We start from the raw sequence: 116,909 nt of genomic DNA, 5'->3' as shown, positions 1-116,909 counted from the left end.
CGATGGAGATTACCGAGGCGGTGTGGAATTTCAGTAGGGCCCTTGAAGACGAGACGACTGTTGCAAGGCTGGCCACCTGTTCCCCGGAGGTATTTATTAGGAGATGGAGGCATGAATACACGCTAGCTATCCATGACGAGGTGTTGCTGTACCGATGCGACCGAGTAATTTGGTGCTGCGCATGACACAGCCTGGCACCTGGCCTGTCAATTTTGATGCTGTGATGTTTGCCCATCGTTGTTTTCCGTAGTTTTTGTGGTCGTGTACGGTCATCCGTGAGGTTGGCAGCGTTGATTGTTGAGTGCCATGTAATAGCGGATATGCTGCCCGTGAGGGCTGCCGTGTCCTGTTTGTGTTTGCGTATATCGACCTGATGTATGTTTTTTTGGTGCATACCCTTGTATTCTGGCTATAGGACGCCTTAGGGCGATTTCTTTCTCCCTGGTGACCAGTCCATAACTGTTTGGGGTTAGACTGGTAGTAGTCTTTTAAGGATACGAAGTCTTGAGTTCCAGCCTGATAATGGTGAGGCCCTAGTGGGGAGCAACGTGATGACTGTGGTTTGTAACCAAATCGCGGGTAGAGCAAAAGCTCGACGAGGAGTTGCGTTTTTAACCGGGTGTCGTGACACATAGATCGGAAGAAGTTTAAGGTAATACTCCGCTCCTAACCAAAGAGGTGAACACGTCCAAAAACGTGGGATCAAATTGGTAATCATGTGAGGATCATGAGGTCGAGATTTGTGGCGGAATGACCATTTTAGGCATCCAGGCAGCTGACCGAAGATCACATAGTAAAATTAAATTACCCGATTTCGAAATTTGAAACAGTGATCGATATATCGATTTTAGAACTTAAGCCCATAAAAAGTAAATTCAGGTAGGGCCTTAGGTTCATAAAAGGTATATTTTTCGACGACAATGTAATAATACTTCTAAGGGATAAGGATCCGAATCAGCTATATAGAAATAATGTACGGGATCTGGAGATTGCATACGACTAAGCTAGACCTAGGGGTGTTAGTGTTTACCCAGAGAAGACGGAAATCTGCCGGTTAATTAGGAAGTCGAAGGTGGGCCAATGTGAAGCACCATATTTCCTTAATAGAACGAATTCCATATCTGATAAGTTTAAATACTTAGGAATGATCTTGGACAAGAAACTGAATTGGAAGTGTCACATTCAGAAGTGTACCGGGAAGGCTCACAGATGTTGGGCACTATGTACACGGGCAGTAGGCTCGAAATAGAGCCTGCATCAGAGGATAGTACACTGGCTTTACAAAAGCGTAACTACGCAACGTAAGGATGATATAACAAGTTCAGATTGACCAAACTCTGGTATTATCACCTGGAATTTCATGCTACACAGATCGATCAAAGCAAGAAGACGCCTTCTATGGGGATGGCATGATCCGCATTGTTTGGGTGCCAGACCATAACGGAATAAGGAGGAATGAAAGAGCAAATTATTTGAGAGTTATTTTTATAATATAATTAAATACAATAAAATTAACTCCACTGGTGGTGGGTATCGATAATTTGGTTCATCTGAACATAATGCACTCAGAAAAAAGTGGTTCATAGAATTAATTAAGAAACTTATTTCAATTAAGTAAGGCAATTTAAAAAGGAAAAATTGCAAGCGTTATTAATAAATAAATTTTACACAATTTTAGTTAGATTTAAACAGTTCATTAACTTGAATTCATGCTTAACTAAAATTCTATTGAAAAAGTAAAATATTCCTTTGGTGGACAACGCTTGTATTAGCTCATGATAAAAGTTTCATTGTTTTCAATTCAACGATCCGCAAAATCTATTTTCTTCAAGTTGAATATAAATTTGTAAAAAATTAGTCCATAAAATTTCCTAGATTTGAAAAGTTTGGTGCAACTTCATACGAAACGCATTGACATATCCTAAGCGAAACTTTCTTTACCGATACCGTTGCCGAAAATTTCGCGTGCAGGTATGTAGCTCAATTGAAATTTTCTTTGCATAACAGGGCGACACAATAGGCATTGGGGAATTTTTTTGCAATTACGAATGAAGCAGTATGTTTTGATAGGCGCATACAACATGAAATTAACTTAATTACAAATAAAAACGATTAATTTTAGTACATATGTGCTTTGTTAGCCAAAAATGATTAAACTTCGGACAAAATTGTTAATCGATGTTTGTCGACATATATGTATGTCTTGGCTGCAACCGAAAATTTCGCTATACGTGCATACCCAGCTTTAGTTCAGATTAACACTTTGTTTTGTGTAATCGTTTAACATTACGCAGCTTTTATTCAAAATAGAAATAATATGGAGCGAAAAACGGATAAAGTACCTAGTACGGTTTTTATTGCAAAATATTTTGTTTGGGCTTAAAATGGGCAAATAGAGATCAGTTTATACAAAATAATATTTTAATAGAAAGAAAATTTAATGATCTTTCAAACTGTATGCAGACAGAATAAAAAAAAACAAATTAAGTTAGGTTCAAAATATTTGACAAAAAAAAATTAAAGTAAACATTGATCTATTACGCCAATTATTATTCTGCTGTAACTTCAAAAACAAATTATTTCAGTTTTGATCGCGGAAGTGAACGGACATATATTTATATGTCCGTTCATAGATGAAAAAAAATTTTAATAAATTTTTTAATTCGAATTAATAAGAGTAAACAGAATATATACAAAAATTAGCTTTAAATTCCGTAAGTGATGACTCCCATCCTTTTCAAAACATTTTTTCTTATTTTTAATCCAAGAACAACAATAGAAGAAATTGGATATAATGATTATCATTATTTATCAGTTCACTGTGCATTAAAACTTACAATACCAAGTATTCGCAGCAGTTTTCAGAAGGTCCCTGGGGTCCCTTTTTCAAGCTAAAATTACTCCTTGATGGTCTATCGGAAGTATGCCCGACCCCCACATGTATTCGAAGGAAATTTTATCTAAAATCGTTTAAAAATATCTCAAAGCGTACATAGTCCGCTGGCACTGAAATTTCAAGAAGTAGTTAATAAATGTATGTTCTAATAAATGTATTTTGGCTTGTTTGCCGGGTCTAGTAGGAGCCACATATGATCTCCTAACCATATTCCGCTCGCTCATCACCGAAGACATGGCGTACATCAGAATACGCGAATCAAAGAGGAAAGGTAGGGAGGTGAACGCTGCATGGAATTTGGCAAATATAACTAACACAAAGGTATGGAAACCAATCACTTTGAAAGAGTTCGAGGTTTTTTGGCTTTTATTTTGTATGCTGGACTCACAAAATCGAATAGTGAACCTCTTGAAGAGTTATGGGGCTCAACGCGCTTTCCATTATACAAAAAGGACATTATATTGGGTTGCCCAAAAAGTAACTGTCGTTAATATAGTAGTAATATAGTCGGCGTTGACAAATTTTTTCAACGGCTTGTGACTCTGTAATTGCATTATTTCGTCTGTCAGTTATCAGCTGTTACTTTTAGCTTGCTTTAGAAAAAAAGTGCGCGAAATTTTGTTTACATTTGTTTGTTTGGCGTCAATTTTAATATGGGTACCACATGTATTGAAAGAAATTCATTTAACAAACCAAATCAACGCTTGTGATATGCACCTTAAACGCAATGAATTCGATCCGTTTTTAAAACGAATCATAACTGGAGATGAAAAATGGATTGTTTACGACAACGTTAGTCGAAAACGATCATGATCCAAGCATGGTGAACCAGCTCAAACCACTTCAAAGTCTGATATCCGCCAAAAGAAGGTTATGCTGTCTGTTTGGTAGGATTGGAAGGGTGTGGTATATTTTGAGCTGCTTCCAAGGAACCAAACCATTAATTCGGATGTTTACTGTCAACAATTGGACAAATTGAATACAGCCATCAAGGAGAAGCGTCCAGAATTGGTCAATCGTAAAGGTGTTATATTCCACCAGGACAACGCTAGACCGCACACATCTTTGGTCACTCGCCAAAAACTGAGTGAGCTTGGCTGGGAGCTTTTGATGCATCCACCATATAGCCCTGACCTTGCACCATCAGACTACCGTTTATTTCAATCTTTGCAGAACTCCTTAAATGGTAAAACTTTCGGCAATGATGAGGCTATAAAATCGCACTTGGTTCAGTTTTTTGCAGATAAAGGCCAGAAGTTCTATGAGCGTGGAATACTAAATTTGCCAGGATGATGGCAAAAGGTTTTCGAACAAAATGGCAATTATATATTTGATTAAAGTTCATTCTAAGTTTTATTAAAAATGCATTTACTTTCTTTTAAAAAATCCGCAATTACTTTTTAGGCAACCCAATAATTAGATCGTATGAAGTGCATATGTCAATGCCTCAGAGTCGACAGTGAAAATACGCGACAGCAGCGACTAATCAACAGCAAAACTGCGGCTATTGATGATATTTGGCAAATATTGCAGTCTAACTTGGCAGCAGCTTACGCTCCGCATGATGCAGTGACCGTTGATGAGCATTTATTCCCATTCAGAGACCGTTTCTGCTTCCCACAATACATTCATTGGAAGCCTGCCAAGTGCGGTATAAAGATATGGTGGTTGTGCGACTCAAAATCATTTTATCCTGTCAATGGAATGATTTACCCAGGGAAATTGCCTGGCTAGGCACGAGAGATGAATCAAGGGCAGATTGTTGTACTTCAACTTTCGGAGAGATGTTTATTTACTTCAACTTTCGGAGAGATGTTATTTAAAGGAAACCGCATATGTTGGAACAGTGCGCACAAATAAGACATGAGTGCCTCGGGAATTACAAACAAGTAAAAGCGTGCTAAGTTCGGCCGGGCCGAATCTTATATACCCTCCACCATGGATCGCATTTGTCGAGTTCTTTTCCCGGCATCTCTTCTTAGGCAAAAAAGGATATAAGAAAAGAGTTGCTCTGGTATTAAAACGATATCAAGATATGGTCCGGTTCGGACCACAATTAAATTATATGTTGGAGACCTGTGTAAAATTTCAGCCAATTCGTATAAGAATTGCGCCCATTGGGGCTCACGAAGTAAAATAGAGAGAACGATTTTTATGGGATCTGTATCGGGCTATAGACCGATTCAGACCATAATAAACACGTTTGTTGATGGTCATGAGAGGATCCGTCGTACAAAATTTCAGGCATATCGGATAATAATTGCGACTTCTAGGGGTCAAGAAGTCAAGATCCCAGATCGGTTTATATGGCAGCTATATCAGGTTATGAACTGATTTGAACCTTATTTGACACAGTTGTTGAAAGTAAAAATAGAATACGTCACGCAAAATTTCAGCCAAATCGGATAAGAATTGCGCACTCTAGAGGCTCAAGAAGTCAAGACCCAAGATCGGTTTATATGGCAGCTATATCAGGTTATGGACCGATTTAAACCATACTAGGCACAGTTGTTGGGTATCATAACAAAACACGTCGTGCGAAATTCCATTCCATTCGGATAAGAATTGCGCCCTCTAGAGGCTCAAGAAGTCAAGACCCAAGATCGGTTTATATGGCAGCTATATCAGGTTATGGGCCGATTTGAACCGTACTTGGCACAGTTGTTGGATATCATAGCAAAACACGTCGTGCAAAATTTCGTTTAAATCGGATAAGAATTGCGCACTCTAGAGGCTCAAGAAGTCAAGACCCAAGATCGGTTTATATGGCAGCTATATCAAAACATGGACCGATATGGCCCATTTACAATACCAACCGACCTACACTAATAAGAAGTATTTGTGCAAAATTTCAAGCGGCTAGCTATACTCCTTCGGAAGTTAGCGTGCTTTCGACAGACAGACGGACGGACGGACGGACGGACAGACGGACGGGCATGGCTAGATCGAAATAAAATGTCACGACGATCAAGAATATATATACTTTATGGGGTCTCAGACGAATATTTCGAGTAGTTACAAACAGAATGACGAAATTAGTATACCCCCCATCTTATGGTGGAGGGTATAAAAATCATACGCGTCCTGTCAACAGTACATTGTTTGACTTCAACGAAGGCGATATAGCACAGTGTCCATAGGCGTCCAAGAAGAACAAAGCGGTAATTTTGCTGTTGAGATAACGTTATACTTGCGGTGTGGACATGCAAACTGAAAAGAAGAAACCGTTTACTATATTGGATAACAACGCCAACAAATCGGGCGTTGATGCAATGGTGTAGATGCTTGGCACATATACATCCAAGCGCTCAACAAACCGCTCGCAATTGGCCATGTTTTATAATATAGTGAACATTGCTGCATTTATTTCATACAACGAGATGAAGCCAATGAAAGGAAGAGATGGACGACGGTCATTCCTACTGATGCTGACAACAATTGGCACTACAAAACATTAAGGAACAACCGCATATCCAAGGATATGGAACTCAATGGATGCTTTTGATGTAAAGGTAAGAAAAAACCAATTCTAAAGTTCAAAACAAGAATAACAACATAATGTTGTTCTTTTTATACCCTCCACCATAGGATAGATGTATACTAATTTCGTCATTCTGTTTGTAACTCCTCGAAATATTCCTCTGAGACCCCATAAAGTATATTTATTTTTAATCGTCATGTCATTTAAAGTCGATCTAGCCATTCCGTCCGTCCGTCTGTCTGTCGAAAGCACGCTAACTTTCGAAGGAGTAAAGCTAGCTGCTTGAAATTTTGCCCGAATAATTCTTATTAGTGTAGGTCGGTTGGGATTGTAAGTGGCCCATATCGGTCCATAGTGTGAACTTTGATAATCTAAATCAAATTGACACTGTATGGAACTTTTTAATATGGTGGTAACGTTTATAATCCTCTAGGATTTATCTGCAAATTGCAACATTGCTTAAATTCAATGAGAATTGTATAGCAAACTATTGTACATATTAAGCTTTGTATATTTGAATGCCAATTTACAAATAAAGTGACAGCTGAAATAGGAAATTTTTATTATTATTGTTTTTTAATATATATTTGTTAAAGTGTATTAAAAAATTTCGTTCCAACCATTAGTTTCAAGTGAGTTAAAATTTTCGTACGCCATTGTTTGTCATATGCTACAAATAACAAATTATATCTTGTGATATAGTTTAAATTGATCCAAAACTATATATTTTCACAGTTAAATTTGTTCATAGTAAAAATTTTAAACATTTTATACCAAAAATAATTTGGTCAAGTCATCGTTAAACTAACCAGAAGTTCATAAGTTTTATCTATTTTTAAAAACAACATAAACTAAAATCAACTAAATATGTCTTTAGCGCTAGATGAAGTTCAATTTTATTGAAAATTTGTTTATTTTAACTGAACCATTGGGGTCACTTTTTTTTGAGTGTGTATATAAGGTAAGGTATAAAATATTTTTATACATGTTGTCTTACATTTCCAATGAAGTCGTTTAAGATATTCTTCGCTTTCTGTTGTAATTTGCAGGATGACGTAACTGAATATAAAGCATCAGGATGTATCCAGGGAGATAATATTCTTCCAATCACTGTTTCGAGAACACTAAAAATAGAGAAACATGTAACAGACAATTCGAAAATCTCTACTGATTATAGTTAACATGACCTGCCTAAATTTTGATGTTCAGTTAGGCACAACAGTGGGATGCCTCTTGACAGGGCCCTACAGTTGGTCACCACGGCATTTCAAAAAATTTTTCGGGCTGCGAAATCTTTGTTTTCATTTCCTTTCTTGACTGAATAGTGCTCAAAAATCCCTACAAAAAATCCGCTTAAGGTCTACAATATCTCTCCTGGTATCGTGAATATTAGACTTTTAATTTTTGGAATTTTGCCCGAAACCGGCTTTGTTTTGTGCGATTAATGAACGCATTTGTGGTTTAATTTTCAGGTGAAAAATTCCTCCTTAGAAGTCAAAAATCTTGTATGCTGACCTCGGCCCAACAGCGGCGGTGGTGGTAACAGGCCGTAGAATGTTGTCTGCTACTGAGACCTCGACTGGTGGTGTGACTGCGCCAGGCTCCACTAGCCAACAGACGACTGGTATGGCTTGTGCCGAAGGCACCTGGTTCGAGTCTTAAGGACAGGCCGAACTTATTTTATCTTGGCATGCATATAATTTGCCTAAGCCATCATCCTCTTCTGGCAAACCATTACGCTCTTTAATAGGTTGGAACAATAAAAGGCGCATAGCTTTCAGGTTTATTGAGAGGCTTGGTGCGTATGATCCTACAACTCTCACCGATAAGGAGCGGGACTCCCTTAATTTGGCTCGAAGATTCTCCGCGCAGGCTACACGTCTAGGTTTGGAAACGGCACCGCAGTCAGCCAAAACGATTCGGTCACCTGGAGGGCATCCCATTACCAATAGTAATATGGGTCCAAGAACCTTTGCTAATGTCGTTAAGAACAGCTTGGTGATGGTAGATGTCGACATGGGAAAATAACAGGTTTGCATACCTAGGAACAATTGGAGTGGGATAGTCAATAGACTGTCATCTGTATACTCATATGTCCTTGCGGAATTGCCAGGGCTTTCTCCAGTTTGTGGCGATTCAGGCTGGTACCGGGGCCGATATAGACTAATTGCCTTCGGGGATCAACGCTCAATTGATGTGTATCGTTGTGCGCTAAAAAAGATTGGTGAGATCTGGAAAGTTGCGGAACTATATTTAGTCAAGAAGGAAGATATTCCATCTCAACCAATGGAGCATGCTTAGAGAATTCCAAGGATTCCATCCGATCCTGAATGCATACTTTGGAGACTAAGGGATTGTAATCCAAATCTTTCAACCATCGATTGGAAGATTGGATGAGGCTGATGGTGACCGTAGTATTGGTACTAAACCCCGGCTGGCTCGCAGACCTCAAAAGATGCAGTTGTATGCTACGGATTCAACAAGCTGATACTGAAGATATATTAAAGCGGTGGGGTTCGGGAATCAGGAGACAACTCAGCAGTTGTTGCTGAAAATTTACTTGAGGAACTATCGATCACATCGCTACAGACTGGCGGATTGCAGAACCCTGAAAATCCCCCTGCCACGATCGAAACAGGAGGGGAAGGTATGGAAACGGGACCCGACGAGCCCTGTGTGGGTGGGTCATCCAGTTGGGCTTGAGTGTACGCCAGCGGGGAAGGACGGAACTCAAAAAGTACTTCGACAGCAGCAGCTAGTAAAACATCTAAGAAGGAATCGTCCACATCGCATTTGTCAAGAGGAAGAGTGGTTACACAGCTTTCTCACCTGCCCCTAGATGCGTTAGGAAGCTCATCATGACAAGATCTAACGAATCTTGTGAGGATGAACTCCTGGTGGAATCAGAAGATGAGGCTAACCCAACAGTGGTGAAAGTTCTGAATCTTGACTATGGTCCGGTTTCTGGAGATGAACCCACACCATTGTTCGGCGGCACTAAAATCCTCCTGATAGCAGGGGGATTTGTCGTGGTTCTTATCCAGGGACCATGGGTGCGTGGGGGAACGGAACGTAGACTAAGAATTCAGGGATTTAAACTACTCAAGGGTACGGGGGGAATGGGAGACACAGAGCCTGGGGTGAGCTGCTTATCGAATATATTATAAGTGGCAATCTGGCGATTTGTAATATAGGGAATGTACCGTGTTTTAACAGGTAGGAGGTACTAGATATTACCTTTGTATCGGAAGATATAAGTGGAAGAATATGTGACTGGGATGTGTTGGTTGACCACAGCTCCTCTGATCACCGTTATATTAGTTTCAGCCTTGGAGAAAATACTGCAGAAGTGGTCCCTCGGCTTAACAGAAAAAAGGGGGATTGGGATAAATTTCGGCACAAATTCTGCACGTCTATCCCTTCTTGACCAGAAAAGTAAGTGGAAACTGCAGAGGATATAGACATAATGGTCAAGCGGATCACGAAGGCCCTGAATGACTCGCTTGTGTCAGCATATCCTAGTGCCAAGCCAAGAGGCAAACAGTGACCGCCATGGTGGACAACAGAGCTGGTTGGTCTAAGAAAGGACTACAGAAAACTATTCAACAGAGGACGGCTATAAGACTGAGCTAAAAAATTATTGGGCGATCTGAGAAAAGCTTGAACAAATCCTGGGTGGAATTCTGCCGTTCCCTGGAGGATATGTATGAGGCCTCTAGGCTAATTAAGATCCTATCATCGAGACCTATTACGATGGTATATATTCAGAAGTCAGAGAATGCATGGACAACTTCTAGTAAGGAAACACTAGAACTACTCGTTGACACACATTTCCCGGGAACTATCCAGCGAACCACGTGGCTCTAGAAGAGGTTGTCACGATAAGCAGTCATCGGAGGTTATTAGGGAAATTGTTTCTGAGTCGAAAATTCTTTGGGCGATAAGAAGACTCCTTTAAGTCGCCAGGTCCTGATGATGTATCACTGGTTGAAATACAAGCTGTGTTCGCCAGACTGGCTCCTTGGCTTAAGGAGATATACTGTGTATGTATCAGCATGTCATGTCAAAAGTCATTTTCATTCCGCGGCAGGAAAACCTTACCACGCGAGCGCGAACGATTTTCGTTCTATTTGTCTGTCATCATTTTTGCTGAAGACTCTAATTCTAGAGAGGTTGATAGAAACATATAAATAAAAGATCCCTGGAGATCGCCAGTCTCGGCAACGGCATGCGCTTAGTAAGGGCAAGTCCACTGAAGAAGCGCTTCACGACCTAGTCGCCTGCATAGAAGGTTCTCTCGCTGTCAAGGAATATATAATGGTAGCATTTCTTGACATTGAAGGTGATTTCAATGATGTAAAACCGACATCAATCATGAAGGGTTTCTAGGCATCAACACTACCGCAAGAAAGATAATTAATAACTTACTTACTAAAAGATGAATTAGATGGATCAGCAGAGGAACACGTCAAGGAGGTGTACTGTCTCCTCTACTTTGGAATATACCCATTAACAATATGCTATTGTCTCTGGAAGAAAAAGGTGTAAAAGTGATCGTGTATGCTGATCACATGGCAACTGCGGTCAGGGGAAAGATTCCCAGCACTCTTAGATATATATTTCAAGAAGATCTACGTTCAACAGGGAAGTGGGCTACTGAAAGTGGTCTAAGCCTTAATGGATGCAGGACAGGAGTAGTTCTTTTCAGCAGTAGATACAAGTTAACTACAGTGGCACCTGTCTCCTTGGGAGGAGAGAATGTTTCATTTACTGAAAGCGCAAAATCCCTGGTTGTTTTGCTTGACAAGAAATTGAACTTCAAATCCAAAATTTTGGAAGGGGCAAGAAAGACAACTCTTGCCCCATACACCAGCCAGAGGGCTAGTGGCAAATGTTGTAGTTTAAACAGCGTGACATTCACTGGGTATATACTGCAGTTGTCAGACCTATAATGCTATAAGGTGTTGTAGTCTGGTGGACGGTACTTTGGTAAATATTTCCTGTTTACGGGATATTTCGGGGGTGGGGCGGCCATCTAGACACTTCGCTCATAAAGTTAATATAAGCTTCGTGCACCACTTTCAAATATATTTTATATGAGCCCCATATTGGCAAGATGGTAAATAAGTTCTGTTTTTGAGGATGGAGTTGGCCCCCAGGCTCTCTGACCTAAAAATAAGTATCAATTTCGTACTCTACTCCCAAATAGCTTTTATAAAAGTCACCTTTTGCAATGGTCGGTAAATACGTCCAATTATTAAGGTATTTTGGGGTGGGACGACCCCCAAACACATGGCTCTTAAATTGGACATCAAATTCGTTTTTTCACTCAAGCTCCTTTTGTTTGAGCCCTATATTGTCGTGATTGGTTTATATATCCATTTACCGGGTTTTGGGAGGCTCCCGAGGCACCCGACCCCAAAAATAGAAACCACGCTTTGTTTTAGGTGACTGGGTACTTGGACCCAAAATTATAATACGATATTCGTTTTCGAGTCTCGAATACCTTTCATTTGATACCCATATTGTGCCTATCGGCCAACTTTTGATTTGGGGTGGTGTTTTTGGGGTATGGGGGAGGGTCCGCCCCATCCGATACCAAACAATTATGTAGGCTTTATTTCCTTCCAGACCAACCTACACAATCTGTGGAACTTTTAAGAAAATCGGTTCAGCCGTTTTCCGAACAAACAAACAAACCGAGTCCCATATAGTCACAATTGTTTAATATACCCAATTTGGGCATTTTCGGGGGGTTAGTGTGACCCCCTATACTTCAATTTGATATTGTGATCTACTCCCGAATACATTTCATTTAATTTTCTGCTTGGAGGAGTTTTGGGGTTATGGCGACTTCCTGGGTACTTGGAACATATTCGCATTGTACTCTTTAATACTTTAATCATTTGATACCCATATTGTCATTATCGGTCTACTTTAGATTTTGGGTGGTGTTTTTAGCGTAACGGGAAAGGGTCGGCCCCTTCCGATATCAACAAATTATAAAGCCTGTTCCTCCCTCCTGTCCATATCCGCACTCTACTCCGGAATACCTTTCATTTCAGTCCCATATTGCCATGGTTGTCCAATAAACCTATTTTAGGGGGTTTTTGATTTTGGGCGGCCCCCCAATTACTGGGACCCAATTTTTTTTAATACTAACTTCTACTCTACTCCAAAAACCTTTTATTTGAATCCCATACTTTCCCCATCGATACACTTTTTTTGGGTAGTACATTGAGGGTAAAGAGGAGGGTCCGCCCCCCTTCCGATATCCAAAAATTATATAGCCTATGTTTCTTTCCAGGCCAACCTACACAATCTGTGATTGGCCTGTTCCTTAATGGAATGTTCATAGGCAAATTTGCATTTTCAAGCATCCACTGAGATACACTTTCCATTGTTCTACTGGGCAGCAACTCAGTCATTAAACTTTCTTAAATCTACCTTCTGGCACATTTATTGTTTTATTGGACTATGCTGCATTGCTGCTGACACATACAAATCTCCATTTGCATACTGGTAAATATTCCATTCATGAAACTTCCTTAAATCTGGCTCCCTTCTCATTTTACCTACCACGACATCATTTGTTCCTTGCTGTCCCCTGGTAATAAGTACAACAACAGCAATTGTGTGGAAGGCAACAACAACGTTTTGTCTCTTGCTTTCTATCCCCTGCGGTTGGATGTTGTTGTTTTTTATTTCAAAACCCTTTTTATTTCTATTTTATTGGATGTTGTTGTTTGTAATTTGAACACCTTTTTTATTCTTTGCTATTTTTGATCATATTTGAATATTTTTGTTTCGCACACCATGCGTGATCTGTGAAATGTTGGACTATTATTTATGTTTGCCTGTTACTACCGATCATGTGTTTTTATTATTTAGGTTTTTTTTTTTCTAATACAAGGTGTGTTCTGAAGATCTGGTCATATCGAGAAGGTTACCCGACCACTGTAGTGTAGTGTATAAAGCGGGGATTCTTGTTATTAAAAAAGTGGTGGAATCGCTAAGATGTAACGACGAATGGCATAAATATCTTCTCAGACAGCTATTAAACCCCTAGAAAACGCATTTTTGAATTCAAAAACCGCCCTCGATAGTCGCAGATCTCTCAACGAGTTGGCTGAACAGTTAAAAATTCACCTGTTATGGGTGCCGGGCCACAGAGGTATCCCAAAGAATTGTAGAGCAGACGATTTCGTGAAACTAAGAACTACCTTACAAGTTCCAGAGGAACTGGAATCTGTTAGTATACCTCTAGCGACATGTAAGATAAGTCTAATTAAGGAATATTCCTTAATTATGTGGCCTAATCTAGGCATAAAGAGGTCTACCGCTTTGCTGTCGCTGGCTAGAACAGATGTCTCAGTCATCGTGTCCGTCATGACAGGTCACTGTCTGATCGAAAAACATGCTGACAGACTTAAGCTTGCAAGTGAAGATATTTGTAGAAGCTGTGGGAACGTTGAAGAAGAAGAGACTATAGAACATCACATATAGTATGTGTGTCCCGCATTGGCAGTCAGAAGCAGTTTCACTTTAGGTTCTCCTTTCTTTGAGAAATTGTTGGGCTTTTGAAAGAGGTCTGAATGGTTCAACAGTAGGAATTAGAAGTAAGGAACTTCCTTATAGTACCACAAAGGAACAAAAACGTCTAAGTGAGTTTTATGGCAGACTGTCACTTAAACCTAAGCATATAACTGTGTGACGGTGGACATAAAAAAAAAAATCATGGTAAATAGAGATGTTCTTAAATATTTTGAGGCTGATGCGCAGAGATTCAAAACACTCTGAGCAATGGGTAACTAACTTTTACTTACTTTTAGTTTATCTGAGCACTATACTGGCACGGTCAGGAAATAAGTCCTGTTTGGAGGTGCTGTTAGGGCCTTTCAGATATAGGTTGCAATGGTCGGTAAATATGTCTGGTATGGTGGTATTTTTGGGACTAAGGTAGACCCCCATATATCAGATTCGTGATCTAGTCTGAAATTCCTTTAATTTTAACCCCATATTGTCATTATTAGTTTATATTTCCATTTGGCGGGCTTTGGGGGTGGGCCCCCCCCCCCTGGATATCCCACACTTAATAAAGATACAAATTTCCTTTTTTGAGTTATTAAAAACAAACTAAATTTCTCTTGAATCGCCCCACCCATCTCCGAGATGTGGCGTTTTTGAAAATAGGTTATGAGGGTCCGCCCAAAAAGTTTGGATGTTAGATCTACTTCATTCTCTTTGTTGCGCCGAAAGTGGATATCAGATTCATACTATACTTCCAAAACCACATTTAAACTTCATACTGCTATAGTCGGTATATATGTGTGGTTTAGGGGGAATTTCTGAGGTCAGTCGTCCCTCAACCACTTGACCATTAACCAGATATCAGATTTGAGCCCTTTTTTGCCATAATCCACAAATATGTCCAGTTTGGGTATGTAGGGTGGGCGGCCACCCAGGGACTTAGCCCTGAAAAAATATCAGCATCGTGGTCTACTCTCAAATTTCTTTCGTTTGACCACCAATTGCCATTGGTTTAGGGGTATTTTATGGGGTGAGACGACCACCAAACACTTGGCCTCAAAATCGGATATTAAATTCGTTTTCTACTATCAAATACTTATTATTTATTGCCATAACCCGGTTTGAAGGGAGTTTAGGCGGCGGACCCTGAAATAATATCTGCATAGTGCTAAAAAACGATTTTGTTTGAGCCTCATAAAGGTAAGCATTTTGAAGGTGGCTATCAAGATATTCAGGGCTAATCAATTTTTTTTGTATTGGTTATCTAAATTCAAAATCGTATTTATAAGCTACCTCTTATTGGGTAGCTTAGATCCTTAAAGATCCGCGGGTCCTCCTGCGTCTATCCTAATTTGATTGCAAAAAGTGCACTCTACTACCAAAGACTTATTATTGCTGTTCTATTCTATCCTGATCGGCCTTAATATATTGTTTGTAATTCCTTTTTTTGGGTAGAATAGGGAGAGGGGGATTGTCCTCTGATACATCCTTTCATTTGAGTACATTCACTGTCGTCCTACATGATGCTAAGACCCACAAGGCAATTTATTTGAGTCGTTTATTGTCGCGATCTATTGGGTTGCCCAAAAAGTAATTGCGGATTTTTCATATAGTCGGCGTTGACAAATTTTTTCACAGCTTGTGACTCTGTAATTGCATTCTTTCTTCTGTCAGTAATCAGCTGCTACTTTTAGCTTGCTTTAGAAAAAAAGTGTGAAAAAAGTATATTTGATTAAAGTTCATTCTAAGTTTTATTAAAAATGCATTTACTTTCTTTTAAATACATGCCCTGCTGAACTGCAGGACGAGACCGGGGTACTTGAATCCTTAGAATCCGTAGACCTTTCATGATGGTCTAATATGCCCACTTCGGACGGTTTTGGTTTTGGGGCGGCCCTCTTGGAAATTACATTAAATTTTTAATATTCGATAGTCATATTCGTACTCTACTCTCGAATAACTTTTATTGGAGTCCCATATGGTTCCGGCCCCTCAGACATCAAGGAATACTATTTTAATGTCATATTTGCACTCTACTTTTAAATACCTTTCGTTTGATCGCCCAAAGCGATGAGAGTCCTTTTGGGGGGTTTTTTGTCCTTGGGTGGGGGACCCCCCGAACACTTTGGCGAAATTTGAATACCATTTTCACCGGCGGCTCACACTCTACCATCTGTGAAAATTTCAGCCGTTCTTGAGTCTATACGGAGCAGACAAACAAACTAACAAACAAAGCGCAACAATTTCATTTTTATATAATAGATAATTTTTCGGCCTCTTCGATTCCCGAGTGTAAGAGGTAGGGCGTCTCCCAAATTTAAATGTTTGTGAGATTCGTATTTTATTTTCAAATACCTGTCTTTTCTACTAATTGGTGTCGCTCTCGGCATGCCATTCGGCAATAAAAAGAGGTCCCTTATAATAGAGCTTAAACTTGCCTCGGGCAGCAGCATTGATATGAGGGAAGTATCCCCGCTGTTCCTTAATGGAATAATCATGGACAAATTTAAATTTTTTTTCTTACAGGGGAACTAGAATCTATGAGTGTGTAACTAGAAACTATGAGATAACGCACGAAGAGCATCGAATAACACATGGTCAGAAATTTGGGCTGCAAATGCTACAAATTTATGCTGTACTCAAGGTACTCAAGAAGTCAGCACAGAGAAACGGTTTATATGGAAGCTAGACTAGGTTATAGATCGATTTAGTAACAATTTTTTGGAAGTCAGAATAGAACTCCACATTCAAAATTCCAACTAAAACGGCTATACTTTACGCCCTAAAGAGGTGCAAGAAGTCAAATCGGGGAATAGGGAGCCATTGCAGGTTATCCTATAAGACTAAACTCGGTACAAATATTGAAAGTCGTAACAGAACATGCAAAATTTCAGCCCAATAAATGACGACTTTACTTACCAGGTATAAGCATTTATTATCTCTTTCGATCCATCATCTTGGAAATCCATTTTTTGTCCCAACGTTGTTTCTAAATTAAGGTTGAAAGCAAAATATTATTACTATAGTGTAAAACAATAAATATAAACAAGTAAAAGCGTGTCAAGTTCGGCCGGGCCGAATCTTGAGAACCCACTACCTTGGATTCTGCTAAAAGTTTACACAAAGGATTTGGACCGTACGTGACACGATTGTTGGAAGTCGTAACAAACCCCTACGTGCAAAATGTCAGCTCAATCCGATAACAAATGCGGCCTTAAGGGGCTCAAGATATCAAATCGGGAGATCGGTTTATATGGGAGCTATACCAGGTTGTATAAAAAAAAATTAGTTGAAGTGCATAACTTTATGCTACATACAAAACTTCTGTCAAACCATCAAAAATTAAAGCTTCTAGTAACCGAACAAGGATGATCAAGAGACCGGTTTATATAGGAGCTATATTAGGTTATAGACTGATTTGGACCGTACTTGGCACAGTTGTTGAAAGTCGTAACAGACCATCGCATGCAAAATTACAGCCAAATCGGTTTATATGGGAGCCATATCAGCTTATAGACCGATGTGGACCGTACTTGACGCAGTTGTTGGCAGTCATAAACGAACATTGCGTGCAAAATATCAGCCAAATCGGACAAAAATTGCGGCTTGTAAGGGCTCAAGAAGTCAAATTGGGAGTTCGGTTTATATGGAAGCTATATCAGATTATTGACCGAAATGGATCGTACTTGGCACAGTTGTTGAAAGTCATAACAAAACACTTTGTACAAAATTTTAGCCAAATCGGACAAAAATTTCGTCAAATCGGGAGATCGGTTTATATGGGAGCTATACAAGGCTATAAACCGATTTTGACCGTAGTTGACGCAGTTGTTGGAAGTCATAACAGAACACCGCGCAAAACTTCAGCCAAATCGGACAAAATGTGCGGGTTCCGGGGGCTCAAGAAGTCAAATCGGGAAATTGGTTTATATGGGAGCTATATTTAAATCTGAACCGATATGACTCATTTGCAATCCCCAGCGACCTACATCAATTCCGACACGGGAAAGCTGTGAGCACTACGCAGGCTGGAACATTGAGGTCCAATCTGTTTGATGTTTATTGGTGTAACGAGACGCTTGGTTGCGAGCCACCGGGCGCGTCCACAGGTTCGCGCCACCGGATAGTGGAATGCTTCTCATGGAGTAGCTGTAACGGCAGTCACGGACAATCAACGGTATCGAGCGGAGAGTCTCAGTGAGAGGTCGGGCGGCACCGCCTATGATGCTCGATATTACAAGGCGAGTAAAGTGATACTCCTTCTGACTGCCAGTGCGGAACACACACACAGAAGGTGTTCTATAGTCTCTCCTTTTTGTAAGACATCACAGCTTCTGCAAAAGTCGTGTCTGGCAACCTTCAGTCTGTCATGCTTTCCGATTAGACAGTGAACTGTCATGACGGACACATTGATTGAGACGTCGAGGTCGGTTTTTGTGTTCAGAAATAATTTCTCCAGAGATTGAATGGCTGCCTGGCTGTCTGAGAAGACATTTATGCCAATCGTCGTTATGACATTATATCTTAGCCATTTAAACACTTCCTTAATTGCAAGGATCTTCGCTTGATACACACTACAGTGGTCGGTATATGACCAATTCTAGATCTTTAGAGTACACCCCAAAGCCCACCTGGTCGTATAGTTTGGAACCATCCGCATAGATGTGTGTAACTTCTATTACCAGGGATATTGTAGTTCCAAACGGTTCTAACAGGAATAGTGGTACAGTACCTTTTATCAAAAAGCGGCTCAGGTAGGATGTAATCCACACTGCCTGAAACATCGGACATTGTATCAAGGATAGCACAGTGTTCGTAGCCACCGCATAACCAAAGAGAAAGTTCCCTTCACCTCACGGCAGTGGTCGCTGCAATTTGTCTTGCCACAATGTCCAGAGGCTTTAGATGTAGCATTCAATTGAGTGCATTAGCTGGTGTCGTCCTCAGTGCGGCTGTGATGCACAAACAAGCCATCCTTTGGATTCGGTTAAGTATTGAACAGTAGGTGGACTTTTGAAGCGCCGTCCACCAGACCATAACACCAAATGGCATTATAGGTCAGACAACTGCAGTATATACCTAATGCATGACCCGCGATCTTACCCCCAAACTTTTGCCATTAACAGGAATGTTGGATTGAAGTTCAATTTCCTGACCAGTAAAACACCCAGATATTTTGCGCTTTCTGTAAATGGAACTTTCCCTCCTACCAAGGAGACAGGTGCCTCTCTAGGCAACTTGTATCTCCTGCTGAAAGGAACTATTTATGTCTTGCACGGTATATCTCTTTGAGTGCTGGAAAAGTTTCCCCTAACAGCAATTATCTTCCTTCTTGACTTAATCTAGTGTTGTACCTGGACAGATCGCACCAATCTTTTTTAGTGCACAACGAAACATTTCAATTGGACATTTCAATATCGGCCCCGACACCACCCTGCATCGCCATAAACTGAAGGAAATTCCGGAAGAACATTGGAGTATAGTGATGACAGTCCATTGACTATCCCACTCCAATTGTTGCTAGGTATGCAGCCCTGTTTTTCTCCCTTGTCGACAATTGCCATCACCAAATTGTCCCTAGCGACATTAGAAAAGGTTCTTGGACACATTTTACTATTGTTCGCCTTCGTTCTTTTTAACATGGGATGCCCTCCAGATGACCGCAACCTTTTGCCGCTCTACTGGTAGCAGACGCAGATCATCAACCGCCTAATGGATATCACTATCGTAGATATCCTTGAGTATCTTAAATTTTTCTTCCAAAAATAATCACCTATTACAAGTTACAAAAAATTCTTGCGGAGCGAAATAAAAAAACGTCCACTACACTCATCGGTTCAAACAAGACTCTACTTTTATTAACAGCTTCGTCTACGGTAAAAGGACCTTCAATCTGTTGTAAAACCAAAAACAGTTTAATTGCAAAAGTACTTCGATAGCCGCAAACGATCATTCATGTACCGGACCAATAATTATTCTCTTGTGTCTCTCCTACTACAGAGAAAGGGTGAGTATTTGAGTGTATGGACCAGTGATTGGCAAAAATACTCATACTATTGCACATTACTTTGTACGTATACAAGAAAATAATCCCAAGATGTCCCATGGGCTTGCAAATAATTGCAATCACACACAACATCTTTTCCTTTTTTGTTTCGACTAAGCACAGAGCAGTCAGTATAATGAGCAGCTCAGACGAGTGCGGGTGGTAAACTCGGATAGTGACAATTTTTAAAGTTTCGGTATAATAATGCTGGTATGTACAATGACAAAAATCATTGGAGCAACACACAAATGGCTGCCAAGTACAAGAATACAAAAACAAAAATTTCTAAGTCACATATGTACATGGTTTGGTAACATTTGCGCGATAAAGAAATATCCACCACAAAGTTGATATTTAAATATGCGAAAACAACAACTCCCATAGATATTTTTTGTTTTATTTACAGCATAACGAATACAGCAGATCATAATACAAAACCATAATGGAGTTGTGAGCAAATAGAAGGCTTCGAATATAATTGTGTCTTTTAACATCGAAATAATTCCAAAAATTTTCTGAAAGAGTTCGAATTACCAACTAAGATCTGCTTATAATTCGGTTATGGACCGATTGAGACTGTGCGTTAAAAAAATGTTGGAGGACATTAAAGAAACCGGTTAGCAAAATTTTAGCCAAATCGGAATCGCGCCCTCTAGAGGTTCCACAAATCAATCCAGGGGATCGGTTTATATGGGGCTTTAGAAGCATATGGCCCGATATAAACGGCGATTAAGAATACATATAATCGGAGTTGAATATTGCTTGATGTTGTAAACGTAATGAAAAGATTAATATTTTACTTCATAGGGCACGGTGTGTATTAGAAAAACATTTAAAAATAAATAGTCAATTTAAAAGTAAAGGAGCGTGGAGCGAAGCAGAGCGAAAATAAAAATTGTGAATTGTGTTATCGAAAATTTTGGCTTTTGAATTTTTACATAAAGCGAAGCATAAAGATGTCCCCACTATATACGCAGCTCATAATTCGTATGTGTGGACCCCCTTCAGAGTTCAACACATGTTCGAAAAGCCGTTCGTTTACCAAATACCACACCTGGGACCGACGATCTGGTGGAATCCTACCGGATGCACTGCCGATATTGATGACTGCATAACTCATCACATCTCTGTTGTGCTTCCTTGCCACTCCGGCGTAAGAGGTCGGCTCCTTACCTTTCTCTGCGACCATTTTCCCCTTCCGTGATAGCTGTGGCATACTTTTGGAAGTCACAGTCTTCCATGAATGAAGACTCAGGGGCCGTGCGCGCTTCCTTCGTTGCTGTTCCGACTTTGTCTTCCTCCGCAGGACACTGTCTGGAGTCTCCATTGCAGGGGGGCTGGCTTGGTTTTCCCAGAGTATTTGAAAGATCTGCTTTACGGAAGATTTGAATTTCGTTCCAGCTTTAGTAGAAGTGCCTGGAATGTCAGTTCTATCACTTCCAGCATACTGCGCTTTCGCCCGATTGCGCTGCGCTACGGTGCCCTCGTTCGTCGTGCACTGGATCGCTTTCTCGAGCTGCCTGTAAGCTTAGCAAAACCATCGCTCACTTCTGACGTTATCCCGCTATCCTCATCTCTCGATTCGGCTGCGATGGCTGTTTCGTTGACACTGTCGTTGTTTGCCATCGGAAACACCACCTTCCTTTACATAAAGGAAGGTGGTCTCTTCTTGGAGCAATACTCTCGACTACAGGTGCCAAGGCACACGCACACCTAAAGGAAGGGAGGACAACATGCAACGGTCTGATGCCAACACCACAGCTGTTGGTCTTTGGAGTCAATTTTGAGCCTACTCCTGAAAAGCTTTAAATTTTTCGTAATAGGTACCTATTCCGAGATACGGATTTTTTTTTTCTCGAGGAGCGAAATGAAAACACGTCCGCTCCACTCAACGGTTACTTAACAAGACTAAATCCCTAAAGGTTATATCATAAACGAAGTGACTTTTACACCAAAAAATAATTGAGGCGTTTATGACTCAAGTATTAAAATCGAAAAATAAGTTTATATTGGAGCTATATCCAAATCTAACCCTTATGACTCATTTTCAATCCCCAACAAAAGCTACATTCGTTCGAACTCTGTTGTGATCGACGAAATTTACTACTTTACAGGGTCGCAGAACCCATCTTATAGTTATGGAAACGAAGAGTATGTATGTCTGTCCTGCGTTTCAAGAATCTATTAATGCTGTTGATGTGACAAAGAAAAAATTGTAAAAAAAAGATTAGGTGTGTGCATAAAAAACAAAATTTTGTTTATATATTTTAAATACGACATTTTATAACTGGCTGATTAAGCATGAATCGGTCAATGACTTCAAACCAAAAAACAAATGTACAGCAAAGCCAATAATTTTAATCCATGCGAGATACCTACTGCTCCTTTAATTACAATTTCTTTATCAAATTGACTAGAGACCATAAGCGTACACGCAATAAACTCACCACTATAGGAAGGGGGTATACTAATCTAATCATTCAGAAAAATTGTTCTGCGACCCCATAAAGTATATATATTCTGGATAGTCTAGGCATTCTGAGTCAATCTAGCCATGTCCGTCCATCCGTTGGCCGAAAACACTATAGCGGTCGAACGCGTACGCTAGTCGCTTGAAATTTTGCATAGATGCTTCTAATTGATGTAGGTGTTGAGGATTGCAAATGGGCCATATCGGATACAGATTTGGCTAATCCGTATCCAACATCCATGTCAAGTATGATCCTAGTCGGTCTATAATCAGATATAGCCTCATATAAACCGATCTCTCTATTTGACTTCTTAGAAACCTCAATTTTCATCCGATTTGGCTAAAATTTGGAACACAGACTTGACTTATGACTTTCAACATCTATGCCAAGTATGATCCGAATCGATCTATAAACAGATATAGCCTCATATAAACCGATCCCCGGATTTGACTTTTTATGCTCTTAGAATCTTCAATTTTCATCCGATTTGGCTGAAATTTGGAAAAAAGACTTCACAACATCCAGGCCAAGTATGATCTGAATTGGTCTATAAACAGTCATTGCCCTATATAAACCGATCACCGTATTTGACTTTTCAGTCCTTACAAACCTAAGTTTTCATCTGCCAGGCCAAGTATTGGGTTGCTCAAAAAGTAATTGCGGATTTTTCATATAGTCGGCGTTGACAAATTTTTTCAACGGCTTGTGACTCTGTAATTGCATTCTTTCTTCTGTCAGTTATCAGCTGTCACTTTTAGCTTGCTTTAGAAAAAAAGTGCGCGAAATTTTGTTTACATTTGTTTGTTTGGCGTCAATTTTAATATGGAGCCCACAAAGGAGCATTTTCGTCATATTTTACTTTATTATTTCCGTAAAGGAAAAAACGCGGAGCAGGTTGCTAAAAAGTTACGAGATGTGTATGGTGATAAAGCCTTAAAAGGAAGACAGTGTCAAAATTGGTTTCGCAAATTCCGTTCTGGAGATTTTTCACTTAAAGATGAGCCACGTTCAGGTCGGCCAAATGAAGTTGATGATGACCAAATCAAAGCATTAATCGAATTGGATCGTCATGTAACTGAGCGTGAGATAGGAGAGAAGTTAAATATACCAAAATCAACCGTTCATTATCACATAAAAAGTCTTGGACTGGTGAAAAAGCTTGACATTTGGGTACCACATGCATTGAAAGAAATTCATTTAACAAACCGAATCAACGCTTGTAATATGCACCTTAAACGCAATAAATTCGATCCGTTTTTAAAACGAATCATAACTGGAGATGAAAAATGGATTGTTTACAACAACGTTAGTCGAAAACGATGGTCCAAGCATGGTGAACCAGCTCAAACCACTTCAAAGGATGATATCCTCCAAAAGAAGGTTATGCTGTCTGTTTGGTGGGATTGGAAGGGTGTGGTATATTTTGAGCTGCTTCCAAGGAGCCAAACGAATAATTCGGATGTTTACTGTCAACAATCAGACAAATTGAATACACCCATCAAGGAGAAGCAACCAGAATTGGTCCATCGTAAAGGTGTCATATTCCACCAGGACAATGATAGACCGCACACATCTTTGGTCACTCGCCAAAAACTGAGTGAGCTTGGCTGGGAACTTTTGATGCATCCACCATATAGCCCTGACCTTGCACCATCAGACAACCATTTATTTCGATCTTTGCAGAACTCCTTAAATGGTAAAACTTTCGGCAATGATGAGGCTATAAAATCGCACTTGGTTCAGTTTTTTGCAGATAAAGGCCAGAAGATGGCAAAAGGTTATCGAACAAAATGGCAATTATATATTTGATTAAAGTTCATTCTAAGTTTTATTAAAAATGCATTTACTTCCTTTTAAAAAATCCGCAATTACCTTTTGGGCAACCCAATATGATCTGAATCGGTCTATAAACAGTCATTGCCCCCATATAAACCGATCCCTGTAATTGACTTTTCAGCCCTTAGAAGCCTAAGTTTTCACCTGATTTGGCTGAAATTTGGCCCAAAAACATATCTTATGACTAATAACATCAGTACCCGGTTTCATCCGAATCGATATCCCGATATGAATTCTTAAGACAAAAATAATTCAAATACAAACTCAGTTAAAAAGGGTAACTTTTTAGCGGAATCCATGGTGGTGGATTTCCAAGACCCAGCCCAGCCGAACTTAGCACGCTTTTACTTATTGAATATCTTTGAGACAAACGAATCTATCCTTATTGAACGTTAGTCGCGAATGTGCTAATTTTTTATGTAACAGTCACATTGTTTATTTTAAAACCTTAACCCGAATCGCCCTAGTGTTGCCGTATGGTAACTCAAAAATTTTAATGAGTTTTTATAATTTTTCAACTATAAAAATTCAACGGTTTGACATTATGAAGCAAGTTTAGATATTTTTGCCAGGTGCGTCTTTCAACCTAATGTTAAAATAGAAAATAACAAAAAAGTTTCAGGGTGATTCGAGTTGCGGAACTTCATTTGCGGCAAAAGATGGCTCTTTCAGAGCGAAAATTCAGAATTTCTTTGAGGCCAAATATGTATGTCGTTTGCACCAAAAATCGTTTTTTGACATCAGGCCACCGTGGCGCAGAGGTCGGTTTGATCCAAACGCTTGGGATCAAATATCGGCGTGAACATAATCAAGTCAAAGCGTGCTAAGGTCGCCCGGGCCGAATCTTGGGAAACCACCGCCATGGATTCTGCTGAAAAAATTTACAATATAAATTTAGTTAAAGGGCATAATTTTAGTTTACATACCAAACTTCTATCTAACCAGCAAAAATTAAAGCTTCTAGGAACCGAACAAGCATAATCGAGAGACCGGTTTTTATGGGAGCAATATGAGGTTATAGACTCATTTGCACCTTAGGTTAGGTTCAAAAGAGGGTTGCAGATATTAATCCGCCCCATTCCACTATGGACATACGCCTAAGCAGATCCGCCCCATTCCACTATGGACATACGCCTAAGCCAGTAATCGGCTTATTGTGCGCTCTAGAAACTATAAAGTAACCTCTAAAAAGAAAATTTTAAGCTGGGAACTCCGTGCTACTTACAAAATCTTTAATTGTTTTCGATACCACTCCCCTAAGTTGGTTCATGTCTGGTATTGTGTCTCCACCTAAGTGCCGGTATCTGTTAGACGCGAAAGCCGGGCAATGACAAAGGAAATGCTCCAACGACTCATCATCTTCCCTGCATGCTCTACACATGCTATCACTTGCCGCACCGATTTTACATAAGTGAGCTCGTAGTCCTATGTGTCCCGTTATGATACCAATAGCTATACTGACCTCCTTCTTGCTTCCTTTCAGTAATAGCCTCGTCTTCTCACGATCTGGATCCCCCCATAGAATTTTCGCCGTCCTAGTGACCATTTCGCTGTTCCACAATGTTGCATGCGCATTCGTCGCCCACTCCCTTAACTCGGACTGCATCGACCCGAAAGGCTTCGGTTTAACCAAGTTTATTGACGGCAGTCCTCTGGCCTTCGACGCCAAATCGTCTGCGTTTCATTTCCCCTTACTCCGTTATGGCCCGGCACCCAAACGATGCGGCTTTTGCCATCCTCAGAGAAGGCGTTAATCTCCTTCTTACACTGTGGTGTGGTGCTAACGCGAGGACGTCGATTGTGAAAATCTTCGCGTTAGTACCACACCTCTTCACGTATTCCGTGATCGCCCGGATCTCCACCTGCAGGACCGTATTATGGTCAGGCAGTCTAAAACTCAACTCTCAATCACTGGGTTCTCAATGTAAACCTCCAGGCCCACTCTGTCCCCTAGCTTTGATCCATCCATGTGATCTTCCAGATGGCAATACTAGGGTTCCGTCAATCCAAGACTGTGCCGATGGCAGCACTCGACTTCAAGGTTCATCTCTGGTATCCGATCGGTAACCTCTTCCCTTCCTTCCAGGTTTCGTATCGTCGCCTCGATTATCTCGCGATGGTATGAGCTGCTCCCATCGCCTTAAGTCTCATAGCCGCAGTGGCTGCCTCATAATGTCAATGGGTCGGATATCTAGAATAGTCTCCAGTGCCCTAGTGGGCGTGGTCCTCATCGCTCCGCGTATGGGACAGTTGTTGAAAGCCGTAACAGAACACCGTATGCAAAATTTCAACCAAATCCGTTAAAACTTGCGGCTTATAAGGACTCAAGAAATCAAATCGGAAGATCCGTTTTATGGGTGCTATACCACGTTATAGACCGATATGGAAAGTACTTGTCACAGTTGTTGGAAGTCACAACAAAATACTTTGTGCAAAATTTAAGCTAAATCGGAAAAAATTTTCGGCTTCCAGGGGTGCAAGAAGTCAAGTCGGGAGATCGGTTTATAAGGGAGCTACATCTAAATCTGAACCGATATGGCTCATTTGCAAACCCCAACGACCTAGATCAATAAGAAGTATTCGTGCAAAATTTCAAGCGGCTAGTTTTATGCGTACGACCGTTAGATCGACTCAGAACATCGAGACGATCAAGAATATATATACTTTATGGAGTCTTAGAAGAATATTTCGAGGTGTTACAAACGGAATGGGAGGCCACCGTAGCGCAGAGGTTAGTATATCTCCCTATGACGCTGAACGCCTGGGTTCGAATCCTGGCGAGACCATCAAACAAATTTTCAGCGGTGGTTTTTCCCTCCTAATGCTGGCAACATTTGTTAGGTACTATGCCATGTAAAACTTCTCTCCAAAGAGGTGTCGCACTGCGGCACGCCGTTCGGACTCGGTTATAATTGTGAGTAGTTTGCCTCTGTTCCATAGTGGAATGTCCATGGGCAAAATTTGCTAATTTTACTAATGCTGGCTACATTTACTAAGTGGTGTCGCTATGCGGCACGCCGTTGCGATTCGGCATAAAAAGGAGGCCCATTATCATTGCGCTTAAACTCCAATTGGACTGCACGCTTTGATGAGAGACGTATTCCCTGTTCCTTAAGTGGAATGGTCTTGGAAAATTTAGTAGTACTACACGAAGTTGGGTGGGGCGTGATTAGCATGATTAACAACTGTGCGAAGTATGGTCTAAATCTGTCCATAACCTGATATAGCTGCCATATACACCGATCTCCCGATTGGGCTTCTTGAGCTTCTAGAGAGCGCAATTCTTATCCGATATGGCTGAAATTTTGCACGTGGTTTTTTGGTATGACTTCCAACAAGTATGGTCGGTTGATAGCATGATATAGCCTGAATTTGCCTAAAATTTTGGATTCTAACGGTCAACGATGATGTTGCTCATATTTATATTGAAAAAGGTCATTCAAAGAACTTGATAAATGCGATCAATGGTGGAGGGTATATAAGATTCGGCCCGGCCGAACTTAGCACGTTTTTAGATGTTTTTAAATAAATACATTCATATTGGGTTTTTTATATAAAACGAGTTTTATTTGAACAGGAAAAACTTCTGGAATAATTGTAAATCTTTCATGTTACGCACAATTGACTTTCTTACATGCCCGAATCAGTTCATATTTTACCCGCCTATGACGCTGAACGCCTGGGTTCCTGGCAAGGACATCAGAAAATTTTACAGCGGTGGTTATCCCCTCCAAATGCTGGCTACATTTGTAAGGTACTATGCCATGTAAAACTTCTTTCCAAAGAGGTTTCTCACTGTGGCATGCCGTACGGACTCGGCTATAAAAAGGAGGCGCCTTATCATTGAACTTAAACTTGAATCGGACAGCACTCATTGATTTGTGAGAAGTTTGTCCAGTTCCTTAATGGAATGTTTATGGGAAAATTTGCATTTTTTTTTGGGAAGTACATGTATACCATGTACGCTTTCGCATTTCCATATTCTTTTTTTCTTGCAACTACCCATAATATATGGTTTTATGAACTGTGTTCATATAATATGGAAATCCGAAAATTTGCAACACTTTATGAACACTATTCATAAAATACATGATTTTTTTTTTGTGTAGTGGCTCAAGAAGACATAATGGGTTATGAGAGCTATTTTTTGACTTGTACCGATTTGTCCCATCTACAATAATTTTTATAGAATAAACATAATATGTTGTAAAGGTAAACATTAAAAAAAATTTTTTGTTCAAACTTACGACATGCAGCTTCCAACACACACTTCTTTAGAATAACGTAAAGATCCTTTGTTTTATTATCGATTTCTGACAATTTCCTTATTAGAACATTGGACTCCTTGTTGAATATTGGAATAAAAGTTTCTATTATTTTACGTCCAAATGCAGGATTCAGCATACGTCTGTGTGCATTCCAACGTGGTGCTGTTTAAAAAAAACAAAAGTTTTAGCAACTGAATGTGAAAAGTTTATCAGAGCCGAATTTTGGGAACCCACCACCAACAAAATATTGGTCTAAAAATAAACCGATCTGAACCATATACGAAGCAGATGTCGAAAAGCCTAACATAAGTCACTGTGTCAAATTTCAGTGAAATCGGATTATAAATGCGTCTTTTATGGGGCCAAGACTTTAAATCGAGAGATCAGTCTTCATGGCAGCTATATCCAATTTTGCACCGATTTGGGCTAAGTTGCAGAAAAATATCGAAGAGTCTAACACAACGCACTGTCCCAAATTTAAGCGAAATCGGACAAAAAAACAAAAACCGAGAGATCGGCCTATATAGCAGCTAAATCCAAATCTGGACCGATCTGCACCATATTGCAGAAGTATGTCAAGGGGCATAACTTAACTCACTGTCCCAAATTTCGGCGACATCGGGCAGTAAATGCGCCTTTCATCCGCCCAAAACCTTCAATCGAGAGTTCGGTCTATACGGCAGCTATATCCAAATCTGTACCGATCAGCGTCAAATTGAAGAAAAATGTCGAAGAGTCTAACACAACGCACTGTACCAAATTTCAGCAAAATCGGATAATAAATGTGGCTTTTATGGGCCTAAGACCCTAAATCGAAGGATCGGTTTATATGGCAGCTATATCCAAATCTGGACCGATTTGGGCCAAACTGACGAACACAACACTCACTGTCCCAAATTTCAGCAAAATCGGATAATAAATGTGGCTTTTATGGGCCTAAGACCCTAAATCGAAGGATCGGTCTATATGGCAGCTATATCCAAATCTGGACCGATCTGAGTCAAATTGACTAAGGATGTCGAAGAGCCTAACACAACTCACTGTCTCAAATTTCAGCAAAATCGGATAATAAATGTGGCTTTTATGGGCCTAAGACCCTAAATCTGCGGATCGGTCTATATGGGGACTATATCAAGATATAGTCCGATATAGACCATCTTCGAACTTAACCAGCTTATGGACAAAAAATGGAATCTGTGCAAAATTTCAGCTCAATATCTCTATTTTTAAAGACTGTAGCGTGATTTCAACAAACAGACGGACGGACATGTCTAGATCGTCTTAGATTTTTACGCTGGTCAAGAATATATATACTTTATAGGGTCGGAAATGGAATATTCGATGTGTTGCAAACGGAATGACAAAATGAATATACCCCCATCCTTTGGTGGTGGGTATAAAAAGGGGCAACTTTCAAATAATTAGTTTATAGACCCAAAAACCACTTCAATTCGATTTTTTAGCTTATCATAAATCCAAATTTTCAAAATTCTTAATCAATACTAGAAATTCCTTCAGCTAATTTTTTAATCGAATGTGCAAATTTCTTAATTGAGCCTAGTTTTACATTTTTTCTGTGTGGCTATGAATAAGGTTTTTATATCCTCAACAAATCAATTTAAATTATCATTTCAAATCATATGGAGGTTATATCTATTTATAGACACATCTGGGCAACATTTCGTGTAGATTTTAACGCTTAAATTCATAGCCAAATTGGTAAAAAATTAAAGCTGATAGATTAATGTTCAAGTACTTTTTATTAGAGTGGTTCGGTTGGGATTGTAAATGGGCCAAATCGGTTCATGTTTTGATATAGCTGCCATATCCGATCTTGGGTCTTGACTTCTTGACCCTATAGAGGGCGCAATTCTCGTCCGATTTGACTGAAATTTTACAGTGGTGTTTCGGTATCACTTTCAAAAACTTTGCTAAGTATGGTTCAAATCGGTTCATAATCTGGTGTAGCTGCCATATAAACCGATATTAGATCTTGAGCCTCAAGAGGGCGCAATTCTCACCCGATTTGGCTGAAATTTTGCATGGTGTATTTTGTTATGACTTCCAACAACTGTGCTTAGTATGGCGCAAATCGAAACATAACCTGATATAGCTGCCATATAGACCGATCAGTGATCTTGACTTCTTGAGCATCTAGAGGGCGTAATTGTCATCAGATTTAGCAGAAATTTTGTACAACGACTTCTCACATGACTTCCATCATACGTGTCCAATATGGTCTGAATCGATATATAGCTTGATACAGCTCCCATATAAACCGATCTCCCGAATTTGCTTTTTGAGCCCCTACAAGGCGCAATTTCTTCTACAATGTTCAGCTTTCAATTCATTAATGGTGTCATATTTTATTTAAGGTGTCTTATTTTACAAAGTAATATTGCAAATTTTGTGTACACAAGTGTTTACCCAAAGCACGAATTAGTATTTTTACAAGACGGAGACCCTAAGCATACAGCCAAAAAAAATAAAAAGGTGTCTTCCTAATAGTTAGACCGATTTCTTGCAGAGGTTTTGATATGTCGTTACTGCGGTATCACAATAGACTAAAACCCGAATTTTTATTCAAATCTGACTATCAATAAGAAGTATCTGTGACAAATTTTATGCGTATACGAGTACATATCTGTTTTTTTCGACCACTATATCCTTAGACAAGAATATGTATATGCTTTTTACGGCCACTGTTTTGAGATGTTAGAAACTGAATAATGAGATTAGTATTGGTAATGTCAATACTTACATTTTGAAGTGAACAGTCCTTCGCCAATCACTGTGGTCAAGAAATCGTAGGGATGTCCCTTATTTGTGCAAACCGATGATTGAAATATTTTTTCAACTGTTTCCGGGTCGCTTATATACACGATGCAATCGGTACCCAACCAAGTTGTACATGGCGATTTATATACCACTGAGATCTCCTCCAGAGTTTTAAGGAATCCTGGAAAGAACCAAATTTGTAAAAAAGGTGAAAATTTTTAATCGGCAATTTAGTTTCATTGTCAAAATTTACATATATAAAAAATTGAATTTTAAGCCATTAACGACGAATTGGTAAAACAATACCCAAGAATACAGCGGTCTTAGAAAAAATTCTAGCTTGAGCTAGAAAATAAGTATCCTAATGAAATTTTGATTGGCGCAAAAGGGAAATATATTAAAAAAAATTCCGGTCTAATAGTTAATATTGTAAGGAAAGTGGTTTGTCAAACAAAAATGTTCTCAAAATTCTTAGGAGTTACGAGTAATTTATGTCAAAGTCATTAAAATTCAGTTTTCTTCTCGAAATGGTCAAAAATTATGATTTTTTTTTGTAAAAAATAGTGGTTGTGGGAAAAGAAAAGACATTTTTCTTTCTTAATTTTTTTCAAAATTTTTTTTTTCGACATAAATGCTCTAAATAGTGATGATATACAATTTCATCGAAATCGGACAAGGAAATCGAGAGTCGAGCGTTAATGGGTCAAATATAAAAACTTTTACTTTCTAATACACTCTCTAATATATTTTTTGGGTAAGGACACTTCACCCTGCGGATATCGAATTCGTGCCATTGTTCGAACGCTGAACGTGTGCGAATCCTGGCGAGAACACCGGAAAAAGTGGTGTTTATCCCCTCTTAATGTTGCCGACATTTGCGAGGTACAATGCCTGCATGGTCATTTAAAAAATGTTTCCCAAAAAGGTGTCGCACTGTGGGACGCCGTTCGGACTCGGCTATAAAAAAAAGTCCCTTATCATTGAGTTTAAACTTGAATCGGAAAGCACTCATTGATGTGAGAGAATTTGCCCCTTCTTGGTTCCTGATGGTAATGTTATTCCTTAGGGTAATGTTCTCATTAGTGGAGGGATAGCACCTCAGACATTTGGACTCAAATATGAATAGCAAATTCGTGTCGCACTTCCAAATCCCTTTAAATAGAGCCCCATATTGCCAGGGCCGGTAAATATGAAATGAAAATAGATATCAAAGACGTTCTTTATTGTCAAAGGAGTGAAGTTCAATTTAGGGGGTGCTTTAGTGCATAACCCAAAACACTGGGCTCCAAAATTGGATATCAAATTCATTTTCTACTCTCAAATACCTTTCATAATGGGTCAAATAACCCATTTGACGTATCTTAAGGAGGAAAAGCGCCATCTAGAGTTGAACGCAAATTTTAATGTCATATTAGTAATCTACTCCCTAATAACTTTCATTTGAGTCCCATATAGCCATGGTCGGATAATATCCCCATTTGGGGGTATTTGGCGGTGGACGACCTCCTATTACTTGGACCTAATGTTTTATGCCATGTTTGTATTCTACTGCCTAATACTTTTAATTTGAGTCGTATATTCACATTAACTTCGAATATATCTGTTTAGAGAAGTTTTGGGATTGGGGGGCCGCTGGTTACTTGGACCCAAATTTTAATACCATATTCGTTTTCTGATCTCCAATACCTTTCATTTGATACCCTTATTGTGCCCATCGAACCACTTTCGGATATGGCTTTTTTGGGGTAAGGGGGAGGGTTCGCCTCCACCCGATATCTAAAAATTATATAGCCTATGGTTCCTTCCAGACAAAAGTACACAATCTATGAACATTTTAAGAAAATCGGTTCAGCCAAGTATCATATAGCCATAATGGGTCTAATGGCGTTTTTGAGGTGTGGCGTGACCCCCTATACTTCGATCAAATTTTGTATACCAGATTCGAAATCTACAGCCGAATACCTTTCATTTGAGCCGCTATATGAGCGTCCAATATGTCTGTTTAAGGGTGTTTTGGGGTTGGGGCGGACCGGTACTTACGGACAGGTACTTAGATTCAACTTTTAATACCATATTCGTATTATACTCTCTAATACCTTTCATTTGATACCTGTATTGTCCCGATCGGTTCACTTTTGATTTTGGGTTGTGTTTCTTGGCATAAGGGGACCCTCCCCCTTCCGATACCGAAAAATTATAAAGCCTATGTTTCCTTCCACACCAACCTACAAAATATGACCAAATTTCGAGAAAATCGGTTCTGATGTTTTTCAGTCTATACGGAACAAACCAATCGTGATTGGCTAATGTGCCCATTTTGGGCGTTTTTGTGGGGGTGGGGTGACCCCCTATACTTCGACATGAATTTGTATGCCAGATTCGTTATCTACTCCCGCATACTTTTCATGTGGTCCAGATCGGACATTATTTCGATATAGCTGCCATACAGGCCAATCTCCCGATTTTGATAAAATTTGAAACAGTTAGCTTTGATAGACCTCTAGAGATTTTAGTTGAGTATCGTCTATATCCAAATATGGTCCGATCTAGGCGATATTCAACAAAAAGGTGTAGAGGTCTATCAAAACTCACTATTTTAAAATTCATCAACATCGGAAGAAAAATGATCAGTTTATAGGCTCAATACTCTATATCGGGGAATCAGTCTATATAGCAGCTAAATCCACATATGATCCGATCTGGATGATTTTCAACAAATAAGTGTACCAAAGCTCACTGTTTCAAATTTCATCGAAATCGGATGAAAAATGCTCCTTTTATAGGCTAAATACTCTATATCGGGGATCGGTCTATATGGCAGCTATACCTTAATATGGTCCGATCGGCACGATATTCAACAAAAAGTTGTAGAGGTCTACCAAAACTCACTGCGCCAAATTTCATCGAAATCGGATAAAAAATGCTATTTTATATCGGAAGAGCGGTCTATATGGCAGCTATATCCAAATATGGTCCGATTTTGACCACATTCAACAAATAGGTATAGGGTTTACTAGAACTCAATGTGCCAAATTTCATCGAAATCGTATGAAAAATGCTCCTTTTATAGGCTCAATACACTATATCGGGAGATCAGTCTATATGGCAGCTTTTCCAAATATTGTCCGTTCTGGACCACATTTAAAGGAATGGGTTGAGATCTACCAGAATTCACTGTGCCTATTTTCATCAAAATCGGTTAATAAATGGATCATTTATGGTCCTAATACCCTTTATCGGGAGATCGGGCGGTCGGTCTATAGGGCAGCTATATCCAAATATGGTCCTATCTGGACCACATTTGGATATAGGATAAAAAATAGAGGTCTACCAGAACTCACTGTGCCAAATTGCATCGAAATCGGACGAAAAATTACCATATTATTGCCTCAAGGCTTTTAGTCTGGAGATCGGTCTATATAGCGGCTATATATAACTAAATTCCGATTTTATGAAATCAGAAGAAAAGGTTTATATACAAAAAAGGAATGTTTTGGGTATTTACCCAATAAATACCCAAACATTGGGTATTTACCCAATAAATACCCAAACATTGGGTATTTACCCAATAAATACCCAAGCATTGGGTATTTACCCAATAAATACCCAAGCATTGGGTATTTACCCAATAGATACCCAAGCATTGGGTATTTACCCGGTGGAAACCCATTTCTACCCATTTACAATCATTGGGCCATTTGCAGTGCAACATTTCAAGCAATTTGCTTAATTAAATAAAGCTCTATCGTGATTTTTGTAGACGGACGGACATAGCTAAATTTACTTAAAATGTCACACGCAGTGGGATAGAATAAAAAAAAACTTTAGAAAAATATTCAAAAAATTGAGATCAAGTGCAAAATATTAAGGCCCAAGGTGTTCCGGGCACCTTTTGGCAGGGCCCTAAATTTGTTAACTCCGGTATTTCGAAAAATTGTTCGTGGTGCCAAACCTTCCTTTATGGTCCGATTTCCAAAAGTTTTTGCTGAAAAGTGCTCAAAAATCCCTGCATAAACGTCAGCTTGAGGTCTACAATATCTCTATCGGTTTCGAGAATATTCGACTATTATTTTTTGTTGTTTGTTCTCAAAACACAAAGCCCAGATCTCCCATTTGGGATTATATATTTTTGCTTCATATGTCCCCTAAACCCAAGGAAATTTGTTTTTACCAAACAATATTTGTAGCCTCTACAGAAAATTTACTAAAAATGCCGATTAAGAAACTATCTTTGACCAAAATGGGTATTTATGTGGGTATATTTCCAATTTTTTAATAAAAATTGCCTATTTCGAGGTACATATAACTCCCGTTTAGATTGACATATCTTGTGCAAATTTCACTTAAAACACTTCACTTAAGAAAAAGAAAAAAATTTTTTGACCAAAAAATGCAAAAAAAAAATATTTGTTCAACGGCTTTGATAATGCATACATCAACCGGCCTTTTTTTTGGCAGGGTTTGAGTTCCAGCGAAAAAAGAGTTTTGGAAATCGGACCGCAAATGAAGATTTGGTTGGCAGCTATAAAGCTGAAGAGGCGCCCAGACCACCTAGGGCCTTGAAAATTTGGGTATGATGTCGATACCACCTCAGCTCAAACCATTTCAAATTTCCGTTCTCCAAAGGTATATTTTTTACTAGTTTTTTTCGATGGTGAAGCGTACAAACCAAGTGGAGTTCGCTGCACATGTAGGGACACTATCTTTAAGCGATGTTAAAGATAGCTACCCCAGATGACAGCACAGGGAGGTCAGAGTCCATAATTGAGATGAAGGGGAAACCAATATTGGCCTGCACTTTGGCAGTTTAAAGGCACTCACTTGGTATCCATCATCCCATACGTATTGTCATGTACACAGAAAAAATATCACGAAATTTTTTTTCAATTAAAAATTTTATTGAAAATGATAATGTTTTCAATTAAAAACTTAATTGAATCAATCATTTTTTAACTGAATCCGGATTTTTTTTCAATTACGATGGTGATTTAAAATTTTGTCATTTTTCATGTGGAATTTTTTTCGATTACAATCTTGATTGAAATTTTTATCATTTCAGTTAAAAAATTAATTGATTCATTCATTTTTATATCCACTACCAAAGGATGGGGTTATATTCATTTTGTTATTCCGTTTGCAACACATCGAAATATCCATTTGCGACCCTATAAAGTATATATATATTCTTGATCGTCGTAAAAGTCTAAGACAATCTAGCCATGGCCGTCCGTCTGTCCATATGTCTGTTGGAATCACGCTACAGTCTTTAAAAATAGAGATATTGAGCTGAAACTTTGCACAGATTCTTTTTTTGTCCATAAGCAGGTTAAGTTCGAAGATGGACTATATCTTGATATTGCCCTCATATAGACTGATCCGCCGATTTAAGGTCTTAGGCCCATAAAAACCACATTTCTTATCCGATTTTGCTGAAATTTGGAACAGTGAGTTGTGTTAAGTCACTCGACATCCTTCTTGAGTTTGGCCCCGATCGGGATAGATTTGGATATAGCTGCCATATAGACCGAACTCTCGATTTAAGGTCTTGGACCCATAAAAGGCGCATTTATTGTCCGATTTCATAGAAATTTGGGACTGTGAGTTGTGTTAGGCCCTTAGACATCTTTCTGTAATTTGGCCCAGATCGGTCCAGATTTGGACATAGCTGTCATAAAACTGATATCTCGATTTAAGGCCTTGGGCCCATAAAAAGCGTATTTATTGTCCAATTTTACCGAAATTTGGCACAGTGAGTTGTATTAGGTCCCTCGAGATCTTCCTTTAATTTGGCCCAGATCGGTCCAGATTTGGATATAGCTGCCATATAGACCGATCTCTCGATTTAAGGTTTTGGGGCCATAAAAGGCGCATTTATTATCCGATATCGCCAAAATTTGGGACAGTGAGTTGTGTTAGGTTCTTTTATATCTTTCTCCAATTTGGCCGAGATCGATTTAAAGCCTTGATCATAAAAGGCGCTTTTATAATCCGATTTCGCCGAAATTTGACACAGTGACTTATCTTAGGCTTTTCGACATCCGTATAGTTTATGGTACAAGTCGGTCTATATTTGGATATAGCTACCAAAAAAACTAATATATTGTTCTACAAAATTGAACAATACTTATTAGACCAATCAAAGTCCGCGCCGAATTTGATCCGTAAATTTGGGGGCATAAATTATACATTTTTCACCGGATTATGACGAGAGGTGCTTTACATATATACCCGAGGTGGTGGGTATCCAAAGTTCGGCCCGCAGAACTTACCGCCTTTTTACTTGTTTTTAATTGAATCTGAACTTTTTTCAATTACGATCGTGATTGAAATTTTCAATTATTATAAATGGAACCCAAAAAAAAGTTAATATATAAAAAGTAACTAAAAATTTAATCTTTTTCAATTAAACAATAACGACCAAGACCACTAACTTTTTTTTTCTTTTTGTCACTCACTCCGTTCGCCAAGTCATTGAAAACAGCTGATTTTGTAGAGGGAAAACACATGTTTTCGATGAATTGGTGAACGAATCGCGTGACAAAAAGAAAAAAATGTTAATGGTCTAGGCAGTAAATTATTTCAATCATTTTTTAATGGAATGAAATGTCATGACCATCCATTTTTGAAGAAGTCTAGTTGACTAAAATTTTTATAAATATTTTCTATATATTGAACATAAAACTCTCCCACAAACAGTCTTTCGACCACCTTTTTAAATTTCTAGACATATTAATCTCTGCATATTAATGGCATAACGGCTTCTATAGAATCAATATAATTATAGCATATACTAGATAAATATTTTTCTGTTGGGTTTTCTTCCCGAATGCATGTAATTCATAAAGTCACTAAATAGCTACTCTTTCTTTTATAATTCGGAAAACAATATTTTTCGTTTAATTTTTGGAGTGATCATGGACTCTCAAATTCGTCTTCCAGGAGTTTCACACATGTGAACCATGTTTCATCAAAATCGAGGGTGTGCCCTATACAGCGCTTTTTTCGTTTTAAATTAATTTGTCAAAATAAAAAATTAATTGGACATTTCGAAAATTTCAATATTAAAAAAAAATTGAAATATTTTAAAAAAATTAATTGAAAATTTTTAAAAATTCAACCTTTTTTTAATTGTATCAATTACAAAAATTAAATGGAAATTTCTAAAATTTTCAATAATTTTTTTAATTGAATATGCAATATTTTTAAATGAAATTTTTTTCAATCACCTTTTAAAAAAGCTGCGATTGATATTATCATTTTCGTGATTGAAGCAGTTTCAATTAAAAAATTATTTGGATCAATTAATTTCGTGATTAATATCGATTTTTATTTTTTTCTGTGTACGGAATAAAAGCTCCCGCTCAAGGGGGTTTGTGTGTATTTCTACCTTTTCGAAAGATCGTAAAATTTTTCTTTTCATGTGAGCATATATTAGAATAATTCCATCATTCTCTCCAAATCATTTTCCAAATGTTTCTTCTGAAGGAATGCTTAGTTTCGACTTCACATCAATAAATCATTAGATTAATTTTGTAAATATGTTATCGATAGTTAAACAAATATTGATCTTTAAATGAGCAGACAAAACTTATGTTTATTCAATGGCTTAATTTCTATAGATCAATTTTTATAGCAATTCATTCAAGTGACTTAATCTCCAAACCGGTTACATATCTCAGTGGACAATGAGAACAATATTTACCAAAAAAAAACGAAATACTTACTTTCGGTATTCATCATTTTTCCACAAATTCCAATTAATGGCAGGCCAAGAGGACCTGGTAGTTTTGTGTAGAGACTGTAAAATTTGCGCCTGGACCATAACCAGCCAGTCCAGAACATTAAAGCCGTTGTCATTAGCAGTAAAAGCGTGAATGACATTTTATATAAATTCGGTAACTGAAAATAAACAAGTAAAAACGTGCTCAGTTCGGCCGGGCCGAATCTTTGAAACCCTCCACGATGGTGGAGGGAGAGTAACCCTCTGCGTTAAATTGACAAAATAAAATTAGTTGCAAAGCATAATTTTACTCTACGTGTCAAATTTAGGGCAACGGATCTCGTTCAAATCCACACTTATTATTTTTTTTGTTTTGGTTATCTACTTTCATAATCATATTTCAAAACTACCACTTGGGGTACCCCATTTTTAAAGAACAGTAGGTCCTCCTGTGTCTATTCCATTTTGAGGGTAAAAAGTGTACTCTACTACCAAAGGCCTTTAATTGCTTTCCTATTCTATCTGATCGGCCTTTATATTTTATTTTTAATTTCTTTTTTTTTTTGGGTTGGACAGGGGTAGATGGGTTGCACTCTAACACATCCTTTCAATTGAGTACAATATATTCTCGGTCGTACTACATAACAGTTTGGTGTTGTTTTCATTGGGAGGAGAGTGTCGCTCCCCCCGACGCTAAGACTCAAAAGACAATTTATTTCAGTCTTTATTGTCGAGATATACATGTCCTGTTGAATGGCAGGACGGCTGGACGTAACCCATATTCTTGAATCCTTATATCAACAATAGATTCAAACACTACTGACATAGGCCTTTCCTTTAACTTGCATATTATCCCGCTCGAACTAAACGTACTATTGAAGGATATTTAGTGGGTCGGCCAATCCCAGACTCTATCCCAAATATGTATACCAGATTCGTAGTCAACTCCCAAAGACCTTTCATTTGATACCCATTTTATGACGTTGGACATTCATGCACGTTTAAGGGGTTTTGGGGTTGGGGAGGCCCCGTAGACGCCTTTGACGAAATTCTTATAACAGATGTGTACTCAACTTCTAAACACTTTTCGGTTGGTATCCATATGGTCCCAATTGGTTAATAAGCCCTGCTGAGAGGGTTTTTTAGGGGTGGGGAGGCGCTTCAGATACCAAGGAATACATTTGTATGTCAGATTTGTACTCTACTTTTAAATACCTTTCATTTGATACACATATTGCCTCAAGCGATGAAAGAATTCTGTTGGGGGTTTTTTGAGGGGGTGGAGGATCCCCCCGAATACTTTGAGCGAAATTTGTATACCAAGTTCGTACTCTACTCTCAAATACCTTTCATTTGATACCCATATTGTTTCTATCGATAAACATGTCAGTCCGGATGGGTTTTGGGATGAACCGTCCCCGCAAGTTATTTGACCCAAAAATTTTATACCAATTTCGTGTTTTTGGGGTACCATAGGTGGCATACAAAATTTCGCTTAAATCCATGCACGCATCTCCAAGATCTGGCGTTCATAAAAATTGGTGTATGGGGGAGGGTTCGTCACTATGTCTGCAACTTTAACATTAGCAAAATTTGACATGTCATAAGACAAAAACTTGTAATGCTATGGCATCTTTAGAATTTTATAAAAACCACATTTATGAACTCCGAGAAACATTTATTTAAAATTAAAATTAATTTTTTTTGTTTATATTTGATGATTTCGAATATGTATTAATGTTGCCAACCAGAATTCACTAATAGAAGGTAAGGTCACATTCGAAAACATAAAGTGGATAGGCCCCGTTAACATCATTAAGAATGTCAAATCTGCCGATTGAAAATGTCATCATATAGGGGATAATGTAAACAAAGAATGAATGTAAAAAGAGAACAAGTTGACATCTTCAATGCCAAGAAAATCAATGAAAATCATCAAAAATATCCCTTTCCAAGGCATCAACACCTCCGTTCGACAAATAAACAATACCTACAACTAAGGCGGATTTAATAAGGTGGTCTCATGCGAGCAGCTGTTAACAGCCAGCCAGGTTTGACAGTATTAAGATGTCAGATTTTTGTTTGCATTCTCTTTGTTGTTATCTTCTTTCTCGCATATTGTCTGCTCATGTACACACACGTGTACACACACAAATTTATTTGCGTGTGTTGGCAAAACGACGATCAGCTTGATTGCAAGATGGCGGATTCCACCATATGATTTGTGGTTGTTGTACAAATGAGACCACCTTTAATTGTTTCGCCATGACCTACAACCATCTCCTCATTCCCAAAACTAATTTATTGATCCTTTCTTTTTTGAAAAATACGCAATTTCAATAATAATTTATTATGTTTATTACGACTATGTTCAGAATCTACCAACATCGACATCCAACCAAATCCTAAAATTTTTGTAGAAAAATCCCAAATGGCACACTGCTCACTCATACCATTTTAGTCCATTGTGATACCAAAGTAGCGACAGGTCAATCTACTTGTGGGAATCGCACACAGGATCCCTTCACTGGTAGTCCGAACACGTTCCCAACCTAATCAAATATTTCTATAATATTTTGTCATATGTTTTTAGATGTGTATGACACTATGGAACAAATATTTTTTATTTCCACTTTATGACATTTATATATAGATTATTTTTTCTCTTAATGATGGTGTTTAAATCATCCCATGTGGACTTTTGTGTTTATTATATTATTTTATCATATTTTTTAATTTCTCTCTTTTTTTACACTTCTAATTTTTAAATTCAAATATTTATGATACGTTAAACTTGCGTTTTACATTTGTTTTCAAAGAAATCTCTTTTCAACACTTAGGGCGATTGTGCACCTTATCTACAAACTCAAAAAAAAAAAATAAATCGGTGCTTTAAAAATGACTACAATCTTCCGCGCACGGTTTGTCTGCGACTAAGTCAAAAAAATAAATGTTCTTATTTATTTTATAAACAAACTTTAAAATAATAGCTAAACGATCGAGGGGTCTATATGCAAATGCGAAAATTATTTAGCTAGCTTAAAATACTTTTTGGATTTACATATATTATTATTGTCTTAACATACATCGTAAGTTGATAGTAAAATGGCCACAATCAGAACCAGTTTAGAATGACTACGACAGAGAGTTATTTTTTGAGCAATTTTGTTGTTATACGTACTATATCTTCAAGTTGTCCAAATACAGGCCCATTACGTTAAAATTTAAAAAAACATTTTCTATAACATTTTTGTTTCACAAGATTTCCAAAAATATCACACACAGAAAATATTCGAAAAATCACGAGTAAATAAAGAATCTTTTCTTTGATGGAAGGAATGACTTGGAGACAAAGAAACAAAAGTTCAAAATAACCATATCTTTAAATTTAAATCGAATAAATGGATGCTAGCTTCGGATTTCATTTTCGTCTTCAATGATTATTTACTTACTTTATTACTTTTTTTTAACATTATTTCAAATTTCTTTACTTTTGCAATGCAATGAAATTTGTCATTATAGAACTTCATTACATTAATGAAAAAAGTTTCATAAAATCAATGGACAATAAATTTAATGAAGATGGTCGTTAATGGAGAGATAACTGTTGTTGATGCAATGAAAAATGTTTCATTAATATACAAAAATGATTTCTTTAGATGAATGAATCTATTTCATTAGTGTTATGGAACGATATCATTATTTTAATGTTATCATTTCATTGATGCTATAAAACAATTTCATTCATGTAATGAACCCCTAATACTAGTATTATGAAACTCATTCATTAATGTTATGATACATTACCTTTTTTAATGAAACTATTTCATTGATGCTATGAAACAACTTCATTAACGTTTAAGTGAAACCATTGAAAAAATTGTGTTTTTAATTAATTATTTTTTTAAATTAAAGAGATAAATGGGGAATGACAGAAAGGCACTTCGTTTAAAGTAGGCTTTATCTTATAAAATAATTCAATAATTACATTTAAACTCATTTTAATAAAAAAAAGTCAGATTATCGTTCAACAAATTCATTTAAATAATAATGTTATAACAAACAAGTAAGTTTGTTGTTATAACCAACAAGTAATGTTATAATAAACGTGCTAAGTTCGGCCGGGCCGAATCTTATATACCCTCCACCATGAGTCGCATTTGTCGAGTTCTTTGCGCAGTATCTCTTTCTAGGCAAACAAGGAATAATGAATAAGAACTGTTATGGTATATCACGTTATAGTCCGATTTGGACCGTAAATGAATTGAATACTGAACATTGTAGAAGTCATTGTGTAATATGTCAGTCCATTCGGATAAGAATTGCGAATTGAAGGGGCTCAAGAAGAAAAATCGGGAGATCGGTTTATATGGAAGCTGTATCAAGCTATAGATCGATTCAGACCATATTGCTCACGTATGTTGAAGGTCATGGGTGAAGTCGTTGTACAAAATTTCTGCCAAAACTGATGAGAATTGCGCCCTCTAGAGGCTCAAGAACTCAAGATCACAGATCGTTCTATATGGCAGCTATATTAGGTTATATATCGAATTGCGCCATACTAAGCACAGTTGTTGGAAGCCATAACAAAACACCTCATGCAAAATTTCAGCTAAATCTGTTGAGAATTGCGCCCTCAAGAGGCTCAAGAAGTCAAGATCCAATTTATATGGCACCTATACCAGGTTATAAACCGATTTGGACCATACTTCGAACACATTTTGGAATTGATACCAAAACACCGCGTGCATATTCAGCTAAATCTGTTGAGAATTGCGCCCTCAAGAGGCTCAAGAAGTCAAGATCCAAGATCGGTTTATATGGCACCTATACCAGGTTATAAACCGATTTGGACCATACTTCGAACACATTTTGGAATTGATACCAAAACACCGCGTGCATATTTACAGGATAAGAATTGCGCTCTCTAGAGGCTTAAGAAGTCAAGATCCCAGATCCGTTTATATGATAGCTATATCAGGTTTTGTACCGATTTGCGCCATACTCATCACAGTTTTTGAAAGTCATATCAAAAAACTTCATGCAAAATTTTAGCTAAATCAGATGAGAATTGCTTCCTCCAGCGGCTCAAGAAATCAAGATCCAAAATCGGTTTATATGGTACCTATTCCAGGTAATGAATCGATTTGGACCATACTTCGAACAAATATTGGAAGTGATACCAAAACACCACGTGCATAATTACAGCATAATCGGATAAGAATTGCACCTTCTAAAAGCTCAAGATCTCAAGACCCCAGATCGGTTTTATATGGCAGCTATGTCAGGTTATGAACCGATTTGAACCATACGTAGCACAGTTTTTGGAAGTGATATCAAAACACTAAGTGCAAAATTTCAAATCGGACGAGAATTGCGTCCTTTAGAGGCTTAAGAAGTCAAAACCCAAGATCGGTTTATATGACAGCTATATTAAAATATGGACCGATTTGCCTCATTTACCATCCCAACCGACACTACTACACTAATAAGTAGTATTTGTGCAAAATTTTGTTACAAAGAATCAAAGCAAAATACGAAAAAATGTTCGAACAAATGCCCGAATCAAAATAGAAAACCCCGAAAATGTTGCAACCTGCAATGTGAATCCAATTGGAATACTTGGAACATCTTGTGTCTTTAACGCTTGTTTGTTTATGGTATTGGAAAGACTAAGCAGAAACCCTCTCTTCTATTTCTCACCCTCTTTGGTTTCTTTATAGTTTTGGGAAGACCCTCTCGTCTATTTCTCACCCTCTTTGGTGAGCAAGTATATATAAATAAAATACAGCTAAGTGAAAGAAAGCTTAACCGCTAAATAAACGTTCTTCCCAACTTACACCTTTCAATGTTCACTGAAAGCCATTACCCAAACCACAATAAGAGCTTTAAACGTTTTAATAATTGTATGCCTCAACATATACGTAATTTTTTTTTGTTTTTTGTAAAGCGCAGTTTGCACCTCTGTCGAAATTTTCGTTACCAAAAGAAATGCATTGACAAATCCTAAACGAAATTTTCGTTACCGGTACCGTTACCACAAATTCGTTCCAGGGTGACATAATAAGTATTGGAGAATTTCATGCAATTACGAATGAAAATGTATGTTTTGACAGGCCCATGCAATATGAAATTAAGATATTTGCAAAAAATATCGATCAATTACAGCACATATATACTTCATTGGCCAAAAATTATTAAAATTCTACCAAAATTATAATTCGATGGTCGTCACCATCTTGTATTATACTCAACTATTTTTCAGTGGCGACATAAATGTCTTGGCTGCAACCGAAAATTTCGCAAGAGGTGCATACCCAGTTTTAATTAAAACTTTAATAATTCGAATAGCAAAATCCATCGCATTAACCATGGATAAGCAAACATCTAAAAGAATTGTAAAAAATCCACTCCTGAATAATGTAACGGATACGCTTAAAATAAACAGCTCTGAATCGCCTAATCAAAAACTGATTACTATAACAAACAATAAACCAAAAACCCAGCCTAATTCCATACAATCTATTGGGTTGCCCAAAAAGTAATTGCGGATTTTTCATATAGTCGGCGTTGACAAATTTTTTCACAGCTTGTGACTCTGTAATTGCATTCTTCAGTTATCAGCTGTTACTTTTAGCTTGCTTTAGAAAAAAGTGTAAAAAAGTATATTTGATTAAAGTTTATTCTAAGTTTTATAAAAAATGCATTTACTTTATTTTAAAAAATCCGCAATTACTTTTTGGGCAACCCAATATTATTAATAATGAAAACCAAATCCTAGCTAAGTCCATACACGATCAAAGAAAGTGAACACAGAGTCTTAGAAATAATCAAATTAAAAATTTAAGCTATCAATGAAGAAGTGAACACTCTTTAGCAGAAAGTTAGTAAAATTGAATCCGTATGCTCGGAAGTTAATGAGTTAAAAGAAGTTTTGCTTCATATAAAACTAACTACTAATACAGAACAATTCAGTAGTCTCTTGCAGCGTAAAAGTGAAATGGAGAATGCAAATTTATGTTAATTGTAGGTTTAAACAATCTGTGCCGTACCCTCAAAATTGTTCCGCAGTCATTGCAAAAAATCTACCAATAATAAAAATTCAGCAAACTTTTTAATTGAATGTACAAATTTCTTAGTTGAAAATAGTTTTTAATTTGTTCAGTGTAAGTTAATTCGTTTATAATAATCTTTAAAGAGCAGGAAATAAAAAGTTTTTTTTATTTATATAAAAAATATCAATTATTTATTTTTATTGAAGCAGCAAAAATTACTTAAAAATGAAGTTTTTGAAGTTAACAACAATTGTCGTCAAATTTCGCTTGCGAAACAATTAAAAATTTCCGCTGCTATTCCGACAAAAAACCGATTACTTCGGTTTGGCGGATATAAATGCATTCCTACAACCTGCAAAGTGGGCGTCAGAGAGCAGCTGTCATCTGTGTTTTATTTTCAAGTGGCAACATTGGCAATCGTACCATTTGACATTTGGGTGACGTTCGATTTTCTTGATATGAGCAAGTAAAACACGGACGGTATTTTCACGCCGTAAAAATTGTTTTTCATAAAATAAAAGTGCATATAATTAAATTATATCAGTTGAAGTTGAGACAGAAGTGATAAAACATCAAAATGCCTTTGAAACTAGACATTAAACGTCGCTTAACTTCACGTTCTGACCGTGTTAAGTGTGTCGACATACATCCAACAGAACCATGGATGTTGTGTGCCCTATACAATGGCCACGTACACATCATGAATTATGAGAACCAACAATTGGTCAAAGATTTCGAAGTATGTGATGTCCCCGTTCGTTCCGGAAGATTTGTGGCCAGAAAAAACTGGCTTATTACTGGTTCCGATGACATGCAGATCCGTGTTTTCAATTACAACACCCTCGAAAAAGTTCACTCATTTGAGGCACATTCTGATTATATTCGCTGCATTGCCGTTCATCCAACACAGCCGCTTATATTGACGAGCAGCGGTGAGTAACATAAAGAAAAGACAAGATAAACAAAATAAAGAACGAATAGAGAACACATAAAATAACGAACGTTGCCTTGTTAATTAGGAATGGACGTTCAGTGTAAAAACAATTGATGTTAGTTTATGAAGACATTTCATCATTTAATTTATTTGTTGAAAACAACGTTGTAAGATAAGGAAAGATGCGTTGGCAATGGATTGCAGACTTAAAAATATGACAACTATAGTCAGGGCTGCGGAGACTAAACCTCAAAATATTTAGTCGGTGTCCGACTGCGGTTTGAATTCGGGGCAAACTTTCTCAACTCTGAACCGGACTACGATTCGACTCTGGCTTCAAATTTCAATCTCCAGTCGTGGCTATAACAAAAACTGGTGAAAAAGCAGGCATGACCTTCAGTTTAAAATTAATAGTTTAAAAATTTTCTATAGGTCCAATATATATGTATATAAATATATATTTTTCAAAAATTCAATTTCAACGCTTGCAATACACATCTAATACAAATTTTTTAAAATTCGTTCTTTCACTTTTAAAATAAGGATTCATGCGTTGACAGTGAGTTCCGGTTAAAAATGACGATTGCTATAATCATGGCTGCGGAGTCGGGGCAATAGTTCGAGTCCGACTGCAAAAACTGGCCTTCGTTCGACTTAATAGAAAATATTGAAGTGATATTTTATATACCCAATCCCTCAATCCCTAAGCAGCCGGTTGAACGTACGTTGACCCGATGAAGTCCTTCATCGGCAAAGGATGCCGCCTCAGTGTACAACGCACTGCTACAACAACAACGTGGTAAACTCCTGGGTCCAAATCCTGTCGAGGACACCAAATGTACTCAGCAATGGTTTCTAATAGGTTATATTAGCTTAGAGTTGTCAGTCTATTTTTAAGCAGACTCACATAGAGAATTTCAGTCCATTGTAATACCAATGTAGCACAGACCAGGCCTCTGGTAGTAATCGAACCCACGACCCTTCCACACTGTTATCTTGGCAATTACTACCAGGCAATTACTAATAGCCATGTAAATAGTCTCTCTCTCTCTCTCTACATTCGGACTTGGCTATAAATAAGAAATCCCTTTTTATTGGGCAAAAATATGACACCGAACAGCACTCATTAACTGAAGGGAATTCTACCAGCTGTGCTAAATGTTTGGCTGGGATATTCGCGAGCAATTATCGATTTATTTTCAAAATTGATTTCGAAATACTGAATCTGAATACTGGCATTGGACGCAGCGGAACTGCATTAATAAAATAGAAAAACTATGCACGTAAAGGTAGTTTAGGTTCAAGAAGTGTGTACAGTATTTAACCATGCCCTTATTGACATACTACTAATTCTAAAAAAAAAAATTAGAAAATGTATATCATGTATTCTATGCAAATGCAAATTTGCCCATGAACATTCCACTAAGGAACTGGGCAAACTTCTCACAAATCACTGAGTGCTGTCCAATTCAAATATTAAGCTCTATGAAAAGTGGCCTCCCTTTTATAGCCTAGTCCGAACGGCGTGCCGCAGTGCGACACCTCTTCAGGGTGAAGTTTTAACATGTTAAATTAGATCCCGTTATAAAAGTTACATAGATTCTCTGACCACGTCACTACTGTGTGAAAAACAAGTTTCCTTATCATTGAGCTAAACTGGAATCGAGCAGTACTTATTGATATGAATGAATTCTCCCCCTCAGTTTCTTAATGAAATGTTCGTGGAAATCAAAGATATTCATAGGTCGATTATGGATTGCAATCCAACTTCAGTTGCGTTGCCAATAGACAATTGTTTTTATAGAAAATTCCATTGCTGTATTGAATTGCATACTTTTTTAAAATAGCTGATAATTAAAAGCACTGATATTGAATAAATGTGTCAAAAATATCCACCATTTTAATAATTGCTATTTCATGGTTCTATATACTGGCAAAGTAACTACAGTTAGGTTAGGTTGAAAAGAGGGTTCAGATATTAATCCGCCCCATGCCACTATGGACATATACCTAAACCAATAATCGGCATGTTGTGCGCTCTAAAAACTTTAAAGTAACCTCTAAAAAGAAAATGCGGATTTTGCCAATACTTACTTTTCTCCTAAGTAAGTATTGGTCTAATCACGCTTCTGTAGAGCCATTGGACTATCCTCGGATTCAGGCCCCAGTTCGAGCCTTCTCAGTACGCTCCTGAATGTGCCACTTCCAATTCAGTTTCCTGTCCAAGATCACACCTAAGTATTTGACCTTGTCAGATATAGAAAACGTCTGATTGAGGAAACGTGAGGAAACTACATCTAATTCAATGCATTTTCAATGCATTAAGTCACTTATGCAAACATAAATTTGATCATGAACATTCCATTAAGGAACAGGGGCAACTTCTCACATATCAAATAGCGCTGTCTGATTCAAGTTTAGGCTTTTTAAAGCCGAGGCCGAAATGCGTGCCGCAATACGACACCTTTTTGGGGAGAAGTTTTGACATGACATAGTACCTTCTAAATGTCGCCAACATTATAAGGGATATTCTAAACTCTGCGCTACGGTGGCCTAAAATGTCCACTGTGATACCACAGAAAAAGTGAAAAAGGTCTTATATTTCCTGCCGTTGAATGTTCACGTCCGCTAATTCACACAAGGCTTCAAGAAAATAACCTAATGGGAGATTTCTTCTGCTTGTCAGTGCAGAACTACACAAAAAAATATTATCTAGGTTCCTCCGTAATGGCCTCCTTACATCTTCTTCGGAAATCGTCACTGACAATATAGGCGCAGTTAGACTTCTGCTTAATGCAATTACATCAAAATGATAAAACTCTTCAAATTTTGATTGAGCCACATAATCAATGAACGTTCACAACCGCCAATTTGTGTCTATCTGCCGTCCGTTTTCCATTTGTCTTTATGTCGATGAGATAGCTTTCATAGCGCTAAAGACACTCACAAATCTCAGTAGTTTCTGTTCTTGAAAGCGTGTCTGCTCTACAATTCCGGGCAATTGTTCTTTAACCAGCACCCTGATCAGATGGTTTTCTGCCAAGTTCTAGCCTTACTACATTGGGCTATGATGTGGTGGACTTCCTTTATCCTACATTCGTGGAACCCAAAACGAATAAAGACAATAGAAACAATAACAACAACCACACCGGAGATGATATATTCACCGAGGGAAAGCACATTGTGCTGGTGAGACCACCAAGTTGATTTCCCCCGTCAAGTAAGTAGCCGAAGGCCAAGAAAGCAAAACATGCATTTTATCTACAAAAATACGTCGACAAGAGTGAGATCGACCATACACAGTGCAGAGAGAGCTCATTAAGCTCAACAAGAAAACGATTCTTCGTCACGAGAGAGCGTATCCAAGCTTTTAAAAGAAGTCTAGCTCTTTTGTAGACGACCCGTCGCCCATGGCGCAGCTGGAAAGCACTAGCAATTCCATGGCAGCCGGTTGTATATACCGGATTAACCCGATGGATTCCATTACCGACAGGGCTGCCGCCTCACTGTACTACTCACTCCTATAACAACAGCAACAAAGAAACGGTTGCATGGAAGTGAGAAATGCATATTTCAAAAAAGAAATAAATGGTGAAGAAAATACATTTTATATATTTAAGAGAATTTCTTAGTGAAGAATTTATTTTTTTTTTACAATATATGTGCATAATGTCACGTTTGGAGGAAAAACTCTTTCAGTAGCTTTTAATTCTTCCTTTAAAAAAATATTGGTATGGGTATAATCCCACTATTTACGATTTTATGTCAAAACAATAATTAAAAAAATACTACGTCGCTATAAATGCCTTGAATAGCAAAACTATGAAAATTGGGATATTGGGTTCAATATTTTTTTCATTTTAAATCAATTTATTTAAACAGAGGCTAACCTTGAGCATACTTAAAAATACAATAACAAAACTAAAAAAATTGCTATAGTTTTTTAAATACATGGCTTGTTGTAATAGATGAAAATTCACACACATTCTATTAAAATATGGATCATAACAAGTACCGTAAATACCGTAAAAATCTGTAATTGTTTTTCAAAAACTGTTTGCAGCACCATAAAAAAACCATTAAAAATTCTTAATTACAAAACAGAAATAACGGTTTTATGACGCCTTCATCCATTTGTCAAATTTCATTTGATGCCATCATATCACAGGAAAACAGATTTCTTTGGAATTTTCTGTGTTGTCAATAGTGTTGACGATGCATTACAGGTATGCCGTGTTGCTGCAATAACAGTATATGGCATGGTGTGTCTTGGCATTGAAGCACAGGACTGGAATATTGTTGTGCGTTGATGATCCCACATCGTTGCAATGCATTTGTTTTCGACAGATGGCATTAATAGAGAAAAATGTGCCATTTGCAGGCCCTTATTTCCTATGAATGCATACCATCGACCGTTTCTTTTGGCTTTGAACTTTGGAACGTCAACAAGAAAATATTCTTGTGTTTTTCAACAAGACTATTACTATATTCGTCGAAGTTTCGTCAAAGGTTTTTGATTTGATTCAAATGTCTTTTTCGTTGGACTAGGCTTACGTATGTAGCCGTTGGTTTTACCTATAAATTGGATTTGTAAGTAATTTTTTCCTCAGAAATTCCGGGCTATGGGTCTATTTCAGAAACACACTAGTTGATTTGTCTATTCTATTGGTTATCTACTTTCAAAATCATATTTCAAGGTGCCGCATGGGATACAACATTTTCAAAAATCGACAGGTATTTCCTGTGTCAACCTAAAATTAGGACAAATTTGTACTCTACTACCAAAGTACTTTCATTGGTGTTCTATTCTGTACCGAACGGCCGAAAAATACATGTAATTTTTTTAATTTAGATTCTTTGTGGGGTTGGGAGCTCTTGTACACTTGTCCTTTCAATTGAATACAAAGTTCTGTTTTTAGTGGGAGGAGGGGTCGTTCCCTCTGACACTTGGACCTAAATAAAATGCCAGCAACCTTTTATTTGTGTTCTTTATTTTCGCGATTTACATGTCCTGTTGGAGGGTTGGACATGACCCAGATAATTGGGTTCTTGTATTAATATCAGTTTCGTACTCTACTGTCATAGACCTTTCATTTCATGTCAAACATCGGTAAATATGAGTTGCTGGGGAGGCTTTTTGGAAGTGTAGGGGGCCCCCATACGCCTTGGACAAACTATTTATATCAGATTTGTACTCTACTTTCAAATAACTTTCATTTTGTGCACATATTGTCGCAATCGGTGTACATGTCCAGTTGGAGGTGGGGCGACCTCCGACACTGGAAGTTCGTTCTCTACTATAAAATACCCTTGAAAATAGGTTCAGGCGTTTTTGAGACTAAACGGAAATGGACAATCAAACTAAAAAACAAACAAACAAGGCGCAACACTTTTATTTTTATATAATAGACTGAATGCTTTTATATCTTGTTTTCATATATCACGATCAGATTCGGCATTTCTTCTTCTATACCTCTATTTATTATATTGGGTTGCCCAAAAAGTAATTGCGGATTTTTCATATAGTCGGCGTTGACAAATTTTTTCACAGCTTGTGACTCTGTAATTGCATTCTTTCTTCTGTCAGGTATCAGCTGTGACTTTTAGCTTGCTTTAGAAAAAAAGTGTAAAAAAAAGTATATTTGATTAAAGTTCATTCTAAGTTTTATTAAAAATGCATTTACTTTCTTTTAAAAAATCCGCAATTACTTTTTGGGCAACCCAATAGTACTATGGATGTGCATATAATGTCTTTTGCTAAAAAAAAATTATTACTAAATATATGAATTTTTCTCCATATATTCTTTTTAGATGACATGCTTATCAAATTGTGGAACTGGGAGAAAATGTGGGCTTGTCAGCGTGTTTTTGAAGGACACACCCACTATGTTATGCAAATCGTATTTAACCCCAAAGATAACAATACCTTTGCTTCAGCATCATTAGATCGTACCGTCAAAGTCTGGCAATTGGGATCGAACTTTGCCAATTTCACATTGGAAGGGCACGAGAAAGGTGTGAACTGCGTTGACTACTACCATGGAGGTGATAAACCTTACTTGATATCGGGTGCAGATGACCGTTTTGTTAAAATTTGGGACTACCAAAATAAGACATGTGTACAAACATTGGAGGGACACGCTCAAAACATATCGGCTGTGTGTTTCCATCCGGAATTACCTATTGTATTGACTGGTTCCGAAGATGGTACAGTACGTATTTGGCATTCGGGCACTTATCGTTTGGAGACCTGCTTGAATTATGGTTATGAACGTGTATGGACAATTGCTTGTATGCGTGGCACTAACAACGTAGCCTTGGGTTATGATGAAGGTTCCATAATCATCAAAGTAGGTAGAGAAGAACCAGCCATGTCCATGGATGTGATCGGCAGCAAAATAATTTGGGCAAAACATTCAGAAATGCAACAGGTTTGTTTGCGAATTTGTTTTGTTGATAATTAAATTAACCTTTCATTTTTGTAGGTGAATTTGAAAGCCTTGGCCGATGGCACTGAGATAAAGGATGGCGAGCGTCTACCAGTTGCCGTTAAAGATATGGGAGCCTGCGAAATTTATCCCCAAACAATAGCTCACAATCCCAACGGCCGTTTCGTGGTCGTATGTGGTGATGGAGAATATATTATATACACATCCATGGCCTTGCGTAATAAGGCTTTTGGTTCGGCCCAAGAATTTGTCTGGGCCTTGGAGAGCAATGAGTATGCGATTCGCGAAAGCAGTGGGACCGTACGCTTGTTCCGCAACTTTAAAGAACGAAAAAGTTTCACTCCTGAGTATGGAGCAGAAAATATCTATGGAGGTTATTTGTTTGGTGTAAAGACATCTTCAGGTTTGGCCCTTTACGACTGGGAAACACTTACACTTGTTCGCCGAATTGAGGTGCAGCCACGCCATGTTTTCTGGAATGAGGCTGGCACTTTGGTGTGTTTGGCTACAGAAGAGTCTTTCTTCATATTATCCGTAGACACTGGAGCCATATCTACCGTTTTAGAGACTAAGCAGGACTTAGAAGATGATGGCATCGAGAGTGCATTTGATGTTTTGGGTACGTAGCACTCTCTATAACTTTGTGCATTTATTTTTGCGTTAATCTAATTCGTGTTCTCAATTTAGGCGAAATTAATGAAATCGTAAAAACAGGACTTTGGGTAGGCGATTGCTTTATCTATACCAATTCTGTAAACCGCATTAACTACTATGTGGGTGGTGAAATTGTAACAATTTCCCATTTGGATCGCACCATGTATTTATTGGGCTATGTTCCCAAGGACAATCGTCTTTACTTGGGCGATAAAGAATTAAATGTTATATCTTTCCAACTGCAACTTTCCGTCTTGGAATATCAGACAGCTGTTATGCGTCGTGACTTTGAGCGTGCCGACTTGGTGTTGCCTACCATTCCCAAAGAACATCGCACACGCGTGGCCCATTTCCTGGAAAAGCAAGGATTCAAATCGCAAGCTTTACAGGTCTCCACCGATCCAGATCATAAATTTGACTTGGCTTTGCAAATTGGAGAATTGGACATAGCCGTTAAATTGGCGCGTGAAGCAGAAAATCCCCAAAAATGGTCCCAATTGGCCGATGTGGCCTCACGAAAGAATAATATGGCCTTAGTTAAAGAATGCATGCAAAAGGCAAATGACTTCAGCGGATTATTGCTGTTAGCCACGGCTTCCGGCGACCAAAATATGCTGAAGGAACTGGGAGAGAATGGTTCCGCCCAAGGCAGGCATAATATTTCATTCCTGTCGGCATTCTTGCGTTCGGACGTTGAGCGTTGCCTTGAAATACTTATCGAAACGAATCGTTTGCCAGAAGCGGCTTTCTTTGCCCGCACATACATTCCCAGTCAAATGTCACGCATAGTTGAGCTCTGGCGTGAAGAACTGACAAAATTCAACGAGAAAGCTGGCCAGTCATTGGCTGATCCAGAAAAATATGAAAATCTCTTTCCCGGACTTGGCGATGCCTTGCAAGTTGAGGAATATTTGAAACAAAAAGATCGACAAACATTGCCAGCTCACGCTGCGGCGACGTTGCCATTAAATATTGATCGCAATCCTTTGGAAGAAATGCAACTGGCTCAGCAAAAGGGTATATATGAAAGTAATGCCAAAGTCGGTGTCCAAGACTACAAGAAGAGTGACGATTATCCAGTATCATCAGCTTCTGTTACAAGCGCACTTAAAAGTGGCCCACCGACATCGTCAGCATTTGCTTCGGCTCTACCGTCTTCAGCAACAGTGCCGCCTTCCACCGAGGATGATGATGACTTGGACTTGGAAATTGATGGCATAACATTGGATGATAATATTGACACAACAGATGTTAACCTAGACGATGATTTTTTAAGTGATGATTAAGTTATTTTCCCATTGTAATACTATATACAAAATTCCCTGTTTCCCCTCCATTTTTCTATGTTTGTCAGATCAGAAGGTCTAGGACCTACTCATCTATATGTATGTGTGTATTTCTTACTTTGGGGAAAATCCATCTATTTCTGTCGAAATCGAACTTTTAAAAAGAGAATCAACCCATTTAACATGTAGTGCAACAAATCTCCCTTGTAGTTATTATTTTATTAAAGAAGGGAACACTAGCATTTTTCAAATATGTTATTTTTTTTTTTTCAACTATATGAAACTACTTTAACGAAAAATATGTAATTAATTATTATTTTATTATAATAAATATGTCATTAAGCAAAATCTTGTTTAGTTATTTCATTTTTTTTCACCCTACCGATTCCTTATCCCTAGATTTCACATACGACTGGCAAACGCGCAAGTAATTCGCGATTCAACGTTTTAGGCCTGACCGGAAAACGTGTTGGCGAATCCCGGTACACCCGGTACTCGAATCCCGGTACACTCAGCATCTGTGTAGTTATTCCACCGGAGCACATCGCCTTTTGGATATTGTTGTTGCAGCACTGTGTAGTATACTGAGGCAGCAGCCCCAGCCGATGAAGAAATTCCGCGGGTCAATCCGGTGTGTACAACCGGCTGCCATGGGATTGTTCAGATATTGAGGATGCTAACTGTATTAAGGCTGGTACTTATTCGGGTTTCGCGTTGAAAATTTATATTTAGTTTTAGTAAATGAGTAAATATATTTGTGTTCAACGCGAGAGGCGAAATTGTGCCAGCCTTATGTCGCCAAAAGTGACTGAGGTCATACCATCTCATCGACCGGGTTTCGAGAGTTACTTGGAAGAAGACCACAGTTACCCAATACCGGGCAAGTGTTGTAGCTATAACTTTTGTATGTTGAAAACAACTTAAGTTCTTATCAGACTTTATGTAACATGTTACTTTCTGTATCCATTTGACTTCCATTTTGTATGACAAATGAGAATAAAGCGCCCTATAATTGGCATGTATTTGTCGTATGGTAATTTTTTTATTCAGATGTGCCTGCTAATCAATAAAATATATATACATATTTATTCTAACAATAGTTGCTCACATAGGTTAGGTTGAATTAGGGTGATACCAGACATATCCGACTGGTCTATGTTCATTGACAATTCTAACTCCGCGGCACTGGTAATCACCAAGGCGGATTTAAAAAGGTGGTTTCATGCGAACAGCTGTTAACAGCCTGCCAGGTTTGACGGTATTAATATGTCAGATTTTTGTTTGCATTCTCTTTGTTGTTATCTTCTTTCTCTCATATTCTCGGCTCAGCCGTGCCACCTTGATGGCAAGATGGCGGATTGCACCATATGATTTGTGGTTGTTGTACAAATGAGACCACCTTTAATTGTTTCACCATGCTTGGTGGAGTGGCAGAAAGGGCGGGTTTGGCTAGAGGATTTAAATATCTTTACAGATGGATAGTGGAATTGGTTGTAAAATACACTGCGATGAACTATGATTGGATGTCTCTTATTGGATGAGTGACGATTGCAGCATCTTCCAGGCGTAGGTCTTTGTGATTACCCATGGCGAAACAATTAAAGGTGGTCGCATTTTTACAACAACCACAAATCATATGGCGCAATCTTCCATCTTGTCATCAAGCTGATCGACTTTTTGCCAACACACGCAAACAAGTTTGTGTGCGTGTGTGTATACGTGTGCGTACATGAGCCGAGAATATGAGAGAAAGAAGATCACAAGATAACAACAAAGAGAATGCAAACAAAAATCTGACATATTATACCGTCAAACCTGGCAGGCTGCTAACGGCTGTTCGCTTGAGACCACCTTTTAAATCCAACTTGGCTCATGTACGCATACGTATACACACACGCACACAAATTTCTTTGCGAGTGTTGACAAAACGTCGACCGTCTTGATGACAAGATGGCGAATTGCTCCATATGATTTGTGATTGTTATATAAATGAGACCACCTGTAATTGTTCCGCCATGGTACCGTCCATTATAGTTCTTAACTATAATTCACACATAAATGCATGAATTATTTAAAGTTTGACTCATTTGTACAACATTCGGGTGAGACCACATTTTTAAATTCGCCTTGGCACGCACATACAACCGACAGTTAATAAAACTCGTGGATATATAGTGTACTTGGAAAGAAAACGTAATACTCAGCTGTTTGCTTTACATTACCTGTGTTAATATGTCTTGGGTATTTGTTGGATGAGTAATCGATTACTCATATAAAAGGACTGATTAACTCGGTCCTTCGTAAAATTAGTTTGTCTAGACTCGGTCGGTGTTATTTACTTATAAAACTAATGGAAGACATCCACCAAATTGAGGTATAATCAAGCGTCCCAGGGTCTCTAGGTTTCGTTCTAATCACTTTTAAAAGGTAAGTGGAATATAACTTTAATATTTCGTGTGAAGTAACGGCGATGGAAATAGTCGTGTGATTATTGATTTTCCGGGACCAAAATTGTGTGTATATACATAATATATATATGATGATAGTTTTAGCTTAAAAAAATAACATTTTATTTCTTTTAAAAGCCTCTTGTTGTTCAGCTGAAAACTATTAAGAGAAATATGGCGTCAGCACCAACTAATCTTGAAAATCAACAGCAGACTGGTTTTGCTCCACGCCGTGCATATGATGGCCCGGCTGGAGCAGGGGTACCAGCTGCTAATGTGGCTAACGGCCAAGGACAAGCGTCTGGGACCCCAACCATACTACAACGTCCCAAAGTCAAAAAGGAGAAGATCGCAGAACTAACAACTTCAGCCGGTAAATTGGCCAATGAAGAGTCTCTAAAATTGGTAGGTACACAAAATCAAAATGTATGTATATATGAAAATGGGGGTGGAAAATTAGCATGTGGGTCATAAGTGAGCGGAAAGAATATTGAGATTATGTTTAGTTTTTTAAGTTAATTGGAATAATCAATTGATTGTAGCCTCAATAAGAATATTTATTGTATTGACATATTAATTTCCATACGTTGAACTATTAAAATGATGTTTTCTTCAGGTCAGCTTCTTTACAAGATACATATATGTTTGTAAAACCGTTACATCGAAAAATGTTATAATATGGCATAAAAGACAGAAAAAGCTCGATTTTGCAAATAGTTTTTAGTTTTTCTAAATGAAAAAGCTGATTACGTTTTATAAGCGCCCCCGAAGTACGCGGAGCAAAGAGAAGCCTTGTTATACGACTGAAATGCCTACTCAATAATAACTATAGTAACCAGATTGGCGTGGGGTTAACCTGTCCGCCTATGACTCTGTACGTGAGTGTTCGAATCATGGAGAGAACACGAAATTTGAAAATAAGGTTAACTTTTTGGTCAGACCACTGGAACATTGAGGTCTGATCTGTGAGATGTTCATTTCTTTCACGAGAGCTTAGCTGCGAGCTACCGGGCGCGTCCACAGGTTGGGGATATTAGAATGCTCCATAGGGAGTATCTGCAACGGCAGTCGCGGACAATCAGCGGTATCGAGGGGAGAATCTCAGTGAGAGGTTGGGCGGCACCGGCCCTTGAACCAATACTGAGTGTCTATGATGCTCGATATAATAAGGCGAGTTATTGGCGCCGTTTAATAACCAATGACCACTTTGTTCCCGCGGCCAATGGTCGTTTGGACCGGAAGGAGCTTGCTCACATACAGCAGCTTGACGAGGATCGCCACCTCCACATGAAAATGTGGCTACAACAATGTTTCGATGCCAGTGCTGGATAGAGTAACTGTCTGTTTCACTCTAGGGGTCTTTGATTTGTGACCACAAATAACTGGCGACTACACAAATAATAAGATTGGTTATTGATAGTGTCTCAATCGTCTAGGCTACTCGAATCACTGCCTATTTTGCAGATTTTGTCGTTGCTCAACGCTTTTGACAACTTGCCACTGCGTATGAGATTCGTAACTTCGTCCTCGGCTAATTGTGATGGTTATCGCATCTCTTCGTATCAATCACTGCTACGTCGGCGAAAGTAACTGCGGTCCTGTTCCTTTTACCGGGGTTCGAGAGTCAATTAACAATAAGCCACAGCTTACCAATACAGGCACTAAGTTGAGGTAGTCTGATCCCAATAGAATTACGGGTTGCCAGCACACGTCTTTTAACTGATCCAGTGATGCAATGAAGAGCCTTAAAGACACATAGGTCTTGCCCAGAACCAAGTTTATAAAATGTTCTTTACACAAGTCAGACTATCTGTGGTTATTTGTGGTTATACTTTTTTGTCCTCTTGGAAAACAGGCGCGTTCAGAGATTTTAAGGGAGGAGGTGGCAAAATATTCATATTGTGGAAAAAAAGAATTAGTTTAGTTAAAAAAAGTTTGATTTCATTGCATTCCTTATTAAACGACTACTTTGTTTTTTCTTTTTCTCATTTTAGACTGATGCTAATGGAATAGCTATGAAAACCCCAGTGTCATTGTTGCAAGAACTTTTAAGCCGACGTGGCATAACACCAAGTTACGAACTAGTTCAAATTGAGGGTGCTATACATGAACCAACTTTCCGTTATCGCGTATCATTCAATGACAAGGAAGTACCATTTACAGCAATGGGGGCAGGACGTTCCAAAAAGGAGGCTAAACATTCGGCAGCACGTGCTTTAATCGATAAGTTGACAGGTGTACAACTGCCTGAGACACAAAACACTAATACAAGTGCTGCCTCTGCAACGGCTGGAGTTGACAACAATGCAAATACTACTGGTAGTGGAGAGTAAGCTTTTACACCCCTTTTATAATTAAAAGTATTTAAGTTGTATATATAATATTCATATTTATAGTGCGGCCGATAAAATTGTGGGTAATCCAATTGGTTGGCTCCAAGAAATGTGCATGTCACGGCGTTGGCCACCACCAAGCTACGAGACTGAGACTGAAGTCGGTTTGCCCCATGAACGCCTCTTTACAATTGCATGTACCATATTGAATTTCCGTGAAGTGGGTAAGGGAAAAAGCAAGAAGCTTGCTAAGCGCACAGCAGCTCATAAGATGTGGACACGTTTGCAAGAAACCCCTCTTGACAATAATCAATTGGCTGAAACCATGGGCACTGATCTGGCTGGCGATGTAAGTATTCAAGGTTGTTACACTTTCAATGTTTAAGAATAATATGTTACCATTTTATTTGGTGGTTGTTGTCTGAATACCAATATAAGGGTAGGGTTAGGGGTTTTCTTGTTTTTTTTTTGTTTCAAATGTTTAACGCTTTTCTTGTACATGTATGTATAAGCCGGGCCGTTTTTATTGGAGCATTTATGAGCCCCCTCAATATGATTTTATCTCAAATCACCTCTCTAATGGTTGCATTTATATTATGTCTATGATTTTTGATAATTGATTTTTCAATACGTCTATCAACAAGTAGAGATAGTTATGATAATACCCGTTTACCTTCTTTCTCCTTCCAGAAGGCCAATTATTATAGTGATTTGAAAGATATTACTATTCCAACCATTACCGGTCAGCATAGTGCTAAAGTTTCTCAATTTCATAAGACACTTAAGAATTCAACGGGTAAAAAACTTCACAAATTGCAGGTGAGAAAATATTCACATGTATTAACATGATACTTTGTCAACAATATCAAAACAGATTAATATATATGTTACTACAAATGTTCTTAGTATGTTGAAATACCGTTTTGATAAGTTTATATTGTTACAACAAATTGATACAAAGAAGAAGAAAAGTTAGCAAGTTGTCTGATAATATGTTGAGATGAAATCCTTAAAATCATATTAATGCATGAGTGTTGTGTTGTAATCGAAATATTGGTGGGACGACAACCACCACAATAAAATATATTTCATAATAGTTTTTTCATGCAATTAAGATTTCCGTGTTGAACAGACAACACGTCATTTGAGAATGCACATGCAGTGATTTTAAACCCGCTTTTTTATTTTAACAAAAATATATTTTAATTTTGCTAATATTTAATTTCGTTCCTGTTTGCGTTTATGTCTTAAAAAAAAAAAATTGCGATTTTTGCGGTGCACCGCAAATGGGATACACCACTGCAGATAAATCCCATGGCAGCCGGTTGTACGTACCGGATTGTCCCGATGGTACTACACACTGCTACAACAAAAATACCCACTGCAGATCTCTGTCTGTTATCAAAAGTTTGCATTTGACAAATATTTATTTATCGATATTTAACGTTTGGATGCCCATCGAAGTTGGCATGTGCTTGGCGAGTTCATCAGAAAAAGATAGTTGTTGTTGTATTAGTATGTTGTACGCTGAGGGGGCAGTCCTTGCCGATAAAAGACTCCATCGTTGGTAGTTTACTGAAGCGGCGACTTGTAACTCTCTGAAGCCGTCTCAATCGGATTTCTTCTGACTGATATGCGAACGGTTTTAAGAGGTTATGAATGCACAACGGTAACCCAACCATCAAAAGTGTGTGTTTTAATTTGTGATTGTTTGCATTTTTTCGGGCTCAAAAAGTTTGACTAAACTTCTGTCCATATATGTTTAGAACTAAAGCATTTACAACTAGTTCAGAGAACTTGAAACTCATGCCACACGAATGGATCAAAGTTAGCCACGAAGTGGTATGATGTTAACACGAAGACGTTGAGGGTCAAAAATTTTATGGCAACTATTGGGTTGCCCAAAAAGTAATTGCGGATTTTTCATATAGTCGGCGTTGACAAATTTTTTCACAGCTTGTGACTCTATAATTGCATTCTTTTTTCTGTCAGTTATCAGCTGTTACTTTTAGCTTGCTTTAGAAAAAAAGAGTAAAAAAGTGTATTTGATTAAAGTTCATTCTAAGTTTTATTAAAAAAGCATTTACTTTCTTTTAAAAAATCCGCAATTACTTTTTGGGCAACCCAATAAAATTGCACACCAGGGCTGTAACAACCAAGACGGTTAGGTCACGCTCAGTCTTGGAGTGTAAGGTGGAGATTAACCCCTTCTCTGAGGATGACAGGATCAGCATCGTTTGGCTGCCACCCCACTGCGGAGTGAGGGGGAACGAAACGGCCGACGAGTTGGCCATAAGAGCCAGGGCACTGCCGACGCAGTCCATGTTAAGGATGTGGGCAAACGAATGAACATGTTCCAATGTGGAACAAGGAAACGGTACACTGAGCGTGAGGTTCAATGCTACAAACGGCATATCAAGCGGGTTTAGACAACATTCATACAGACACGGTAGCAGTTGCGGTGAATAGCTACCGGGTAAATGTGGTCCTTGGAGAACGCCCACCTCCCATTGCACCTGAAGAAATTGAACTCCCCCGGCAAATCAGAGTAGTTCTGGCTCAAATACGATCCGGCAGATGCAGCTGCATCAACTCCTACAGAACAAGTATTAATGCCTATCACATGACACACGTCACCTGTTTAAATGCCCAGCCGGATCCACTCGACTCAGATGGACGCACCCCATCTTATTCGCAGAGTTCCTTGAACTGAATCATCAACAGAATCAAGCAGACGAAAGATGGAATACAACACACAGCTACAACAACAACAGAGAAGCGGTCGATAGGACGACAAAACCCTATGTGGACCACAACGCACTGCTACAACAACAACAGAGAAACGGTCGATAGGACGTCAAAAACCCTATGGGGTGAGAAGTCGAGGCTATTACTGACAGGAAGTAGAAAGGTTCTTAATATCATTAGGGGTCATACAGGACTAAAGGTTCACTTATGAAAGATAGGTGCGATAAGTGACAGCTTATGTGTAGGGCATGTGGGGAAGATCATGAGACGTTAGAATATTTCCTATGTAATTTCCCGGCTTCCGCGGCTAATAGACACCGGTACTTAGGTGAGGACACAATACCAGACATGAACCAACTCAGGGGCATGGTATGGAAAACAATTAAGTATTTTGTAAGTAAAACGGAACTCCTAAATTGGATTTTCTTTTTCGAGATTTCTTTTTAGTATTGAGAGCGTACAACAAGCCAATTACTGGCTTGGGTGTATGTCCATATAGTGCCATGGGTCGGATTTATATCCGCACGCTCTTTTCAACCTAACCTATATCTGCATTAATGCTGCCAACATTAGTAATGCATTCTGCCATCTAAGACTTTTGTGCGAAGAGGTACAGTTAAGCAGTACGACATTCCCGTGACAAAATAGACAACAAAATTGTGATTTCAATAAAAAAAAACTCAACTTACAAAAAGGATAAAAGGACTAAAGAAATGCTAAAATCGTCCATTTGGTGCGTTTTTTTGTTTAGTACTGGGTGTTTTCTTTTTCTTGATTTTGGTGACCTAAAAAGCACCAAATCTATTGCGAAAAGCACTGAGTTGGCATCACTGAAAGAAGTATTGATTAAAAATAATTTCCCAAACAAACTAAATAATTAAAAATTTGATAGGCGATATTAGAAAAGGCATTAGAGAGGAGGAACTGCGCAACAAGGAACTAAAAATATATAAGCAAAAACAACAAGGAAAATACAAAATTGCCCGGCACGGGATAGCTGTGAGCACCACACAGGCTAAAACATTGAGGTCCAATTTGTGTGTTGTTCATTGCTGTCACGAGAAGCTTAGCTGCGAGCTACCGGTCGCGTCCACAGGTTCCGGATAGTGGAATGCTCCATACGCAGTAGCTGCAATAGCAGTCGGGGACAATCAGCGGTATCGAGCGGAGAGTTTCAGTGAGAGGCCGGGCGGCAGCGGCTTTTGCACAATTACTGAGTGCCTATGATGCTTGATATGATAAGGCGAGTTATTAGCGTCTTTAAATAACCAATGGCCACCCTGTTCCCGAGGCGATCGGTTCGGAGCTTGCTCACCTAGAAAATTACTCTTAAAAATCTATTCACTAATACAAAACCTGTGATTTAGAAGGTAAAAAGCACGACATCATTTATCAGATCGACTTCGAAGGGAATAAAAATGAAAAATGTAAAAAAACTACGTGGAAACTACGAAAAATAAATACAAAACAATAAACAAAGAAGTAAAAACAACAACTCTTGATAGGCAATCTAAGGATAATGAATTAAAATTGCTATGCTAATCGAGCTACATAAGGTTGTGGAAGGATTCGTGCCATACTTCGTTTGGATGTTAGAGAAATCTTTATGCAAAATTTCAGACAAATTGAATAAGAAATGAATCCTCTAGATGCTTAAAAAATATAATCGAGAAATCGATTTATATGAGATCTATATCAGGTTTTGAACCCATTTGAAAAATACACTGCACGATTGTTAGCTATAGAAAATTTTAGGTTAAATCGGATAAGAAGTTCGCTCTCTTAAGGCTCAAGAAGTACAAGCTTGAGATCGGTTCATATTGAAGCTATATCAAAACATGTACAGATAGCCCATTTACAATCCCAACCGACCGAAGCTAATAGGAAATATTTGTGCAAAATTTCAAGCGCCATAGATATAAAATATGTATACTTTATAGGATCTAGACCATACAAACGGAATGTCGAAGTAAACACCGTTCTCCTGCAGTGTTTAAATTTCGTACGCATGCAAAGTATCGAAACAAAGCAACTATGGCTATGCAATATGTAGTTTATTTTTATTAAATATCTAGGTAAAAAACTTTCAAATAATTGTTAAATATATTTATAATGTTAAACGACGAGTTTAAATTAGTTACCAGGCCACTTTTTGTTCGTCTTTTGTTATCCGCTATATTGTTATCTGCTATACGGCGGACGACTTATCAAATCGATATTTTGAGTGTACAGAAATGTGGTTGTTTCGTATTTTTGGAGCATTTCTTTCGACCAATCGATACGAGCCTTTTTTTGAGCGATTGACAAATTGTGTGGGATCCAACGCAAACAAATCTTTTTGACGGTCAAATGTTTATGCAATATTCATTGTATGCTGGTCCCACTAATGCCTAAGGTTGTCTCAATCTCACGACAGGTCACATGACGATCTTGCAATATCAGTTGGTGCACAGCATAAATGGTTTTTGGAACAACAATTGATTTTGGACGACCTTCATGAAATACGTCTTGGAGTGAACTACGACCTCAGTTGAATTCACCATACCACCGATAAACACTGGTCCTTGATACAGCGTCATCACCAAAATTTAAATTAAGTTCATCGATGCACTGTTGTTGAGTTAATCCACGTCGAAAGTTGTAAAAAATAATCTAATGAAAATGTTCCATTTTTTTGGCTAGGTGAATCTTTAAAGTTATTGTAAACAACACAAATAGCGCTCGTATGTCAAAACGTTCTGAGTACGTATAACCTCAAAAATGCCAAGCTTTACGATAGAGCTGTCAGTTGGCAGATTGCAACACAAGGGTTGTCCAATCCCGAAATATAATAGGTCACCCTCGCATATAGCAAGAATGTTTTGCGCTGATGTTTGCTGATATCAGCAAAATTTCTTCTGGGCGTACCAAAGGCTCGATTTATGTGGTCCATACTTAGCATTGATATGGTAGAAGACAATGCATAGCATCGTGTCAAACTTCAACGAAAACGGATAAAAATACGACTACACTAAATAAAATAAAACTAAGCCGAGGGGATTATTTGTGAAAACAGTAGTGTTCTCTAAAGCAAACACAAAACGCACGCATGGGCGAACGAAAAGGGTTTAAGCCTAGTACAAACTTCATTTGCAGCGAAAATGCCTATATAAATCCGACGGTCTATATTCTTCCACAGAGCACAAACAAAAGTCAAACAACAACACACAACAAAGACAACAGCATTGAAGCAGAGTTATTGGTGCCCATTTCGTGAGTATTTAATTGCATTTGCAATTAATTGAAGTGAACATTTATTGTATATAGACGCAGCGACATGTTAACAGTAAAAATTTCGCTTCAATTAATGGCAAATGCAATTAAATGCTCACGAAGTGGGCTCAAATCAACTGCTTCAATGCTGTGTCTTTGTTATTGTTTGACTTTTGTTTGTTTTCTGGCTAGGAATATTATCGATCCGATTTCGCAATAATTTAAAAGTAATTTTCGCTGCGAATGTCAATACTAGGCTTTACTGAGTCCGTCTGACTCTATTTTTCGCCAGTAGAGTTGATTTGTACCCATTTCGCGAACAATTTGTTGTTGTTGTTGTTGTTGTTGTAGCAGTTTATTGTGTACTATCTTTCGTCTGCTTGATTCTGTTGAGTGTCAAGACCCAGGAACTCCGCGACTAAGATGGGGTGCGTCCACAGGGATCTGGGTCTGAGTCGAGTGGGTCTGGCCGGGCAGTTAAACAGGTGACGTGTATCGTGCGGTCCCTGGTTACAGTCGGGACATACATCTTGCACGTCGGCATCAATCCTAGCTCTGTGAGAATTGAGGCGGCTGCATCTGCCGGAACGTAATTGAGCCAGAATCACTCTGGTTTGCGGAGGGAGGTCGATTTCTTCGGGTGCAATGGGTGGCGGTCGTTCTCCAAGGACTACATTCACCCGGTAGCCAGTTAACGCGTCTGCTACCGTGTCTGCATGAATGTTGTTCAGACCCGCTTGATATGCCGCTTGATCTAGAGGTTCTCTCTTGTAGCGCTGGACCTCACGCTCTAGATCATGTAGATCTACCTTAAGGCTTCTGGGCGGTGGGTATCTATCCACAAGATGATGATTTGGATGATTTCTGCGATAACAGCCCAAAAGGTATTGCTTAGACAGCATGTAGTTATGTCTTCGCACTGGTAGGATCTTTGTCTCCTGGTGGAGGTGGTCCACATGAGAACTAAGGAGGCAGCCCGTCGCAGTTCGGAGGGCGGCATTCTGACAGATCTGAATATTATTCCACTGCGTGTCACAAAGCTGACGTGACCACACTGGCGCTGCATAACTTACCACAGACCGGCCAATTGCTTTGTACGTGGTCAACAAGGTTTCTTTGTCTGCACCCCAAGTGCTGCCAGCGAGTGACTTGAGGACCTTGTTTCTACTTTTGACTTTATTGCAGATTGCTGTGGCATGTGGGGAGAAAGTGTAGGAGCTGTCAAATGTGACGCCAAGTATTTTGGGACACTTGATGGTCGGAATCAATTCTCCATCGACCATCACAGTCAGCTCAGAATTCACCTCACGCGTATTTGTAGTGAACAGTGTGGCTGAAGATTTGGTGGCGGATATCTTCAGATTTCTTGCAGCGAAATATGAGGCAAGCTCGTTGAGGTAGACGTTCAACCTATCGCAGATGTCATCAATGGGTGGGGGGCCTGATGCCAAGATCGTACAGTCGTCCGCATATGATACGATCTCTATGCCGTCTGGAGGAGGTGGGATGGAGGATAGGTAGAGGTTAAACAGAGCCGGAGATATCACCCCGCCTTGGGGAACTCCCTGTTTCACTCTACGGTGTTTTGACTTCTTATCCCTAAATTCCACAAATGACTGGCGGCCACACAGATAATTCGCGACCCAACGTTTAAGGCCTGGCTGGAGGGACGTGTTGGCGATGTCCTCAAATAATTTGGCATGGCTGACCGTGTCGAATGCCTTCGATAGGTCCAATGCCACGAGGACCGTCCTATCACATGGCCTGGGTTGATTGAAGCCACGGCAAATGTGTGTGGTGATGGCATGCAAAGCTGTTGTTGTGCTGTGCAGTCTCCGAAATCCGTGTTGATGCTCGGCGAATGGAAATTCTCCTACGAGGCTCGGGAGGAGTAATGCCTCAAGCGTCTTAGCCACTGGTGAGAGAAGGGAGATCGGTCTGTACGACTCCCCCAAACTCGGGTCTTTACCAGGCTTCAGTAGCGGGATCACTCTGCCCATTTTCCAGACATCGGGAACTATAAGAGTGTTCAATGACAGGTTAAGGACAGTGGTAAGGTACTCAACTCCAGGTAAATCCAGATTCTTCAGCATCAATGTAGAGATTCCGTCGGGGCCCAACGCCTTGGAAGATTTGGCGCAACGGATGACATTCGTAACTTCGCCCACGGTAAATTGTGATGGCTGTTCATCGGCTCGGAGACCACGAATACGGCGAATGGCTCTCCTCCTTGCCCTGTCTCTCTCGGGATGCACGATAAATTGACGGTTGAACAACCTGGCGCATCTCTTCGGATCAGTCACGGTTAACTCGCCAAAAGTGACTGAGGTCCTGTCGTCCCGTCTACCGGGGTTCGAGAGAGACTTAACAGTGGCCCACAATTTGCCTGCACCGGTGCCTAAGTTACATTGCTCCAAGTGTTCCAGCCACAAATTCCGCTTATGTTCGTTGACTACCCTGTTTATTTCCAGATTCAGCTCGCTGATTCTGGGGTTAGCGGGGTCCATAGCACGAATCCCATCACGCTCGTCTGCGAGTACCACTGCTTGCGCCGGGAAATTGGGTCGCACTTGCGGTATTCGACCGGCTGGTGTAAAGCGAGCGGCTGCTGCGTTGATGATGTCTCGGAATTTCCTCTCGGCCACAAGCACATCAGAGGGGGGTGGCAGTTCATTGAAGCGGCGATTGGTATACTCTCTGAAGCCAGTCCAATTGGCCTTCTTGTAGTTGATGAACGTTCGGCGCTCAGAGGTTATGAAGTCGGGTGGTCGGTCGATGGTGAGGATTATGGGGAGGTGGTCTGACCCCAAAGAGATGACGGCTTGCCAGGATACGTCACTCAGGAGATCAGGGGATGCGATTGAGATGTCTGGCGAGCTGCTGCACCTCCTCGTAATCCTAGTGGGGGCATCCTCATTCACCGTGCAAAACGTGGAGCTATCTATCTGCTCTGTCGGGGCTGTAGGCCTGGCCATTAATCGGGACACAGCTGCCAACCGGCGGTATATACACGTTGTATATCTCTATCTCGGCAGTACCAGACCTGACTGCTACCCCCATACATTCGATGTATGGGTCACTAGCGTCAAGCGCAGGCGAGATAGGTCTATACTGCACGGAATGGTGTATAACGAAGGCCAATCCCCCACCTCCACTCCTTGAGCGATCCTTACGTAGCACATTGTAGCCGTGACAACTGTGCAAGCTGCAGGTGTTAGTCAGCTTTGTCTCCTGGATCGCTGCGACCGATATGCTCTTCCGACTCATAAAATCTACAATCTCATCAATCTTGCCTCGCAGTCCATTGCAGTTTAACTGCAGGAACGATGCATTTCCCGACACTGGCCTGGCAATAGTAGGGCTAGGGTGCTGCCTTTGCATAAATTGCCGTACGGGAGAGGTCGGGGGGGTCACATAGTCCGACGACGAGGACGCCGAAGACGACGACGGCGACGCTTGTGACCCACTGCTGGCTATGTTCGCACAGCACCTAGCGACATAGCCAGTATGACTATACTCCCGTAGCGAAGTTAGGCCAGAGCAAGAACGGAAATGTACCCACTCCAAGCACCTGTTACACCTCACCGACACTGACCGATGATGAAGGCGGTTCTGGCAAACGGAACAGAACCAGGGTCCGGGGTTCTTTTCAATCCCGGCACGGACCAAAAGCATACGGAGAAGGCACTCCGGGATGTGCCTCTCCCATGACGAAAAAAGACGAACACGTACACTGAGGCGGCAGCCCTTGCCGATGAAGATTCCATCGGGTCAATCCGGTGCGTACAACCGGCTGCCATGGGATTGGAACAATTTGTAATTAGTTGAAGCGAAATTTATGCTGACGCACCGACATGTCGCTAGTATTTCGCTCATAGAACTCAGTATCTCTTCTACGGAATGTGCTCTCATTTTCTTCGTCACCAATTTGTTAATGCGTTTTGACAGTTCTTCGGGCGAAAAGAAGAAATCAGTACTAGGCTTGATAGAGAAAGAAAAGAGAGTAAAACAAACAAACAAAGGCTTTAACCAAACAAACAGTGCAATATAAACTTTCGATGATGGTAGTACGACTACTATAGATTTAAGTTTTTGTGTTGTATTTTCTTAACGTGAGTGATCAAAAATTTGTGTACTTATACAATTTACAATAGAACTATTTTAGCTATGATATTTACATGTTTTTCTATAAAAAAAAAAATATATATATATATATATATATATTGATCTTGTGGCTGCTACACGTGATAATGAAAATAAAAACTAGAATGTTAATAAGGAAGTGTCCAGAAATCTGACAGCCTAGTGGGAATTTGCGCCACCATCGCCACAGAGTTGTATCGTTGATTTCGTTGTTGTTGGGCAAGTGAGCCAACCTTCATCAAGGCGGATTTAAAGAGGTGGTCTCACGCGAACAACTGTTAACAGCCGGCCAGGTTTGACGGTATTAAGGTGTCAGATTTTTGTTCGCATTCTTTTTGTTGTCATCTTCTTTTTCGCATATTATCTGCTCATGTACGCACACGTATAGACACACAAATTTCTTTGTGTGTGTTGACAAAACGTCGATCAGCTTGATGGCAAGATGGCGGATTGCACCATATGATTTGTGGTTGTTGTATAAATGAGACCACCTTTAATAGTTTCGCCATGTTAATTCATCCACGAATAAATTGTGTGAATCGATTCATCAACGATATATTTAACGACAAGTAAACCGCAATTCTACTTTTCTCTATCGTAGTTATGCTAAGCAACACACACACTACCCTTATTTTTGGCAAAAATGGATTTATTTAGTAGCTATAAATAATTTTATTAAATAATATTTTTTATTACTCTTTCTTTCAGAAAACTTGCCTGAAAAGTCCCAAAATTGATTATATAAAACTTTTGGCTGAAATAGCCAATGAAAATCAATTTGAAGTTACATACGTTGACATAGAAGAGAAGACATTTACCGAACAATTTCAATGTTTGGTTCAACTCTCATCTTATCCAGTTGGGGTTTGTCACGGCTCAGGACCTACACCAGGTGATGCCCAGAAAATGGCAGCTCTTAATGCTTTGGAATATTTGAAAATTATGACCAAGAAATAAATGTCATAATGCCATTGAGTGCAGTAGGAAAACTGGGGGTGCATTGAATATCCCTTTACATTTTTAGTCTGTATTGCAGCTGTCGTCGACTCAAAAGAAAACCCCATTTGAAAAGAATTTCATAAGCCGATTCGGAAAATATGGTTTTGTTTTTTATGTTTAATCTTTTTTTTTAAGGAAATATTTTTTTTGAAAGCGTTTATTATTTTTTATAAATATAACCACCAAAATTTTCAATCTTATATGTTTTATATGAAATGCGTATAGTTTTTCGTGTTTGTTTTGTTGTGCGTATTTTAAATGGAAAACTAAACGTATGTAACATTTTATTTCCATATCAATGCGGTGGAGGTTTTTACCCTATTGTGGTAGCAGAAAATTTTAATTTCATAACATAACTGAATTTTATTTATTTTCAATATATTCGACATTGCTGCCGAACAGCTGCATGCATTGAATTAAATTAAAAAAAATATATGAAAACAAAAATATATATTATTCAACTAAATACATAAATAACTAATATATAAAATATGCATTTTGCAATTATCTACTTTTATTAAGAAAATCTAAAAAAAAAATACAATTTAAAGAAAAAAATTAACATGCTTACTAACATTCAAAAACAAAGACTACGAGGCCAATGTGAGTAAAAACAGAATTGAATATTAACGTAGAATGTGGCGAAAATGTTGTTTGAAAGGGAAGCTAAGAAAGAACCAAATGGAAAATTTATATTTTAACTTATAGTTATTTATGTAACTAGTTCAATCATCTACAGAATGTTGGAAGAAAGCAAGCACACAGCTTAAATATTATAATGTAAACTGAAGAAAAAAACTCATGAAAAACAAAACCTAAATTTTCCAAAAACCAAACAAGAGGAATGCAAAAGAGAATGGATTTCTAATGGCGAAATCAACTGCCAATTATAGATATTCTTAACACAACTCAAAAAAACAAAACATGCAAACCAACAAGAACATACTACGTCCCGTTTAAAACCTATAGTTGCTGCAAGCTGTAGGGATTTTAAACACCATACAAGCTATACTTTGCATGGACCTAATGAATGATAAATTTCCCGCAAATAATATAAAACGCATAAAAGCATAAAATAACATACACATTTTGATGCATACATTAATTCAATTAAAACAAAATTCTCCAACAACGCAAAAACAAATTTCTTTGACATTTCATTTTAACTCACTCACGCAAAGAATTATAAAAATATGATTTCTATTTCTTAAAAAAAAAACTAGATATACAGATATATCTCGGAAAATTCTTACATTATTTTAGTGCAAAGTGTAGAGGTTGTACACATTAAAAAAAAAACAAAAAACAATAAATGTGTAATAAACACACTATATTACTTCTTATATTAGCACTGATTATGGTTTCATTGGGGTTTCCAGCATCTTGCTGAAATTTAAAAATACTTTAAAATAAATATGAAATCCCCATAAATTCAGCTAATATGAAATCCGTTTCAGTGTTATATATACATAAGAAAACTCTATCCAAAACCCCCCTTATTGTATTAGTTTTTGAAACAGAATTTAAATGTATTAGAAAACCAACCTAAAAAAAGGACACCTCATACAAATTGTCATCTATTTTTATTTCTTTTTTTATATTGAAATTATCAGCTTTGTATTACATTTGAAATTTGTTTCTGAAATTAAAATTTGTAATGTAAATGTTTTCGCATTGCAATAAAAGGACACACTAAAAAATATTTGAAAAGAAAAATATTTAAATAAATATATAAATTGATGTGCAAAACGTCTACATGGCTTTGGAAATGATTTCATCTAAAGGTGGGTATAAAGTTCGTTCACCAGTGGATTTTTTTCACAAAACGTTTTGTAAAGGGTGATTTTTTAACGAGCAACGCTTGCAAATCATTGAATTTTATTACCAAAATCAGTGTTCGGTTCGAAATGTGTTCATTCACCGTAACGTTGCGTCCAACAGCATCTTTGAAAAAATACGGTCCAATGATTCCACCAGCGTACAAACCACACCAAACAGTGCATTTTTCGGGATGCATGGGCAGTTCTTGAACGGCTTCTGGTTGCTCTTCACTCCAAATGCGGCAATTTTGCTTATTTACGTAGCCATTCAACCAGAAATGAGCCTCATCGCTGAACAAAATTTGTCAAAATTTGAACACATTTCGAACCGAACACTGATTTTGGTAATAAAATTCAATGATTTGCAAGCGTTGCTCGTTAGTAAGTCTATTCATGATGAAATGTCAAAGCATACTGAGCATCTTTCTCTTTGACACCATGTCTGAAATCCCACGTGATCTGTCAAATACTAATGCATGAAAACCCTAACCTCAAAAAAATCACCCTTTAGTATAGCGTTTTGTAGAACAGCGATGCCCAGCCAGCGTTACCGTTGGCAAATTTCAAAAAGGGGCACACAAGTAGCATTCTTTGGAAAAAGTAGCACAATTTTTCTAAAAAGTTGGCACACCTATATAGGCATAAAGTTTGGTTAAGTCGATTCGTATGCGTCCTCGACTATGCATTGCAAGGTTTCCGGACGATTTCTCTCACTCTGGAGAGCATTATTGAAGGCCATAGTAGTACACCATATGGACAATTTCACGCAAATTTAATAAGAATTTGCTGTCCTTTGCTCTCTAGGGTCTCAAGACTTAAACCAAAGATGAATTTAAATCAATAAAATAAATTTGAATGGGAATAAGTAAAAGTTTGCTAGTTCGGACGGGCCAAATCTTGGGTACCCACCACCATGGATTCCGCTAAAAATTTACCCTTGTTAACTGAGTTTGTATTGTATTTATGTTAGTCTCAAAAGGTCATATCGGGATATCGGTACTTAGGGGACCTATATCACCATATTGACCGATTCGTGTAAAACTTGGTACTGATGTTGTGAGTCATATGATAGGGTTTTGCGCCAAATTTCAGCCAAATCGGATGAAAATTGAGGCTTCTAAGGGCTCAAAAATTCAAATACGGGGATTGGTTTATATCGGAGCTATATCTGTTTATAGACCGATTAGGATCATATTTGGCATGGATGTTGAAAGTTACAACTCAAGTCTTTGTTCCATATTCAGCCAAATCGGAAAAATTGAGGCTTCTAGGGGCTGAAGAAGTGAAATCAGGGAACGGTTTATATAGGGGCTAAATGTGTTTATAGACCTATTCGGATCATACTTGGCATGGATGGTGAAAGTCATAACTCAAGTCTTTGTTCCAAATTTCAATCAAATCGGACGAAAATTGAGGCTTCAAAGGACTCAAGAAGTCAAATCCGGGGATCGGTTTATATCCAAATCTGAACCGATATAGCTCAGTTGCATGGCAAGATAGACTCAGAATGTCAAGACAGAACATTTTATGGGGTCGCAGATTAATATTACAAGTTGTTATAAATGGAATGACTATACTATGGTGGTGAGTATAAAAATTGATGCAGTTTCGGGAAACAGCTTTTAAGATACGGACGGACAACAAAATTTCTAAATGGATTTGTTTTTTCGACCATATTCGGCAAGAATGTAAAATGAAAATTTGCATCAAGCAATGGAGAGCAAGCTTCTCATATTACAATGAGTGCAAATTCTCGAGCAGCCTTACTCGAGTTTCGAGATATTGACGGACGAACTGACGCCGCTAAGATTACCCAGAACGATCGACATAATATATACACGATCACTATTTCGATTAGCTACAAGCTCAATTATGAAATGAGAATGACCCCAATGGGTGGGTATGAACAGTTGAAAATGAAAGTTTTCCTATGAACATTCATGATTGAATCCAATAAAAGGGGACCCTCAAAATATATGTAGTCAAGTTTGAACAAGTCCTCTAAGCGACACCTCTTCCTAAAAATCTTTTATTGAATCAATGGTGATGGGAGTACCACCTCTGGAAAAAACTTCAGATACTTACGTCAAGATTCGAACTATGTACCACGGTTATTTCATGATTTTTGAAAAGTGGCACAGAGGAGTGGAAAAGTGGCCCAAAACCTCAAAAAGTATGGTATTTAGTAGCACAATAAAAAAGCGGCACACTAGTATCATCGTCGAAAAAAAGTGTCAAATTTGATACTAAAGTGGCACGACGGTAACGCTGTGCGCAGCCCTTTACGGTAGCGTTGATGGCAAGTCACATATTCTTATTCTCTTTCTTTCAGTCGTTGATCAGAAAAGGGATCTCAAGTTGGGACGAAAAGTCGACTTTTCGACAATTATCAAAATGGCATAAGTCAATTTTTTGTCAAAAAATTTGCAAAATTTTCTTGATAATGCTGTGTCGAATGGTAGCAAGATTGTAGGGATAGTAAAAATATGACGATAAATGTGGCGAATTATTTTTGAGTATCCCAGGGGCTAGTAAGATTTTTGACAGCACAGCAAATTTTGACGTTTCATTGAGCAAATTCCCATGTCAGTAATTGTAAATTCATTTGCGTTTTGGAGAGTGTGTCGATTGAAAGCAATTTCCTATGGTGAGATGCAAAAATTGCGTAGGGGGTTGGTTTTTAACACTAGTGAGAAAAAAAATATAATTTTGCTGTGCCAATAGACCATTATTTTTAACACTGACAAATTTTGATGTTTGTCAAAAATCAACAGTAAACAAAATGTGCGCGCCACATAATAATACAGGAAAAAGGCATAAAATAATATTTATTTGCGAAATAATATTTTCCATTACTCCTAGCAGTTATATTGCAAATGCGAACGTTGCAATATGGAGATATTTTAGGTCTTGGTTTGGAAAAGAGGCGTCTTTTAAAGAGCAGTGTAAACGGGGTTTAAAATTATTCTGAGTGAGCCCTCATCCAGAAGAGTAAAGTATATGAAAACATATTCGGATAATGGAAAAAAATGTTTGTGATGGCCAACCAAAGGCCAAAACAGAATGAGCGTAGAGCTCCTGTTTTGAGCGTCGCGTAGCAAAAATGCAACTCTGCACACAAATTCCACCTCGCGCGGGGTAACAATCTTGTTGCGATGCGGGGGCTTATGGGTTGAATCTAGGGTCGGTGCATTCATCTGGGAAATCGTAATGGCCAAGGGCGCCATGGTTTCCCAGGTGAATGCGGTGACGTTGGATTCAACCTGAACTAAAAGGTCCCTTGCGAGGACTCCTGCGACTCTCGGAAGTTGGAGCGATCCAGCTTTATGAAACGGATGAAGAGGACGCCCAAATGATCTCCTCAGAGCCGACAGCAGCCGGAACATCAACTCCTGATGGAGTGGCGTGAACCTCGCAGGGGGACAGGCGGAAATTACAGAAGACGGACTAGCAGAAACGGGAAAAAGGCTATAACGGCTCGTTACGGTATCTGAGGAAGATGGAGGGTATAGAGCCATCCACTCTAAGGAACCGTGACAAGCGCTTGATGCGCAGGCATAGGTTCCACGTCAGGAAGTAAGCGTCTATAATGAATACTACTGTCGTGGAACGTATGCTGCCCCCTGCTACATCGGATGATACTGGAACTGACACTGATGCACACACTACAACAGACGCTACAAACAATACCGAGACCGCTAGCGGAAGCGCCGCGTGAAAAATACCAGGCTCAGAAAAGGACAAAACTGTTAAGCCGAGGCCTTTCGTTGATCCTGCCGCTAGAGCCAGGAAGGGTGGTCAGGAGAGTGTTCTCTCAACAAGAGTATGTCACTCAAATGACAAGCCCAATCCAGAGAACAAAGGGCAGCGATCTGGCGATGCACAGGCGCCTGATGATAAAAGAGCCAAGAAATTGGTCAGCCTGTCATCAGCGCCTGAATAACAAGTGGATATTCTTGACCGGAGCAATTCTGAAGACCGGCTATCGACTGAGAGATGGTTACTAGTCGAAGAGAAGATTCTACGAGCTCTATCGAAAGCCATCAGAAAAGGCGAGGATGACTCGTTCGCGGCCTTCGATGGTGCCAAGTGGCAGAAGGGCGTTAAGGTCATCGGATGCGGTAATAAGAAAGCTCTGGATTTTCTTTCGACCTACATCGGTGGCCTTGACCCCCTTTGGCCTGGTATGAAGATAGAGCTGGTCCCGATTGATCAGATCCCCCGATGGACAACACTGCGAATTTGGATTCCCCCTCCAGTATTGAAGACGATGCCATACTCAGGCTGCTTAAAGGGCAGAATTAGCATCTGTTAGCGGAGCTGGACAATTATTAGGGGACGAGCGTGTGATATAGGTAACGGCAAGGACCTCTCGATCAGGGTTGGTTTAGAATCCTTGTCACTCCTGAAGTCCTCGCTAGGAGAGGTCAAGTTCGGCTTAAACCATGTGAGAATGGTCCTGCCCGCCGAGAAGACGACGCCACTCAGGGTACTAGGGGCATGGGCTGCTGAAGCTAGTGCAGATTAGCCTGCATCACTGGGAGGCAGCCACGGATGAGCTGCTGCGAGCTATGGGGACTGATGTGGCCCTCGTTCAAAAACCGTGGTTACGAGGTAACAATGTTCGCGGACTCAGATCACGAAATCTGGATCTCATCTCCCCCTCCCAAAGAAGATGAGATTGGAAGCTGTATCGTGGCCAGTAGAGATTTGAACCTTACTCTGATTTGTCATTTCAGCAATGAAGACCTAACGGTAGTGGCTTTGGAGAGACCCCACAAACTATTACTGGTCCTGGCCTCCATGTACCTACCATACGATGTGCACAAACCTGTGGCGACGCCAATGCTAAGCACAGTCTCTGGGGAAGCACGGATACCAATGAAAGAGGGTAGTCACTTTTGGATTACATTTTATCCACGGGCCTAGTTTTATGCAATAGAGGAAACGCCCCTATTTTCTACAACAGGTTCAGGGAACAGGTTATAGATATAACGCTTGTGACGAATAGTGAATCGGTGTAGATGTTGGACTGAAACGTTTGCACCGTGTGCTCCTTTTCGGATCACTATAGGATATGTTTTCGGGTCGAGCACTAGAAGGACTGACTGGGAGAAGTTCGGGGAACAGGAGGACGGTGGAGGACGCAAGGGAACTGGAGACCGCAGTCGAAAAGGGAGAACACTACAGAGGGCTGGGACGATTCACCCCTTAATCTCCCAATGGACAAATGGCAGGGTTATTAATGCACACCTGGGAGATTGTGTGGTCAGAAGGCGGGTGACCAAAGGAACGCCCCAAGGAGAGGTGTCCCCCCAAAGATGATGTGGATCCTCGTGGTTAATGAAATCCTGAGGGATTTCGGTGGAGACGGCATGAGGATTATCGCTTTTGCGAACGACGATGTGCTGCTGGTCCGAGGCAAGTTTCTGTCAACGATCAGCGAGATCATGGAAGGGTCACTGAGGAGATTGTCGCGATGGGCTACCAGAAATAGGTTGAGGACCAACCCAGGGAAGAAGGAGCTAGTACTATTTATGCGTTGATATAAGATATCGGAGTGCTTGGACGGGGTCACCCTGAGGCTGTCGAAGGTGGCGAAGTACCTAGGCATAATCCTCGATTCAAAACTTTACTGGAAGAGGACCACCGAGGAAAGTAGCCGTAAGGCACTGTGCGCTTTTTACTCCTGCAGGAGGATTCTTGGTAGGAAGTGGGGGTGACTCCCAAGATGATTTATTGGATGCATACGGCCATCGTGAGACCAGTACTGGCCTATGGAGCACTGGTATGGTGGGACGCCGTAGGGAAGATGACGTGTGCAAAGGAGTTCGAGAAGGTCCAGAGACTGACCTGCGTCGGGATCACAGGAGCGCAGAGATCCGCACCTCAAGCAGACGTGGAGGCGATGCTGGATGTGCAGCCCATTGGGGCCTATATTTGGAACTGAGCCGCCAGGGTCGCGCTTACGCTGAGAGAGCTTGGATTGGGGGTTTATTTTGAGAGGGACTAGATTGGGGGTTTACTCTGATGCACTCAATATCAGTATGTCTCTGACACTGCCGGACGAGTGTACGGTCTTCCAGGCAGAGGTTTGTGCCATTGCAGTAGCCGCAAGAGAAATGCTGGTAGGGGGCCTACCGCCCTCGAAACTCAGAATTTATGTGGCGGCGATGTGACGCTGACATGGATTTCTGAGTATGTTGGGATTCCAGGGAATGTGAGGGCGGACGAGAGCGCCAGGAGGGATTCGTCTCCGCCGGGCGGACCAGTCATCCGTCTTGCCTACGTGCCATTTGTCAAGCTACTGAACACAGGAGAGGGGATGGCCGGGGCGGCGTCGGTGGCAAGACACGGATAAGAAGGATGGTTGCCGGACTGTGAAGGCGCTATGGCCCGTCATCGACCAGCCGAGGACAAGGGAATTGCTGGACTTCGATAAGAGTTCGATGAGTACTTTGACAGGGTTCATAACCGGACACTGTGCCATAGGTCGCATAGCGGCGCACATGGGGATACCGCACAATGACTTCTGTAAGAGTTGCCTCGATGAGGAGGAGACTATTAAGAACTTGCTTTGTTCCTGTTCGGGTCTGCAGAGACGTAGGCTTTCCTTTCTGGGGAGCCGTTTCTTCTGTGATCTAGGTGAACTTACGAACGTACCTCTGGTATCTCTCCTGAGATTTGCTGAGGGAACAAGATGGTCCCACACAACCTCCGTCATGGGTAGGTCCGTGCTTGCGTAGGTAGCGAAGGGCGGTTCTTCACCTCCAGCTCGGGTTTTCTCCACTCCTCCTGTCTTCGTTCTTTTTATCTTTATTAGTGTATAACCTCTAGTACGAGGTCTCACACGTTCCTTTTTCTTCCCTTTCTCTCTCTAGGGTACTACAATGGGCCAAACTGGCGTCCGAGTGAACTCATCTTTGGTGGGCGACCCATTAACCCTAACCTAACCTAACGCGGATAAGTTAAAAAATTTTCAACTTTGACGCTTGAAAGCGAGCGTCATTCTATGTTGCCATACGTGAAGATGTGTTTTTGGTCGTCAAAGTTAAAAATTGTTTAACTTTTTCGAGTTGCTTTTTTAACATCTGTTTCCAAAGTTGCATCTTTTAACGCGAAGCTCCTCAACGCCCATTCTGTTAAGGCCTTAAGTACAGCTGCACTGATTCAAGCAAGTAACACAAGATGAAGGAACGGTCTTATTCTCCTGGAATTAATAAATGTATGTATGCAAAATTTATTTTTATTATTTTTTATGCCAATGGCTTAAAACATTAGCGTAAAAAAGGCATTTATTTATTTCATGTTTTTATGCTATGTCTACATTGACTCGTTTTGCTTACTTCGTTTTGAAAATATCTCAACCGTTCACACTGGTTGAGATGTTTTGGAATTTGCATTTGACTACACTCCAACATAAATATCATGATGCACTTTTGATAAGATTTATTTTTTCTTGCTTTATCTGTAAATACTTGATTATTTTATTTATTTTATTATTTTTTTTTTTAAATAAAATTTTTAATTTTTGACATTATTCAGGGCTGTGGTTATTTAGCACAATTTAGGCAATTATTTGGGCTCACATACTTTAAATGACTTATTTCTGTGGCAAACGAATCGTTTTGACCTTATAAATGGTAAAGGAGAAACGAATCGTTTCCAGAGCATTATAAAGGGAAAACGAGTCGTTTGCTCAAAACAGCTTTGGTCTGAATATAGTATTATGCCCGTATTCATAAAACTTAAAGTATGTTGGCTTTTTTGATAGACTTCCTTTATAGAACTGTCAAATAAAACAAAATACCGGTGTTCGCTTATACGTTTTTTATGGAGTTTGACAGTTCTTCACGTAAAAAGCCGAATAAAGTACTAACTCTATGCGAACACAACTCAATTTCATCAGTTTCTCTTTACCTTCTTTTTATCTACCTTGTCCTTAGTAAACAGTAACTACTAATAATATTTGCAACCATGTACCGGTATTCACTATAACCTAAAAATACTCATAGTGCTACAAGAGGATAAACAAATTAAATTTATTATTAAGTAAATAGAATTTAAAAATATGTTGCCCCTTAGTTACGGCAATATATACCAAACCCCTGACGATCATAAACCGCCCGAGGAGACGGATTTGGCTGACGACACTGACTATCCCAACTTGAATTCACGCGATTATGCTAGACGTCCCTTAAATCATACAGTCCGTATGCATGAGGCTTGGGAATGTATATCGATCAATACGCCCTGTTCCGATGAACGTGGTAATATTGCAATTTGTTGTAATAAATTAAACGGGCGTGAATGGACGGGCGCGTTATGGGGTTTCGAAAAGGCAGAAATTGTCCGAAATAAAGAGTCAATTCTACCTGAATTAGCCTGCTACAAACTGCAGTGTCCTGCTGTTATAAATTGCTTGGAATATGCCACTCTGGACATTGTAAGACAATTATGGCGTATACTTCTGTATATTTTTATAATTATGAACTTATAGTTGTTGTTAGCTTTTAATAATGGATCCCTCCAAGTGTGGTCCACGCACTCAGAAGTACGCAAATCCCACAATCCATATTGTTTATTTAAAATTGGAGAAAAAATTGAACACATGAAACCGATTACATCTCTGGCGGTGTTTAAAGCCAACCCAAATAAAGTAGCCACCGGTAGTAAAGATGGTGCAATTAAGGAAAGTAGGCATGGTATATATTTGTTTCAACTTGTATGGCCTAATTTTTTGTTTTTTTTTTAAATTTAGATTTGGGATTTGGGTACAGCTGATCTCATTTCCAAAGGAGGTTTTCGTTTCGCCCATACCGATGCAATAACAGCTTTAGCTGCCCATAGGTCAAATCAAAATATTTTTACCACTTGTTCCTTGGATAAATCTTGCCTTTATTGGGATGATCGGGAAACTCGTCCTGCTATAGGTATATATAAAGATTTAATTCATTTTGGTACCAAATCATATGATTTTTTTCTTCCTCAGCTCTTTATGAAAATCATAGCGTCCAGTTGAAACATGTCTGTTATGCCGTCGAGTCTGATAATGAAAATATTATATACTTAGGAGACGAATCGGGCTGCATTTTAGTTATAGATATACGACAGCCCAAACAAATTCAAAAGCAAACAAAATATTTTGAAAGACCTATAAGGAAAATTATGCCAAATGGGTACGTAAACGTGTGATAATGATCAAATTTAAAAATATATTTTCTCATATTTATATCAATTTTTGATATTGCAGAGACAACATTGCAGTTATCTCAGATTCAAATGTAGTTAAAATAGCGAAATCATCAAACAAATCTATATTCTATGAAAATAATGAGACACAAAACTTTATAAGGGATGGAGCTTGGCTTTCGGCGGCCGAATTCTTAACCGTGGGTTTCGAAGGGAAATTAAGAAGTCATATAATATAAAAATAACTAATTTTTTTAATTTTTTATTTAAACTACCATATATGTATATAATTCAATTTAGGTAAAAACATAGGCTTTCCTAAAGGACGAAGGCTATAATCTAAGAATTTACAAGTGTATAATGCGGATAAACGTTGTAATTTTAGTAATAGTATATCATGATACATTTTAAAGAAAAAGTAATATATGAACTTAGTTCTTATAAAATTAAAGAAGCACAAAAAGTATGGGTTCCTTTTTATTATTCTTTTTGCAAAAAGGTTTTTATACATAAGCGCCGCGACGCCATCGATGAAAGAATGAACAGTGTGTGTTTTAAGATTGAGGGGACGCCTTTAACAACGTGGGGACCGATGCACTTAGTGGACAACCTGCTAGTAGCGCCAGGAGTTTTTCAGCGATAAACATATAAAACACGAAACATTCGGTGGATCTGTGATCTGAATTAAAAAATTAGAAATGGACGCACCTGTGACACGTAGTGACAAATAGGGTCTCGAAAGGAAAACAAAAGTCCTATGTGGATCCATACCGGGACAATACAAGATACGGCCTTCGGCTTTCACATGAGTTAGCGGGGCTGTATGCAGGGCATATGAAGTGGAGCGGCGAAACTTTCAAAAGGGAAAGGTATCACCGTGTGGAATCAAATGATACAAAGCAGTTTAGGAAATATGTAAAAAGTACAGAATTGCTGACATTGGCCTTTTGATATTTATTTTTAGAAGTGGTAGAGGGCACAAAAAGCCGATTACTGGCTTAGGAGTAAAAACGCAAGGACATGGGACGGGTTAAGTCCTTTTGATATTTATTTTTAGAAGTGGTAGAGGGCACAAAAAGCCTATTACTGCCTTAGGAGTAAGAACGTAAGGACATGGGACGGGTTAAGTCCCATGCCCTTTCCTCAACCTAACCTCACAAAACCTTGTGCGGTTTGGCGTGCCGTTATAGTGGGATCTTTTGGAGTGATCATTTGATTTTAGTGGGTTAGGTTGGGTTACAGGGTACGTGACTAGAAACTTCAGTTGCTAGTCTCTTCATTTGAAGACATTTGTTGGCCATTTTATTCTTTCTAGAAGAGATAATTAAATAGTACGAAGCAACTTACAAGACAAAAACGAAGGAAGCCAGGTAGACCAGAAAGCAGCCCCGGCACGGGATAGCTGTGAGCACCACAAGGCTGGAACATTGAGGTCCGATCTTCTGGTATTCATTGCCGTCATGAGAAGCTTAGCTGTGAGCTACAGGGCGCGTCCAGAGATTGCTCTCAGCTGATAATGAAGAACACCATATGCATCGGAGCTCATAGTTCTAGCCTTTGTGTTGTTAATAACTATCCCGTGGCAGGAAAACAGCTGTCATAGATGACATCTTTGTACTGTCACCCACTTCCGGATTCTAAAGCAGTCCAGAATGACGAGTGTCCAGCGCGACCATAAAGACCTTACTTTACAAGAAACAGTTAGGACCCCATTTGCAGTCATGCTTTCTCAGCGCAGGGACAAGCTACTTTCAGTCCCGCGAAAAACATACTACTTGAATACAGTTCCCCCAGCGATTGGGTCTATGCACTTTGCTCTACAAAGGGAACTTGCCCAGGATCGCTTTCCTCACATGCAAGTATGTGGCTCAAACCATAACAATGCACGCACGTAGCCCACGCCTCATTTGCGCGATTACGATAGAAAGCGTCCACCCTACATAAAAGCACGCACCGGGGAGGGTTCACTGATTAGCATTATCGGCACTCATCAGCGATCCACACCTTGTCAGTTCGTCAGCAGCCTCGTTTGAATCTTCTGTAATTCGCATCCCTGATGGCCTTACACCCATATAAACCAGTATCCTGAATTTGCTTCTTGAGGGCGCAAAAGAGGCATTTTTCTAACAATTTCCTCGGCATTCAGAATACAAGGTTTTGTTGTTGTTGTTGTAGCAGTGTGTTTACACTGTGGCGGCAGCCATTGTCGATGAAGGAATCCATCGGGTCAATCTGGTACGTACAACCGGATGCCATGGGATTGTACAAGGTTTTATAAGCCCCTGGCGCATGATAAAATGGCACACACATATATTTAGGTCATTTATTCGATTTCCCGATTTTACCTTCCTGATGATATTCGAAATACCATCTTCTATTTTAGGTTTGGTTCATTTATTGAAAATGAAAAACGTTTCTTGCTTTGTCGATTATTTATAAATTTCGTAGCTCTTTTATTTTCTTGTTATGTGAGCTCACTGGACTTTTTAACATATAATATGAAACATTTCTATGAAACAATGAAGTTTATTTAAAAAATAAATATTACAAATGAAATATGTACGAACGCATAATTCTCTTTCTCGTAGACTTATGAAATAGAAAAAGTTTAATATGTAACATTATTTGATAAAGCATACAGCAAAAATATGCATCAAATATAAAAAAAATAACAATCTCACCAGATGTTACCCTATGTTAAAAGGTATACCAGAGAGGAAAAGCAATAACGTAAATATATAAAGTAGAATGTAGACCTTTCAAGCTAAGCAGAAGACATATGAATCGGACAGATAGTCCGAATATCAGAGTGGTTGGCGTTGGCATTTGCGGTCCTAGCTCATCACAGATAAAATGCACTGCACTATATTATCGGGTATATTCAATGGCTCGTCGCACAAGTCTCCCGTATTTTTGTCTACCATAAATATTTCATTTAGAACTTTATCCGGATCATCTGGGTCTAGTGTTGATACAAGAACTAAAGATCCTTCTGCAAGTTCTGTTAATATGTGCTCAATATCTTGCTCGTTTAATTCACGTTCAGACGCTAACGACGAACTGGTGTCATTACATATGAGATCAGGTGGCTGGATGGTAGGTGGTGAATTGTGTACTGTTTGCGTAGGATAATGATATTGTGGAGCTAACGCAGGCGATGGTGTCGGTAAAGATGGTGGCGAAGGTGACGGGGTTGGCTGATTTATTGCGGCCTGTTTTTCATAGACAGCATCGGATGTGGCAGTCTGTGGCATATTATTCACATCACTTATGGTTGTAACCGAGCCATCGTCTAAATTGACAAATGTCCGACCTTCGCAATGTATATCCGCTTCCATTGAATCCTCGCAATATTCGTCTTCATGTATATAAAGCGCGCAAGAATCAGTACTTATGACCGATTCGGCAATTGGTGCCGACGTGGTTGATTGTGAGGATGTTGTACATGTCGGTAAAGGCATACTATTGTCATTGTCTTCAAGTACATCGGAATGTAGAAAATCTTCCACAACTTCTTCCAATTGTTCATCGTCATCGCTCACTTCGGTTTTAGTTATAAATAGTGGACCTTGTATGGGTTCATTTTTAATTATTTCATCTTTTATTGGCGCCGGATGAGGGGATGGGGATGAATATGTGGGAGAAGATATCGAGAATGGTGATATGGGATCCTCGGCCTGAGTGGGTTCTTCCACTTTTTGTGTACTCTCCTTTTTTATGTTTGGAATTCTCTTTCGCCGTCGTTTGAATTTATTGTTCTCGGTTTTTATTTTGCTTTTTGAAATTGTGATATCAACTTTTTGTTCTGTACAAGAAGTTGTGATAGGATTTATTTGTACATCTACGGTATCAACGGCTAACTGGGACTCAATATTTACTGCAGTTGTTTTTGTTAATGTTGGTGGTGGTGGTGGTGCAACACTTTTCTCCGCTGGTTTTGGCTGCGTCTTACGAGCCTTATTTGGTTTTTGTTCAATCTCATTTTCGTAAACATTAGCACCGTTCAAAGCACCATCAGCATGGCTTCGTACATTTTTTCTCTGAAATAAAAAGGATATGGATTTTATTTTAAATTTGAAGTTATTTTTTTTAATTAATAATATTTTTAGTATATGTCAGGGGATGCCTCAGAAGACGTTGCTGAAGACTTTTCTGAGGAACTTCAGTCACATCTCTAAAGAACCCAGAAATATCACGCTCTGTGGTATTAGTTTTCAATTTTTCGCTTCAATATTTTACATTTTATTTATTGTTTTTCTTTATTATAAATGTGTGTAGAGAAGTACAAGGCAGATATTACCGCCTTACAGGAAGTGCGATGGACTGGGAATGGCGTCACTACAACACCAAACGGTGACGAATTATACTATAGCTGCCATAACACGAGGCATGAATTTCGCTGCGGATTTGTGGTTGGTCGGAGACTGGTCCAACAGTCGGAATGTTTAGCCTTCACGAGAAAATGTCCAGTAATGGGTTGATGCTGATAGATTTCACCGCGGCAAACCATTGCCCACTCCATGGAAAATGCCGCGAAATCCGTAGTTGGGTACCGGAAGCCTTCTCCAAGAAACCCATGGTACGAACAAAAGTGTCGAGATGCTACTGAAGCCAAGAATGCGGCATATAGAGCAACCCTGGAATCAGTAGCAATGCGCCAGATGAAGGAGAGGTATCGGGAGAAAAGGAGAGAGGAGAAACGTCTATTCCGCAGAAAGAAAAAGGAAATGAAAAGACGTGAGTGTGAGCGAATTGAGATGTACAGGAGTCAGAATGAAGTCCGAAAATTCTACCAAAGAGTTAAACATCAAACCGATGGCTTTGGTGCAGACACATCCTCCTGCAGAGACAAAGAAAGAAATTTGGTAACTGACACAAATAACATGCTGAGGATATTGAAAGAACATTTTACCCAACTGCTAGTGTCCGATGTTGGCACACATGTGAAGAGGAAACCGCAAAAGCAATCCCTGATGATGGTATAGAATGTTTACCTCCTAGTCAGAATAAGGTCCAAGTAGCAGTGACCCGACTAAAAAACAACAAGGCAGCAGGAGCCGTCGGGTAACTCGCTGAACCATTTAAGACCGGAGGCGACACGCTGATAAGGCGTATACGTCAGCTTATCTGCGCAATCTGACTAGAAGAACGCATACCCGATGATTGGAACCTTAGCATACTATGTCCCGTACACAAGAAAGGAGACAAGATGGAATGTGCCTACTACAGAGGAATAAGTCTCCTCCCCATCGCATACAAGATACTCTCGAGCGTACTGTGTGAAAGATTAAAACCTAAAGTCAGTGAGATAATTGGGCCCTATCAACGCGGCTTTAGACCTGGTAAATACACCCTGGACCAGATATTCACACTGTGCCAAATCCTGGTAAAGACCCGAGAAGGACGAGTCAACACCTACCATCTCTTTGTTGACTACAAAGCCGCCTTTGATACTCCTTTACGTTCAAAGGTATTTCAAGCCATGTCTGAGTTTGGTATCCCTGTAAAACTACAATAATAAGACTCTGCAGGATGAGACTTGCTGATACGCGTTCCTCAGTGAGAATAATAAAGAATCTCTCCGAGCCATTTAATACCAAACGAGGTTCAGACAAGGAGCCAGCCTATAGTGTGATCACTCCAATATCCTGTTGGAGAAGATTATACGAAATGCAGATGTGAATAGATATGGCACACTAATCACAAGAGAACACATGCTACTCGCCTATGCCGACGACATCGATATCATAGGTCGGTCGCCGGAAGTAGTAACTGCAGCCTTTGAAAGAATCGAAAGAGTCAGTGAAAATGGGTCTGGCACTAAATGGAGATAAGACGATGTGAATGGTTTCAACTCCCAAAAAGCCTTGCACAACCGAGCAGATAAAGAAAATGGATAAAGTTGGGAACCACAACTTTGAGACAGTCAGTAACTTTATCTACCTTTGGACCGCCGTAACCGAAACGAATGACACCAGTTTTGAGATTAAGCGAAGAATAAACAAGGCCACCTCACGACAGACGAAGATTACACTTTACAAGACACTGATATTACCCGTGCTGTTATATGGTTCTGAAGCATGGGTACTTGTGAAAGCAGACGAGGCAGAGCTTGGAGTATTTGAGAGAAAGATTCTTCGTAAAATATATGGACCAGTTTCCTTTAACGGAGAATTAGGCGTCGTATGAACCACGAGCTGTATGAGCTGTATGACGACGATTGCATAGTTACACGCATCAAAATACAACGGCTGCGTTGGCTAGGTCATGTTGTCAGAAAGGATAAAGAAGCTCCAGCAAAGAAGCTTTTGAAGGCAAACACGGTGGTACACGCAAACCGGGAAGACCAAAAGCCCGATGGAAAGATCAAGTTGTGGGAGACACCTCGAAACTTGGTGTCAGAGATTTTAGAATGAGCGCAGAAGATGGAGGCGCTTGGAACGCTATTCTACGTTCGGCTAGTGGAAGAAATATTCTGTCATAGCCAATTAAAGCAAGTAAGCACTAATATTGAAAAACGGTAAAAAAGTAAGAGATTAATAACTCCTATTCTTAATTATATCTCATGCCAGATATATTTGGATCTTGCCATATCAACTTTTTTTCTAAAATTCAGCTGTTGATTTCAAATAAAAAGCAAAAGAGAGTAAAGGCTGTTCTTACTCCCCTGCACTTAACCTTAGAGGTCTTAAATTTGCTGTAAATAGAGTAGTCTGTTGTCTTTATTCGGTTCGCCGCAATACCGATGTTTCTCCTTATATTAAACGATGTTTTATATCTTCCTTCTTAAAGTTATTGATTTCAGATGTCTGACATGTTTCCACAAAATATCCAAAGCGCAATTACCCCGTTTCTTCATAGTCATTTAGTTTTGGTCGTACGCGACGAAATCAAATAATCATCCTATAGCCAGATATATGAACAAAAAAATCATTTCATTTAAGAATTGCCAGATTATACAACTGTCTTCCAAATAACATAAAATTTCTCGATATCAGATAACACCCATTGAAAAAGATTACTCCGCTATTTTGCAACACCTACATAACGGGAATTCCTTTTTAGTAGTTTGGCTGTGTTGATAATTTCAACTTCGGTAGCCGAGTTGGTAGCGTGCTTGGATTACCAGTGCAGGGGTCGTGTGTTCGACTCCCGCCAGAAGCCTTGGTCTGTCGCTACTGTGGTATCTAATGGACTTAAAATTGTCTAAGTGAGTCTGTAAAGGACTGCCACTCTAACCTAGCCTAACCTCCACCATAGGATGGGGTGTACTAATTTCGTCATTCTGTTTGTAACACCTCGAAATATACGTCTAAGACCCGTATATATATTTCGTCTGTCTGTCAAATGCAAACTTTCAAAGGAGTAAAGCTAGCAGCTTGAAAGTTTGACAAATACTTCTTATTAGTGTAGATCGGTGGGGATTGTAAATGGGCCAAATCGGTCATGTGTTGTTAAAGATGCCATATAAACCGACCTTGGGTCTTGAATTCTTGGGCTTCTAAGGGACGCTGACATTTTGCACGTTGTGTTTTGGTATCACTTCCAACAACTTTGCTAAGTATGGTTCAAATCGGTCCATAATCTGATATAGCTCCCATATTAACGAATCTCGACTTCTTCAACTTCTAGAGGGCGCAATTCTTATTCGATTTGGATGCGTGAAGCGTTTTAGTATGACTTTTAACAACTATGCCCAGATTGGTCTAAATCAGTCTATAACCTGATATAGCCGCCATATAAACCTAGCTCTCGATAAGACTTCTTCAGCTTGTAGAGGACGCAGTTCTTATCCGATTTTGCACGTATCGTTGAGGAATTAACCAAGAACTGCGCCAAGTATGGTCTGAATCAGTGGCTTCAAGTTGCATTATCTGAATAAAATGAAGAGACAAAAAGTAATGTCGCTCTGTGGCATGCCGTTCGGAGTCGGCTATAAAAATGAGCTAAAAAACTTAAATCGTTGGAGGCCACCGTAGCGCAGAAGTTAGCATGTGCGCCTATGACGCCAAACGACTGGGTTCTAATCCTGGCGAGACCATCAGAAATATTTTTAACGGTGGTTTTCCCCTTCTAATGCTGGCAACATATGCCATGTAAAATTTCTCTCCAAAGAGGTGTCGCATTGCGGCACGCCGTTCGGAGCTTAAATCTTGAATCGGACTGACTCATTGATATGTGAGAAGTTATCCCCTGTTCCTTAGTGAAATGTTCACGGGTAAAATTTTTGTACATTTGTTGTTAATCGGACAGCGCTCTATAATATGTGAGAAGTGTGTTCCTGCTCTTTAATGGAATATTCATCGGTAAATTTGCATTTGCATTACTGGCCAGCTTTCCCCTACATGCACACAACTCGGAGATGCCAAATTCAAACCTAAACTGCTACTTCTACCAACATCTGTAGGAAAAAGAAAATCATCAGAAAAGCAAAGACATCGCCATTAGGTCACCTGGTCTGACGTTTCCTGACTCCCATCATTTCATTGGGATCGATCCCCTCCCCATAATACCCAATACTGTTCAATCCCATGGCAGCCGGTTGGTTGTACGATCCAGATGGACCCGATGATGTCCTACATCGCCAAGGGCTGCCGCATCAGTGTACAACACACTGCAATAACAATAACAAACCTTCATTAATCGCCCACCCGATTTCACAACTTCTGAACGCCGGTCGTTTATCAAACAGAATTAAGCTATCGCCTCCCTCAGATGTGCATGTTGCTGGCACAAATTTCCTACATATTATTAATGCAAAGAAACTTGCAGACTAGTTTCTGCTATAAAACTTTCATATTCTCCGCATTCAATGCTATATATTGATTGAGAGTTGTTATTACCCACAGGCCATGTAAAACTTCTCTCCAAAGAGGTGTCGCACTGCGGCACGCCGTTCGGACTCGGCTATAAAAAGGAGGCCCCTTATCATTGAGCTTAAACTTGAATCAGACTGCGCTCATTGATATGTGAGAAGTTTGCCCCTGTTCCTTAATGGAATGTTCATGGGTAAAATTTACATTTTTTATTACCCACGGATGCACGACCCAAAAAGACAAAAATGCATGTTCTTGGTGTCATTTTAAGGCGAGAAAAAATTTTTTTAACTTTCATATTTGTAACAACGAGCAATTTAAACGCAAGAAATATTAACAGCGATTGACCTTACCTTTCTGACTCCCTTAGCTACTGCCTCTTTAAGTTGCTTGATTCTCTCGGCTTCTTCTGCTCGTATTTTATCTTCCTCATCCATTTGTTGTTTCAATTCTTCAACATTAAATGTTTTCGGATAAAGTAAAGCCTTGTTTATTAAATGGCCATTAATACGTTCTTCTTTTTTAAATTTAAGTTTTAAATCACGCCGCGTTCTATTTGGAAATAGTGGAACCATAAGAGAGAAATCCGTACCCACGGTTTGAAGACAACGGTAAAATTTTATTGTCTCAGTGGAAGGCCAATCACGAGTTCTTTTTTGGCGTGAATAGAAACCATTCATGCCAGTATTCTCGTCCAAGTATATTAACGATGAATTCGCCAATACTTTGCGAGCTTCTTGTTCTGCCGTTGTCTCTATTACCAAAGATTTATCATCTAAAATCAATTCACCATTTGAATTGAGTTTAAGCTGCGGCACAGGCACTGACTCTCCATCGTTTTCGCTATCTTTTTCCTTCTTTTGCTTAAAAGGCTTCATATCTGAGGCATTTGATGACTTTTCGCAGTTTTCCACTTTCATATTAGGATTTGGTTTCTGTTCCATGGGATTAGTGGCTGGATTGTAAAATATTAAATCAGACATTTTCAAAGCTGACTTATCTGGCACACCATTACTGAAACGTGCTTCAAAGTCTCTTTTCAAGTTTTGCTTGTGATCATCGGTTTTACGGACTTTGTGGTTGTTAGCAACAGTGTCGGACATTGCCGAACATACTGACTCTGTGCGAACGCGCCCAGTGTTTGCATTTGCTACACCATTTGGCAGATATTTATGCTGAGTGTGGTGCAGTTGAGATGATGAACTGGAATTAGAATTTGTACTCATTGAACTGGAGATATGCCGTTCCCTCCGTTGAGTTGGCACAACGAAGTCATTGCATTCATCTCCTCCAGCGCTGTGAGGGGATGGAGAGGATCCCACAAAACTGTTTCGCCTTTGACCGAAAATAGGAGTGGCCTTTATACGTTGCCTTGCTGCTTGCTGGTTTTTAGAGGGCGATGAGGGGACATCACTTGGAGATTTCTGAAGATCCATTTGTAAGATATTTTCCTCAATGTCTGAATAGAAAACATCGTCGGTGCCTGGGTTTGGTATACCATTGTTTATTAACCGCTGCTCTACCTTTGGCGGACATTTGAATGCTGTCTCATTCTTTTCTTCTTTTCTCTTTGGGTTATTTCCAGTTTTTGGGTTATTTATAGATTCATCATTGTGGGTAACCCCACACTTCAAATCGATAGTGCTAGCGTTTACATTGCTATTGCATATGTTATCACTTGCATTCGTGTCACTAGCCATGCATTGTGGTTGAGAAGAAATAACCTCTTTTCCACCAGAGACATTTTCATCCGTAGGACCATTATCAGTTATGAAATTAGTTTCATTTTCCTGAATTTTAGATTTTTCACTACCCTGCACCCCTAATTCAGTTGAAACGTCCAATGAACTATTGGTGTCGTCTTTATGACTTTCACTAATCTTCGCTTTCTCATCCGCAGTTTTCGATTTACGTTTAGAGTTAAGTTGTATATTAGCTTGTGCTTTTATTCGTGGTCTTCGCATAGCCATTTTGAAACTTTTTTAAAAGAAACTGTTTAAGTTTTCATTGAATTGTAGATATATTTCGCAAACTTTAGGATAATCACGCAATTGTTGGTATCAGATTACCAAAATAAAAACAAGACGGACAACCACGAGACAAGGAACGTAGTGTTGCCATTTCTCCAAAATTTAAATCGGGTGTCTATAGAGCACTAACGTGACATTATACTCTTTTAAGCAACTTGGGGTATAAGTGTTACCCTATTTAGCGTAAAAAGGGTTGTTTTATTTATCCGCTATAGATTGGCATGTTCGACTTTTCGCTCGAACAACTGTCGAAACGCATTATAAAAAAAATGATGACGAGAAAAATGCGAACACATTTCGCAGAAGTAATACTGAGTTCTTTGAGAAAAGTACCAGCGACATGTCGCTGCGCCAATGCAATTTCGCTTCAATTAATTCCATATGTTATTAAACACTCAGGAACGGAGCCCAAGAAACTCTATTTCATCATAGTTGCTCTTGTTGTGTGACTTTAGGAGTGTTTTATTTACCCATTAAAAACTAGTACTGCCTTCATTCACAGCAAAAATGCCTATTAAATTATTGCGAAATCCGACTGACTCTTTTCTTTGTCAGAACACAAACAAAAGTCAAACAACGACACACAACAAAGACCACAGCAATCCCATGGCAGCCGGTTGTACGTACCGGATTGACCCGATGGAATCGTCATCGGCAAGGGCTGCCCCCTCAGTGTACGTGTTCGTCTTTTTTCGTCATGGGAGAGACACATCCCGGAGTGCCTTCTCCGTATGCTTTTGGTCCGTGCCGGGATTGAAAAGAACCCCGGACCCTGGTTCTGTTCCGTTTGCCAGAACCGCCTTCATCATCGGTCAGTGTCGGTGAGGTGTAACAGGTGCTTGGAGTGGGTACATTTCCGTTCTTGCTCTGGCCTAACTTCGCTACGGGAGTATAGTCATACTGGCTATGTCGCTAGGTGCTGTGCGAACACAGCCAGCAGTGGGTCACAAGCGTCGCCGTCGTCGCCTTCGGCGTCCTCGTCGTCGGACTATGTGACCCCCCCGACCTCTCCCGTACGGCAATTTATGCAAAGACAGCACCCTAGCCCTACTATTGCCAGGCCAGTGTCGGGAAATGTATCGTTCCTGCAGTTAAACTGCAATGGACTGCGAGGCAAGATTGATGAGATTGTGGATTTTATGAGTCGGAAGAGCATATCGGTCGCAGCGATCCAGGAGACAAAGCTGACTAACACCTGCAGCTTGCACAGTTGTCACGGCTACAATGTGCTACGTAAGGATCGCTCAAGGAATGGAGGTGGGGGATTGGCCTTCGTTATACACCATTCCGTGCAGTATAGACCTATCTCGCCTGCGCTTGACGCTAGTGACCCATACATGGAATGTATGGGGGTAGCAGTCAAGTCTGGTACTGCCGAGATAGAGATATACAACGTGTATATACCGCCGGTTGGCAGCTGTGTCCCGATTAATGGCCAGGCCTACAGCCCCGACATAAGTGGGTTGCTATCTGGCCATAGTCGTCTGGTTCTGGGGGATTTCAATGCACATCACTCGTCATGGCATTCTCCCCTAGGCAACGACCAGCGTGGCATAGCTTTGGCAGAGCAGATAGATAGCTCCACGTTTTGCACGGTGAATGAGGATGCCCCCACTAGGATTACGAGGAGGTGCAGCAGCTCGCCAGACATCTCAATCGCATCCCCTGATCTCCTGAGTGACGTATCCTGGCAAGCCGTCGTCTCTTTGGGGTCAGACCACCTCCCCATAATCCTCACCATCGACCGACCACCCGACTTCATAACCTCTGAGCGCCGAACGTTCATCAACTATAAGAAGGCCAATTGGACTGGCTTCAGAGAGTATACCAATCGCCGCTTCAATGAACTGCCACCCCCCTCTGATGTGCTTGTGGCCGAGAGGAAATTCCGAGACATCATCAACGCAGCAGCCGCTCGCTTTATACCAGCCGGTCGAATACCGCAAGTGCGACCCAATTTCCCGGCGCAAGCAGTGGTACTCGCAGACGAGCGTGATGGGATTCGTGCTATGGACCCCGCTAACCCCAGAATCAGCGAGCTGAATCTGGAAATAAACAGGGTAGTCAACGAACATAAGCGGAATTTGTGGCTGGAACACTTGGAGCAATGTAACTTAGGCACCGGTGCAGGCAAATTGTGGGCCACTGTTAAGTCTCTCTCGAACCCCGGTAGACGGGACGACAGGACCTCAGTCACTTTTGGCGAGTTAACCGTGACTGATCCGAAGAGATGCGCCAGGTTGTTCAACCGTCAATTTATCGTGCATCCCGAGAGAGACAGGGCAAGGAGGAGAGCCATTCGCCGTATTCGTGGTCTCCGAGCCGATGAACAGCCATCACAATTCACCGTGGGCGAAGTTACGAATGTCATCCGTGGCGCCAAATCTTCCAAGGCGTTGGGCCCCGACGGAATCTCTACATTGATGCTGAAGAATCTGGATTTACCTGGAGTTGAGTACCTTACCACTGTCCTTAACCTGTCATTGAACACTCTTATAGTTCCCGATGTCTGGAAAATGGGCAGAGTGATCCCGCTACTGAAGCCTGGTAAAGACCCGAGTTTGGGGGAGTCGTACAGACCGATCTCCCTTCTCTCACCAGTGGCTAAGACGCTTGAGGCATTACTCCTCCCGAGCCTCGTAGGAGAATTTCCATTCGCCGAGCATCAACACGGATTTCGGAGACTGCACAGCACAACAACAGCTTTGCATGCCATCACCACACACATTTGCCGTGGCTTCAATCAACCCAGGCCATGTGATAGGACGGTCCTCGTGGCATTGGACCTATCGAAGGCATTCGACACGGTCAGCCATGCCAAATTATTTGAGGACATCGCCAACACGTCCCTCCAGCCAGGCCTTAAACGTTGGGTCGCGAATTATCTGTGTGGCCGCCAGTCATTTGTGGAATTTAGGGATAAGAAGTCAAAACACCGTAGAGTGAAACAGGGAGTTCCCCAAGGCGGGGTGATATCTCCGGCTCTGTTTAACCTCTACCTTTCCTCCATCCCACCTCCTCCAGACGGCATAGAGATCGTATCATATGCGGACGACTGTACGATCCTGGCATCAGGCCCCCCACCCATTGATGACATCTGCGACAGGTTGAACGTCTACCTCAACGAGCTTGCCTCATATTTCGCTGCAAGAAATCTGAAGATATCCGCCACCAAATCTTCAGCCACACTGTTCACTACAAATACGCGTGAGGTGAATTCTGAGCTGACTGTGATGGTCGATGGAGAATTGATTCCGACCATCAAGTGTCCCAAAATACTTGGCGTCACATTTGACAGCTCCTACACTTTCTCCCCACATGCCACAGCAATCTGCAATAAAGTCAAAAGTAGAAACAAGGTCCTCAAGTCACTCGCTGGCAGCACTTGGGGTGCAGACAAAGAAACCTTGTTGACCACGTACAAAGCAATTGGCCGGTCTGTGGTAAGTTATGCAGCGCCAGTGTGGTCACGTCAGCTTTGTGACACGCAGTGGAATAATATTCAGATCTGTCAGAATGCCGCCCTCCGAACTGCGACGGGCTGCCTCCTTAGTTCTCATGTGGACCACCTCCACCAGGAGACAAAGATCCTACCAGTGCGAAGACATAACTACATGCTGTCTAAGCAATACCTTTTGGGCTGTTATCGCAGAAATCATCCAAATCATCATCTTGTGGATAGATACCCACCGCCCAGAAGCCTTAAGGTAGATCTACATGATCTAGAGCGTGAGGTCCAGCGCTATAAGAGAGAACCTCTAGATCAAGCGGCATATCAAGCGGGTCTGAACAACATTCATGCAGACACGGTAGCAGACGCGTTAACTGGCTACCGGGTGAATGTAGTCCTTGGAGTACGACCGCCACCCATTGCACCCGAAGAAATCGACCTCCCCCGGCAAACCAGAGTGATTCTGGCTCAATTACGTTCCGGCAGATGCAGCCGCCTCAATTCCCACAGAGCTAGGATTGATGCCGACGTGCAAGATGTATGTCCCGACTGTAACCAGGGACCGCACGATACACGTCACCTGTTTAACTGCCCGGCCAGACCCACTCGACTCAGACCCAGATCCCTGTGGACGCACCCCATCTTAGTCGCGGAGTTCCTGGGTCTTGACACTCAACAGAATCAAGCAGACGAAAGATAGTACACAATAAACTGCTACAACAACAACAACAAAGACCACAGTATAGAAACAATGTTGATTCGGACCATTACATTTGCAATTAAAATTGTGCGAAATTTATCCTGATACACCATTATTATCGTCACCATTATTATAAAGCGAGGGTATGAGCTGTTCCTATCCCCTATCCATTCTCCCATCGCCTTAAGTCTCTGAGAGATCTGGGTCTAGCCCAGTCATATGCCATATGCAAGACCCTTTTGGCTCTTCTGCATAACTGGTTATGCAGAAGATCCTTACCCCTAAGAAGTATTTTAACATCGTCTGGTAGCAGACGGGTGCAAATTCCTCCTCAGTCAGAATCCGTAATAGGTCATTAATGGTGGTCACCCAAAGGAGTGGCGATAAAATGCCCCCCGGTGGCGTGCTTTGTGCCACTTTCTCCCTTATTTTTATATCATGAGACACACAATTTATACACCTGTTGCTTAGTATATGGATTATCTAGTCTCTAAGAACCTGGTCCAACCAGTATTGGTCTAAGGATAAGGTCCGCACATTGTTGAAAGCCCTCTCAATGTCAAAGCATACCGCCAGTGTGTATGTTTTATGCACAATCTCGCGCAGGGCAGTCTCCACCGACTTTCCTTTGACATAGGCATGCTGTTTGTATTTGAGCAGTTTGCTGTATGTCCTACTCTTTATCATGGTGACCTTCAGACCTAAGGCTTATAGGTCCGAAGGCCTTTGGTGTCACATAACTTGCCTTGTCGGGCTTGGGTATAAATACCACTCTTGCCTTCTGTCAGGCTTTCGGAGTATATGCATGTCCAGGCACGCTGTGAAAATATTGGCCATGTGGGACGTCGATTGTCTGCCTCCTTCTTTATTAACGCCGGAAATATTCCATCAGGTCTGGGTGACTTAAATGTTTTAAAGCTTTTCAAGGATTCCTTTACCATAAATTCCGAAATTATAAACTTTCGATCAACCTCATTATTCCAAGATTCCGGTGTCTCCGTGAGTCGTCGTATCCTGTGGAAAATACGTTTTTATCAAAAGCCTCACATTGTCCTCCGTTGTCTCTGTTCTCACTCCCATGTCGTCTACTAAAGTTTCACTTTCGACATGGGTTTTTGAGAGAAACTTTTTATCTTGGCGGCGTCATTAACCCTATCGACCAGTTCTCATAAAAGTTTCCAGAAGACACGTTTTGTCGCTCTGGTTATCTTATTGTATTCCTTGAGCCGTGTGTATGACGTGCTCTGTTAAAAAAACAGCGGACCACTTTCTCAATATTGCGAATCTCCCCTTTCTTCCAGGATTTTTCTTGGGCTGATTTCCTTTCCCGGTGAGGAGAACTACCTTCCAAAGATAATTCTGTTGACATTTTCGTCAATGTCTTCTATGCTTGGAGAATCTAAATTATTTTGCCCAAGTTTTCTTCAAAGTAGCCTTCCGAATTTTGTCCAGTTGGTTTTCAACTTATTCCGGAAGCTTATCAGATTCGACGCTGGCCATGCTATTCTAAACCTAATGTAGCGATGGTCAGAGAAATAGTGTTCCATGGAGACCATCCAATCCTGAACCTCATCGATTAGATTTTCCGAACATATCGCATTCCTATTGGAAGTCACAGTCCTCCATGAATACTCAGGGTCGTGTGCGCTTCCTTCATTCCTGTTCCAACTTTGTCTACCTCCGCAGGACACTGTCTGTAGTCTCCATCGGGGGATGGCTGGCTTGGTTTTCCAAGCGTACTTTTCTTCTTCAGCATTTTAGCAGTGTAATGCTCTTCGGGAGATCTGATTCTTTTTCCAGCTTCCGTAGAAGTGCTTGGAATGTCAGTTCTATCCCTTCCAGCATCCTGCACTTTCGCCCGGCGCTGCCGGTACATATTCCTCTGTCTCTTTGTTCGTGATCCGGATCGCTTTCTCGGTCTGCTTGTGACCTTAGCAAAGCCTTTGCTTTTTTCTGCCGTCATCCCGCTGCCCTAATCTCTCGATTCGTCTGCGATAACTGTTTCATTGACGCCGTCGCTGTCTGAATCCGAGTCGGAAACACCACCTTTACTTAAAGGCTGGGGACGAACTGTGCATTGCTCTAGTTTATCTAGATGCACTTATAAGGTGGGGTCATGCGAACAGCAAAGTACATTTTTTTTAATTTTTAATTTTTTTTTCGATATTGCAGTACATCTAATTGGCGAAGGCTTCATAACACACATGGCGAAACAATTAAAGTGTGTTTAATTTTTACAACAACCATGACATAATTACCAGGTAGTGTACCGCAGACAGCTGAGTATAATTTTTTCTCTCAATATTTTGTTGTTGAGCAACTGCCACTACCTTTAAATGAATATATCTTGACAACAACCACAAATCATATGTCCAATCCGCCATCTTGTCATCAGGCTGAGCAACGATTTGCCAACACACACAAATAAATTTGTTTGCGTGTATGTATACGTGTGTGTGCCAGGATTCACTGAATAGGGTTAAGCCAAGCGATCAGCCGATATACTTTTTTTTTAATATTTGGCAGTACTTGGCATTGAGGATGTCAACTTGTTCTCTTTTTACATTCATTCTTTGTTTACGTTTTCTCCTATATGATGACATTTTCAATCGTCAGATTTGACATCCTTAATGATGTTTATGCGGCCTATCCACTTTGTGTTTTGCATGTGACCTAACCTTCTATTAGTGAATCCTGTGTGCGTGCATGAGCAGAGAATATGCAAGTAGCAGATAACAACAAAGAGAATGCAAACAAATATCTGACATCTTAACACCGTCAAACCTGACCGGCTGTTAACAGCTGTTCGCGATTACTTTTTTGAAACACTACACAAATATCAATGATAAAATTACAATTTTATTAAAAATTTACCATAATAATGAAGAAATTTCTTACTGAATGAAATCAGCTACTTTTTCGCTTTAAAATAGCGAAAAGCGAACGTCGTACCAGCCCAAAGTGAGCACTTATTTCATCGAACATACCTGTAGAAACATGTCTATGAAAAGCATATAAAACATAAGAACACATGCCGATTATAGCGCGTTCTTTTCGTAACAACAAAAATCCACCCCCAACGAAGCTATCTTGATTGGCAAATGTCATAACTTTAAATGTCTAAGCGGTTTTAGAAATAAAATTTGTTTTACAACCTATTTTCTTCAAATGTGTTATATATGTATTTTCATCAGTTGACACTGTTTTGTTGCTTAATCTGAGTACGCTATTCAGCTTTTCAAGCGGAATGCTGTCAACCTCCATATAACAAAACGTAGGCGAAACGTTGGCTAAAAATCAAGCGGAAGAAACTGTACGTCAGTTCAACATTTGGTACTTTCTGCTTCAATTGATGACATTTGGTACATTCTTTACAGATTGAGCTACATAACATAACTAAGTGTTACATTTGCTAATATTTGCTATAATCTCTGACATTTCACACACAGATGTTGAAAAACATCTTTTTATGAAAACCGAACATTTGTGTACTAATAAACCAAACAGATGCAAAAAATGCATATTTTGCCCATGCCCACTAAGGAATAGGGGCAAACTTTACACATATCAATGAGTGCAATCCGATTCCAGTATAAGCTCACTGATAATGGGCCTCATTTTTGTAGCTGAGTCCGCACGGCGTGCAGTAGTGCGACACCTCTTTGAAGAGAGAAGTTTTACATGGCAAAGTATCTCAGGATAACCACCGCTGAAATTTTTTTCTGATGTTTACGCCGGTATTTCAACCCAGGCTTTCGGCTTCATAGGCGGATATGCAAACCTCGGCGGCCTTCAACGAGATAATATTTATGAATTTTCGTCAAGACTCGAACCAAGACAATCCCATGACAGCCGGTTCTACGTACCGGATTGTACCGATGCAGTCCTTAATCGACCTAAGGCTACCACCTCTATGTACGTGCTTGCCAGTCGGAAAGATAAAACACCACACTGCTACAACAACAACCACCTCTTGAAGGATATGAAATTCAACTTCTGCGGAAGGACACCTAGGTTGGGTTTCTTTAATCAAAAGTCTTCTAACGGGTTGGCGGCAATTGAAGGCTAAATTACGTTGTCTTCTGATTTGTGACGTTAATAATCTGAAAAGAGTAAAAAGAATATTAACATTGTATAACAACACACTTTTCTCACAAACATTTGCCTGTAATACTTAGTTGAAATTATTTTTAGTTTGCATTGTTTTTCCTTTCAATAAAATGCACTCAACAAGATAAATGCAAGATAACACCTGCTGAAAGAAAAACATGAAAATGTAAACATGAAGCGTTTATGATATTTTATGTCATGTCATGATAGTTATGTCATGGTTTGTAGTGAGGAAAACGGCAAAAAAATATCAAAGTGGCAACACTTAAACCATTGCCAGCATTATTTGTGTATGTATTTTTGGTTTGTTTTTCCTTATTTATTTGCGAAAAAAAACTAAATTAAATAAAGAAAACAAAATTGCAGATAAAAAAACGTGTTTTGGAATGGAAACAAAAAGATTTTACTGCTGTCAAATTCCGCTTGCGGAACAATTAAAAGATTCCGCCACTATTCCGAAAGCAGAATAGAATACCAACCCTAAAGCAGAGCATTCTGTTCAACTTTCGGATTTGTTGATAAAAACTTTTACAAAATATCATATTTTTTTTTAACATAATAACATGCAATTTTTTGTGCTAACTCAAACTTACATTCTTATTAAGTCCTTCTTTTAAGACATAAATTTAAAAAAAGGCTTTTATTTATTTCGCATGTTTTAGCTTAAAGGCTTTTATATGGAATTTGACATTTGGTCATGTGAAAAGTCGAATAGATTAAAACCATTATGTGCGGCATATCGGATCAAATAAAACATCGTTCTAGGATTTTAGAAAAAAATGCCAACAAGCAATTAACATTTGACTTAAGGTTGGTACTATATTCGGTTTTCGCGGTGAAATTCCATATATAAAAAATTTTTCATCTAGAGAATCATCTAGATTTACATTTCACGACGCTTAAAAAGAGCACAACCCCTGTCGCTGCGCAACAAGTCGTTTTCTTACGTAAAATAAACGCGATCGCCAAATTGTTAATTGTAACTAAGTGTTTGTTAGTGTTAGTGATCTTGCTCACATGTATTTACTCGGGGTGGAAAAAAAAAATATTTGTGGATGCATAAATAAAAAACTATTTGTATAAAAATATTAATAAATATACTTCTAAAATAAATAAAAAATTAATGTTTCTTTCATTAAAAGCTATTGTAATAAATCTGTACGAAGTAATAACGATTGTGAGAGAAAATGTGTGAAAGTCTTTTGGTCTTGCTATTAACATTATTTTTAAACAAGTGGACGATGTTGGCAAAGGTTTTTGGAAAGTTGTGTTTATTTAACTAATACATACGAAAATACTACAAAATTTTATTATTTTTACAAATAAAAGCTGAAAGTGTTCCTTTTTAAATAGTTTTGTGTTTCATTATTTATTAATTTTGAAGGGTGGGTTTTGGTTGAAATTGCAACAACATATATGAATTTGAGTACGGTTCACACACTCACATTTGTGTGTAAGCATGTACGTAAGCAGCTGATAAATTGGTTGGTGCCATATTTTTTTTAAATGTAAATGCCAACATTTTGGGCAAAGAAACCAACTGAAAGAATGATTTAGGGAAATTTTCCCGCAAAAAAACGTAGTAGCAGCCTTTATTGCAAAATCGAAACACATATGAAAAAAATGTGCTCAGATGTTCGCACGACCCCGCGTGAGACCAAAGTGTCAAATCCTGAGACCATCTGTCTCAAGCCAACAGATGTTATAACAAAAACATTAATATCATGAACATTTTTCTTTCTGTGTAGCATGCAAATGTTGGCCAAATCACAGATGAGAAAACGCACCACATGGCTACAATGGGTTAAGCAAACTTGCACCGCTTTTTAAAAAGGTGATATATTATTGTGAGGTTAGGCAATAGAACATTGTCATTAAATGTAAACATTGTCTTTGGTAAGGACAAATTCGGCAAGTTGTTTTTTGCAGAAAAAACAACAATTTTTAAAAACGATAAAGAATAAACAAACATTTATAAATAATATAATAAAACTGTTTGGCAGAAACCACCACCAGTAAATGTTTTACATTTCAGACCGTAAGTGGTAAGGTCGGAAGATGGTGAAAGGGGCAATGTTATGCAAGCAATAAAAAACATTACAATTTACTTCATCTCATTTTAATGAATGTAATAAGCGAAAAAGTTGCTCTAGAAAATGGTGTTTAAGCGTATCGTGTTGAATATAAAGCGTAGTTCCAATGCTACATTACAAGCATGGTGCTACCAATGCGAATCCATACTGGCCCAACGTTCGCGTAGACTGCAGCAGCTTTTTACATTTTATCATCGGGTCTATGGACCGCAGGGCCTTAGGCTACTAATACGTTCTTATCACCGTCAACTGCCTCAATTCAAAGGTAAAAATTTGGTTCTTAGTGCCGTGGGGGCGATGGGATTAACCGTAAATGCTGGTTCCGGTTTCGACTGGTCGAAGGAACGCCTAAGTTTGACTAACTTTGAAAGTTGCCAAGGCGATGTGGAATTCATTAATACTCTGTCGCAGAATAAACTATGCGACCTATGCAAAGAGTACAAAATGAAATACTGCTATTGTCTTGTGGGCAATAAGAAAAACATGACAACGCCCCGAGGCGGCGGAAGGTCAACAAAAGGCATGCCGAAACACATATTCAATATAAGCAAGGATGGAGTAGAGGGCGAATCGGTTTATGGTAAGGCGTTGATACGCAGCGCCGAAGAACAACCATGGGAGCCATATATAAGCAAAGATCAATTTTCAATTTGGAGGCGAGAAGAACGCACTGCAATGTACTCTTATAAAGTATATGCTCGATTTAATGATATATCAGCTGCCGACCTAATGCACGTGCAAGTCGATTTAGACTATAGAAAGGAATGGGATAATACCGCTGTGGCATTAAACATGATTGAGGAGGACCCCTTGCCTGGCACCAACTCACATTTAATCTACTGGGAAATGCAATGGCCAAAACTATTCAACAATCGCGATTACGTCTACTGTCGCCGTTTTATATGCGATGAAAAGCGCAAGCTTATGATGGTGGCCAATCGTGGTACAACACATCCAAATTACCCCCAATATGCGAACAAAGTGCGCGTCACCGACTATTGGAGTTTTATGGTAATAAAACCGTTTCGTAGCTTTCAAGAGCCCGGTGTGCATTATGTGTTGACTTATTACGACGATCCAGGTCTGCCCATACCACAAAGTGTCAAATCCTGGGTTGCTCAAAAGCAAATGCCTGACGTTTTACGTAATATGTATCATGCAACAAAGAACTATTCATATCGAAAGGCAAGAGCCATGAAGGATGCTTTCACTAACTTCACAGCAAAAGACGACAATGAATATATGGGCAATAAGTCACGAGAAAATTGGTTCAAAAAATTCCTACTGCGACATAGTAATAACAACACTTTAAGCGAGAAGGAAAATTGAAAATGAAATATATGCAATCTGCAAATGAAATAACACATAGAAATGCATAATGGATGCAGCTATGCAAATATAATGAAATCAACATTAATTACAAGACAAAGTTAAAAAAGAAATTATCCGATAGTTTATGATTGTGAAGTTATAACAAGATAATTGGAAAAGTCAAAATAGCTATAAAATGGCTAAGAGAAAACAAAATTCATTTTGATGGATGCTGTCGTCGTTTCCCTTACAATTAGGCTTTTGAAATTCGACTTAAAATTAAAGGACATGAAAATTGAAAACCAAAGCAGGTATTATCTCCTAAACAGGACTCGTCAAATATCCTCCCTTTCTTCTAAATCAAGTTTCTCTTCTATCTCTAAACTAGGTACTACTTATGACTTTCACGAAGAACTTTATAGTTGATGGGTGAAAGCATTTATGCACTAATTTGGGTATCCTTTAAGCAAGGGAAATGTAAACTTGCCTTGAGTTGAAAAATTTCGCATTATAGTACATAGAATGAAAGTTTAAACTAGAAAAGAAAACCAAAAAGCTAAGTCTAAAAAAAAGAAAGCATTAGAATACTCAATTTCTTCCTTCTTCTTATTAAATCTAACATCCTACTCACATTAGCATATGAATAATACTGAAAAGTATAATCATCGTATATTCTTAGTTCTCCATGGAAACAAAATACATATAGGATTTTTCTTTTCTTTTTAATACAAATTTTTACTCCCGTATGTGGGCACAACCCATAACAGCATATGTCTATGGAGAAAATGAAACGGAAATGTGTTGTTATGCCATGGAAGCAGCGAATGCTACTGCTAAATGCTACACATCCCAATTAAGATTCGTGCAATATATTAGCATTTTATCGATAAAGTATATGCATTTTAAAAATGCCATCATACTTATAATTTTGTTACAAAAAAAATGTTTCTTTTTTGTTGGAAATTTAACATATAGTTTTTTATTCTGATCTCACATTGTTCTGCGAAAAATCGAATGGAGAATTTAAGAAAGATAATTAATATGTTAGATTTTCTATATATGCCAAATTCATCAATCTGAATAACGCTAACATTGAAATAAAAAAAACTGTTGAAATTGTATCGAATTCAAAATGTGTTTTATTTTGGACTAAAAGACACAAATAAAGAATTTAGGGAGCACATAAAAAGGTATTTTTATTAAAACATATGTTGGACATTATATTAGTAAGCTTATAACCTGAGCCTTGTGCCATACATACACGAACAGGGCTCATTTTTCTCCCTCTCCATTTCTTATTTTTGTAAAGCTCATACACAATTGATTTTAAATCCCATCTACTCACTCGCCGTTTACTGAAACCTGTGATACATGTGAGATTGCTGACATTAAGCGGATTATGGATGCAACATTCTGTCGCGGATTACGGCCATTCCCCAGTGGGGTCGTATGAAATGAAACAGATTTTAATATATGAAGGGTTCGGCGCTGCTTGCTTTCCAATTGCAATCTTCAATATGGTAATTTTATTGAGTGGAAAGCCCTACTGTAGGCTTTCACAATACAAAATTTAGAAATAAAATAAAATATACAATTTCAACGTTATTGATATCTTGATGTTTTGGGCATGAAGGTACAATGTGATACTCTTTGATCAAAATTTGATTCGAAGTGTCGAAAGAAGCATTCAAATATATGGACTTTCATTTAATTAGCGGTGTAAAAATATGGGTCAATTTTGGATTGCAACTTCAGTTGCCAGCTGCTTGTTTTAGAATTATGTATTGAATTGCAAACTTTTTTACTACTAAACATTTAAATTGAATTAATCTGACAAACCGTTCGAGTTTTTATCGCATGTCAACGCAACTAAAGTCGAGTTTCAAACCATAATTGACATATTCATTACATTACATATTCAGAACTTCTAAAGATCCCTATGGATAACATTAGGCCGAAAAGGGAATACAACTTATATATGGAAAGATCTCATAAACTGTTTACCAACAAAAAAATTTTTCAATTAAACCTAAATGATGTTTTTGGCTAAAGCTGAGTATTCTCTTCAGCTTTTCAAGCGGAATGCTCCATATAAAAAACGTTGGCTAAGTTTTATCATCATATATAGAAAGAATTCAAAAAAAAAATGTTGAGCGGCTAGTCTTTTGGTGCTGGGTGTAAAAAAGATTCTGCTTCCATTAAAAATAAAAAGATTGATTCTTTTTGTCACTCGATTCGTTCACCAATTCAATGAAAACTATTGTTTTCCCTCTATAAAATCAGCTATTGTCAATGAATTGGCGGACGAATTAAGAGACAAAAAGAAAAAGTTAGTGATCTTGGTCGTTATTGTTTAATTAAAATAGATGAACTTTTCAATACATTTTATACATAAAATTTTTTTAAATTCTATTAAAAAATTATTGAATCTTATATATACAAATGCAAATTTTACCCATGTACATTCCATTAAGGAACAGAGTCTAAGTTTAAGCTCAATAATAAGGGGCCTCCTTTTTATAGCCGAGTCCGAACGGCCTGTCGCAGTGCGACACCTTTTTGGAGAGAAGTTTTACATGGCATAGTACTTCACAAATGTTGCCAGCATAAGGTGGGGTCTCGTCAGGATTCGAACCCAGGCGTTCAGCGTCATATGCGGACATGCTAACTTTTGCGCCACGGTCGAGCAATTTTTACTCGACTCCGGGAAGATTGCTCGAGTCCAACAACGACTCCGGAATCGACTTCAAGCACTAAATAAAGGGTGATTTTTTTGAGGTTAGGATTTTCATGCATTAGTATTTGACAGATCACGTGGGATTTCAGACATGGTGTCAAAGAGAAAGATGCTCAGTATGCTTTGACATTTCATCATGAATAGACTTACTAACGAGCAACGCTTGCAAATTATTGAATTTTATTACCAAAATCAGTGTTCGGTTCGAAATTTTGACAAATTTTGTTCAGCGATGAGGCTCATTTCTGGTTGAATGGCTACGTAAATAAGCAAAATTGCCGCATTTGGAGTGAAGAGCAACCAGAAGCCGTTCAAGAACTGCCCATGCATCCCGAAAAATGCACTGTTTGGTGTGGTTTGTACGCTGGTGGAATCATTGGACCGTATTTTTTCAAAGATGCTGTTGGACGCAACGTTACGGTGAATGAACACATTTCGAACCGAACACTGATTTTGGTAATAAAATTCAATGATTTGCAAGCGTTGCTCGTTAGTAAGTCTATTCATGATGAAATGTCAAAGCATACTGAGCATCTTTCTCTTTGACACCATGTCTGAAATCCCACGTGATCTGTCAAATACTAATGCATGAAAATCCTAACCTCAAAAAAATCACCCTTTAATTTAATTAAAAAAACTTTATTTCCTAAGCCAATATGCTTTTATAAAAAAAAGAATTTTCTTAATATTTAATGACCATTTAGCGAAGAAAAGTGGATTTTAATGCCATTGATTTGAAACCGCACATGCATTCAAGGGTAGTTAGAAGGCTTATCAAAATTTATTTATTTTTTTTTTTTTTAATATTGAAACCACCAAAATGCAACAAGACTCTTAAACGGTTTCCAGAAATCTCAATCCTAAGAATTTTGATTTTTGACAAATCAAATTTCTCCCTAAACTTGACCTTATATGACGGGAATTTTTTTACTAGTTTCTTTTATCCAATTTACGCCAATTCTTAACTAATTTGAGATAGATTTTTTCTAAGACAGTTCTATTCTTGGGTATTTTTCTACCCATTCGTCGTTAATAGGTTAAGTCAGCCTACCCACATTCGTCTATCTGTTCAACAGATAACCGAATTGTGGTTACGTTTGAAAGAGTGAGGCTATCCGCATTACATTTTTCATATATACTTCTAATTGATGTAGGTTGTTGGCCTTTGCAAAGGGGTTGTTTGGTCCAGACTATTTTTAGTTAATAATACTAAAGCCAAGGTTAGGTTAGGTTGAAAAGGGTGTGAAGATATTAATCCGCCCCATGCCACTATGGACATACACGTAAGCCAGTAATCCGCTTGTTGTGCGCTCTAAATACAAAAAGTAACCTCGAAAAAGAATATCTATAGGAATTCCGTGCTACTTACAAAATCCTTAATTGTTTTCCATGCCACTCCCCTAAGTAGGTTCATGTCTGGTATTGTGTCTCCACCTTATTGGCGGCATCTGTTAGACGTGTATGCCGAGCAATGACAAAGGAAATGTTTCAACGTCTCATCATCTTCTCCACATGCCCTACACATGCCATCACTTGCCGACCGATTTTTTTTCATAAGTGAGCTCGTAGCCCTGTTTCCCGTTATGACACCAAAAGCTATACTGAGAACCTTCTTACATCCTTTCAGTAATAGTCTTGTCTTCTCACGATCTGGATCCCCCATAGGATTTTCGCCGCCCTACCGACCGTTTCGCTGTTCCACAGGGTTGCATGCGCATTTGTCGCCCACGACCTTAACTCGGACTGCGTCAACTCGAAATACTAAAGCCAAACAAACCAAAAAAGATAATAAACAATTTTAATGTACTTAAAAATTGTTTTGTACTACGGACTTTCAAACTTTTCAAAAACTAAGCTTATTCAAAAAAAGGGTGCATGTTTTTTAATATGTTTATAACCTACACCTCTACTGTCGTAGTCCCCTTAACAGATATACCGATCAACACAGAATCACGTTTTGATTCAATTTAGCTATATATCCGTCTTTCTGTCTGTGTGTTTGTCCATCTGTTGTTGTTGTAGCAATATGTTGTGTTCTATCTTTCGTCTCCTTGATTCTCTTGAGTATCCAGATCCAGGAACTCTACGATTAAGTTGGGGTGCGTCCAGAGGGATCTGGGTCTGAGACGAGTTGGTCTTGCTGGGCAGTTAAACAGGTGAAGTGTGTCTTGTGGTCCCCGGTCACAATGGAGACAAACAGCCGGTATTAATCCTTGTCTTTCTGTTAATTTTATTTTGTGTAAAAATTTATAACAGGCATCTTTTTTGGCCATGAGACGAAGGTACCAGACGTATAGAGATCGTATAATATACGATTGTACGCATATGACATCTGCGATAGATTGAATCTACTTCAACGAACTTGCCTCATATTTCGGTGCAAGAAATCTGAAGATACATGCCACAAAATCTTCAGCCACATTGTTCACTACAAATACGCGTGAGGTAAATAAGGAGCTGACTGTGATGGTCGATGGAGAAACGATTCCGACCATCAAGTGTCCCAAAATACTTGGCGTCACATTTGACAGCTCTTACACATTCTCCCCACATGCCACAGCAATTTGCGATAAAGTCAAAAGTAGAAAAAGGTCCTCAAGTCACTTGCTGGCAGCACTTGGGGTGCAGACAAAGAAACCTTGTTGACCACGTACAAAGCAAGTCGAAAGTTATACAGCGCCGGGGTAGTTTCGTCAACATTGTAACACGCAGTGGAATAATATTCAGATCTGTCAGAATGCCTTCTTTCGAACTGTGACGGGCTGTATCCTCAGTTCTTCTGAGGAGACAAAGATCCTACCAGTGCGAAGACATAACTACATCCTAAGCAATTCCCTTTGGGCTGTTATCGCAGAGAACATACAAATAATCATCTTGTGGATAGGTATTCACCGCCCAAAAGCCTTAAGGTAGATCTACTTGATTTAGAGCAAGGGGTTCAGCGCTACAAAAGAGAAACTCTAATAAGCGGGTCCAGGCAAAATTCATGCAAACACGCAGCAGATTCGGTAAATGTAGATGTAGTGCTTGGAGAAGGAAACTGAAGAAATTAATCTCCCCCGACAAACCATTAATTCTGCCTGAATTACGATCCGGCAGATGCAGTCGTCTCAACTCCTACAGAGCAGGGATTGATGCCACCGTGCAGGACATATTTCCCGATTGTAACCAGGGACAACACGACACACGTCACCTCTTTAATTGCCCAACCAGACCCACTCGAAGTGAATATTGCAATAAAGCATGTGAATGATTGATAACCATTTGGGTTTCGTAATTACAGTGTTTTGATAAGTGTTCATATTGTTATTGTTGCGGCAGTTTATTGCGTTCTATCGTTCGTCTGCTTGATTCTGTTGAGTATCCAGATCCGGGAGCTCTGCGATTAATACGGGGTGCGTCATAGGTAATTAGAACGTTTTGATGTGAATTTACCGAAAAAAATCTTCATAACGGATATCTTCTTCATTCACGAATATTATATGAGATTTAATATCAAATTTAAGTTCGCCGTTAAGCCTAAAATGCTACCAAAAAGTTCAGGTTCAGCCTTATACAGAAATAATCATGATTTCTTACTCTTTTTGTGCAATATTATTCTTTGTAACTGTGGTCCCTATTATTTTTTCCACCACTGTATATATGTTTTTATTTATAATAGAATTTACTATAAATCATAATTTTATTTAAAGAAAAAACACTTATATGTATGGTATAAAAGTTTTAATATCTAAACATTATTTTAGCACTTAACTTACAAAAAAAAACTCCCGCGAAGTAATGAGATTATTTCTTTTTTCGATCCTGCGTACATTTCGGACAAAACCATTTGCCTTTGGGTTTTGTAGTGAGGCCAACGCAAGCAAAGTGGAACCATTCAATCGGACACTGAAATATACGAAATAAATATAATATGCTTTCTTTAATAGAGGCGACAGAAACAGTTAGAACTTACATCTGGATTATCACATCCTATCATTTCTCCGTACGAGACTTGATGACACAGACAATATGTCGGTTCATTTGGATCCACTGGCATATCCAATACATCGCTGGGATGGGTTGCGGCCGTATGGCAGGATTCCTTTTCAGAATCATCCAAGTCAATATTTTTCTGCTTTATATGGGGATAAAAAATTATACCATAAATTAAAAATTAAGAACAAAAAAAAAATAATCAAAATTGTTCATTTATATAAACATGCATTCTTAATGGGTGTAGAAATGAGTGATATATGAGAAAAAACAAGGATAAATTACGAGTAAAATTTCAAGGCTTATAATTATTTTCAAAAAAATGGTGAATAATTCCAATAATTTTTCTTAAACGAAACATTCTTATATGATTATATATGATTCTTAAATAACAAACAAATAGTAGTAGTGCATGCTGATATACAGTCTGCACCACACTTACTTCTACTGTCACAAATTCAAGTTCATATATAATTGGTATTATGTGAGGTGATAGTTTTTTGTAATGGATGATGCTTGCAAACGATCAAAATCGACATACATATATATAAAAGGTTCATTATTATTTATGTGGAAACACTTATTTTTATATATCATCTTGAAATGGATGGTAGTGAACTACGGGAAGTATGAGATTCTATTCGATATGTATGATATATTGTTCTGTACAAAGTGGCATTACGGACTTTCTAGCAAAATTGTTAAATTAGTGAACGATTATAAGGCAGGTCATTTATTTATTGCGGTGCTTAATGTATAAATGATTATGCCTATACAAAAATCACTTCAGAGATAGAAACAATTTGATTGCCTTAAGGAAACCTAATGGCTCCAATTTGCGAAAGCAATTGAAGTAAAAATGAACTTCTTGTCAACGAAACAATTAAAGTTTCCTAAACACACCCATACAAAGCGGCGCCAGTATAAAGTTATGTATATAAGAAAAAGCAAAGGCACACTATTTTGATCTAGAATATATTAGTTCCAAATAACTATTTATGAGTACTCTATTTCAATATATTTTTCTATTACCGTAAGCTACTACAGTAAATTATTTGTTTGCTTTTCGCTATTTTTTTTTCTTTTGAATTATCAGTATAGTATGAGTAAAGAAACGAAATAACTTGTCAAAATACGAAATAATGTAGGTAAAAACAAATAACCACCAAGTTTTAAAATATATGAAATATGAATGAATGAGATGAATTACCTTTTGACCCCCCTTGCGTGTTTCTTTTTCTTGATTTACCTTCTGCTTTTTCTTTTTACCACCTTGGCCAGCGTTCGAAGAGGCCGCAATAGCTGTGTTATTATTGGCCTCATCATCCGAAGATGTGATGCGTTTCTTTTTCCCAGTGGCTTTCGAGTCTTTGGCTTTCTTGCGTCCCTCTGTAAAGATTTGTTAAATTTGATACCAACAAAAAACTTTATACATATACCCAGGTGTAATTAACATACTTTTAACTTGAGCTTCTTCGGATTTGCCACGCGTAGATGAAGCCTTTTCCTGGATTTCTCCCTCAAACCTGGCCAAATCGTTATCCAGGCGTCTGATTTGCTTATCCACCAACTCATATGTTTGTATGGCCAATTGAACTTTGTCATCGCTGTACTCCTTGGCCTTTATGAATAACTGCTGTATGTCTGCCAGGCGTTCTTTTCGTTCCTCTTCGCTCATTTGATTAGAACCTTCGGCCAATTTCCTCATGAACTCTTTGGCATGGCTGTCGATGCTTTTCATGGCAGTTTGTGCTCGATCATCCAGTTTTCGCATTAGCTTAAAATTCCTTTCTAACTCAGTGGGTAAGGACTCTAATCCTATATTGGATAATACTTCAATTGGTAACAATTGGTGATTTTATGTGTTTTCATTGGATTGTGATTTTTGTAGTTAAAACATTTTGTTGGTGATGGAATGGATGTTTTGGTGGAAATTGGTTGTTGGTGATGATGAGTGTCGATATGTTATTGGAAAGAGAATTGTTCAATATTTTTACATGATGGGGAAAAGGGAACTGAATGTGTAGCAGTTTCGAAAATTTTATGTTTCCAATTTATAAACTTACCATCCAAATAGTTTTCCAAATATATAGCAGAGGACATTTTGGTTTGTTTTCTTATTGTAGTTTTAATTGATTTTGACGAATTTTGATGCTAGTGAAATGGTGTATATAAGAGTCTAAACCCAATCAAAGAGCCAAGCGTCAGCGTCAAGTTGATTTTCATGCTTTTAGTGTTTAAACCCAATCAAAGAGTCAAGATTCAGCGTCAAGTGGTTTTAAATGTATTTTATTGTCTAAAACCTTATGGCAAAATTAAGAGGTAGGGTCATAAGCACAACAACAAAAATCTACACTCAACGAAACTACCGTAAACTGAAATGTCAAAGCTGTTTTCGGTATAGAGTTTGTTTTAATGCTAGCGCTGACTTCTACTTTTCACACGAACCACTGTCTTAACGCACTTTAAAAAATGGTGAGGAAGATATTACGAACACATTTCGTACAAGTAGTACTGAGTTCTATGAGAAAAATAGTAGGGACATGTCGCTGCATCAGCATAAATTTCGCAAAATTTTAATTGCAAATGCAATTAAAAGCTCACGAAATCCACCGAATCATTTCTGCTTCAATACTGTTGCCTTTTTTGTTACATCCACTTTCGATTTAGTATAGTTGTTATTTGAGTTTTGTTTATGTTCTGACAGAGAAAAGAGTACGTCGGATTTCGCAATAATTTACAGGTATTTTCGCTATGGATAAAGTCAGTACTGGACTATACAACTAAACTTCTTCAAATGCTTTTCAATTTGTATTTTTATCATTTTAACACTGTTTTTTGCTTATGTGTTGAATATCGGGTCAAAAAGAACATATTTTTAAGATTTTAGAAAAAAATCACAGCTGTGTTATCAAGCCTTTGACATTTAGATTTACTACAAAATCAAAACTAAAATAAAAAAAAATTGTACTCAGCTGTTCGCATGATCTCACCTTATAAGTGCATCCTGCTAAAGCCTAGTGCTGACTTCATTCGCACCGAAAATGCCTATTAAATTATTGCAAAATCCGACGGACTCTTTTCTTTGCCAAAACACAAGGCAGTTTAAAAAGGTTGCCTCAAGTGAAAAGCTATTAACAGCCGGCCAGGCTTGACGGCATTAAGATATAAGAATGTTTTTTGCATTCTCTTTGAGTTATCTTCTTTCTCGCATATTCTCTGCTCATGTAGGGACACGTTTGCACACACACGCACAAATTTCTTTGTTTGCGTTGGCAAAACATCGATCCGCTTTATGACAAGATGGCAGATTACACCATATGATTTGTGGTTGTTGTATAAATGAGATCACCTTTAATTGTTTCGCCATGGCTAAAACACAAACAAAAGTCAAACAACATTTAAGGAGAGTTGATTGGTGCCCATTTCGTGAGAATTTGATTTATAAAATTATATTGGCGCAGCGACATATCGCTACTATTTTGCTCATAGAACTCAGTACCAATTCTACGGAATCGAAGTGTACTAGGAAGCATGACATAATTACCAGGTAGTGTACCGTAAACAGCTGAGTAAAATTTTTTCTCGCGAAGTGCACTATCTGTCAACGAATTTTTGTTGTGTGCGTGTACTATAGTTGCAAATTTTGCCCATGAACATTCCACTAAGGAACAGGGCCAAGCTTCTCATATATGAATGAGTGCAGTCCGATTCAAGTTTTAAGCACAATGATAAGGGGCCTCCTTTTTATAGACTAGTCCGAACGACGTCCCGCAGTGCGACACCTCTTTGGAGAGAAGTTTTACATGGCATAGTACCTCACAAATGTTGCCAGCATTAGGAGGGGAAAACCACCGCTGAAAAATTTTTTTCTGATGGTCTCGCCAGGATTCGAACCCAGGCGTCCAGCGGCCTCCGAGTTCAGAACCATAATAACCACAAGCAAAGAGAAGTGGCGCGAACTAGTTATATACACAAAATCCGAGTTGCACTAATGACTGATATTGAAAGATAGTGCACCAAATATTTTGTTGTTGGGCTTAAAGCTTAAAGCTGAGTATGCACCCCTAGCGAAATGTTCGGTTGCAGCCAAGACATTTATATCGCCATTGAAAATAGTTGTTTGGAATACAAGATAGCGACAAGCATCGATTTATAATTTTTGCCAATTTTCAATCATTTTTGACTAAAGGTGGGTATTAACTTCAGTTTTCACAGTAAAACTCCATATGAAAAAATAGTGAAAAATATGTGAAAACAATTTCATTTGTGGTTCTTTATTGAGGGAAAATGTGACATTCATTAAAAGCGTGGACGAAATGTTTTTTAACTTGGGCCAACATGATAAAAAATTAATTGTCGTCGCATTAGCTTTGCATTTCCGTTCATTTCCTTTTATATATATAACAATTGTCAGCAAATATAGCTCTTTCACTTTTATTTTTTGTGATAACACTACGTAAATAACAAAATTTACCAAAATAATGCTGGTGGTAAAACATATGATGGGGACATATGGACATGTCTTTTTATTGGAAAAAAGAGAACAAGATGACATTCTTAATGGCAAGTACTGGCAAAAATTACAAAAATTGTGTGTCAGCTGATCGCTTGGCTTAACCTTAAGCTGAGTATTTTGTTCAGTTTTTCGAGCGGAATGCTACTACTACTATAGTGGCACCACTTGAAACTATTGTCGGCTTCATTTAAGTTTGTTTTATTGGTTTCAATGGCTCGTTTTTCTTCATTTCTTTGAAAAAATTTTTTTAAAAATAGAGAAAACAATAAGTGCAGATAATGAAACGTGTTTTGGTATGGAAAGAAAAACACTTGATTGCTGTCAAATTTCGCTCGCGAAACAATTAAAAATTTCAGCGGCTATTCCGAAAGTAAAATAGAGTACCAACTGTTATTCAGTAAATCCTGTTATTTTGACGAAAACTTCACCAGATGTGCACACTGCGCTTAAAGCCTAGTACTAATTTCGACTTTTAGCCCGAACAACTGTCAAAACGCATTATAAAAAATTCCGTAGAGTTCTATAAGGTAAATTGTAGCGACATGTCGTTGCGCCAAAAAAATGTTGCTTCAATTTGTTGTCAATATAATTAAATGCTAATGAAATGGTCACCAATCAACTCTGTTTCAATGATGTTATTCTTATTGTGTGTTGTTGACTTTGGTTTGTGTTCTGGCAAAGACAAGGCGGATTTAAAAAGGTGGTCTCACACAAACAGCTGTTAACGGCCGGCCAGGTTTTATGGTATTAAGATGTCATATTTTTGTTTGCATTCTCTTTGTTGTTTGTTTTGAAGGCAAACACGGTGGTACACAGGATCAAGTGGTGG

General features: G+C 39.1%; 7 protein-coding genes across 15 annotated transcripts; 4 read left to right on the top strand and 3 right to left on the bottom strand.

Moving 5' to 3' along the window:
- Nucleotides 1-7,292: 7,292 nt before the first annotated feature.
- On the bottom strand, nucleotides 7,293-39,199 carry LOC106086313 (probable cytochrome P450 313b1). Its single transcript, XM_059365791.1, has 5 exons — nucleotides 39,031-39,199; nucleotides 31,290-31,487; nucleotides 28,508-28,690; nucleotides 16,827-16,896; nucleotides 7,293-7,501 (listed from the first exon to the last, which is right to left on the bottom strand). The coding sequence occupies exons 1-5, from the start codon at nucleotides 39,185-39,187 to the stop codon at nucleotides 7,357-7,359; spliced, it is 753 nt and encodes a 250-aa protein (XP_059221774.1). The 5' UTR covers nucleotides 39,188-39,199; the 3' UTR covers nucleotides 7,293-7,356.
- Nucleotides 39,200-46,512: 7,313 nt separating this feature from the next.
- LOC106086329 (coatomer subunit beta') lies at nucleotides 46,513-55,752 on the top strand. Its single transcript, XM_013250962.2, has 4 exons — nucleotides 46,513-47,013; nucleotides 52,827-53,446; nucleotides 53,501-54,083; nucleotides 54,152-55,752. Exons 1-4 carry the CDS (start codon nucleotides 46,659-46,661, stop codon nucleotides 55,402-55,404), a joined length of 2,811 nt encoding a protein of 936 aa, XP_013106416.1. The 5' UTR covers nucleotides 46,513-46,658; the 3' UTR covers nucleotides 55,405-55,752.
- A 1,940-nt stretch (nucleotides 55,753-57,692) lies between these two features.
- LOC106086330 (interferon-inducible double-stranded RNA-dependent protein kinase activator A homolog) lies at nucleotides 57,693-71,526 on the top strand. Of its 3 annotated transcripts, none has more exons than XM_013250964.2 (6): nucleotides 57,693-57,831; nucleotides 57,990-58,256; nucleotides 59,846-60,180; nucleotides 60,248-60,533; nucleotides 60,878-61,003; nucleotides 71,036-71,526. In XM_013250964.2, exons 2-6 carry the CDS (start codon nucleotides 58,026-58,028, stop codon nucleotides 71,282-71,284), a joined length of 1,227 nt encoding a protein of 408 aa, XP_013106418.1. In that variant the 5' UTR covers nucleotides 57,693-57,831; nucleotides 57,990-58,025; the 3' UTR covers nucleotides 71,285-71,526. The 3 variants fall into 3 exon arrangements, with proteins under 3 accessions (XP_013106418.1, XP_013106417.1, XP_013106419.1); XM_013250963.2 differs by having other exon boundaries at nucleotides 60,875-61,003; XM_013250965.2 differs by lacking the exon at nucleotides 60,878-61,003.
- A 9,618-nt stretch (nucleotides 71,527-81,144) lies between these two features.
- Nucleotides 81,145-82,804, top strand: LOC106086314 (protein valois). Its single transcript, XM_059365046.1, is given in 4 exon segments — nucleotides 81,145-81,592; nucleotides 81,647-82,079; nucleotides 82,139-82,325; nucleotides 82,400-82,804. Coding segments are annotated over 4 exon segments (1,173 nt in total). The 5' UTR covers nucleotides 81,145-81,217; the 3' UTR covers nucleotides 82,578-82,804.
- A 1,947-nt stretch (nucleotides 82,805-84,751) lies between these two features.
- On the bottom strand, nucleotides 84,752-93,280 carry LOC106086331 (transcription factor TFIIIB component B'' homolog). The gene is made up of 2 exons (XM_013250966.2): nucleotides 91,508-93,280; nucleotides 84,752-86,378 (listed from the first exon to the last, which is right to left on the bottom strand). The coding sequence occupies exons 1-2, from the start codon at nucleotides 93,122-93,124 to the stop codon at nucleotides 85,173-85,175; spliced, it is 2,823 nt and encodes a 940-aa protein (XP_013106420.2). The 5' UTR covers nucleotides 93,125-93,280; the 3' UTR covers nucleotides 84,752-85,172.
- Nucleotides 93,281-103,306: 10,026 nt separating this feature from the next.
- On the top strand, nucleotides 103,307-105,941 carry LOC106086332 (stAR-related lipid transfer protein 7, mitochondrial). Its single transcript, XM_013250967.2, has 2 exons — nucleotides 103,307-105,160; nucleotides 105,238-105,941. The coding sequence occupies exon 1, from the start codon at nucleotides 103,602-103,604 to the stop codon at nucleotides 104,865-104,867; it is 1,266 nt and encodes a 421-aa protein (XP_013106421.2). The 5' UTR covers nucleotides 103,307-103,601; the 3' UTR covers nucleotides 104,868-105,160; nucleotides 105,238-105,941.
- A 5,288-nt stretch (nucleotides 105,942-111,229) lies between these two features.
- Nucleotides 111,230-113,730, bottom strand: LOC106086311 (inhibitor of growth protein 5). 7 transcript variants are annotated; one of them, XM_013250934.2, is made up of 5 exons: nucleotides 113,628-113,730; nucleotides 113,020-113,394; nucleotides 112,772-112,950; nucleotides 111,542-111,703; nucleotides 111,230-111,474 (listed from the first exon to the last, which is right to left on the bottom strand). In XM_013250934.2, exons 1-5 carry the CDS (start codon nucleotides 113,662-113,664, stop codon nucleotides 111,373-111,375), a joined length of 855 nt encoding a protein of 284 aa, XP_013106388.1. In that variant the 5' UTR covers nucleotides 113,665-113,730; the 3' UTR covers nucleotides 111,230-111,372. The 7 variants fall into 7 exon arrangements, with proteins under 7 accessions (XP_013106388.1, XP_013106389.1, XP_013106393.1 ...); XM_013250935.2 differs by having other exon boundaries at nucleotides 111,542-111,700; XM_013250939.2 differs by having other exon boundaries at nucleotides 112,811-112,950.
- Nucleotides 113,731-116,909: the final 3,179 nt, after the last annotated feature.

The sequence above is a fragment of the Stomoxys calcitrans genome, chromosome 3 (assembly GCF_963082655.1).
Source record: "Stomoxys calcitrans chromosome 3, idStoCalc2.1, whole genome shotgun sequence".
NCBI classification, from domain to species: Eukaryota; Metazoa; Arthropoda; class Insecta; order Diptera; family Muscidae; genus Stomoxys; species Stomoxys calcitrans.
The sequence above is the reverse complement of the archived record's forward strand: the minus strand, read 5'-3'. Positions and strand labels throughout refer to the sequence as shown.

Excerpts from the sequence above, each read along its gene's own strand:
- LOC106086313 (XM_059365791.1), bottom strand. The coding sequence starts at position 39,187 with ATGTCATTCACGCTTTTACTGCTAATGACAACGGCTTTAATGTTCTGG. Across the intron at positions 16,897-28,507 it reads TGTGTTGGAAGCTGCATGTC|AAACAACGTTGGGACAAAAA; the intron begins GTAAGTTTGAAC and ends ACCTTAATTTAG. Across the intron at positions 7,502-16,826 it reads ATAATAAATGCTTATACCTG|TGTTCTCGAAACAGTGATTG; the intron begins GTAAGTAAAGTC and ends CTCTATTTTTAG.
- LOC106086331 (XM_013250966.2), bottom strand. The coding sequence starts at position 93,124 with ATGGCTATGCGAAGACCACGAATAAAAGCACAAGCTAATATACAACTT. Across the intron at positions 86,379-91,507 it reads TAGCTAAGGGAGTCAGAAAG|AGAAAAAATGTACGAAGCCA; the intron begins GTAAGGTCAATC and ends TTTTTATTTCAG.
- LOC106086311 (XM_013250934.2), bottom strand. The coding sequence starts at position 113,664 with ATGTCCTCTGCTATATATTTGGAAAACTATTTGGATG. Across the intron at positions 112,951-113,019 it reads CGAAGAAGCTCAAGTTAAAA|AGGGACGCAAGAAAGCCAAA; the intron begins GTATGTTAATTA and ends AAATCTTTACAG. Across the intron at positions 111,475-111,541 it reads TAGGATGTGATAATCCAGAT|TGTCCGATTGAATGGTTCCA; the intron begins GTAAGTTCTAAC and ends CGTATATTTCAG.
- LOC106086332 (XM_013250967.2), top strand. The coding sequence starts at position 103,602 with ATGGTGTTTAAGCGTATCGTGTTGAATATAAAGCGTAGTTCCAATGCT.
- LOC106086329 (XM_013250962.2), top strand. The coding sequence starts at position 46,659 with ATGCCTTTGAAACTAGACATTAAACGTCGCTTAACTTCACGTTCTGAC. Across the intron at positions 47,014-52,826 it reads GCTTATATTGACGAGCAGCG|ATGACATGCTTATCAAATTG; the intron begins GTGAGTAACATA and ends TATTCTTTTTAG. Across the intron at positions 54,084-54,151 it reads GAGTGCATTTGATGTTTTGG|GCGAAATTAATGAAATCGTA; the intron begins GTACGTAGCACT and ends TTCTCAATTTAG.
- LOC106086330 (XM_013250963.2), top strand. The coding sequence starts at position 58,026 with ATGGCGTCAGCACCAACTAATCTTGAAAATCAACAGCAGACTGGTTTT. Across the intron at positions 60,534-60,874 it reads GCACTGATCTGGCTGGCGAT|AAGGCCAATTATTATAGTGA; the intron begins GTAAGTATTCAA and ends TTCTCCTTCCAG. Across the intron at positions 61,004-71,035 it reads AAAAACTTCACAAATTGCAG|AAAACTTGCCTGAAAAGTCC; the intron begins GTGAGAAAATAT and ends TCTTTCTTTCAG.